The sequence below is a fragment of the Rattus norvegicus genome, chromosome 15 (assembly GCF_021556685.1).
Source record: "Rattus norvegicus strain SHRSP/BbbUtx chromosome 15, alternate assembly SHRSP_T2T, whole genome shotgun sequence".
Classification (NCBI taxonomy): Eukaryota; Metazoa; Chordata; class Mammalia; order Rodentia; family Muridae; genus Rattus; species Rattus norvegicus.
Genome location: NC_141548.1, coordinates 12,407,594 through 12,551,772, shown reverse-complemented (window position 1 = coordinate 12,551,772; position 144,179 = coordinate 12,407,594). Strand labels below are relative to the sequence as shown.

The 144,179-nt window shown below is 42.6% G+C and overlaps 2 protein-coding genes and 2 long non-coding RNA genes across 11 annotated transcripts; 2 read left to right on the top strand and 2 right to left on the bottom strand.

Annotated features, from left to right (window-relative positions):
- Nucleotides 1-45,774: 45,774 nt before the first annotated feature.
- Nucleotides 45,775-49,257, bottom strand: Oxsm (3-oxoacyl-ACP synthase, mitochondrial). The gene is given in 2 exon segments (NM_001100508.1): nucleotides 45,775-47,158; nucleotides 48,036-49,257. Coding segments are annotated over 2 exon segments (1,371 nt in total). The 5' UTR covers nucleotides 49,004-49,257; the 3' UTR covers nucleotides 45,775-46,755.
- A 395-nt stretch (nucleotides 49,258-49,652) lies between these two features.
- Nucleotides 49,653-51,433, top strand: LOC148000822 (uncharacterized). The gene is made up of 3 exons (XR_015638659.1): nucleotides 49,653-50,050; nucleotides 50,846-51,046; nucleotides 51,234-51,433. It is a non-coding gene; the product is annotated as an uncharacterized LOC148000822 (long non-coding RNA).
- Nucleotides 51,434-55,545: 4,112 nt separating this feature from the next.
- Nucleotides 55,546-106,410, top strand: Ngly1 (N-glycanase 1). 8 transcript variants are annotated; one of them, XM_087586002.1, is made up of 13 exons: nucleotides 55,546-55,721; nucleotides 60,509-60,623; nucleotides 62,164-62,245; nucleotides 67,869-68,105; nucleotides 77,309-77,474; nucleotides 83,254-83,476; nucleotides 85,817-85,938; nucleotides 87,983-88,128; nucleotides 89,363-89,473; nucleotides 91,871-92,035; nucleotides 94,845-95,030; nucleotides 105,198-105,375; nucleotides 105,750-106,410. In XM_087586002.1, the coding sequence occupies exons 4-13, from the start codon at nucleotides 68,049-68,051 to the stop codon at nucleotides 105,923-105,925; spliced, it is 1,530 nt and encodes a 509-aa protein (XP_087442128.1). In that variant the 5' UTR covers nucleotides 55,546-55,721; nucleotides 60,509-60,623; nucleotides 62,164-62,245; nucleotides 67,869-68,048; the 3' UTR covers nucleotides 105,926-106,410.
- Nucleotides 61,255-65,808, bottom strand: LOC148000821 (uncharacterized). The gene is made up of 2 exons (XR_015638660.1): nucleotides 65,710-65,808; nucleotides 61,255-61,643 (listed from the first exon to the last, which is right to left on the bottom strand). It is a non-coding gene; the product is annotated as an uncharacterized LOC148000821 (long non-coding RNA).
- Nucleotides 106,411-144,179: the final 37,769 nt, after the last annotated feature.

Here is a 144,179-nt window from a genome sequence, read left to right as displayed (position 1 = left end):
GTTATCAGTTACTTTCTGTTGCTTTCATGAAGCATCTTAGCCAAAAGCAACTACAGAAGAAAGGGTTTATTTTGGCATGGTTTCAGAGAGATAAGACTCCATCGTGGTGGAGACAAACCAGCAAGTGGCAGGCACGGTAGCTGGGATGGAATCTGAGACCTCACATCTTCAGACCGCAGCTAGGACCAGGCTCTAGTCTCTCAAAGTCTACCCAGTGACGTACTTCCTCCAGGAAGACCATACCTGATAAACTGTCCCAAAGAGCACCACCAACTCAGGACCAGGTGTTCAAATATGTGAGTCTACAGGGAACATCTCTTATTCATACTACCACAGCTCCCACTCTTTCTTTTTTCTCCATCTCAAAAGCATAGCCATGTCCTCTTGTTTCAGAGTATCATCACACATTTTTTTTAATCCAATAAGATGTTTTTGACACTTTTTTTATATCTCATATTTAAAGGAGAAAAATATCCGCTATGTGGCATGTAGGGGTTGGGTAAACATACAGTGTCTTATTTGAAAGTTTTAGTTTAGAGGAGCCAAGAGGTAAATGGCATGGCTATAATTATCCCTTCACAATCAATAAGCTTCAAATTGCTACCTGCTCCCAGAAGCACAAAAATTTTTAAAGTATTTTTTCTGAAATTTCAAGTATTACATATTCATTAATTTTCTGTGTCATGGAGTTCTAGACACAGAAGGTTTTTGGGGTGATGTTTATATAGTCTGTCTGATTGGGATTAAAGAAGGCCAGCCCAGCAGGTCAGTTCCCCTAGCACGGTCAGACTCTGAGGCTCCAGGAAGCCTTCCACAGACTGCACATCATTGATTTAACTTATCTCCTGATGAATACCATCTTCTTACTTATGTTTTTATTAACTTATTGATCTCTATTTAAACAAGCATCCATGTTATACCAGTTATGTGAAGTACATAGGCAGGCACTTGGGGAAATGAGGCATGGCCTTAGGAAAAGAACTCAGATAGAGATATATAGATACACCAGAAAGAATCTCAAAACAATCAAGTAAGAGTGCTGCATACCTTTAATCCCAGCACTCAGGAGGCAGAGGCAGGTGGATCTAAGTTCAAGGCCAACCTGGTCTACAGAATCAATTTCAGGACAGCTAAGGCTACATAGAGAAACCCTGTCTCAAAAAAAAAAAAATCTCAAAACAGTTACCAGTGAAACAGCTCAGCTCATAAGGGCACTTGAGTTGGATCTCCAGGATCTCCAACCTCGTGGAAGGAGAAAATCGCCTACTCCATATTGTTCTCTGATTTCCACATGTGCACTGTGGCACACCACACACACACACACACACACACACACACACACACACACACACACACAGGTACTCAGGCACAAATAGAAATAAATAAAATTAAAAATACAAACCATTTAACAGAAGTAAATACAGGCTGCCTTGGGGAATTCTAGAAGACAATCAAATCAAGCACAGAAAAGGAGTCCAAGAAATGCCTCCATGCCAGCCTATGGGCTATCTTGAACAGTAAGCACATGTCACCTGTTCATTGTAACTATGGTTCAAAGCCTAGCCACAGACACACACACACACACACACACACACACACACACAAACACAAACACAAACACACACACAAACACACACACACAAACACACACACACACACACACAAACACACACACGAATTATGATGGTCTGGTAGCTGGCTACCTAATTGGACTTGTTTCCACTGCCTTCCCTACACAAACTTGATCCTCTCCATCCACATGGGCCCCTTGACATTCCTCCCCCACACCAAGCAAGCTGCCTGAGGCCTTTGTACTTCCTGCTCTGCCTGCTTGGGAATACTCTAATGGCTAACTCATTTCATTTGGCTCTCTGCTAAGGTGTCTTCTCTTTTGAGTGACAGGGCCATCTAAAATAATATTGCCATCATTGTAAACTAGTGCTTGGCTTCATATTCATGTGTAGCACTTGTCATGATCTAGTATGTTGAGTGTGGTATGTTACTTACCTTTCCTCTAGCTTTATTCCTTCAAGTAAATCCCATGAAAGCAAGGTGCTGTTTACTTCACCATTGTGCTGCAGGACCTTCGCAATCCTTACTCTCCATGCATACTCAGGAGACAAATAAGCAAACTCATCACATATCCCAGAAAAGAAGTGAGGAAAGAATAGTATCCAGAATGAAGCTCTTCACTCCTGTTCTGATTTGACATAATAATCTCTTCTGGTGAAGAGAAAGATCAGCTCCAAAGTAAATGCAGAGATTGGGGGAGTGCTTGTCTGAAAGGTTTGAAAACATCATTGTCAAAATTGGAGCCATTATACAAAAAGGCTTTTAAATTCTGCAAGATCTAAGCAAATTCATGGCCAAGGTCCATCTGAACACATAACTTCTGCTCCACAGCCAATTCTAAAAATAGACTTTTCTGTTCTGATCAGGCAGGTACTTTAGAGTTGAGCTATGCACCTGCAGGAGGAAGTAATGTAAGAATTTTCCTGTAGAAAGTTAAAAGATGAGAGAGAGAGAGAGAGAGAGAGAGAGAGAGAGGTGTGTGTGTGTGCCTATGTCTGTGTCTGTGTGTGCATGTGTGCATGCACCCATGTGCACATGCTTTGAGGACCAAGCCCAGGGTTTCATACATGTTAAGCAAGTACTCTATCACTGAATGACAGCCCAAGCTTGAGGGAGAAGTTTTTTTAATAATAGTAATTTTGTTACTGTAATATATTTACATCATTTCTCCCCTTCCTTATCCTCCCTTCAGTTTCTCCCGTGTATGCCCCCTTTGCTCTTTCTCTCTCAAATTCATGGCCTCTTTTCCTTTTATATTATATATATATATATATATATATATATATCCCCTGCTCAATCCATGTAATTATATATATATGTATATATATATGTATATATATATATATATATATATATATATATGTTTTCAGGGATGACCTTTGGTATTGGACAGTCAATTTGTGTGATCTTCCCTGGAGAAGATGATCGATATCAGCATTGACTAGTTTCCTGTAGTCCTCTATCTAGAGTTGAGACCTCATGGAGTTTCCTCCAACCATGTTATTATTTCTAGAACTGCCATCCTTGTTCATATCTTATTTAGGCAGCCGTGTTGGTGACACTTCAAGTGTGTAGCCTTGCTGACATTTCTAGAAGACATTATCTCACATAAGACCCCCCATTCCTTAGGTTTTACAATTTTTCTTCCCCTTCTTCTATAATGATCCCTAAGTCTTGGGTACAAGATTTGTGTTGTAGATACACCCACTGAGACTGGGCTCCACAACTCTGGGTTTTGACTAGTTGTGGTTTTCTGTAATGGTCTCTGTCTGTTGCAAAGAGAAGTTTCCTTGATGCAGGATGAGAACTCAACTTATCTGTGGGTATAAGGACAAATCTTTAGAATGTAATTCGGAATATTCTGGCTTGGTAAAGTGGTTGTAGGTTCTCCTCCAAGATTCATGACTTCAATAGCCCTGTGCAGTTGGCTAGGTTTCCAGTACCAGGCATGAATTCCCTTTTATTGAGAGGCTTTATGTCCAAGTACAGAACTGTTGGTTACCACCAGGGTTTGAGTGCCACTACTGTCCCTGGGGTTATTATCATGCCAGTTGGTGTTGTGTTTCATAGGTGTCATACCTAGGTAGGATTATTGCTTGATTTTTCTCCTTTGAAATTTGCATAGTACCTTTGGATACAATGAAATTTCTTTGTAATAAAGGAAGATAGGTAAGAGTTCCTTAAAAGGCAGCAACATACAATCCTACTGTCTATTCAAGGGTTTGAAGGCACAGGAATTAAAGTTTGCTTTTCAGATTTGAACTCATTATCTGTTGGGGTGATTGTTTTGTGCAGTGTGTAAAGAGTGTCTTTGTGTTATGCAAGCAGAGAGTTAAGTGCTTTGGTATTGTAATTCATATGGCTGCATCATATCCTGTAAACACTCCCTTCAACACCTTCTGATTGGTTTATTAGAGAGCTGAATAGCCAGTGGCTCAGGCAGGAGAGGATAGGTGGGACTTCTGGACAAAGAGATAGGAACTCTGAAAGAGAGGCTTAGGTGGGAGACTCGAAAGGCAGACACTGAGGAGAGGGATTCCCCAATCAGAACTGAAGAAGAGGTAACTAAGGAGCCACAGGGAAGAACACAGATTAATATAAATGGGTACATTTAAGTCATAAGGGCTAGTTGGGAACAGCTAAGACCTTAAACATTCATAATTAATTAAAAGTCTCAACTTATTGGGAAGCTGGCAGGTTATAAAAAGTCCAACCAGTTTTAATTCCCTACTTTTAAATGCTAAAACATTTCCCAACAGAAATCCTAGTTTCTCTTATCACTTGTACATGTGAAAAGTCTAGAACCTGTGACAGTCATCCAGCTATGGCCCTCAGCTAAGGGAGCTCTTCACAGTGTGCCAGGATGCTTCCCATGCCTCTTTATTAGCTCACACCATGTCTTCCTTGGCTTTCTGACTCTGAAAGAAAAAATAAGGCTGAGACATTTCTAAAGATAAGAAAGATAAAAGGTGCTGTGGTTTGTACCTAAGCCATCCTCTGAGGACCAAATGTGAAAGGTGGTAGTCTCCATAAAACAGATGGAAAAGTAGGGAAAAATGGGGTGGAAATATGAGAATGGAGAAGCATCCCTTCATCCTGGAATCTAGTCAAAACAGAGAAGCAAGATCTCCATTGATATCACCAATTGCTTTAGGCCTCCCCCTCTTCCAGAATGCAAAGCTAATGTTTTCCCATAAGAAACCTCATTCATAGGGAAGTGCATATAACCAATCCCCTCGGGGAACCCTAATGGCTTCTTAACCTGACCCCATCCAGGTCGTCTCCAAAGCCGAGCTGTAATCTTTTCCCACTATCAAAAAAGTAAACAGTGGCAGAGGAAGGATGGGGTGCCCAGAAACCCAGTGAGCACTGAAGCTTCCGAAGTCCTACATCCGTCCATCACCCAGACATGTGAGATGCCTTTCAATCTTTGTAAAGTTCTGAGTCATCCTCTTGGCTATGTCTTGATTTTTTTGTCTGAGTGGCTGTCTTCCTCTTAATCCTCATGGTTAAGACTATTTTAAAATATCTTTAATGAAAATCTCCACACCGTTTCAAATGCTGGCTAGTCTTGATTTTTGGTTCAGTGTCAAATCCATGAATCCCCATTCGGACTAAGTAGAAGGTCCGAAGACTGTAGAGGAACACGGGCTTTTGAGAGTAGCAGTGTGGAACTGTGTCTCTGTGCATTCACCACTGACACAGCTCACAGTTGTGGAGATTAGAAGCGGACGATACGGTACCCTCATGAGCTAGGCCTAGAGGATGGTCTAAGAGTGAATGACACGACAAGCTCATCGGCCTGACATTCAGACTCCACGTGGCTGCATAGGACGCCAGAGGGAGCACATTTAGATTTTACATGGCCAGAGGGGAAGCCAGGTCTTGCTGTCTTAGGACAATTCACATCAGCAGGAGCTAAGTAGGGGAAGGATGTGGGGTACCGCTCTGTGATTTTTATAACCTTCCACTAGGTTCCAACACCTGCCACCATTGCCACGCTCAGCAGCCTTGGGTACACAGACCATACCCAAACATGACAAATATTTTATTTTCTTTTATTCACTTATTTTACCTGTCAGCATTTTAAATTTTATTCCTGGCCTTAAAGTTAGACATTTCTGGGCTGGAGAGATGGCTCAGCAGTTAAGATCTCTGCTCTTCCAGAGATCCTGAGTTCGCTTCCCAGAAACCACATGTTGGCTCACAACCATCTGTAATGGGATCTGATGCCCTCTTCTGCTGTGTCTGAAGAGAGCAACAGTGTACTCACATACGATAAATAAGTAAATAAATAAGTCTTTTTAAAAAAATGTTAGACATTTTCTCCAGAAACAGACATAATGAAAAGTGTTCTACATAGTTGCAAAGAACCATAAACTATTAGATTGACACATGTTCTCTCAGAAATGTAGAATAGGGGCTCAGAAGTTACCTAATAAGAATTATGGAAGAGGGGAGGGAGGCCCAGAAGAGTCCTTACAGAATCCTAAGGGTAAGAGTTCTCGATGTCCAGTTAGGATCTTTTGTCCCCACCTGAGCTAACTGCTGTGACTCACAATAGATCAGTCATTATGACAGTGTGGGGCTCAGTGCTCTGGTCTCTCACCAGCTCCCACTCATAATGTTTCAAAGGGATTTTAAGCCTAAATATAAGCAAAAGCCCTCATTTCTAACCCTTTAGGAACAAGTCAGAGAGTATCTCGGGAATCTATGAGGCTGGGATGTTTGTAGAATGGAGATGAGTGCTCTGCAAATTCTCTCGATGAGGGGCCCCTGTAAGCTTTTCAAGCTCCAGTGGCCATGTGGTCTCTGTCAGTACCAAGACCGCCATCAACACACTTAAGAATATGTGTGGCACCATGTCCTAGTAAAGCTTTATGAATTGCATTGGAAGGCAGATTCCATACAATTTTAGTGTTATAAAAAACTATTCTTTGATTTATTTTTCCTTTGAATTACTTAACACAAAAAACCTTCCTGGTTTACTACCCCACACAAAGCAGGTACTGAGAGATCAGGATTTGGCCATGGGGCGTGGCTTGCAGATCTCTGGCCCACACTGTGAGGGAATAAGAAGAGAAGCTGTCCTTGGTCTCAGGGACAGCATACACTTCCCTGTCCTAAGTAGCCTACCCCAACTTTCTATTGCAGAGTTTGAATTATCTCTCAAGTTATTAGATTCATCCCACTTCTTAGAACCTTCCCTGTGATCCTCCTATACATGATGCATTCCAGATTTCTTCATTCTTTATACACATTACAATGACATTAACAGGAGAAAATTTCACTACAAATAACAGCTTCAATAAACATTAAGTCAGAAAACGCAGTTTATATATGCAGTGGAGTTTTATATGCACTTGAAGAATGAAGTCAAAGCATTTGCAGGAAAATGGAGGAGCTGGAGACCATCACCTTAAGTGAAATGAGTCAGACTCAGAAAGACAAACATCACGTGTTTTCTCTCATACACTCACCGCACCTAGACTTAGACAATTGTTCATGTGTGTGAAAGTACAGGAAGATCTGTGTGGAAAGAGTGCAAGAGCAGACTTAGCTGATAAGGAAAACATGAATGAAAGGCAAAGGCAGGTATGTATGAAAATGCCCAAGTCAGACCGTGCGTATGCCAGCAAGAAAATAATACAAATAGAAAATATTTAACATCTATATTTCCCTATACTTTTTTGTACATATGCAAACACTTATAAAGTTGGCATTACAGTGTATATACTGTATATTGTATACTTTTACATCATAAATCTTAGTATTATGCTATATTATTAAGTAGGGCTCATGAGAAGTTGTTTCAAAGTGCTAGGAATTAAGCCTGAGGCCTTATGCATACTAGGTAAACATTCTCCCACTTAGCCAAGGCCTTTATGTATGCTGGCCTTGAACTAACCATCCTCCTGCCTCAGCTTTCTGAGTGTAGAAGTGACTGCTACATGCCACCACACCCAACATCATGTACAAGAGGTATAAGATGCTGTATAACTATAATTTTTATTGTCTTCTCATTGGCTGGGCATTCAAATCACTGAACGTGGTGGGTAAAAGTGACAGTGAATGTCTTTATTCTCTGTTCTTTTATACCTGGAAAAATATTCTCAGAATTAACCTTATAGGTGAAGGGATGGTACTGCTCTCTGATTATCAATAATCTGTGGAAATTTCTTTCAATTTTACACCAAAGCCACCAGCCAAAACAGAATTTCCATTGTCACCAAGATAAGCGTGTGAGGTAAGAAGCCACCTGGTTCCATCACTGGCACCGAAGTTCCTCAGAGAAAAAGTCATCTCTCCTTCAAGCTTCGATGTCCTCATCTGTCAAAAAAGAAAGGGATGCAGACACTTTATGTTAGACATAAGAGGTGATCTATGTCATGCTGTCCACAGGAAATGACTTCCAGACACAGTTGATGATGTGGTGGGGATGAGGAGTGGGAGATTCAGATCATGTATCTAATCTTGCCTGATGCCGTGTGATTGGCCAGAGGGCATTTTTTATTCCAATGAACAGTTTTTGCTATTTATCTTTGGGGATATGCAAAGATATCCTGGGACTTTTAATATTGTAATATCCTCCCCTCCCCCCTTGCTTACTCTTTTTAAAATAGTTTATTATTTGGTTGGTTGATTGAGTGACGTGTGTGTGTGTGTGTGTGTGTGTGTGTTGACATGAGCATGTCATAGCATGGGGTGAAGATCAGAGGACAGCTTGTAGGGTTCGTTTTCTGCTCTTGCTATGCCTGTCTCAGGTGTCTTTCTCCAGTGAGCCCTCACACTGCTCCCTTGCTGCTTTGTTTTATTCTGTTTACATATTTACTTACCACATTGGGCATCAGCCAATTGTGTCCTCTAGACCTGAGGACCATATTATACAGCTTTAACCTAATCTAAGACCCAAGATTCAAGCATTTGCTTCTCTATTTTGTTAGTTAAGCATGTCACTCGTGAACATGGCTATAGCTTTTGTCTTAGGGTATCTGTTGCTGCGATGAAACGCCATAATCAAAAACCAACTTGGGAGGAAAGGGTTTATATGGCTTACACTTCCACATCAGTGCTCGTCATTGAAAGCAGTCAGGATAGGAACTCAAGCAACGCAGGAGCTGATAACGAGGCCATGGAGGGGTGCTACTTACTAGATTGCTCCCCATGGCTGCCCAGTCTGTTTCCTTTAGATAGAACATAGGACCATCACCCACAATGAACCGGACCTGTCCCCCATCAATAGCTAATTAAGAAAATGTCTTATAGCTGCATCTTGTGGAAGCATTTTCTCAATAAAGATTTTCTCCTTTCAGATAGCACTAGTTTGCTTGTCAGTTGACATAAGACCAGCCAGTACATATTTCCAGCTCTCACACCAGCTGAGTCAACAAATATGCTACAACAACGATGCCTCCTACCAGTGTCTACACTGTCACTGAAAGCCGGGAGGAATGGTTCTGCATCTGACTTCCTTTATACACACCATCTTCTATCAGCACTCCAAGACTCAAGGTTGCCAAAAGCAGATCTCCTAACCTAGAGAGCTGATATAAAGAACACCCAAATGAAAACATATTGTTTCCTCTGTATTTCTTCTTATGGGAAAGGATAAGGTTTAACGAACGTCAGAATATTCTAGAACAAACAAGATGCTTCTTAAAACTAATGACACGAGTTTTTGTGCTCTGTACTTCTGACGTCATGAGTGCTGGTGGCATTTGCAGTTCCAGAAGGTGGTAGTTTTTTTTTTTTTCATTAAAATTCATTTCCCAAACCTGCAATCTTACTCTAGTAAACACTGGAGAACATTTGTTGAACAAATGTCTATACTTGAGTCTACAAGAAGTGCTAAACGTTACATCTCTGGTACTCACTAACTTGTGATCCATGTTCTGCTTCCCTCCAGAACTCAGTTTCATTTGGAGAGCAAAATGGAAGATTTTAGCTGGTGGGTCCTCAGGTTTTCAGTGAGCCCTCTTTTCAGTAGGCATAGCAGCAAATAGAGGGTGTAGTGTAAGCAGGGTACAAGTAGCTCTCTTGTTGAGAATGTCTCTTGCAGGAGAAACACCATAGGGAAATTTCGGCATTTTTTTGAGGAATGGAATTTTCATTTCTCATCGTTTCTGCTGGTCTTGTCCTTCAGGTGTAAATACAATCGTGCCTTTTGCACCATGCCGAGCCTACGCTACACGGGGTTTATAAACTACAGTTTTTTAGGTTTAAAAGAATAAGGACAAATCAGGTCTATCTTGTGACATCATTAGAAACAAATTGTTATGTTAAAAACACAACAAAGAAACGTTTACTCTTAAACATTTTTAAAAATAAGCCGGTTCAGCTTAAGTGAGCGCATTTCAGTAACTGAAAGTCCTTTTAACCATCAAGGCTTTGGCGCCATCGTGTGGCCATTTGGATTTATTTTATTTTATTCTTCATAAGATTTGTTTTGTTTTGTTTTGTTTTCAGAATAGTGTTTCTCGTGTGGTCCTGGCTGTCCTGGAACTCTCTGTAGATCAAGCTGATCTTGAGCTCTGATATCTACCTACCTCTACCTCCCAACTGCTGGGATTAAAGGCATGTGCCACAGTAACATTCACAAATTTAAAAGTACATGCATCTAAACTTTACAGCACCATGTTTTGACCTCTGTATATATTATGAAATGATTACCACAATGAAGCTAATTAGGAAATCCATATGTTAATACCTCTCATAGAGACCCTTGTATATGACAATAAACCTTTAAGATTGACAGTCCGGGAGCTGGAGAGGCAGATCAGCAGTTACTTTTACAAAGGATCCTGGTTCAGTATCTTTCCTTTCTTTCCTTCTTTCTTCCTTTCTTTCTTCCTTTCTTTCTTCCTTCCTTTCTTTCTTCCTTTCTTTCTTTCTTTCTTTCTTTTTTAAGACTTATTTATTTCATCTATATGAGTACACTGTAGCTGTCTTCAGACACACCAGAAGAGGGCATCAGATCTCATTACAGATGGTTGTGAGCCACCATATTATGGTTCCTGGGAATTGAACTCAGAACCTCTAGAAGAGCAGTCAGTGCTCTTAACCACTGAGCCATCTCTCTAGCCCCCAAATTCAGATTCTAATTCTCAGGTGGGCCATCTCACAACTGAGATCTGGCACCCACTTCTGGATTCGTACAAATAAACCCACACTCAAATACATACATAACAAATTAAAATATACATCTGAAGGACACCGTGTGCCTCTGATAACTGTGCAGTATATACGTGTTCAGGGGCACACTCATAACAGAAGCTTTGACCCTTGATAAAATCAACTCAACCCCAACTAGTTTGTAAATGAATGAGACTCAGACTATGTCTATTTTATTTAACTTTGACAGTTACTAAGGGGATCACCCATAATCTACTTTGCTAACTGCTGGCCTGGTTACCTTCCTCATAGTATACTCCAGATACTTGCTGTTTCTCCTGCTGCTGTCTCCTCTTTCTCCTCTGTCTTCTCCACCCCTAACCAAACCCACCTACCTCTAATCCCTCTAGTAATTGACTTTCACCAACATTATTTAACTAATAGTTTTGAATTGGGGAACATAGGCCTAGACCTTTAGATACAGAAGTTTTCCACTCCACCCAGCCCATAAGTCCCCTTCCCAAATTCATGACTTTTGGGCTTGTTTTGTAACCCTTTTAGTTTTACCAGGGCCATCTGTGTGACTATTGGATTAGAATGCTCCATGATGCCCAGTAGGGCCACCAGTGGGCCCACAACTGAAAGAGTCCCTCCTCACTGAATCTGTAAACAGGAAATAGCTCTCTCATGATGGTTACCCCACCCCTTCCCTGAGCCACTCCTTCATCCAGGTCAGACCATTAGCTGCCCCATTCTTACACAGATCCACTCCAGGCATGTGCAGTTGCTATGGATTTGACACCGCAATGGTTGTCCACTCCAGGCATGTGTAGTTGCTGTGGATTTGACACCGCAATGATTGCTTCCACTCAGATGAAAATCTGGAGCTCTTCTTCCTACCGTCCGGCTTATACATTCATTCTCTCCTTCTTCCATGGTGTTCCCTGAGCTTTGGAGGAAATGGCTGTGCCTGTCTTATTTAGGGCTAGACGCTCATGATTCTCTGTATTCACAACCCTTCACTGAGAGAAGTTTCTCGGACTAAGTCTAGGAGTAACATCTCTATAACTGTAAAACTGCATGTGTAAACAAATATTTAGAACCCAATTTAACTCTATGTATGCCAGACTAGCTAAGCAATAGCAGTACGTTTCCTCCAGGCCTATGACTTCCTCCACTACATGTTTTGACCAGCACTAGACATGTATTCCCTTGTGGAATGTGCCTACATTCCAGAGACCAGCCAGTTATCACCATGTGCCAATACTGCACAAGAAGGGATATCTTGCCTGGCCAGGTGGTCTCATAGTTTAGAATATTTACAGTTAGGTCAAAGTATTGTTGCGTCTTCTCCCCCAGCAGCTTACATAGAACCTTCTAGAAATATTCCTCTTCCTAAAGGTTACATAACTGTCCCAAGCAATCCCACTACCTGGGGACAAAGAATTAAAGTACATGAATCTATGGTGGGCATTTCTCAATCAAAACTCCACATTACAGAGTACCATTGTCCTGTTGGTAATTGTGGTCTGGGTGTCTTGTAGTTGCTTTGTTCCTGTCTCTTTCTTCTCCTCAGCTGAGACAAGGTCTTCCTCTGTAATGCAGGCGGGCCTGCTACTCAGTGTGTTCCCCTCAGGCCGCTAACTCGTGGTAATTTTCCTACCTCGGCTTTTCAAGTGTTTCTGTTACCAGTACCACACCTGACTTTCTCTCTTACTGCTCCTTTATTAAGATTTGCTTGTATTCATGCCTCTTTACATTATGTAGGTTTTATCTTTATGGTTATCATGAGGCTTATATAAACTATGTTATAGTTACAATAATCTATTTATGTCAACTGCATCCAAAATTTTGTCTACTTACTCACTCACTCCAAACATCATGTTCCTAAAATAAGTTTACTTTTTAAATATTACATATCTATTAATAACTCCTTATGGTTACAATTAGTCTTTTAAAAGCCTTAGCTATTAATGCATTCAACTAAAATTCCTCTCATAATATAATGTAATTTTTTTTCTAAAAATATAATTCAAGAGACTGGAGCCAGATGTGGTGGCATCTGCCTTTAACCCCAGCACTTAGGATACAGAGGCAGGAGGATAATCTGTTACTTTGAAGCCAGTCTGATCTACATAGTGAGTTCTAGGACCACCAGAACTATATACACTATATATAGAGAGACCCTGGCTCAAATTTACCAAAAGGAAAGGAAGGAGAGAGAGAGAGAGAGAGAGAGAGAGAGAGAGAGAGAGAGAGAGGAAGAAGAAGAAGAAGAAGAAGAAGAAGAAGAAGAAGAAGAAGAAGAAGAAGAAGAAGAAGAAGAAGAGGAGGAGAAAGAAAAGAAAAGAAAGAACAAAGAAACAAAGAAAAAAAACACAGTTTCTGGGGCTGGGGATTTAGCTCAGTGGTAGAGCGCTTACCTAGGAAGCGCAAGGCCCTGGGTTCGGTCCCCAGCTCCGGAAAAAAAAAGAACCAAAAAAAAAAAAAAAAAAACACAGTTTCACTGACTTTTAGTGAAAAATAAGCAACTATTTTTTGCAGGAACTAGCCAATACCCCCATGGAACTCTGTTATACCTGGATGATTAATGTATCCAAAGTCTCAAAATGGAACTGCTAGATTTTGTTCTTTCTTGTTCTTCATACTGTGATGGCTGAAGCCACTTTAAGGACATACACAAGATATGTCTTCTAGGCATCTTTTAAGTGAGGAAAATTATTCCACTACAAGAAACAAGGTTAGTTCCTGTGTGGCTGGGAATGGAACTCAGGTTCCCTGCTGAAGAGGCACAGTCTTAACCAATGAGCTGTCTCTCCCTCCAACCCCAGTTGGACTAGCAGCTCTTTCTGGAGACAAAAGTGTGGGCAGGCGCACCGACCCCTACTGACTCCTCCTGACAGTTGCCTGGTAGGGTAGCAGCAGCATGTAGGGTGGGGGTCTCTCAGAACTTCAGGTCTCACTGGATCCACACAGGATGTCTAAGTCCCCTACAGCCACTTGCTTTCTGTCGCCTTCCATCCCCGAGGGCTGAGCTCAGAACTGTTTTATTTTTAGTCAGTGCCCTTCTCTACAATCTGCTTCCCTCTTGTGCCATAAAAGGCGTCAGGAGAGTTTGTGAACACCAATACCTGAGGTGGCGTCTTGCATCCCCATGTAATGTTCATATCCGTCATATCCTGTGGTTTGATTTGCCTTTGTGAAATCAAAAGAGAAAATATTATGCATGGCCTTTCTTTGCTTAAAAAAAAAAAATCTATTGAGCCGGCTCTTGAGAATTCATACCTGCTGAGATTAAAAACACAGCACAGCAAGTGATTAAAATCCTGTTGTCTCTGCTGGTTTTGTGAGAGCTATTCATCTAACAAAGAAAGGTCTTGCTCTCCGCATTTACAGTGCTTGGAGAGTGTTTCTCCAAGAGTTGGGGGAAAGAAAACAAAAACTGGAGAGGAAGCTTAAAAGTTGAAATAGTCTAGACCCAGGATGGGCTTTTTAAGCACAGGGCCTTCGTCTGAAACTGCACAGCACAAATCCTGCTTCAAGTTCATTTACATAATTGGTTGACCCAGCATTTGCATAATTGGCTGAACCAGGAGGTGTGCTATCTGGAAGCGGGGTGCTTCCAGTTTTGATCCTTTCAATCCTGTGTTGGGCAGCCCTGGCAGCTGGACTCCCCTCCCCCACTCTCTCCTGGCACACATCCAGGAGCGCTTGCATCGATCCCAGCTGGTGGCACACAGAACAATTTTACTGGAAGACCGCATTTGGCAAGCAGGTGCCACCGGGCACCAGGCATTTTCCACGTGATGAAATCACATCTCCCAGCCTCACTCTTCTTGATTCACTGATGAGGCTAAACTTCATTGTTTCTGAGCAAAAGGTTGCTATTCAAAGCATGTCTTAATGGCAGAAGGAGCTGTCACGCTCAGAGCAATCACACTGACCAAGTGTCTTTGCAGTAAACTGTGGCAGCTGCCCGGGTTGTATAGAAAGTACACTGTGACATGGGGATTAAATGAATATCTTTGGTAGCTGCACTGCCACCATTAATGTAAAAAGAATAAATACACAATTGAGAAAATTATAGGTAGTCAGACTCAATTATTTAATTAGCCTAGTCAGTTTGAATGTCTTAATCATTTTATACTTAGCATATCAATTTTATGTCTCTCTTAGTTATTGTTCACCTGCTATAACGTGAATATGACTTGTCCCCTCTGAAATTCACTTTGGGAAGTTGTTGGTGGCATCAGGAATTGAACCCAGGACCTTGCACATCCCAAGCACAAGCATCACTATGGAGCCACATGGTCAGCCTCGTGTTGACACGTGATGGCTGTTTCAAGAGTGTTAGGAGCTAAGGCAGTGGAAGGTTCTGGGGGTCGTCAGAGGGAGCCTTCGTGAGTGAACTCACGCATCCTGCAAGAAGGAGAAGTTGCTTCTGGATGCTTGTTCGATCGCCCCTCTTGCTCCTACCGTCTGTCCAGGCACACACCCACCCTCTTGTTTTTCCATCTCCACAAAGCAGCATGGGTTCCTGTCTACATGGGGTGTGGGTTTCGGTCCCTGATCATAGAAGACCCAACCTCCAGGGCCATACCTAAAACAAACCTATTTCTTTTTTTAAATTCAATCTCAGATGTTTTCTTAAAACAACATAAAATCAGCTAACAGTATTTATCCTTTGACTTTGTACACATTTTCTTTCCTGCTTGCTTGCTTTCTCTTTTCCTTTCTTCCTGTTTTCTTTCCTTCCCTCCTTTTCTTTTTGTTTTTAATGAGACTGTTTCCCTAGGCAACTCCGGGTGGTTAAGAACTTTCTGCATAGACTACTGCCTGCCTCTGCCTCCCAAATGCTAGATCAAAGGTATGTTCTTTGCCTGACTGTATACTAGTTGTCTAAGTTTAAGTCTATATTTATAGGCTAAGTCCCCTTGCAGCCAAATGATGTGATATGATACATACACACATACATATATCCACATGTGCACATACATATATACTTGTATATACACGCACATATGCATACATGAACACCCACACATATATATATATATGTAAAGAGAGAGAGACATACACACACATGTACACAAACATACATAGTCAAATAGTTCCATCCAGGTTCCCTGGTGAGCTCTTGCTAGCCACTGAACCTTCCCAATGAATCTGAATGTTCTGTTCATTTGTGTTGATTGAGATGTCTGCTATCACCCTGGTTCCCTTGATTCTCTAAATAGCTATGTTTATCCCTGGAGATTTTAGGATACTGGCATTCCCTGTAGCCCTCTGTGTGCTCAGCGCGCTAGGGGATTTACACCTAGATACCTCCTTTACCTTCTGTACTCTAAGCTCTTCTAGCACCCATGCCCCAGGATTTTCCTTTCTCTATCTGCTGCCCTCATTCCTCAGTGTCCGGGTCCCCATTTTACTCTCTTTAGTGACATCACCAGCCAGTGTGTCTTCTTTCACCTACAGCACACACCCAAAATACTCACCTGGCCACCATCGCTCTATTTCCTGACACTATCTTCACTCTCTCCTCTCTCAAGGCTGTCTTCTCTGTTGCACCAACACCGAATGTCGCCTGCACTTTAAACTTTACACTTTCTGAGAATCCTCAACAATCAGTATGCCTGCTTGCTCTTTCATAAAGTCTATTTCATTGTATTTTGTTTTCTTTTGAGGTATTTGGCTGATTTCTGTTTTACATTTTGTTTTGTTTGCTTTTTAAACCCGGTCTGAAAAAATCCCAAAGGAAAATAGATAAGTCCAAGTGGCCTTAGAATTCAGGCTCCTCCTATCTTAGCCTCTGAAGTTCTAGAATTAAAGACGTCTACCACTAAGCCCAGATCATTAAGTTTTCAATGATTTATTAATACTGTTTATTACGGAAACAGACCTTTTGCTAACAATGGTCCAAGTCCCTTTCAACTATTGTTTTACTACACAAGCTCTTGATTTTTCTCTAGTCGAACACCTCTTTTACGCTCACAATTGCGAAAATTTGCTGCTTCTGAGCCTCATTTGTAACTTAGAAAGCTACTGGCATCTGCACTTCCCTGAGTCTTAAACTTTAATCTCAGTGCAGGAAACGTGCAATACAGGCTTACACGTTTCCATTTGGATTTGTTGTTGCTGCTATTGTTCCTTGTTTGTTTCCGATTTCTGTCTTGTTTTACTTTGCTTCGCTCTTTGAGACCTGGTCTCACTATGACCTGGAACTTCCTATGTAAAGCAATTAGCCTCAAACTCAAAGAAATTCACCGTTCTGGCTCTTGAGCCCTGAAATCAAAGTTGGGACCACCACATCCGGCAACTTCAATTTCTACTTTTCTAACATTATATAACGTCCAACTTAACTAATATACATAATGCCACTTCAAAATGTTTGAGTGTTTTAGGAAATGTATTCCTAGAGTTAACAGGCTAAGAAAATGAACACAGCTGGGCTCATGCTCCAGCCATCACTCATGGGAGGGGCTGAAGCAGGAAGTTCTCAAGTGTATCCCTTCCTAGTCTACAGAGTGTGTGTGTGTGTGTGTGTGTGTGTGTGTGTGTGTGTGTGTGTGTGTGTGTGTGTGTAAGAACAAATACATCAATAAGCATTTTCTTGTAAGGTGGACATACATTGGAGGATACTCAGCAAGTTACAGCACCATAGTAATAATGTAGAGTATCACAGTCATGATTCCTGACTTTTCTTGCATGGAAAGCCCCTTCTGCTTTCCTTTCAAGGACGTCTCACTGTTAGGTCACCACTGTTCTTCCTTGACTCTCAGGAAGAAGGGTAACACCATGTCTGCCCCTCTCTGACCAACTCCAGCTAGAAGCAGGCAGCTGGTGTGCGCTGGTTGGGAGACCTAGGACGTCTTCCCTTCTTTAGAGCTCATTTCGAATGTCTACCGCAGGGTGCCGCTGCCTTGCTCTCATACTCACAAACTGAGTGTTTTATGGAACTAGCCTTTGCAGAGGCTAAGGAAATAAATACAGAACAAACACTAGAAAGAAAACCTTATGGGGTTGGGGATTTAGCTCAGTGGTAGAGCGCTTGCCTAGGAAGCGCAAGGCCCTGGGTTCGGTCCCCAGCTCCGAAAAAAAAAAAGAAAAAAAAAAAAAAAAAAAGAAAGAAAACCTTATATTCTGTTACAGGATCAAATGTAGTGTGGGAAAAAAAAAAAAAGGAAAGGAAAGAAGCCTTAAGAAATGTAGCAGGGTGCAGACTTTAACACATGATCAGGGTCGGCCTCCACAAACGGACTGTGAATGGTAACGCCACGGAAGTAGGAGTTAGACCTCCTGCACAGGGCACTCAGCTGGCAGCAAGCAGAGCCCGTGATCTGACTGACCTAAGGCAAAAGCCAACAGAAACAACAGCTCATAAGACAGCTCACTGGGGACACAGAGATAGACGAGGGAAGGGAATGAGACAGAGTCAGAAAAAGTACACAGAGAAAGAGATCATACCGAGTCATGTTAGACAAACGGACGGGTTTCACTTATCAGGACTAATACATAGAACTATCACAGGTTTTGTGCAGAGCCCATTTCTGTCTCTGGAGGACTTTCCTCAAAACTCAGGCTATACATATCCTTCCAGAATGAAGAGCTTTCTAGAAACCCATGTTCCCATCTCTCCTTGAGCACTGTTCTTGAACAACTGCTATATTACAAACTCTATGCAGCTTAGACCTGTTCCACGCAGACAACTGGATTGCACTTGCCTCAGACTGCACTGCAATGCCTCTTGCCTCCTGCCCAGGAATTCCCTGGGCAGCTAGGAAGCTTGGATCATGTCTTCAAGTCCTTTGGAATCTATTTGTTCTTTGAATCTATTTTGTTCTCTCAAAGGGAAATATGGATAGAAAACAGTGCCAATCACTCAACAAGGTTGGGGATTAGTTGTAGATTTAAAGAAAAAAATGTGTTGAATATGACATGAAACTCAGTCCTGTTTAACTTATAGGCACTATCTCATTTTAAAATCTAAAATGGGGGCTGGGGATTTAGCTCGGTGGTTAGAGCGCTTACCTAGGAAGCGCAAGGCCCTGGGTTCGGTCCCCAGCTCCGAAAAAAAAAAGGACCAAAAAATATATGCATGTATGAACGCAAACATATAAACTTTGGGTTGGGGATTTGGCTCAGTGGTAGAGTGCTTGCCTAGGAAGCGCAAGGCCCTGGGTTCGGTCCCCAGCCCCGAAAAAAAAAAAAAAAAAGAAAAAAAAATCTAAAATGACCTTAAAGTCTAAAGTGCCCCAAACTTCTATTGGTTTTACACCAATGTTAATGTGAACCTGTGTTTGTCGGGCCAGAAAAGTGAGGTCAGCAGAGACAACAGAAAAAGTAGGAACTGGCAAGGAAGAGTTTTAGTAGCTACTGAAAGTAAGATTCAGCATCATGATCCTAAGCTCAGGGAGAATAATCTCTTCAAATCAGAAACCCATGCACACAGTATTTGGAAGGGCTGAAGAATCTGCTATAAGTAAACTAGCAGTCATCCCAGCCGACTTATAATACATTTACATCCTCACACCTCAACAACAACAACAAAACAACCACAACCACAAACAATAAAAACAAATGCTAGTTTTCTCTGTTCTCAGTCACTGAAAATTTCTACTTGACGCCTGTAAGGTGAGAAACTAATTGCTCATCTTGTTTTTCATTACCAACGCAGCTTTCAGACATAAAATCAAAGTCAGGATAAATGCAAAAGACCGAGTCAGGAACCAAGTGCAGAAATTATCTTCTAAGTGTTGCTTATCCTATCCTCTGACTGTCGCCTAATTATAAAGATGCACAGTGTCACCTCTCACATCGAATATATTCCCTTGGAGCCACCCAAGAGAATTTAAACCCTAAAGAAGATAGATCAGGGCTAGAGATATGGTTCAGTTGGTAGCGTACTTGCCTAAAATACGTGAAGCCTAGGGTTCAGTCCACAGCACTGAGTAAACCCAGTACATGCTTGTAATGCCAGCACTAGGGAGGTGGAGATAGGAGGGTCAGAAGCTCAGGTCATCCTCAGCTGCTAGTGACTAGTGACTTCAAGGCCAGTGTGCACTACATGACGCACTGTCTAAAACTGGTTGGAGGGCAGGAGGAAGGATCCAGCAGTGGTGGTGCACACCTTGCACACCTTTAATCCCAGCATTCCAGAGATGAAGGCAGGCAGATGTCTGAGTTCAAGGTCAGCCTTACCTAGAGAGGGAGTTATGGGACAGCCAAAGCTATGCAGAAAAAGTAAACAGAAACGTATTACTTACTCGTGACGTCTGAAGAACATGAATCCTGGTTCAGTCAGGTCAGCTGAGACCATCCTGCTCCTGTTCCTTGGTGGGAATGTCCTTCCTCTGGCAGTTTCCCAAAGGAAAAATCACTCCTTGGAACTTGGCTTGACTCATATTTCTGACATCCCATTGGTCCAAGCAAGATACATGAGACCAACATGGACATACATGGCAACCAATCCAGTGGGAGATCATCCCCACAGCCTCTACTACAAACCATTATATCCACTTTGGAGAACTCACTCAAAGAAATAGTTCAACAAGATAAATATTTATATGTCAAACATACTGATTACCACATGGAAAAATTGGAAGGTATAGATTCATAAATGAATTAGGACCTGAGAAAACAAACGTTTTGTAGATATTAAACATGGATTCTTTTTTTGGTTGCTTGCTTGACTTTGGAGACAGGGTGTCATATATCTGAGGCTAGCCTCAAGTTTCGGCTGTAGCTGAAGGTGATCTTGCCTCTATGTTTCAAGTGCTGGGATTACAAGCACTTATTGGCATTCATGGTTTACCCTGTGCTGGGAATTAACCCCCAGCCCTGCTAACAAGCATAACAACCCACCTACACTCCCAACATCCCCAGGCCATCTTTGCTTTTGCTTTTGCTTTTGCTTCCCATAGAGCCTCACTGTGCAGTTCAGGCCAAGCTGCCACTCACTGTCTATTTTTGAATTTCGGGTATTTGTTGTTTTCATTATCTGACTTTTTTTTAAAAAATGTAATCTTATTATTACTGAAAATGTAATTGAGTACTCAAAACGCAGTGACCAGCAAATGTCTTTTCTCTCCCTATTCATTGTCAAGATCTGAGGCTCAGTAAAGTTATTTAATAAAGCGAAACTATATTGTATGTCTTGAATGAAAGTGACAGACATAGGTCCATATGCTTGAATGTGTGGTACCTAATTTGTGAAAATGTTTACAAAGGATTAGGAGATGTGGCCTTGTTGGAGGAAGTGTGTCACTGGGGGTGGGCACTGTGATTTCAAAGCTCATCCCAAACTCAAGTGATGTCTCTCTCCCTCCCTTCCTCCCTTCTTTCCTCTCTCCCCCTCCCTTCCCCTCTCTCTCTCTCTCTCTCCCTCTCTCTCTCTCTGTGCGTGTGTGTTGCTGCTGCTGCTGTCATCCTCTTAGCTCAGGATATAAAGCTCTCAGATTCTGTTCCAGTGTGAGGCTGTCGGCTTCCCATCATGATGTTATAAACTAACCATCTAAAAATATTTTCTAAAAAAAATAACTTTAAAAAAAAAAAGGCCCATTGCCCCTCTGGTCTGCACTTCCACCTGTACCTGTGGCAGATCAGTGTGCCTGTCACCCAAACTCCACAACCTGCCTGTCTCCCAGAAGGTCTGCCCTAACCAGGGATGCAGGTGAAACTCCCACCCCAATACCCGCCCCATCTGGTACCCCCACAGAGCCCAGAAAATGTGGGATCTATCCACTCTGGCAGAACCCCATTGTTCTTCCAGTCTGCAGCTCCACCTATACCCATAGCAGATCAGCATGCTGGCCCCTCCCTGCCCCCATTCCCACCCCACAAACTGCTTGTCTCCAGAGGTCCGCCCTAACCATGGACACAGGCCTGCTCTAACTAGAGCCAGAACTGCTTGCCTCCCAGGAAGCATGCTTTAACCCAGGTCACAAAGTTCTACCTGCCCCCAAGGAGGCCTGCTCCAATCAGAGACACCCTCGTCACTTAACATGAGAGATAACCAGATGGCAAAAGGCAAGGGCAAGAACATAATCAACAAAAGCAATGTAATTTGATATCATCAGAACCCAGTTCTCTGCGACAACAAGCCATGGAGAACACACCTGAAGAACAAGATTCTGACCTAACATCCCATCTCATGAAAAAAAAATAGAGACCTTTAAGCAGGATAAAAAGAACTCTCTTAAAGATATATGGGAAAACACAGATGAATAGGTAGAAGGCCTTAAAGAGAAAATAAATAAATACCCTAAAGGATACAATAAGATATATCAAACAGGTAAAGGAATTGAACAAAATGGTCCAAAACCTAAAAATGGAAATAGAAGCAATAAAGAAATCACAAATGGAGGCAACTCTGGAAATGGAAAACCCAAGGAAGAGATCAGTACCTACAGATATAAGAAATAGAAGAGAGAATCTTAGACATAGAAGATATCAACACATTGGTCAAAGAAAATTCAAAGTATAAAAAGTTCCTAAACAAAAGCATCCAAGAAATTAGCAACACCATGAAAAGACCAAACCTAAGAATAATAGGAATAGAAGAGGGTGAAGATTCCCAACTCAAAGAACCAGAAAACATCTTGAACAAAATAATAGAAGAAAACTTCCCTAACCTAAAGAAATAGATGGCCATAAATGTACAAGAAGCCTACAGAACACCAAATAAATTGGAGCAGAAAAGAAAATCCTCCTGCCATAATAATCAAAACACTAAATGTACAGAACAAAGAAATAATATTAAAAGTTTTAAGGGAAGAATGTCAAGTAACTTATAAAGCAGACCTATCAAAATTACCCTACACTTAACAAAAGAGTCTCTAAAAGACAGAAAGTCCTGGACAGGTGTCATGCAGAACCTAAGAGACTACGAATGCCAGCCCAGGCTTCTGTACCCAGCAAAACTCTCAATCCCTATAGATGGAGAAACCAGGATAATCCATAACAAAACCAAATTTAAACAATATCTTTCTACTAATCCATCCCTACAAAGGCTACTAGAAAAACTCCAACCAAAGAAAACACAAGAAATTAATCATCTCACAAGAAACCAAAAAGAAGAGAATCACACATACATCATACCACATTCAACAATAAAAATAAAAATAACTAATTATTATTCTTTAACATCTTTCAACATCCATGGACTCAATTCCCCCAATAAAAAGACTTAGCCTAACAAGCTGGATACATAAACAGGATCCATCATTTTGCTGCATACAAGAAACACACCTCAGAAACAAAGAGACACTAATTCGGAGTAAAGGGCTACAGACAATCCCAAGAAACAAGCTGGAGTAGCCATTCTAATGTCCAATAAAATAAATGTTCAATCAAAAGCAATCAAGAGACAAAGAACGCTTCATATTCATCAAAGCAAAAATCTACCAAGATTAACTCTCAATTCTGAACATCTATGCCCTAAATGCAAGAGCACCCACATTCATAAAAGAAACTGTATTCAAGCTCAAAACAGGAACTAAAACTCATACAATAATACTGGAAGACTTCAACACCTCACTCTCACCAACAGACAGGTCATTGAAACAGAAACTAAACAGAGACACAATGAAACTAACAGAAGTTATGAACCAATAAACTTAACAGATATCTTCAGAACATTTCACCCAAAAACAAAAGAATATACCTTCCTCTCAGCATTGCATGGAACCTTCTTTAAAACTGACCTTATAATCAGACACAAAACATGCTTCAACAGATACAAGATGAAATTATCCTATGCATTTTGTCAGATCACCACAGACTAAGGCTGGACTTCGGTAAAAACAAAAACAACAGAAATCCCACATACTCTTGGAAACAGAACAACTCTCTATTCAATGGTAACTTGGTCATGGAAGAAATAAAGAAATTAAAGAGTTTCTAGAACTTTTAAAAATAAAGGCACACCATACTCAAATTTATAGGACACAGTGAAAGCAGTGCTAAGAGGAAAACTCATAACTCTGAGTAACTCCATAAAGAAACAGGAGAGAGCATACACTAGCAGCTTGGCAGCACACCTAAAAGCTCTAGAACAAAAAGAAGCAAACACACTCAAGAGGAGAAGATGGCAGGAAATAGTCAAGCTCAGGGCTGAAATAAACCAATTAAAAACAAAGAGAACAATTAAAAGAATCAAGGATATCAATGATGGTTCTTTGAGAAAAATCAACTAGAAAGATAAACCTTTAGCCAAACTAACTAAAAGGCAGATCCAAATTAACAAAATTAGAAATGAAAAAGGAGACATAGCAACAGAAATTTAGGAAATTAAAAAAAAATCATCAGATCTTACTACAAAAGCCTATTCTCAACAAAACTGGAAAATCTAGATGGAATAGATTGTTTTCTAGACAGATAACATGTACCAAAGTTAAATCAAGATAAGATAAACTCTCTACACAATCTCATTACCCCTAAGGAAATAGAAGCAACTATTTAAAACATCCAAGCAACAAGAACAACAAGCCCTGGGGCCACATGATTTTAATGCAGAATCTGTCAGACCTTCAAAGTAGAGCTACTACCAATACTTCTCAAACTAGTCCACAAAATAGAAACAGAAAGAACAGTACCTAACTTATTCTATGATGTCACAGTTACTCAGATACCTAAACCACACAAACACCCAACAAAGAAAGAAAACTTCAAACCAATTTCTCTTATGAATATCAGTGCAAAAATACTCAATAAAATTGTTGCAAACCAAATCTAAGAACACATTAAAGACATCATTCACCACAATCAAGTAGGCTTCATCCCAGGGATGCAGGCATGATTGAATATAATGAAAATCCATCAACCTAATTTAATATATAAACAAACAAAGAAAAATGTCACATGACCATCTCCTTAGATGCTGAAAAGGCCTTTGACAAAAATCCAACACTCTTTCATGTTAAAAGTCTTGGAAAGATCAGGAACTTATGGCACATACCTAAACATAATAAAAGCAATATACAGCAAACCAGTAGCCAACATCAAATTAAATGGAAACTTGAGACAATCCCACTAAAATCAGGGACAAGACAAGGCTGCCCACTCTCTCCCAATCTATTCAATATAGTACTTGAAGTTTCCAGCTAGAGCAATTAGACAACAAAAGGAAATCAAGGGCATACACATTGGAAAGGAAGAATCAAGGTATCACTATTTGCAGATGATATGATAGTATACATATGTGATCCCCAAAATTCTACCAGAGGACTCCTACAGCTGAAAAATGACTTCAAAGTCATTTTGCTGGACTTATATCCACCAAAGTGGCTGGATATAAAACTAACTCAAACAAATCAGTAGCCTTCCTTTATTCAAATGATAAATGAGCTGAGAAAGATATTAGGGAAACAACACACTTCCCAATAGCCACAAATAATATAAAATACCTTGTCCTAACTCTAACCAATGCAAGTTGACCTGTATGACAAGAACTTTCAAGCCCCTGAAGAAAGAATTTTAAGAAGACCTCAGAAGATGGAAACATTTCCCATGCTCATGGATGGGCAGGAAAAATGGCCATCTTACCAAAGGCACTCTACACATTCAATGCAATCCCCATCAAATTCCAACACAATTCTTTACAGACATGGAAAGAGCAATTCTCATCTTCATATAGAAAAACAAAACATATAAAAAAAAAAGCCAAAACGATTCTCAAAAATAAAAGACCTTCTGGGGAAATCACCATCCCTGATCTCAAGATGTAGAACAGAACAATAGTGATAAAAACTTGCTGATGTTGGTACAGAGACAGAAAGGTCATCCAGAAGAACAGAATTAAAGACCCAGAAATAAACCCACACACCTCTGGACACTTGATCTTTGACAACAAAACCACCCCTGTGTAGTGGAATAAAAGAAAGCACTTTCAATAAATGGGCTGGTGTAACTGGCAGTCTGCGTGTAGAAGAAGACAAAATGATCCATATTTATTGCCTTCCACAAAGCGCAAGTCTAAGCAGATACACTGAATCTAATAGAAGAGAAAGTGGGGGAACGCCTCAAAAGCATTGGCAGAGGGAAAAGGTCCTGAACAGAACACCAATGGCTCAAGCGCTAAGATCAGCAATTGACAAATGGGATCTCATAAAACCGAAAAGCTTCTGTAAGGCAAGGAACACTGTCAATTGAACAAATCAGCAACCTACAGATTGGGAAAAGATCTCCACTAACCCTACATCTGACAGAGGGCTAATATCCAAAATAGGTAAGGAGCTCAAGAAGTTAGAATCCGAAAAATCCAATTAACCCAAACACAAAATGGGGTACAGATCGAAACAGAGAATTCTCATCAGAGGAATCTCGAATGACTGCGGAGCACTGAAAGAAATGTTCAACATCCTTAGTCATCAGGGAAATGCAAATCAAAATGACTGTAAGAGTCCACCTCATACCAATCAGAATGGCTAAGATCAAAAACTCAAGTGACAGCAGATGCTGGTAAGGATATGGAGAAAGGGGACCAGTCCTCGATTGCTGGTGGGATTGCAGACTGGTACAACCACTCTGGATATCAATCTGATGGTTCCTCAGAAAATTGGAAATAGCTCTACCTGAAGACCCAGTTATAACATTCTGGGCATATACCCAAAAGATGCCCCACCATACCACAAGGACACATGCTCTACTATGTTCAAAGGAGCCTTATTCACAATAGCCAGAATTTGGAGGCAACTCACACATCCCTGAGTTAAAGAATGGATACAGAAAATGTCATTCATTTACATAAAGAAATACTATTCAGCTACTGAAAATGAGGACATCATGAATTTTGAGGCAAATGTATGGAATTATACAATGTCATCCCAAGTGATGTAACCCGCACCCAAAGGACATATATGGTATGCACTCAAAGATAAGTGGATATTAGCCATAATGTGCAGAATACCCATGATACACCCACAGGCCCAGGTGAGGATGCTTCAATCCCACTTAGAAAGGGGAACAAAATAATCAGGGAAGGAGAAGGAGAGAGGGACCCGAATGAGAGAGGGATGGAAATGGGGAAACGGGGCAGGATCGGATAGAAGGGTGGGGGCACAGGAACAAAGAGCAGAGACCCAGAATATTGAATGGAAATATGCAGTTGCCTGGGACAGGGGGTAGTGAACCTCTAAATAGTCTCAGAGACCTGGGATGTGAGAGACTCCTAGAATTCAATAGTGTGACCTTAGGGAAAATGCCCAACAGTAGGGAGATGGAGCCTGTCGAGACAGACGGTAGAGGGAAGGGGTCACCAACCCACCTTCAAAACTTTTGACCCAGAATTGCTCCTGTCTGAAATGGAGCAGAGATTGAAGAAAAGGTCATCCAGTGACTGGTCCAACTTGGGAGCCATCTCACGGGCGGGCACTAAACACTGGTACTCTTACTGACGCCATGCTGTACTTGCAGACAGGAGCCTAGCGTGGCTGTCTTCTGAGAGTCTAGCAGCAGCTGACTGAGACAGATGGAGATACTCACAACTAACTATTGGACTGAGGTCAGGGACCCCTATGGAAGAGTTAGGGGAAGGAGGGGATGGCAACCCCATAGGAAGACCAACAGTGTCAACTAACCCAGACCCCTGGGAGCTCCCAGAGACTAAGCCACCAACCAAAGAGCATACAGGCGCTAGTCTGAGGCCACTAGCATATATGTACTGAAGGACTGTCTTGTCTGGCCTCAGTGTGAGGGGATGTAGCTAGTCCTATAGAGACTTGATGCCCCAAGGAAGGGGGATGCCCAGGGGAATGGGAGCTGAGGGGGGAGCACCCTCTCAGAGGTGAAAGGGAGGGAGGAGAGGGTGAAAACTGTGGGGGGAGAGTCCAAGAAGAGGGCGGCATTTAATATGTAAACATAAAATAATTAATGTTTAGAAAAACAAAAAGGGGGAAACAAAAGATTCTGAAACTGCGCTGGGCCCAGTGGTGCAGATCTGTAATTCTAGCTACGTGAGTAGCTGAGGCCCCAGGGAGTACAACTTCCAGACCTTCTGGGGAACATTTATCAAGGCCATGTCTCCAAAATATAAGGTAAAGGGAAAAATTAAAGGGAGGGCTGGAGGCTCAGTTCAGTGGCAGAGCAGTTGCCTAACGTGTTTGAGGTCTTAGATCAGTTCCCAGTAAAACAACAGCAATAAAAAGACTAGAAGTTGTGTTTTTATATGTAAAAGGCACAGTAAATACTCGTTCTAATTTTAATTTTTACTGAACCATATAAAACACCAAGGTTTTGTTATATTTTGAAGTTTATATTATATCCTTTAAAAGATTCATTTTATTGTTTTTGTGTATGTGAGTGTGTATATCTATGTATGGGTATGTGCATGAAAATACAGATGTCGAAGGAGTCTGGAAGAGGGCCTTGGATCCTTGAGAACTGAGCTTAAAATGCCCATGAGCTGCCCAGTATGAGTCCTGGGAACCAAATACCAGTCCTCTGGAAGAGCAGTAAACAGCTATAACCACTGAGCCCTCTCTCCAGTCCCACTTTTCAATGTATTTGGATTAGTTTCTAATAATTAAACACTTAAAACATCTTTTAATTAAACTTTTTACGTGTTTATTCCTCAATATATTTGTACTACAAATGCAGTTTCAATACTTTTGAAGTTCTTAGTATTCATAGTTGAGATGGTAGTTAACTGGGACCCATGAAGAAGCAGCCATCAAAGCTCTACTCCTCGCTATGCACCATACCTATGTTGAGGTTTACATCACTGCTTTGCTGTTATGCAAGGTTTGTTGCTGCATATTCATTGTACATAAAGATGTTCAAGTGTGTCAGATACTGTGACCACATCTACTCCCTACCCTTTCCAATTCTCTCCTCCATTATTCACATTCAGTTCCCCAGAAACAGGTGTTTCTACTTTCATTCCCTATCTATCAATCTATCTATCTGTCTGTCTGTCTATCTGCCTGCCTGTCTGTCTGTCTGTCTATCTATCTATCTATCTATCTATCTATCTATCTATCTATCTATCTGTCTATCTATCCGACTATCTATCCATCCCTCTATCCGTCTATCTATCCGTCTATCTATCTATCTGTCTGTCTGTCTGCCTGTCTGTCTATCTATCTCTCTCCCACCCCTCTGATCCACAAAAGAAAAAAATCTATGTTTTTCTGATTCATTTCATTTAATATGAGGACCTCTAAATGACATAGACCCGTTTTTCTTTATGGATGAACAAACCCATATTTTCTTCATCCATTCGTTTATTGGTGGACATCCAGGCTGATTCCACGGTGTTATCATAGTGAATAATGCAGCGATAAACATGGCCATGCAGGTATGGCATGGTGACTTCATGACCTTCAGAAATATACTGAAGGCAGGAGAGTTGGGTTTAAGGCACATTCTGGTTTTGGTTCTCTGAGGACCATCACCTGAAGTGACTGGACTCGTTTACCTGCCCACTGGGAGGGTGTAAATGTCTGCTTCCTGTTCTGTCCTCACCAGTATTTGTAACTTGTTTTCTTAATGATTGCTGATCAACCCGCAGGGGAAAGCAACTCAAGGTTTAAAGTTGCATTTCTTACGGAGGAGAACAAACACATGGATGTCAGAGGACAACTTATGGAAATTGATCCTCTCCTTCTAATAAGTGGATCCTGGGATCAAACCGAGGTCATCTGGCTTAGCTTCTAGCATCCTTCCTAAACTGATGGGCCATCTCTCCCACCCATGAGCACTTTCTAAAGTGAGCAACTAGCCCTTTCTCTCAAGACAGCAGTCTCCTGGCAGAAAACCTAAGGGATCCATGACTACTAGGGGTCGCCACAGCTTGTGTGAGAATTAACCCACATCTCTTTGTCTCTATCCTCCTTTCTTAAACCAATGAAGAGATCTTCACTGATTTCCCATTGTGTCACATACTCTCCTAGATTACAGAGAGACAAACAAAACAAAAACTTACATCACTTGTTTTCTTTGCTAGAAATCTATATTTTCTTCTGTCAAAAGAGGGAGTCAAACAAGATGAGCTCCTTTGTGATCAAGTCCCTGTCAACCGTAGGGCTCATAAGGAACTCCCAACATCACAGGAGCCACTGCTCATCTTACATGGTTTTAAAGTTATAACTAAGTGTCACTAGGAAAAGAAGACACAAGTGCATCGTTCTCTCTTTTTTCTTTCGAGTCAAGCCTGAAGTGGAAATTTCTGGTTTCTTTGGAGATTCAGTTGTGTCATGGGATGTTTTTCTGGAAACTGTCATATGAGATGTATTTTTTTCTGAGGCCAACTCATGGAAAGATGTTTTGCTGAGAACAGACACGTGGTGTTTTTCTGGAGAAAGCCTGGAAAGAGAGCATGAGATGTTTTGCTAGACCAGATGCTTGAGAGAACATGTGGTATTTGGAAGGGTTATAAATATGGCCTGATGGATGGACAGTGGATGGTGCTGGATGGCCTTGGTACAGCTTACCTTTCTTTGCTGGTCATCATTTGTCGTGATTTCATAGAGAGAAATGTACCAAAAATCTTCTGGGGTTCCGGTGGCTTCTTGCCACTTCCTCAAACTCAGGCTGATTGGCAGAGCTTTGCTACTTCTCGGGGATCGACCTGCAAGCCTTTGCTGATTCATGACTGGTGTTTGCAAGCCCTGCTGTTAGTAAACGGAGCTTGTGAGAGGATCAATCCACCGCTGCTGACTCATGTGAACTGAAGGCAGATTGGATTGGCTCCAAAGAAATATTTCTATAAAGGTCCACATTCTCCTTTGCCCTGTTAATCTTTAATTCCCACTACCTCTAGTGGGTGGTGGGCTAGAAGGGAGATTAACGCATTTAAGAACCCTTAGAGGTTTTGAGCAATCTAAGCCTATATAGAAGGCCACCCGGTTGTCAGCCCCAGATGACTGTGTTCAATGCTTACATGATAATGATATGACAAACCAAGACTATCTTTACTCTCCAGAAGGAACATGAAGGAAAGAAGAAGGTTTTCCAAGTAGATGTGTGAGTTACCAGACATGCACGGCACCAGTTGGAACTATCCTTTCAGACCGAGTTTCCTACAGGGATTATTTATGACTTACCCCACCGGCACCCTGATAGACTTAAACCAGCACCATGAGAGTGCACACAGAGCCTCCCAAAGATATGAAGACAGATCGTTGGAATTTAGTTGTGAGCAGAAAAATATTGACATATCAGGCAGCCCACAGCCACCTTTAACCACAGTCCCCAGGGAGCCAATGCTGTCTTCCAGACTCCTTTGACATCTACATGATCCATGCATGCACACACATTCACATAAATAAACCACAGAAATATTTTAGTGGAATTATGAAATTAAAGAAATGGGGTCCGGTCCCCTGACACATAAAGTTACTGCATTTATTGCCACATAAAGCTTAAACTGTGAATCACTCTTTTCTGTCTAAATTCTTATTTTTGATGCTGTATGTTAATGTAGAGAAAAAGGAAATAGAGAAGAAGCAGAGCCTTGGTATCCAGGCCTTCGCCCTTCATTTTAGATCCCATTATTTCCAGAGATACACAATAGCGCCAAATCTTTTTTTTTTTTCTATCTTGAGTTGCTTCCCCTGTATATTAGCTGTCAGAGTGAAATTATTGTGCCTCCCACATGGAGGCAGAAATTCCAAACAATGGCTGCTGACAAATGTTTCTTGTATCCTGACTCCACAATGAAAATGGGTTTTACAACCAGCTAAAATTAAATACCATTGTTACAGAAATTGAAACGCATCAGGCATCTTCAACAGGAAACACCGTGTGCTTTCTTGCCTTGTTATTGCACCAGTAATTATATTGTACAAAATCAATTACAATAATGTAGCCTTCCTAAAACGTGACACCCCACTGGATATGCACAGCGTGAAAACACGAGGGGTGTGGGTAGAGATGTATGTGTTGACAGCTGAGAAGAGACACTGAAGGACAGAACACTCCAGATCTCGAAAGGTGATACAGGCCCAAGGCAGACAAAGGGACATCCCGGGTGTTCCAGTTAGTATTTCTGACAAGCTCCATTCTGCCCCAGGAAGACTTACAGACTTGGAACAGCAACATCCTCCAGGATGTCAATATGAGCTCACTTTCATATTGTAGCCAGATTGTAGGTTTCCTATAGACTGCCTGACCAGCAATGGGTCAGCAGAAACAGCCCAAAGGCCTCAGTTCTGCTCCATAACCCTTCATACCTCTAGAAAGCTGACGTGGCTATTTTTGATGCAGTAACACAGAACAACACGCACAAGGCTGCCTCATGCTCAGGATTGGAAATGATGTCTACCACAGGCATTGCATGCCACCAACCAGTGTCACCAGTCATCCTTTTCAAAGTCCCTAAGTACAGAGGAAGGAAGCTAGCATAGTACAGTGATGGATCTCCCAGCAAGGGAAAACGCCTGGTCTGTTGTCGAGTGTCACTGTCTGCTTGGCATATACCCAGTGACTATGTTCTTTGTTTTCAGTATTTTGCTTTTGAGTTTTAGGAACATGATTTCCCAGTGTAGTCCAGGTTGGCAGCAAGCCCCAAGTATTCCTACCTCTGTTCTCTCAGCCAGAGATCACAGACATTCACTACTTACTGTGTTCAGCTGCGGCCCACGCTCCTCTGAGGCTTCACCTACTCTATCTAGCCCTATTTGCATGCTGCTACATTCTTAATGGCCAATGATGCAGAGGACAAGCCAAGAGAATATAAGGAAGATGCTATCATTGTCCTCTAGTCTACAATTACCATGTGTCCAAAACACTCTTGGATGGCCTCATGCTAGGTAGACCAACCTCCCTGTCCCTTGACTCTCAAAGTACCTTGTTTTGGTCATGGAAACCCCACCAGGAAAGGACTATGTTTGTGTATTGAGTCTATATTTTTGCACTGAAGTTGCTGTGAGAAAACAGACCCTGTAAGAACTGGGTCAACACCCTGTCCTCGGGCTCAGGCAGAGCAGCCGGCCAGTGGGTCTGAGTCCCAAACCATGTCTGACTGGCCAGCTGCTCTGTGAGTCAGAAACAAATGTCTCTGATATGTAGCTCCAGTTATAGGTTCATTCCCCAGAAAAATCCATGCTAGTTAAAGCAGAGGATGAAGGGAAGTAGGGCACAGACATCAGCGGTCAGGGATGGTCAGGGAAACTCACTCAACGCATGAACTGTCTGGAAGGAAGTATTCTTTTCCCCTCTGAACATTATAATCTGTGACAAAATTTCATTAATAATTTATTTATTTTTATTTTATATTAATTAGTGTTTTGACTGTATGTATGTCTGTGTAAGGGCGATGGGTCCTCTGGAACAGGAGTTAGAGTTGTGAACTACCATGTGGGTGCTGGGAATCGAACCCAGGTCCTGCCGAAAGGGCAGCAAGTGCTCTTAACCACTAGCCCATCTCTCCAGGCCCGAGAAATTTTCTACCAGTTACATTCTGAATGCAGATGTTCCTTATTTGATTGTAGCTGTTGCTGTGGCCACTCACTAGAAGAGCGCTTTGCATTTTACTTTTGTTACTGTAGCAGGATAAATTAGTGTTTATTCTGTGAGAGTTTCATATTCCCCATCTGTAAACTGGGGCTTAATGTGCAAGAAAAAAAAATCAAAGTGTTTTTTGTTTGTAGTTTGGTGTATTTTTCTCCAAAGGATGGTGGGAAAGACGATTTAAAATATTTAAGAAATACAAAGCAATATGTAAACACTAAAGAACCACTTGTGAATACTGGGACAAGAAGGGCCTTGCATTTACAGCTTTCTTCTCTGTGAGCAGTAGCTGATAATAACCCTCATTAAACATTCTAATTATCTACTGACTGGTTCCATTCCAGATTCAAATTATAGCAAGCCCGAGATGAGTGAATGAAGCACAATCAGTTCAGTGTGCTGATGGGATATGGCGGACCAGGGTCAGCAGTCACATAACCACTTCAGAAAGATGAAGTGCTTCCGGGTAGAGAAGAAAGCAGAGACTTTCTCCACGTCAGACAAGCCTCCCAGGGAGACCGGGCAGGATGCTCTTGAGTCAAGGTTGCCAACTTGACTTAACCGATGTCTTATCTGTACAACTCTCACTCCAAAGCCATCAGTTGTGAGCTGACTTACACATTGGAATTAATAACAATATTTGCTACATCTAGAAAAACTGCTATGCTCAGTGAGTGTGTGTGTGTGTGTGTATTTTGCTTAATTACCAATAAAATATAATAAATTCATGAATAGTTCTAAGCTAAATGAATTAACTCCTTACAAGAAAAATCATAGTCAGATAACTTTAAATTTTGCATAATAAACTACAGACCAGAAATTATTTTTTTAAGCTGTCCTTGAGCCAGGGTCTCATCACGTAGCCCAAGCCAACCTGGAATTTCAGATGGTCCTGTCACAGCCTCCTGAATACTGGAATTTCTAGCATGGGCCTCCACTTGACTTCTCACCCAGTTCTTTCCTGATGTTGTTGTAGAGTTGTGAGCACAAAGTTAGAAACACAAAAATAACATCTCTGCATATAATGACTGACGGATGTCTCAAAATCATTCTTACCCTTGGGTTTTTTTTTTCAATTACAAACAAAAAAACTTGGAAGGAAAGAATCAAAAGGGATATTCGTTCAGGTAAATCAGATAGAGTATCTTGACGATTTGAGCAACAAAGACTGATTCTGTAGGAATGTTTTTCAATGACCCTGAAATGGTTCTCCGCTCCCTAAAACAGACACTGACTAGTTCTCTTCTGTATTTTCCCTAGAGACAGCAGAGCACCCTCCTTTGTCGACCCTGAACCCTCCCTGGGAATGGGCCAAGAGACACCTTCTTGTTGGTGTTGTTCTTGCACCAGTCAGGGACAGAGCAGATGGCGGTCCTTTTGTCAACCTAGCTCGATGCTTGGCTTGATGGTCAAAGCTGTCTTACTATGCCTAGGACTCCTAAAAATCAAATCAGTCAAATCAAATCACATCCAGGCAGAGAAGCACAGGAGGAGGAAGACAGAGACCTGTGGACCACCATGCCTCCCACAGACCTGCCCTCCAAGTACGGCACAGGTGGGCCATCAACACCGGCTTGCCGCCATCCTGTATAGCAAGGATGGAGGATGCCACCCAGGGCCGCCCCCCCCCCCCCAGCCATGTGGCCAGCCTGCAATGGGAGCTATCACAGTGTGCAAGTATGTTCTGGTCAGATGACAGAGAAAATGTGGAGCAGCTTGAGTCTGATGAAGAGATGGAACTGAAGTGTGGAGAGGAGTACCCTGTGTGAGCCCTGCCACCTGAGGCCTTGGAGATGTCCCAGCCTGGGCTTCCACTGAGGGCTTTTCCTCAGTCTATGACTACTGAGCAACAAGGGTCGGTATTGATATCCATAGCTCATATTACTGCTAGAGAATATGGGGATTTTTCCGATTAGGGTATCCACAAGGAACCAGGTGAATGTCCAACGGCTGTGTATAACTGGTCCAGCCCTTCACTGCATGTGGTACTCAGGAGAGTAGGCCCCATCTCTCACTGGCAGCAGCACTCAGAAGAATAGGCCCTGCACCTCACCACGGCAGCACCATGGAACTGGTTCTGGCAGCAGGGCTATGGGTGTGCCAGCCCTGAGAGCATGAGTGTGGGAGAGCTGACCCTGCCATTTATCTGCCATGGGGCGGCACGGGTGCAGAGATAATGCCTCCCCTGCCCCTTGCCACCTCCGGCAGTCAGGAAAGCTGCTTACAGGGTCATGAGCTTGAGAGATCTAGAGCTCACCCCCACGGTGCTGATAAGGGAGAGCCAAAGGCCAACCAGCTCAACTGTCACCCAAGCCCAGATCCAGGACTCCGAGTTGGCCCACCCCAAAAATCAAACAGAATCATCCGCAAAGAGTCGTGATGTGTGAAAGGGTCAGTCCTGATGTTCCACAGCTGCAGGATCTCCATGACACAGGGCAATAAGAGAATAACCAGGAAGGGCCCCGATGAGGATCCAATGTTGATGGTGTCATGGAAGCCAGAGAGCTTCAACCAGATCAATGACTCATTGCAATGAATATTCAAGTGAAGATATGGACAGACAGATACACTGTAGGATATGCTATGACATACTACAGCTTCCAAGATGAGATGCTTTCTATGCTTTGGTTTTAGATGGTGTGTGTGTGTGTGTGTGTGTGTGTGTGTGTGTGTGTGTGTGTGTGTGTGTGTGTGTTATTTTCCAGGGGAGGTTGCAAGGCCAAAGGATGAATACTAGGGGACAGGGACATGAGAGGGACTTGATGCATGATGTGACTATCACAAAGAATCAATGAAGTTTACACAAAAGATTCTATCTAGCGAACAGAGAAATGATTCGGACTAGCAGTGCTAAGACAGAAGTGTGCGTTGTTAAGCAGCTCTGGTCAAGGTGTAGACATTGTTTCAGCGCCTGTTCTGCAAGGTTTTCCACTGCAGTCCTTAGGAGTCCCTCAGTATGCTGCTTCTGCTTCAAGTGCAGCCTCACTCTCCTGTGTCACTGCTCTCAACTGGGGGGAATCTTACTATGAGGCTCTGGTCCTCTTGGAATTCAAGGTTGAGGACTATGACTGACCTCTGTGCCTCCAGCTTTGAAGCAGGCACTTCTTGAGTGGCTAACATGCCTGACAGAGGTTGTCAGACTTCTTCCTGCCGTTAGTCACCCAGTGAATCCAGGGGAGTCAGAGTTTTATAGCAAAGCAGTGTTTGCCCGCTGTTAGTTATTGTGTAAAACTTGAACTTTTCACCTTAAACGAGTCTGTTTCTCTTTAGGGTGAGAATTGACAATGTTTTCTTCAAAACGGCAGATAGTAGGCAAGAAAGATGGCTCAGCAGTGAGGAAAGCTTGCATCTCTTACAAATGGCCAAAGTTCTGTTCCCAGCACCCATGGAAGGAGCTCCCAAACACCTGAAACTCCAGCTCTGGGGATTGGATGCCCTCTATTGTCCTACTGGTCACCAACAAGCACATGCACATGTGCATGTGTACAGGGAGACATATATGTACACATACATAAAATAAACCTTTATTTTTAAAAGTAGGTCATAGAAAATGTTAGGCTTGGTAACCAAGTTTCTGGAACAAATGCTCGAAACACTCAGAGTCCATAAATGGATGGTGCCATTCTTGTCAGCAATAGATAACTTCTCTGCTGCTTCCCATTACCTTTTTCATAAAGGAGAGCAAATCAAGCTGATATAAGGCAGATTGACAAGGTAAATGAGCCACTTTTATCATCTATGTTTAGATGAGTTACAGAAAATGTGACTGAAAGTGTTCTTCAGACTCTCCCACTGAAACGTCATCCCAGAGTGGGGAAGGCAGTGGGTACTTATGGAAGAAGAACCCCTAAGAATAAGAAGAGGAGAAGAAGAGAAAAAGGAAGAAGGAAAAGGAAGAAAGAAGCTGAAAAGAGAGAGACAGAGGAAAACTTTGTGGTAGTATTTCTTCTTATGTGTGGTCCCAACCCATCTTCTAGGAATATGTTCTTAATAATTACATGAATTCTGGGGAAGATTTATACAATTTGAGCTCTTCCAAGAGTCTTGGTATTGTGGTTTAAAAGTGAAATAATTCAAAGTACAGGCTGGAAAATAATTTATTACAGGGACTTTCTTGTATTAATTGCTTTTGCCATTTCTGTGATAAAGTTACTAACAAGAAGCAACTTAAAGGAGAAAGCACAGACTCTGGCTTATGGTTTGAGGGTCCACTCCATCATGGCAGAGAGGGCATGGTGGCAAGTGCAGTGACTGTGGCCAAATGACTGCAGGACTAATGATCACTTACACCTGAGTAGATCAGGAAATAGGAAGATTGGATCTGGAAGTGAACCTGGACTGTAATCCTCAAGGCTTTCTGTCCTCTTAGTCAACCGTTTCCTCTAGCTAGGCTTTGCCTCTAAAGGTTCCACAGAGCCCCACACTTCTGCAGAGCCTGTTCTCTATTGTGCAAGGGACTACAGAATGCTGTATTTGAAGAATTTTTTCTGCTCTCTCCTGTTCTACTTACTCTGCAGCTCCAGCACTGGCTTGTACTGGGGATTCCTTCCAGTCTCTGCATTATGCATTGTTATACATTTATCTCTCTGAATGGCAATGTAAGAACAACACGTAATTATTAAAATACTCTTTCTCTGAATGCATTTTCCATCAAATCTCTCTCTCTCTCTGTCTCTCTCTCTCCCTCCCTCCCTCCCTCCCTTCCTCCCTCCCTCTCTTGCTTTAGACCAAAAGACAATTTCTAAAATAATCTTTGTAAGGAGGAAAAGGAAGGGGTTGGGGATTTAGCTTAGTGGTAGAGCGCTTGCCTAGCAAGCACAAGGCCCTGGGTTCGGTCCTCAGCTCCGGGGGAAAAAAAGAAAAAAAGAAAAAAAAAGGAGGAAAAGGAAAATGCAGGGCAATGAACTGTGCAAACCATGAGCATGCAAGCCCTGCTCATCTCAAGCATGCATGCAAACTGGGCCTGTGTGCAAAGTGCCATACTGGTGGCCTTAACATAATCTGTGAATAGACATTTAACACAACTCGTCAGGTAGGAAGAACCACCCACTACCCTGCTGGAAAGGGAGCTTCCCACCTTTCATCTCTTCAGGAAGAATTCTCCAAGTCGCTTTGTTACTGCCTCAGTGCTGCATGCTGATGATCCCAGGGCAATTTTCTTGAAAACAAGATAGGACGCTTTCTACTGTAGCAAACCATTCTCCTGTACAAAGCCCCAGTGAATCCCAAAGACAACAGAATAATGACGATTGATGATGATAAATGACATAGATATGTAACAATATAAAAACATTCTGAGAACCTAACAACCCATTTCCCAAATGTGGAAATGTCCACGAAGAACTACCTATGCTTCATTAACCAGCCTTACTGGATCCTAGAGATCACTGTTAGATAGGTACATTATCATTTTATTATAGCTGTTTTGGGAGGGGGTCCCACCATGACCTGGAACTCTCTAATAACTCATGATAACTTCAAATTCACAGCATTCGCCCTTCCTTAGCCTCCCCAGTGCTGAAATTGCAGGCAGGTACACTTTGCCTAGCTTCTTGGACGGGTACTATTAAACTCACTTTAGTGCCCAGACTAGAAACTTAGATCAAGATCTACTGAGTCCATGTCTTCCCCTCATCTTAGGATGCCACTCTGAACAGGAAGAAGCCTTTGTGATTGGCCACTCCCCACAAGGCTATCGTTAACAAAGGGTGGTCACGGCAGAACCAACAGCACAGAGAAAAAGGCAATTCTTGTTGGCTGTTTATCCAATGCAAAGCCAACGCAATCGTTTCAGCAATGTGTTAACTTAGATCAGTAATTAGAACTTTCAAGTTCTTTATCTGAATCCATTTCTAGCAAGCTTTATATTTTACTTTAGACCAAAAGACATTAAAAATATATTGAGAGAGAAAACCAGAATGGCCTGTACAAAGCACGAGTATTTCAGTCCCACCTGTGATGCCCATTCAGTTGTGCATGGTGGGGTGGGGCCTAGAGGTGTCACAGCTCTGTGCACTGTGCTGACTTCTCTCTTTAAGGTTTACTCTGATATGTATACAAATATACATAAATGTATGTATGAAAACCTCTATTTTTATCTGTAAATAATGGGTCTTTCCTTTAAGGTTTTATGGTGTTTTTTTTATTATAAATAAAAGCATATATAGTAAATATGGAGACTATCAAATACCTCTATCTATGTGTAAACGATGGGTCCGGGGGGAACCTGGAAGAGAATGGGGGACAAGAGACTCGAAGAAGGACGCCAAGACAAAAGTCTGATCAAGGCGACAATTTTATTTTTCTCCAAGGCTGAATTTCTACCATAACATGGATAACAGAGGGAGGGGGGAAGTAAGAAACATTTACGCAGGCCAAGGACATGATACTCGTGTGGTCAGGGAATCGGCTGATGTTGACAGGATGTTGGAAAGGTCACAGGTTTGTCATATTATTAGTCAGCAGGAGAACTTTATCATAATTATCATTTATCTTGACCACAGATTTATATTAGTCTTCTGCAGCTGACTGGGGATTTTCCATGAACCCAGTCATACTTAATTCTAACCATAGTAAGAACATCAACGATGGAGGGCTTCAAGGGCATCGCTCCCAACATCTATGTATCTCTTTAATATGAGGGCTGAGATTTGGCTTACATGGTCTACAAATTCTAATTTAACCATGAGTAGCTGCAAAAACAAAACAGTCATACTTGGCTAAGCAAACACGTGATACACAACGGATTTCTTCAGTTATTTCATTCCCTTCAGAAGAGGGTCCAGGAAAGCCCTGCTCCTCCCTGTACATGTAAGGCCATTCTTGCTGGGGAGACTCAAGTTTGCTCTTCAAGACGGTCTTATGTTTCTGATGTCAAGAGTTTGTTCCTTCATGTCCGTGAGGTCCCTTTGATCTCCTGGCCTGTTACCAGTCCATTGAACTTTCCGACTCCTTATCTGATCTCTAAAGTACATGTCTGTTAAGTCTGGAACTTGGAGATTAAGACCAGACTAGGCCACATGGTATGGACCCTGTCTCAAAATACCAAAATATAAAAGGCCTTTGGATGCTTTATCCATAAAATAGAGACAAAAACGTTACATGAAGCATGTAACTACTGTGTGCTCTCCATCAGATGGTCAGCATTTGGGGGAGCAGGTATAAGAAGCACAGTTCCCCACTGTCACCCTCAGCAGTAAGCATGTCTTCCCACCTCAGGTTAAGGTAATCAAAATAATGCCCAGAAACATCTTCGGAGGCTGCCCTAATCAAAATATACCTTCATGGAGATTCCAGGTGATTCTAAAGCAGATACAGCTGATAACGCCGTCTATCATGAATTCTGTGCCAGATACTGTTCTACACCATAGCAATGACATCAGGCACGCTGGTTAGTTTTTGTCACCTTGACCCAAGGAGGGTTTTCTGGGAAAGGGGAGCAACAATTGAGAAAATGCCACCATGAGATTAGCCAATAGTCAAGTCTTTGAAGGCATTTCTTTTTTTTTTTCTTTTTCTCCTTTTTCTGTTTTTCCTTTTGAGTAATGATTACTATGGGAGGTAGGAGTCAGCCCACTGTGGGTAGTGCCACAAACCATGTTACTCACACTCCTTCGTGGCCTCTGCCTCAGTTCCTGCCTTGAGTTCCTACCCTGACTTCATGATGGACTATAAGGTTTAAGCTAAAATAAATCCTTTCCTCCGGAAGTTGCTTGCTGTTGTGTTTAATACAGCAACCAAAAACAAACTAAGAAAGCAGGGAAAGGAAAATAGAAGGAAAAAGCAAAACAATGAAACAAGAAACAAGGAATTGGGATCAGAAGGAAAGTGAAAGCAACCAATTGTTGAATCCTGATTTTACCTCCTAAATAGCTCTTGCTGGAAGCCAGGTTGAAATGGATGGCAGTTGCATTACAGTGATGCTGAGAATTGACTGGAAGGAACCAAGGGAGGAAGCTACCCCAAGCAGGCAAGGCTGCATTGGTATCACCCTGTGTGTTAGTTATTTTTACTGTTCTGATAAAAGCATCATGACCAGAAGCAACTCAAAGAGAGAAGAGTTTGTTTCTGCTTAGGTTCCAAAGGGAGACTTTATAGACAGAGAATCGTGCTACCAGGTGGATGTCTGAGGACTTAACAGGAATAGGCAATCAGGGAAGAGGTCATAGGGAAAGAGATAAAATTCCTACATAAGCAGCTGAACTATCAAGAGAAATAATATCCAGACTCTGCAGCTGGGATGTATCCTCCTGGGGCCTTGTTATCTTCCTGAACCAAGGGTCATCTAGGTTGAGAGGAAGCAATGAGAGGGAAGGAAGAAGTTAAAAAAAAAGTGGGGATAAAAAATGGGAGAATCAGGGTTCTGTCAAAGACCAGCCATGAGTCCACTTGATGGTCTGGCTCTGAGACACTTACTACCTTTCCTAATGGTACTTTTTGCTTCAATAAACACCTGTTTTCATCTCTCCTGTGTCTTTACTTACCTCATTCCTGGGCATTCAGTTCTTTAGTGGACTCTGAAAAGAACAGAGACTCCTGGACAGCTTAGCCATGACTTACTCCCTCCCTTCCCCTTCCCTCAAAACAGCTGGTGCAGAAGGTTGAGAGATCCAATCCCTCATAGAGAACAGAAAGTAAAGTGGAAACGGGGCAAGCTATAAGCTCTCAAAGACCATTCCCAGTGACATGCTTCCTCAGGCAGCAAGGCTATCCCTCCTAAAGGTCTCATAGCTCAAACAACACGACCAGCTGGAGACCATGTTCCTGTGAGACTCATTTCTCATTTCTCTTTTGGTAGCAGGAGCCCCAAACTGAAACTATATAAAGAAGGCCTGATTTTGGTTAGTAGCCTAGGAAGTATGGACTGGAACAAGAAAGGAATATTTCAATTAGGGGTATATGAGTGGACATGGAGGAACCATATCAAGAGTGAAGGCTTCTGGGTCACATGTATACTTACTTCCCAGAAGAGCCTGCATAGCACAGATGCAAATGACTGCTAATTCACATTAACAAGTCTTAGTCACTAGCTATTCCAAGGCACACACAAGATGCATCTGGCTAACAAAAGTAGCAGAAACGGACCTAACAATATCCGAGTGGCCTACTTGCTTAGCTTGTGGTATTCCCTCAAGCCTGCATTCTAGTGTCTTATGGCATTGCCTCAGAACTGTGACACAGGTCCAGTATCTGTGAGCAACAGACACTTAGAAAGAACTGAATTAGCAGGGTTTGAGTCTGAAGTGTTTGTAACCACATGCTCAAATCACAGGCAGGCAACACTCGCCCAGCATTTACATGGGTGCTGGGAACCTCACACTTATGTGTGAAACAGACATTGGTGTGAACAAACACCAATGGCTCACATTGCTCGGGAATTAAATCTTGGGAAACCACCAAGGCCTACCGAGACGATGGCTGAGGGTGACTGACATTACCATCTAGGGGTTTTGATTGGTTTTATTTTCTCTACCATTTAAACAATTAAAAGGAAACCGTTTATGTCTGATGTATAGCAGAAGGGAGAATCTCAAACACAGCTGACAGAATCAGCTTTTATTAGGGGTGAGGAAATGCACATGCAGCAAACCCACAGAGAAGGAAAGCAAAGGATAGATCTGAGAACTAAAAACCCAGTCTCCCCTCAAGGGCTAGAGGTTTTATGGGACTTGAGTCATCTTCCTCTTCTGATTTAGTGTTGGTCAGTTTTGAACAAAGACAGAGTGCTTTTCTGTTCTTGTAGTGTAGGCGTGGCATAACAGAACTCTAGGATACCTTCTTATAACAGATCACAAAGCCATTTTAGATGTGATAAAAATGTTCGTTTTCGGGGCTGGGGATTTAGCTCAGTGGTAGAGCGCTTACCTAGGAAGCGCAAGGCTCGGGGTTCGGTCCCCAGCTCCGAAAAAAAGAACCAAAAAAAAAAAAAATGTTCGTTTTCACTGAAGCAGTATTTACAAATATGCATGCATGTTTATCTACGCTCATTGAATTGTACTAAAAATGGGAATGTACATCAATGTCTTAGAGTTGGCTTAAAAAGCACAGCTGATTTTATACTTTGGAAGACAAATGAGTCACCGTATCTATCGGGAATTCGTTCTAATGCTTTGAATTAATCCAGCCCCACAATCAGGAATCTGTGTGTCCAAACACTGAAGGTCCTTGTCCCCAGTTGGTTTTTCATTGATCAATAAAGAGCCAAATGCCAATGGTTGGGCAGGTAGACTGAAGCAGGACATTTAGATTGGCTAGGGCTAGGGACTGGCAGAGGAGAAGACGGCAGAGATCACACTGACACAGAAGAAAGACCAGATCTAAAGGCCAACCGGCCCGTGAGGATCAGGGGAAAATCGCCACACAGGCCATTTCTCCAATTGTGTTCTGGTTAACAGAGATGAAATAGATTTTTAAAGATGCTAACTCAGAAGCACAGGAGGGAAATGTCTACTAGAAAGGATTAGAACCGTCCAACCTTGGAGCTAGTCAAGGTACATTAAAATTAACAGGTGGGAGCGCATGCGTGTGTGCGCACGTGTGTGCATGCGTGTGTGCCCATCTTTCATTCACAAATCCAACGGGTTCTGGCAGTTGGTGGGTGGCTGGGAGCGTCTCACGCTGGGAGCACAAAGCAGTTTAAATAGCTACCACTCCACATAGCCTATCTTCTGACTCTAACACGCTTCTGATTCTAGTCCCTTAAGGGACTCAAGCTCCCCTGGGGTCTGTTCCCGATCTCTACAACCAATGATACTTTAAAAATAAATTGGTAATGCCACTCCTATACCATCCTTTCTGTTGTGACCAGTGGCTGCCTCCTGCTGCTGGGGTTTGAAACACAGAGCAGGTGCAGGGAGCTGAAGACAGCTGTAAAGTTCCAACAGCCAACCAGAACCCGCAAACCCAGGAAGGAACTGAAAATTTGACAAGTTCCTGTTTTTTTATCTTGATGGCATGGGCAAGAGCTGGCTGGGGTCAATTAGTGCCGTGGGGCCAGAGGCATACCCTTGCAGGAGGATTCAGTACTCAAAAGAAAAAGCAGTTGCAGGCTTACCTAACCGACTCACATTAAGATTCAGTAACATCTTTTATATCACTAAGAAGAACTCTTATGGCCAACCCTAAGCAAAAAAGAAAGTGACTAACTAGTGGGAAACAGTTCAGCTCGTACACCCCCAAATGGACTCACTACAAAGCCATCTTACCCTCTCAAATCTTAAAATCAGCTTACTACCCTTACTTCCTGAAAACTTGTAGGATTCTTTGTGACCCACCATCTAGTAGATCTTCCAACATTCTCTCTCAAATTCCCACCTCAGAATACATTGGATTTGATCCCCGTTATTAGAACTTTCTACATTGAATCCCCTCAGACTGGAACACCCTTTCTTCTCAACTTTCCTTTGACCTGAATTGGTTGACACATGTATTCAGCTTCCTTAGAATCTTCTTTAATGCATACTTTTTCACTGGTGACAACATAAAGTACCCAGTAAGTTCCCAGCTGACCACTATATGTTAATGAAAATTGATACCAATGACAGTGTTTGAGCATTAGGAGGGAGAACCACAGTGAGAGTCATAGCCGGCTAACACTAACTCAAGTGTAGTGCCACAAACTTATAATGCCTGCACTTGGGAGTTCACAGGCTGCTTGTTCTTCAGGACATGGGCCAGTCAGAGCTACACAGAAAATTTGGGGCCAGCTTTCTATACAAAATGAGACACTCCCCCCCCTTTTTAATTGAAAAGCTGGTCACCGAAATGGCCCAGCAGGTAAAGAGCTCCCAATGTAAGCCTAAAGATCTGAGTTTGATCCCCAAGACTCACATAAAAGTGAGAGGAGAGCACCAACTCCACAGAGTTGTCCTCTGGCCACCACTACAGCACTTGCACCCACAAATATGTCCCACTCCGACATGGACATACAGATTTTGAAGAACAAGGACAAGGGGCTGGAGATCTGACTTGTCGCTCTTGCAGAAACTTGGGTTTGGTTCTAAGCACTGACAGGGTAGTTCACAACCATCTATAACTCCAGTTACAGGGGATCCAGTGCCCTGTTGTGACTCAGGGAGTGCTTACTCATACACATTATTTTTTTAAAAAAATCAAAAAAAATAAAATAAAATAAGAACAAAGTTTTAAGTAAAATGTGGGACTGCTCCTCATCCTACAGAAAGGCATATAGCCATTTATCTTCTTTTTTACTCTCTCATTGTGTGAACCAACAAGAAAGCTGAGGCCAAAAGGCAGTTTGTCTGGGAGATGACTCATGGAACCAAAATAAAGATCATGAAACAGTACGGGGACAGAAAGGCATTGAAGGTGTTACAGGGAAATGTAGACACCTGAATGAAGCTCCACGTCACCGTGGACTTGAGGGTCTGCATGGAAATGAAAGCACTTACTCAGAAGAGCGATAAAAGCCCTGCCTTCCAAGTGCCTCCCTAGCTGGCTGTCACCTCTGAAGAACTTGTTACCCTGGCAGTGGGAAGCTTGGAGAACACTGTCACAGTCACACAGTTAGAGGTGGACTAAGGGGAGGTGGCCTGGTTTACTAAGAGTTTTTCAAAAGATCTCTATGCCCATTCACCACAACACAAATATCCCCAGAATGAGAAATGCCAAACCAGCCAGACCATGGTGGTGTACACCTTTAATAGTAGCACTTGGGAGGCAGAGGCAGGCAGATCTTTGTTGAGTTCAAGGCCAGCCAGGGTTTATAGAATGAGTTCCAAGAGAAACCCAGTCTCAAAGAAGTAGAGGAGGAAGAGGAGGAGGAAGAGGAGAAAGAAGAGGAAGAGGAGGAAGAGGGGGAGGAAGAGGAAGAAGAGGAGGAGGAGGAAGAAGAGGAAGAGGAGGAGGAGAGGAGGGAGAGGAGGAGGAAGAGGAGGAAGGGGAGGAAGAGGATGAAGAGGAGGAAGAAGAGGAGGAAGGGGAGGAAGAGGAGGAAGGGGAAGAGGAGGAAGAGGAGGAAGAGGAAGAGGGGAGGAAGAGGGGGAGGAAGAGGAAGAGGAGGAAGAGGAGGAAGGGGAAGAAGAGGAGGAGAAAGGAAGGAAGGAAGGAAGGACAAATGAGAAAAGACAAGAAAAATGCCAAATCAGCTTCACTTCCTCCTTCAGAGAAATGAAAGCTTGGGGGAAAATCCACTGAGGAGACCTACACAGGTCAGGGGTGACTAGGCCATCATTGACTGACAGCTGTCCTCAAAGGATGCTGCCTGATGATGCACACTCCTACTTGTATTACATTCCTCCCTATATGCTGTATGACAATGGTGCCCCTAGAGTTACACCATGAAGCAACACAGCCTTGCTCAGAGGAGCTAGTCTCTAAATAAATATCTAAAAAGGACAGGGATGGGTGAAATAGTGCGTTAGAAAAATATAAATCAGTAGTTCTGTGTGCAGGCTATCCTGTCCTCCAGAGACATTTCTAGTTGTCACAGTTGCCACGGAAATCTCACAGGAGACACCAAGATGCTATAAAATACCGACAAGTACTAGGTAGCATGTTCACTAGCAAAGAACTGTACAAATACCAAGTAGGCTAGAGTCACCTGGGCACTGATAAGACATTTATGTGCATACTATTTATACATTTATGACTATTGAAAGCCAAAGCTTACATGCCAGCAATACAAAGTGTCGCATTAGTACCACCAAACCCGAAGGAATTGGTGAGTCCAATACATCGACCCTCGGTTTTCCATTCCTGTGCCTCCAGTGGAACATAATTGAGATCAAATTCTGCCTCTGTACAATCCAGGTTTAAAGTTGGCGGTAGTTTGTGATGGTAACAAGCCAGTGCAGTGAAAGCTGCCTCGACTGCCCCTGCAGCTCCCAGAAGATGCCCCGTGGCTCCCTTTGTGGAGGATATGGCGAGGGCACGAGCATGGTCCCTAAAGAGCCTCTTGATGGCTCTGTTCTCAGCAGCGTCACCCAGTGGTGTGGAGGTGGCATGTGCGTTGACATAGGATATCTGATCAGGTGATACGCCTGCATCTTTTACAGCAGCAGCCATGCATCTGGCAAGAGAAGAAAAGTATCGCATGATCGTTAATCACAGGAGATGTTCACCTGAGTAGCTTGTGTAAAATAAGGTTTCCAGGTACACTGGGTGGGCCCATCCTGAGTGTCATAGCAGAGACCCTACTAGCCGTAAAGCTAAAGGTAGCTAGCTAGTATTTGTCCCATTATAGGAAAGCTTGCTAAACGTCTGGCTGATTCAATTGGATAAAATAAAGTTTAAGCTTGGATGGTAACATATAACCAAGGACTTTTTCCCAAAGTGTGGTCTTTAGACTGGATAGACTGGAGCTAGTTAGACATGTCGACTCTTTTTTTTTTTTTTTGGTTCTTTTTTTCGGAGCTGGGGATCAAACCCAGGGCCTTGCGCTTCCTAGGTAAGCGCTCTACCACTGAGCTAAATCCCCAGCCCCACATGTCGACTCTTAAGTGTCAACGTAGACCGCAGTCAGAACTGGCATGCCAGCAAGACCCCTGGGTGATTCGCGACCTGCAGATGCTGCTTTGAAAAGAACAGAATCCACCCAGACACAGCTAGCAGGTCTGCCTCCATTCTCCAGGCCTGACGTTCAGAGGGGGGCGGAGGAAGGGAGCGCACTCATGACTACCAAACAGAAGGTGGGGCATAGGAAGCTAGCAAAGACACAACTCTATTGGTTCTAACTAAAGTCCATTCAATTTTTGTCTAAAGATCTTCAAATGTTTTCAACAATTTCAAGCAAATAATTTAAAAAAAACAAACAAAAAACTTTGCTCTAAGGATATATACTATACACCAAGACTAGGTAATTTATTTTTTAATTTGAAGTTCCAATGGTACCTTAATACAGTATCCTAAGAGGAAAAACTATTTTGAACAGAAAGACCAGTTTTTACCTTAAAGCACCTTCTCCTTCAGGATCGGGGGCAGTTATGTGACCAGCATCACCTGAGAGTCCATAACCCAAAACTTCTGCGTAGATCCGGGCTCCTCTCTGAACAGCATGTTCATGTTCTTCTAGCACCAGTACAGCAGCTCCCTCACCCATGACAAAACCATCTCTTTCTGGATGAAATGGTCGGCAGGCCAGCTTAGGATCTGGGTTCGTGCTTAGAGCCCGGGCTCTGGAAAACCCAGCGAGAGATAACGGACTAATACAAGAGTCTGTGCCTCCAGCCACCATCACATCTGCGTCACCATGGGCTATAAGTCTAAAAGAGTCTCCCACAGCATGTGCACCCGTGGTACAGGCTGTAGACACTGAATGATTGGGGCCTTTGAGTTTGTAGCGAATGCTGACCTGGCCTGCAGCCATATTGATCAGAATCTTAGGGACAAAGAATGGGCTTACTTTACTATAACCTTTGGTTTGAAACATTAAAGCAGTTTCAGAAACAACTTCCAGAGGAACCATGCCCATGCCAATGGCAACGCCAGTAGCCACCTGATCTGCTTCTAGTTTTGGATACCAGCCGGAGTCTTTCAGGGCCAACTCTGCTGCTCCGACCGCCATGATGGTGGGAGAGGACATGGACTTGGCATCTGATTTGGACACAAAGTTTTGTTCATTAAACTGACCTTTATCTGAACCTCTTGGTACAAAAGCAGCTACACTGCAAGGAATACTCTTGTACTCATCACCAACTACAGAAACAATTCCACTTTCTCCTCGGAGAAGCCGATCCCAAACTAGTTGAGTTCCAACGCCAAGTGGTGTCACTAGTCCAATGCCTGTGATGACAACTCGCCTGCGCGACCCGGCTGCTGGCACACTTCCAGAAAACTTGTGCTTGCTTATTAACCAACAATATGATGCTGGATACAGATGGGCTTTTAGAAAATGTTGCAAGCACTTTGACAACATGGTTGAAATTCAGAAGATCAGAAACACATTCCTGGAACAGATCACAAGAGACAGCAACTTTTGTTTAAACAATCGAAGGATCTTACATACACACCCTAGGTGTGCTTGAGGTCATGTGCTAAAAGCCACAGAAAAATGCAACACTCGCTTGGACTTAACTTTTATTTGTAATCTATGAGGTCCCTCAGACTGTCAACTGACAGCAAGTTCGCTGGATTTCACAAAGCCACCCCACCCTGCAGGGGGCATCCTTCTTCAGGCTCACGGAGGATTACTGTAGAGCGTCGGTTGTGTCTATGTGGCATTGCTAAAGTCAGTGCACAAAGGCCGCCTCGGCCCCATTCTTTGAAGAGCATTTTATCTACTTCCGTGTAGGGCAGCTAGCTTTTCCGGCGCCCTCCGCCACAGCACAGCACCGCGGTGTTAGGAAAGCCGGACATTATTTCCCGAGCTCAGTGTTAGGAGTTCTCAGGGCTCCACGGCCACGTCACGCCCTCCACCCCTACCCCGAAACCCGGGTGCGAAACGCAGCAACTACCTGAAACAAGCCTTTGCGGGCGCTCACCGAGTGCGCATGCGCACGCTGGTCTGCTGCGCAGCGTTTCTTCCGCCCGGAGACTGGCTTCTGGCGTCGGAGGTCAGACCCGCGGAGAAGGACTTCCGCCGGGTTCCGGGGCTGGGAGTCCGCTGTTCTGGCTCCAGAACCTGTTTCGGTTGCTTGGGAAACCTCACCTTAGCACACAGCGATAATGCCCAGATATTCCGGTGTCGCCAGATAAGGGAAGCTATCATTTCCCCAGCACATTCCGAGGAGGACACAGAGCGGTAGCCTGGAACCCAGGCTTCCCTGGTATCTCTGTAGAAAGTATTCATAGAACTCTTCAGAATGCTACTCCCCCTGAAACAAGAGGTCGTTTGGGAAAACATCTAAATGCCACGCAAACTATGAAAACAATACTACGGCTGAATATGTCGAAATGTGCAGAGACGTTGAGAATTTGTTAGGAGACGTTGATTACAAAACAGAATAGATCGTCCACTTTAAAGGTTTGCAAAGAAATCAGATAATGGTAGAGCCTGCTATTTCAGCACTTGGTGGCGGGGATGGGGGGTGGAGTGGGGGTGGGGTTAGAGGATCAGGAACTCAGTCCTCAGCTGTGTAGTGTGTGTAAAGCCAGTCTGGCTTACCAACCTTAAGACTTTGTCTTTAAAACAAAACAAAAGAAAACCTAAAGTCTGTAGTGATCTGCAGTGGTTATGGTGTCTCCTTCATTTCCATTTTTCCTTACTCTTATTTACCATAGCAAATGATGTTAACAACTACTTCTGTAAAAATAAAACTTTTAATGGCTGACCCATGACAGGAAGTGAACGGAATATGCCCAGTATCTGAAGTGGAAATTTCTGAGCTTACAAAAAGTTTAACTTACTTGCTCAGAGATAAATATAACTGAATCTGTAGTGGGTAAGCAGAATAAGGAGCAACACAGCGAGGGACTGTTTATTAACTGTTCAAGTCTGTCCCGCGTGCGAGCTTTACTTTCTTCAGATAAAGGATTGACTGTTCGAGCTCCACCTGAACCTTGTAGTAATGCTAATATATTTTCTCGTGGGTGATACCTCTTGAGGTTGTTACCATACATGCTAGCTTTCCAACTGTAGAAAAAAGGATCTGAGGTCGGTTTAGTCTTGGATAGGATTTATTTGGAAGCCTACTTTGTCTAAAATGTCTAGGAAAAGCCAACTTGCTCCTGATCCAGTGGCTCTCCACTTGCTTAGTATGCTCTCCCCGAAGTGAAAATACCTTTTGGCCATTTGCATGTTTTACTGCTCCCATTGCAGGCAGCCTCGGATCTCAAAAGGTTGCTGGGGCATGTAGACTGTGGAAGGGTAGCTGAAAGAGGAACTCTATCTATGCAGCCATGGAGAAGTCACGCCATCATCCATGCTGCCGTGAAACTTTTTGGTGGTGGAGATGCCGTGGGGTCTCCCACAGTCCTGTGAGCAACCCATGCTCTGAGGGTGAGCTGTACAAACTTAGAGGTAAGTCGCACTTTGGGAATTTTGCTTTGATTTATTGTTGGTGCTTTATAAAGAGGCTGGGTGTTTGTTTACATCTTCCCAGGGGAAGAATTCTCGAAACAATGCACACACATAACAAAGTGGTATGACAAGGCTGTGGCTTACATTTCTATTTCTCTCTTTGATCATTTTGCTTCCGTCTGGAAAGGGGTAAGCAGTTTATAACATCATAACAGCTGCATGTGAACTACTACCATATTGTTTGCTAACATGTCACCATGTATTCATGAACAAAAGTCTTCAGCTTGGTTCTGTTTATCATAGCCTCCTCTTAGAATTTCTCTGGATCAACACTTTATTTCCAAATCCAGTTCTCAATTAAATAAAGTTCCTATCCAACAAGTTGAACTTGTTTGTAATATTATTGTAACCAAAGGAGACTGAGGTCAAGTGCTATCTCATTAAGTCAGGAAATTATTCAAAGAAGGGAACCTAGGCTTCAGTCTGTGAGCTGAGTAAATACAAGTGAAGTAACTGGGGGGAAGCAGGCATTTCAACAGGCAAGAGTCCAATACAGACAAAACACCAGGCCGCTGTGGCCAGGGCTAAATTTGAGAAGTTTGACTGAGTAGATAAAGACACCTGCCACTAACCTTTATAGCTTGATAATCTGAATTCCATTTCTCCAGCGCGCTTGCTCTCTCTCTCTCTGTGTGTGCGTGCGTGCGTGCGTGCGTGCGTGCGTGCGTGCGTGCGTGCTTGCTTGCTTGTTTCTGTGTTTTGCTTGGTTTGGGTTTGTTGTTGTTGTTTGATTTGGTTTTGATTTTTCAAGACAGGGTTTTACAGCCCTGGCTGTCCTAGAATTCACTCTGTAGTCCAGGCTGGCCTCAATCTCACAGAGCTCCATCTGCCGCTGCCTCCTGAGGGATGGGATTAAAGGTGTACATCACCACGGCTCAGCCATTGGTGGATAGGGCTCACGACCATTTTCAGAACTCTTAACAGTGGAAGAAAAAAGCCAACTCCCAGAAATTGTCCTCTGATCTCCAAATACCATGGAAGAGGAATGTGTATGCATGTGCTACACACACACACATACACACACACACACACACACACAAACACACACACTTAAAAATAAAAATGAGGGGTAGGAGAAATGGCTCAGAGGCAAAGGCCTTATATTTCCAGAGGGCCAAGTGTCTACAACTGGGACAGTAGGTCAGCAGGCAGCAAGCATGGTGGCTAGAGGAGGAAGCTGAAAGCTCACATCCTTTATCACAAATGTGGAGCCAAGAGAGCAAACATAAAGTTGTTTTCTCAACTACTTTCAGTGACGTACTTCTTCTAGCATGGCTGTACCACCTAAATGTCCCCAAACTAGGCCACTGACTAGAGCCTGTTGGGAACATTGTTCATTCAAACCACCACACCCAACTCCCTGGTCTTCATAGACTCCTGGCCATATAATGCAAAATGCATTTAGTGAAACTTTAAAAGTCCCTGTAGTCTTTCACAGTCTTAACACTGCTTAAAAGTCCAGAGTCTCTTCTAAGATGTGAAGCATCTCAGAATGCAACCTTCTGTAAAATCATAAGGCAAATTACATATTTCCAATATATGACACACATTACCATCCCAAAAGGCCCAAGTGGGGCATAATAAGAACATACTGGACCAAACCATGACCATTACCTAGCAGAACAAAACACCAAACCCTGTCTTCGGTTAAGGGCTCCAACCCTCTAGCTTTCCTGCCTGTTGCCTACATCTCTCTCTTGGGCTGGTCCCACTCTCTCTATTCAATCCTTGGCAGATTTCTCATAGCATTGATATCGTCAACATCTTGTGATCTCCACTGGAACCCAAGCTTCCCTTTCACAGCTCCACACCACAGTCTGCCACAACTCTTACTCTCTCAGGATCTTCATGCAGAGAATTCCCTACCACAGGTTATCTGGCCTCAGAGGCTCTCACAAGCCACAGAGGTAGGATCTGTAACCCTCATTCTTGTATCCTACAAGTCAAAAGCTGGCATTGTGGGAACAACACAGCCGAGTGTGGCTGCCAGCCAGGGATGGGGTCGCTTGAATCACATTAGCAACAGTACTTTTTTTTCAGTTACTCTCTGGGATCAGAAAATGCTTTAGGCTGTCTTATAAGCTATACATTTTGCTGGGGGAGATATTGCCTAGAGAGTACCCTTTTCTTTTATTCCAGTGCAAATTTCTCAACTGGGTGAAACTTCCTCTCTCCAGCACATGCTTTGGCTGTAATGTTAAGCTCCCCAGAGCTCCTTTGCTCTACAAACAGAACAATTTATCTTGTTTTCTAGCCCAAGTCTTCCAAAATCCTTGCATAATACCCTCCCCTGACCAAAAAACGCCCCACATGGTCAAATTCACCACAGCAGTATCCCACTCTCTCAGTATTAGTTTCTGTGGATATTAAGCTTTTCTACTGTTGTGATAAAACACCACAACCAAGGCGACTTATAAAACAATGTAGTTTGGTTTATGGCTCCAAAGGTTAGAGTCAAGGGTGGTGGCATGCCAGCAGGCCCAGCAGCCAGAGCAGGAAGTTGAACACTCACATCCTTGACCACAAGCACAAGCAGAGGGAGTGACCTAGAAGTAAGGCAGGAGCACACATAGCAAACCCTGACTTCCGTGCTGCACTTCTTCCAACCAAGTTGCACCCCCTGGCCTGCCTCTACCTTTTACTGGGATCACAAGCAAACAGCTGGGAACATAGCACTCGGAGCTGGGCCAAAAACCTAAGTGTAACTTTGTTATGAGCCACAAAAAGAAATTGCTAGTTAGCCAATGAAAAGTTTAAACGAAAGTTAATAGCAGTCTCTTTGTTAAACATAATAGTCTCTTTTTAAGAATGATGCTTTCACAGTCTCATAGATATATAATAGTCTTTGGCCACAGTCCGTCCATTATCTCTCTTCCGTCACCTTTACTGCCCCCCTCCCGTTTTAATCCCCTTTTCCTTCATCTCCCTCCAACTTTCATGTCTTTTGATAGTGGTGGTAGTGGTAGAGGGGTGTGTGTGTGTGTGTGTGTGTGTGTGTGTGTGTGTGTGTGTGTATTTTGTATGTTGACAGGGTCTGGTGAAGCCCAGGCTGGCCTCAACCTCACTACTAAACCAAAGTTAACCTTGAACTTTTGATTCTCCTGCCTCTACCTTCCAAGTTTTGGGATTTGCCAACATGCCGAGCTGAAAACAACATTCTTGAAGTTGGTCCACAAACCTAAATGCTAGCATTTAGCATTTAGGTATATCTGACAGATGAATATTCAGAAGTTCTAGAAAAGTCTCAAAAGAAATTGCCCAGAAACATTAAAAAGCAACAGATAATAAAGTGCCAAAGGAGGTTACATAAGTAAATATCTTTAAAATACAAAGCCCAGAAATAGCTGCTAGCTAAGTCTAGTGGTTCCTACATGTAATTCCAGCTATTTAAGGAGAGTGGAATATGGAAGACTCCAGGTCTGACTAAAAATCAAGGTCAAGTGTACCCTTAGTGACATTTCGACATTAAAAAATAATAATAAAGCCAGTGGTAGTGGACAAGCCTTTAATCCCAGTACTCAGGAGGCAGAGGTCAGGCAGATCTGAGTTCAAGGCCAGCCTGCTCTGCAGCTTGAGTTCTAGTTTAACCAGAGCTATGCAGAAAAAAACCCTGTCTTGAAGAAGAAAAAGAAGCAATGAAGGCTGGGTATATAGCTGAGCGCTGGAGCCAATTCCCAGGGTTGATGCCGGCGACATCAGTGTGGTGAAGCATGGCAGGACTAAAGAGGTGATTCACTTTCGAAGATAAATTAAGGAAATTGGTAAGCGATACGCCTGTATGAGTCAAAAGATACAATGTATATATAAACTTTATTCTCGTTCATTTTATTCTATTCTTGTATATGGCTTTTGCGCCGGTGACATGATAAACTGAGTCCCCAACCCACTGATTAAAAAATGCTCCATACAGCAGAATCATACCTTGTGAGAAACGACCGAGGTGACGTTCATCAACAGATTTCAGAAAATACATGAATCAGAAGCCTAGCAGAGTTCTGAACTATGCTTTTGTTTCTGAAGCCAAACACCAGTCATCAAAGATTTTGAGGCAGGACTGCAGCGAATTCAGGACTGTGAGCCCAGTCTAGGCCACAGTCCATGATCGCTCCCCCTTCCCCATAACCCCTCCCTCCCCAAAAAAGACAAAACAAACTTGCTCTTTCTTCTGGACTCTTTTCTTCCACAAACGACATTTATCTACCGCAAAAAGAAGGCTGTACAATTATCCGTGGGCCTCTACCCAACACTAGCTGTCACCATAGCCCTCTCCTCCACTGGCAGGCCCGCTGTGAGCCAACGTTCACAACCCGCCTCTCGGTGGCTCGCCCCGCCCCTAACCCCGCCCCTAACCCTCCCGGAACGCCCCGCCCCTCGGCGTCTCTCCCCGCCCCCTGGCCTCAGGCCTCTGCGGAGGCCTAGGCGCTCCTCAGCGCCTGCTCAGTGCGGGCCGCGGAGCGCGAGGTGGCGAAGGCCGCGGCTCAGCCATGGCGTCGGCCACACTGGGCAGCTCGTCGAGCTCTGCGTCTCCGGCCGTGGCCGAGTTATGCCAGAACACCCCGGAGACCTTTCTGGAGGCCTCCAAGCTGCTGCTCACCTACGCCGACAACATCCTGAGGTGCAGCCGGGGCCCTGGAGCCTGAGGGCCGCAGGCGGGCGGGGCCGCCGACACTCGGGCCTGAGGCGGGGCGGGCTGGGCGACGAGGGCGCTCGCTGGGGCTGTCATTGCCTCTGACAGCTGTGGTGTCCCATCTCGCTGAAGGATCCAGGCGCTGTGACTCAGCCCGAGCACCCGTTAAATGTTCACTTCGAGTTTGGTGGTTGACACATTTGTAGTTCTAAGTTACGAACTTTGGGTTGATTACTGGGTTTTTACTTCGTTCGACCTGACGCCTTAAGCAAGAGTTTTGAAGGAAACCACTCTGGAGAAGCACCTCACAAGGGCTGCAGTTGGAAGTTTGGGTCGGCACCTTCCCACAGCCCTTTAGGTCAAATGGAGCTAGTTTGGGGAAGGTGCACAGGAGGGGACGCTAATTCAGTTAAGCCCCTGGGCGCTGGCCCTTACAAATACACTGACCCGAAGTCTGGAGGAACTCTTAGCTTCAAGGCTGTACACTTCATGTGGCCCAGCTTTAGAGAATTAGTTGGGAACGATATGTTTGAGACATTGAGGTAGGTGTTTGAGGTGTTGTCCTTTACCCCAGGCTGGCATGGAACTTGCTCTGTAGCCCGGAACTCATGCCAGTCTCGTCTCAGCCTACCCCGGAAGCTGAGATTACAGGTGTGCGCCACCACAACCATAACTGTTCACTTAGGTGACACTGGTGAGATTTAAAATAAATTGAAGCGAGGACATAATGTGACTCTGTGCCAGGTGTTATGCAGCATTGGGCCTGCTCACAGCTACATGATTGTGACCTGTGTGACGATCACCTTCCTCCTTTATGACACCTCAGCTTAACCCTGAGATCTCACAGCACCTCAGAGTACAAGGTGTCGGAAAGAATGCATAGGCTTGGTTCTCCAGAGCCCACAGCTGACATTTCCTACTGAATTCTTTGAGTCCTTCACCTCCCACGCCCTGTACAGAAAAGAGGGCTGGATTTGTAAAGACACTTTGAGCCTTTCAGTATACTGAAACCAAAGATGCTGAGATCAGAGTATTTTGAAGGACTGCTTTGCATGCATATAATTATTTGGGATCATAACCACCATTATGAATGTTTACTAAACTTCTAAAAGAAACTGGCTCATCTTACAGCCTTTACTGTGCCTTACATTTCTGCTCTTGTGTTTCTGTCTTATAAAGGAAATTAGGAGTTAATAACCAAAATGATTCAGGTTGATGTGAAAAATAGCTCTTTTAGTTTGTTTTCAACAATAATGCCCTATGTTCTTAGAATTCAAGGTCTGGCTTGGTTGGGAAATGGTATCCTATTTCTTCATGTCCAAATTCTTAAGGAAAGGTTCATATACTTTTCTGGTCCCTGGCAACACATTACAATTATACTTCAGGTTTCTGTTTCCATTGCTATTCTTTTTAAAATCCACAAGTGGCAAGTGAAGGCACTTTTGAAGGATTGCCCCACTGTCTCTTCTGCTTTGGTCTCAGAACAGTTTATAGAATGGATGTGCAAGTAAAAATTCACTAGCATACTTTAAACCCATACTCGTTACTGTAATCTACAGTGAAATAATACTCTTAAATTTCTGCTTGAATAATTTTTATCATATCCCCAACACTAATAAATCTAAATAAGCTGTAGAAATATGTGCTAATATGTATGCAAAAGCTGCTACCCATTTTAGATATGACGAGCTTACTATCACCTTTCTCAAAAGCAAAACGAAACGACTCTTTTAGTTTTCCTGGCATCACAGGTGAGCTGTTTAGCTAATTTCATTCATGTACCAATTTAGCCTAGAACTTGTCACATACCTAAGAATAATGTTGAACTTCTCATCCTCCTACCAACACCTCTAAATTACAGGTGTGGGCTACCACACTTGCCATTATGAACTGCTATAGATTAAGCCCTCAGGGCTTCATGAATGGATCCCCTGTTCCTAATTCATTTATTCTTTAATATACATATTTGATATTCTACTGTTTTGTTTACAAAGCACACACAGTTGTTGACTACTAACTATACTGAATGAAGAACCAAAAATCAAACATAGTTTCTTTGTTCAAATAATATATTTGAACAAACAGCATAACATCAAAGAACAATTCCAAGATAGTGTTTTTGACTCTGTATTTATGCTCTTATGTTAGGAGATAGTGGTGAGATCCAACGTGAGACATTTAGGTGAAGGTATAGGTGAAGGGAACTCAGTTTCTGTAGTGGAGTTTCCTGAGCATTGGAAGAGACAGGCAGTGGTTGTGAAGCCATTGCATAATCATAATCATAAATGCAATGGAATGGAGAAAGATGATTCTCACTGACAATGCAAGAAGTAATAGAAGACAAAAACAATAGAACCAACTTTAATTTTTAATGGAGGTTGCCACTGACATGTAGAGAAATTGAGTGCAGTTGAAGGTTGATGAGTTTACTGGCAGCTTGTGTAGTGGAATATTTATAAGCATCTAACCAAAGCAGAAGTTTCAAGTGTAGGCAACTGTTTTAAGTGTGATCTTAGGTAATTTATATATAATTTCCAAGTTTGAGTTTCCTTATAAAAGAGAAGAAAAATACTCTATTCTAGGATTACCACAACATAGAGAAATAAAGGACCTGGCATATATATAGCTACTACTGAGGTTATTTAACACTATTATTATTATTATTATTATTATTACTATTATTATTTATTTCTGTTAAATTAGGTGAAAAGTTTGGTAGAGTGTTTGACTAAGTTTGTAGTCCACTGTTTATTCTTCCTTTCCTTCCTTCTCACTACCCTGTCTAGTGTACAAATCCTATCCCCACATTCAACTATTTTTGTTTTGTCTTAAATCCTACTGGTGGGGGTTTCATTGTTTGGGTTTTTTTTGTTTTTGTTTTTTTGGTTTTTTTTTGTGTTTGAAAATCGTTTTTGTTCTGTTTTTGAAACAGTTTCGTTGTTTGGCATGTTGGGATTATAGGCATACACTACTGTATCTTGATAAGTATTCAGTGTTTGTTTGAAAGAACAGTGGATGTTAGAGGCAGGGCCAGTGATAGTGCCTGCATCCTTCCTAAGGCAAAAAAGAGACCCTGTTTTAAAAAAAGGGGTAGGGGGAACTGGGACAAAGGGGGGAGAATAGTGACTTTCCTTACCTGATTGAAATACAAAAGCAAATGCTATTTTTTTGAAAATTAAATAGTTTGGTAGATAACTATGAGAGTAAAATGACTAGAAAGAAAAAAATATCTCCAAAGTTACAGTTGAGCCAAGTACAAGATATTTGACGTCATGAAAATCTACACATTCAGAAAAAGTCCCAAGAAAAGCTCCAAGATAATTGCTAACAAGTGAAGTAAATATTACAACTTACAAAAATATTTAATAGATAACAGAGATGGGTAGGGGAAACATCAAAGCTTGACAACAAAAACAGGAAATTGTATATAGAAAATTAAGTTGATGGAGAATCAAGCAAGAATTCAGGTGAGTGCCCAGGGTACCATAGAAAGACAGGGCTGATTTTGGGCTTAGTGTATGCTTGAACTCATGCAAGTCTGCTTAGCATTTTTCACTTAAAAATGGGTTGGGCATTCATAGCTTATTCAAGCAACCAAGAGCAGAAACAAGGGGAGTCCTGAGTTTGAGGTAAAACAAGCAATAAGAGAACGATCTGGGAACTGGACATGCCTGTTGTTTCTGGGCTCTGCTTCTGGCATGGTGAACATCAGTATTACACAGCAGTCATGTAGAGCTGGAGAAGCTGTGAGGGTGGGCACAGGACAGCTGCAGCTTTAAACGGGTATGTGACAGTGGTGGTAGCCGATGTGCATCATGAAAAGTCATCTGTAGTTAGCACTGGCGTGTGCTAGGCTCATTCTGTTGTCTGTTTAGGTGGTATGTCATGGAAAGCAGGGGTGTTGAGCATTCCATGGTGCATAGGAGTCTCCCCTCAGCTGTGGTGTAAACTTCATGGGAATTAAGATTGAAAAGCACTGTCCCTAATGTAGTAAGTGCAGAGGTAAACGTTCCCAGTTCCCAGCAATCTACATTTGCTTCCGAAATCATTTGTGAAAAGATGTAGACCTACAAAGTTTATATAACACAGTGAAAATCCCATAGTATTACCAAGTTATTATAAAAGTTATTGAACACACAGTCTTGCAATTATTGTGGAAGGGACTTTGTAGACCAGCACTAATATATGACAGTTAAACAGTAATATTAGAGTTTTGTCCTTGAATATGTGTGGTTTCGTTTTATTTTATTACCTTATTTCCTATGCTAAAAACATTTTGGAATGAGGTTGAAACTTATAGTAGAAGCAGTCATCAGTGCAGGGAGGAAAGGAAGCTAAGTGACCGCTAAGGTTCAGCTGGAAGCAGAGCTCTTCAGCTATGTTTCAGTTCACAAATGCTTCTTAATCACCGCCGTCGTGCCATGAGCACTACTGTAGATGATGGCATCCCTCAGAACAAGCATAGTTTTCTACTCCCTGTCTGACACTACTTTTAGAAGCTTAAAAGACTCAATGAGTACTCATCTGTGACAGCTACACATTTCCCATGGCAGTATTAATACTGTCATCCATGAAGGTGGACAGTAGAAGTACTCAGTGGTACTGAAGTGAGACTTATGAAATGGAAGTGCTTGTCTGCACTGCTCTGTCTTTACAGTTGGAATCTCTACTGCCTCAGGGAGTCTGGCTGGTAGAAAATATGAAAGAAACATGCATAAGCTCTTAGAAAATGGGTGGTGATAATTTACCCATGATGTTATCTTCTTTTTAATCAGAAACCCCAGTGATGAAAAATACAGATCCATCCGCATTGGAAACACAGCCTTTTCTACTAGACTCTTGCCTGTCAGAGGAGCTGTTGAGTGTTTATTTGAAATGGGCTTTGAAGAGGTGAGTACGTGAAAAGGTCTCCTCACCATTCTTTATGTGCAAAACAAACAGCAGTGACAGTGAATAGTTGTTTAAATGACAGTTTTTAAATTAACTGGTCATTTTGGAAATGTGTAGAACTAGTTGGGTTTCTTTTATTTAATGTATATATGAGTACACTGTAGCTGTCTTTAGATGCATCAGAAGAGGGGATCAGATCTCATTACAGAGGTTGTGAACCGCTATGTGGTTGTTGGGAATTGAACTCAGGACCTCTGGGAGAGCAAGCAGTCAGTGCTCTTAACCCCTGAGCCACTTCTCTAGCCCCTGTTTTTTTGGTTTTTTTTTTGTTTTTGTTTTGTTGTTGTTGTTTTTAACATGTTAGACATTTTTAAAGTATAATGAAGTCAGGATAAAATGTAACAAGTTTCCATAGATAGGAATTCTTAAAGTCTCAATGTTTAGAATAAAGAGCATGAAATACAGCCCAAGGATCAAATGTGGCCCCTTTAGTCTTCCAGCAGCATGTTTGATTGATCTCTGAGTGTGCAGTGCATATAAAAGTATCATCATTGTCTCCATTAAGAAGTAGAACAAGGAAGATAGAGAAAAGAGAAAGTCACCTGCCCCACATGCTTTTCTAGTGCGATGGTGATCTCAAGATGTTTACCATTTTATTCCACAAGAAGAATTTGGTGTTTCCATCCTCTCAAACCTTGTGGCAGAGTTTACTATTATAATACAGTAAATGTGGTTATTAAAGTTGTCATTTTAGCCAAGCATGCTGATACATCCTGTAGTCTTCTCTTCTTGGGAAACTGAAGCTGGAAGAAACTAAGACTGTTTCTGTAAGATAGACAGACAGACTTCTGTGTACCCCTATTTTTGGTATATAGGATATTAGCAAAGTTGAGCAGGAGTACAGGTGCTATTTGTAGAGTTTTTTCTCTTCCTAACCAAATCCTGATGCATGCCATGAGGATGTAACAGTGAAGTAAGTTAATACAATCCCAGTTCATCCACAGCTTATGCTCTCATCGCCTAGAAAACAGGAAAGAGGCAACAAGGGTAAAGAACACAAGACATGGTACGTGCACTCACAGCATTAGAGTACAGCCACTGCAGCAGTGAAGTGACCGCCGAAGGAAGGCCTGTGAGGTGGTAAAGGGTAGGACTCAAGTGACAAGAAACCACTCAGATACCTGAAACTCAGTTCATACAGGGGAGTGGCTTGAGCAAACGGCTTCCAGCCGTAGCAGTTCTGACATGAGGACTAGCTTTAAGCATAGACAGAGACCAGGCCAGATCAGGTAAAGACTCAGACTATGATAGTAAATCTTGATTATCAGATTGATGAGATTGGTAAAACATACTTCTTATCCGAGAGACTACAGAGCAGGAGGCCCATGACTAAAGGAATGGTTTAACCCCTTGAGGGATCCAAACTTCGACTTGATTAATTAGTAGAACTATGGAGATGTGGCCTCTGTGGAGAAAGTAGCTCCCCAGAGACATGTCTTTGGATGCTATTTCTTACTGTGACCACTTTCTGTCTTCCTAGAGAGGATGCCTCCTCCACATGGTCCCACCACTATGATATTCTGCCTGGCTGTGGGCCCAGAAACATGTTGCCAAGTAACTAGGTACTGAGTCTTCTGAACCTGAACCAAAATTAATCCTTCCTCTTTTAAATTGTTTGTGTCAAATATTTTGTCAAAGAGACAAGATAGGGAACTAATATTGATACCATTGGAAAGTTTAAAGCAGGGAAGAAAACTTTCAAATATTATTTCAGTTATCGTGAAGAGACTATTCTGGATAATCTAGAGTGTAGGCAAGGGATGATACAGGGAAACCATTTTGGCTTCTTACCCGTCTAAGACTGCATGGCAATGGTTATATAGATATCAGGAGAGCCTTTGTCTGCTGCTCCAGTGCTCCTAGCTCCTAGAATATTGCTATTACAGCACACATGGGAGGCTGTAAACAGTTGCTGATCTAAGCACTGATGGCACAGAGACAAGATCTAAATGGATTCAGAAATTGCGTGTATATACATGTACAGAGGAATGAATCTATTTTGAATTAAACATCTGTACAAGGGGAAAGGAAGAAATTGGGGACAGCCAGGTTTAGGTTTCAGACACTAAGTAGTTATTCCTGTCTACCTTACCTATTTACCTACCACTATCCTTGGTGAAGTGGCAGTTTGCATGGGAGAGGCCCTGCCTGGCTTGTTGAAAGTTTGGCCTACTTTGCTATTAAATATTATTTAGTGGAATAAAATGAGCACACAACTCAAATGAGACCAGGCCAGGTTATAAAGCATGGTCATCTGACTGCAGGTTCCATATAAACCCTGAGTTTGGAGAATTTCAGACTATCGAGGGAGAAAAGGGAGCACTGCTAAGTCTTCGCGAGGACATGAAAACTTAAAACGAGACAAGAAAGCTTAGCTTTTGGTGTTTAGAGGCTGTATCAGTTTCTCGTTGTTGAAGTCATGGGTCCAGGGGATCATATTTGTCTTTCACCTGACAAATATTCGTTTGTAACCTCTGACCTAATTTGCTCAGAAAGTGCCCCGGTGTCAGGCATTCATTACGGTTGGCCTCCTCCATGCCAGATAACAAACCATTCCAAGACTTGGGATAGTGTTTGATGTAAGTGGAGTTACAGTATTCTGATAAAATGAAATTATATTTGTTTTTGCTGTTTTTAGGTCTCACACCTCCAGACAGACCTGAAGTCAGTGTAACTAAGGGGTGATGAGTTGAGAGAGCTGACAGTGTACTGGGAACTTGGTAGGCTTTGAAGTCGAAAGGTAGATCTGATATTTACCCTGAAAGCATGAGTGAGGTCGAGGAAGGATGGGATCCAAATGAGTCCGTGACCCCACAGTTTAGTGTAGCAGGCGTCAGCTGGGAGCCACGCCTGTCTTCCTGCTGCACCCTCCCGCATGCTCCAGTGGGGATGAAACGGATTTTATCAGAACAGTTTGGGTTGTTTGGTTTTCTGAAACACATTACTGGCATTTCATGGTCATAGGACATATTTGCTAAGCATCCTGCAGTGAGAATTGTCATGGAAAAAGTATTTTGATAAGCAAGTTTATTGAATCTTAGAATCCCATATTTCTTTTTTTAAAGATTTATTTACTTATTTTATGTATATGAGTTCGCTGTAGCTGTCTTCATACACACCAGCAGAGGGCATCAGATCCCATCACAGATGGTTGTGAGCCACCAGGTAGTTACTGGGAATTGAACTCAGGTCCTCTGGAAGAGCAGTCAGTGCTCTTAACCACTGAGCCCCCTCTCTAGCCCGAATCCTTTATTTCTTAAAATGTTCCTGGATCTATTATGTTTAGCCTGTAATTTTGGCCTTTTATGAAGCTGTGGATCTTTACTATGAACATGTTGGCTGTAGGTACCATTTTTAGGATTGGTTAGAGAGGAAGGCAAGGCATGAGCCACACATCTGTCCTCTTGGGCTCTAAGGTGTAGACTGACATGCAGATGCAAATACCTAGGCTTCCCATACTTAAATACACACCAGTTCCATTTTGGCAACAGCTCACCTTCAGATGCGTTCCCCTACAACCCACCTCCTGCTTTTGCAGTGCTGCATCACTAATGTCAAGCCATCAGATGGCATCACTCGTGGGGACCAGATGGTATGTGTAGATGTGAAGAGTTGTTCCTGTTTTAAAACTTTTACTAAGGGACTGAAGACATGGCTCAGTGGTTAAGAGCACTGACTGCTCTTCCAGAGGTCCTGAATTCAAATCCCAGCAACCACATGGTGGCTCACAACCATCTGTAATAGGATCTGATGCCCTCTTCTGGTGTGTCTGAAGACAGTGACAGTGTGTTCACAAATATAAAATAAATAAATCTTAAAAAAAAACTTTTACTATTTTAATTTTGTTTGTTTACCAAAACAGAGTTTCAGTGTCTCTCAGGCTGTCCTGAAGTTCACTGTGGAGCTCAGGCTACCCTGAAGTTCACTGTGGAGCTCAGGCTACCCTGAGGCACACTGTGGAGTCCAGGCTGGCTCCAGACTTGAGCTTTTGCTGCTTTGGCTTCCTCAGCACTGTGGTTACAGAAGCATCTTTGTTTTTATTGGCAGATACTGTTTTGTACATTTTTGTGAGGTACTATGGGATCTGTGTATAATGATCATGTGGTGGGTTTTGTGTCAACTTGGGAGGGCCCAGCCCATGATGAGTGGTGACATCTCTGGGCTGGTGGTCCTGAGTTATGTAAGAAAGCAGGTTGAGCAAGTCTGGGGAAGCAAGACTGTAAGTAGCATCCTTTCATGGCCTCTGCATCAGCTTCTGCCTCCAGGATCCTGCCCTGTTTGAGTTCCTGTTACTGACTTCCTCTAGTGATGAACAGCAATGTGGGAGTGTAAGCTGATTAAATCCTTTCCTCTCCAACTCACTTACTTAGGTCATGGTGTTTTGTTGCAGCAATAGAAACCCTAACTAAGACACAAAGTAGTTGGCACGTCCATCACGGTGAATACACTCAAAATCCTGTTTGGAGATATAACTGTGCAGTTGTCACAGTATTCTCTCTGTTCTACCAAAATTACACTAGAACTTACTATACCAATTGACCTCATACCTATCCCTATCCCTCATCTCTAGAATACCCACTGTTCTATACCTTTTTTCTAATGTTGGAGTGAGCCGTTATTGTTGTAGGCGTTCTGTTTGCTCATCCCCTTCCTACTACTTGTAAAAGCATGTAGTTAGGAGCATTGTGATTTCTGTTCAGACTAAGATGGGGGTCAGTTAAAACAAAGCAATTGAGGTCTTGCAATTTGAGTCCACAATCAAGCAATTACTGTGTGGCATCAATTCGGTTTTTCAGCTTCTCTGAGCCTTTGCATTTTCACATAAAATGTATGTAAATGATAAAGGTACAGCCTTTTAGATGTTCTGAGAATTATTGGAATGAATGTGTATGGATTGGCTGCACAGTACCTATACTACATAAACATAATGAGTAGTAATAATTTTTCACAGCTAATATGATTAATACAGGAAACATCATGTACATTTGAAGAAGGATTCTATAGTGAGCTTTTCTGTTACTTTTACCTGGTTTCTGCAGCCTGCTGTTCCCAGAGAAATAGTCCTCCTTGTTGTTTAAAATGCTCATCATCTGCAGGGGTCTTAGCTGGGGCTACTGTTGCTGTGATGAAACAAGGAGCCAAAGGCAACGCAGAGGACAGGGTTACTCTGCTTACCCTTCCACATCACAGTTGGTCATTGTCAGCTAGAACTCAGACACGGAAGTAACCCAGAGGCAGGAGCTGATGCTGTGGCCATGCAGGAGTAGAGCTTACTGGCTTGCTCCTTCCGGTTGCTAATCCTGCTTAGAATCCAGGACCACCAGCCCCAGGGTGTCCCTACCCACAATGGACTGAGCCCTCCCACATTAATCACTCACTGATACAGTGCTATGTAGGCTTGCTTACCACATGATCTTGTGGAGGCCTTTTCTCAATTGGAGTTTCCTCCTCTCTGATGGCTCTAGCTTTTGTCAAGTTGACATAAAAATTAGCAAGCATATCAGGTATGGCCACTGTGTGTGGTAACAACGTTTAGTCATTTCACAGTTTGTAGAATTACCGTTCGCCACTGTTGCTTCTCAATTCCTTGAAACGTGATTTGGTATATTTTCATATCACTTGTTTTCTCGGTTTATAATTTACTATTTTAAATCAGGAGTTTTGTGTTTATATTGAAGTTGTCTGTGCTGTGGATAAACACTTAACTAATATCAACAAATACTACTTGTTTTGTTGTGATTATTTGTTGTTAGAGGCCTTATCAATACTGTATAAATGGGCTTGCTTTTTGTCTTGTTTTGTTTGGTTGGTTTTTTTGGTTTTTTGTTTTGGTTTTATTCCATTCTGTCTTGTGGCCACAGCAGGGATTGGGGCAGGGGCAGGTGCTGGAAAGCTGGCCCAGCTGTAAGGGCAGTTGCTGTTTTTGCAGAGGACCTGACTTTGGTTCTCATCACCCACATAAACAGTAGCTCACAAAGGCCTATAACTCCAGGTCCAGGAGATCCAATGCCCTCTGACGGTCTTTGTGGATACCCACATTCACATGCATACACACAAATACATAAATAAAATTATTTTTCGAAAGTGCATCTTTAAAAATATATAGTACCAGACATTGTGGTACATTCTTCCAATCAGGAGGTGGAGGCAGGCAGATCTCTATGAGTTTGTGGCCTACCCAGTCTATATAATAAGTTACTGACCAACCAGAGCTACACAGTGCGACCCTGAATTTACAAAAGAAAGAAAACAGTCTATAGTTTGGGACTAAAAGTGTCACTTGAGGGTAGAGGACAGGCCTTTATTGACTTGGGTTTCTGCTGCCTAGCATCCTGGGTAGCTGGGATTATAGACCTCAGCCTCTTGGCTAAAGCCTTTTGCATGCCAATATTTCTATCATTACTTTGCATGGAATTAATAGAAAATAACAGTATTTTATTTTATTGAGAGAATATAGGAATATATATTTTGCTACTCTTTGACATACTGTAAAATGTTATAATTTCTACAGCTCTCCTAAGGCTCGGGATGCAGTCAGTTGGTCGGGCACTGCTTGCTGAGCACGGGTTCAAACCTCAGGATTACCTAGACTGGATTTGGTGGCACATGTCTATAATTCCAGCACTGAGGAAGTTCAAGGTCATCCCAGCTAGAAAGCAGATTGTGGCTGGCCTGGGACACCTGTCTCAAAAATAAATAAAGGTCCCTGGATTACACTAAATATGCCAAGTTTTATATACTAATAAGGAAACATTTTCTTAATTTAGTTTAAAAACTAGTATATTTGTTGATATATGATACATTCAGGGCTGAAGAGATGATGCCATGGTTAAAGGTGCTGTCTGCTCTTCAAAATAACTAGTTTGACTTCCAACTCCCAAATAGCAGCTCAAAACCATGTGCAGTGCTGATTCAGTGGAGCAGACACTTTCCTCTGGCTTCCCTAGCAGCAGACACACACAGTGCACAAGACACACACACACACACACACACACACACACAGTGCACAAGACACACACACACACACACACACACACACACACACACACAGACAAAAAGCCCATACATATAAAAATATTTTTTAAAAAGATCTGATACATTCAACAGTATCGACACCACTGTGTATAAGAATGACTGTCAGTTTAAAGCAGAAATTAAGATTTTTCTCAATTCTGTAAATTCTAGGGAGAAACACACCTTATCTTTCCTAAAAAAGCTTCAGTGGAACAGCTTCAGAAAATCCGTGACCTGATTGCTGTAGAGAGAAGGAGCAGACTGGATGGATCAAGTCAGAAGGTGGAGTTCTCTCAGCACCCTGCTGCTGTCAGGCTTCCTGCCGAGCAGCCTGAGGATCCTACAGGATTAATGCAGCACTCAGGAAACCAACCTGGGCAGCCGCTGAGCCTACCCTCTGCTCCACTGGTACTGTGCAAACCCAACCTTTCTTACTGTTGTCAATGTTGAAACAGCAAACAAGAAGTGTTCCTGAGGTCATCTCAAATGTTCTTGGGTTTAGGACTTTAACATCGTTAAATTTACTAATAATTTCAAAAACTGTCAGAGATATAGCAAATGTAAGGGAACGGCCACCTTTATTTTCCTCCTTCCTTCAGTTCCTTCCAGACAGTCTCTTGCTACGTAGCCCAGGCTCACCTTCAAGCCATGATCCTCACTTCAGCCTCTTGAGTTGTGGGATTATAGTTGTATATGGGTGTTCCCCTCCCCATCCTCCTCCCATTACCGCCCTCCCCCCAACAATCACGTTCACTGGGGGGTTCAGTCTTGGCAGGACCAAGGGCTTCCCCTTCCACTGGTGCCCTTACTAGGCTATTCTCTGCTACATATGCAGTTGGAGCCCAGGATCAGTCCATGTATAGTCTTTGGGTAGTGGCTTAATCCCTGGAAGCTCTGGTTGATTGACATTGTTGTTCATATGGGGTCTCGAGCCCCTTCAAGCTCTTTCAGTTCTTTCTCTAATTCCTTCAACGGGGGTCCCGTTCTCAGTTCAGTGGATTGCTGCTGGCATTCACCTATGTATTTGCTATATTCCTGTTGTCAATCTTGATGGGAATTTAATTCTCTTGGTCCAACTATTATCACTATCCTAAGTGAAAAATTGGGTTCTTTAGGTTTTAGGTAACTGATAATCTATTAATAATTATTAATTATTAACTATTAACTATTAGTAGTTATTAACATGAAAAACTGAAGTCAAGGTTTTTGATGCCTTAGCAGACACTATGGCCAAATTTAAATGATCCCCTTTCAAATAGCTGTGTGTCTTTTCCTAGAGAGATATAAACAGACATCTACTGTACCTCAGATAGTACACTAGCTGTAGATCAAGAAAATGAGTTCATCCAAGTCCAACTTGGTGAACTACTGAGTTTATTGGGCTCACTAAAGGCTTATGAATAATAGGTAACAGCTGCATCAACCCTGTGGCACGTGGGTGCCCTCCTCCCAGAAGCTGCATACGGAATCTGCTTTGTAGTTAGCTTTCTATGCCTTTTTACTCTGGGTAGAATCTTAGGCAAGAGTCTGTATTGGTTACTTTTCTGTTGCTGTGGTAAAACACTATGCCTAAGGCACATTTATAGAAAAGGGGGTGTATTTAGAGCTTATGGGTAAAGAGCATTAGGGTTCATAACGACAAGGAACAGCATTGCAGCAGGCGGGAGGCATGTAGCCAGTGACAGCTCACATCTTGAACTCTTAAGTAGGAAGCAGAAAGGGTGCTAACTGGGAATGGCCTGTAGCTCTTGAAATCTCCCTGCTTCCCTCCATTGACAGCTCTCCTCCTGATTGGCCACAGCACCAACATCTGGGGCCAAATATTCAAATGCCTAAGACTTATGGGTAACAACATCTCATTCAAACCCCCACAGGCTCTAATGCCCTCCATACACCTTCCTTCTGTGCAGGACTAGCCTAGTCTTGTGAAGGTCTCCTGAGTGCTGGTGATTCGGAGATAGCAGGGGTCGTGGAGGACAGTATTCTTTAACAGTAGGAGATACTTGGTTTGCAAAAACTCCTTTTGATAAAGGTTATTAAATATCCTCAATTTTCACTGTCAAGTTTTTGTGTTATTTCCATGGTGATTTTGTGAATAACAAGTTTAAACTCTTACCCACTTATTTTAATTTTAGTGAAATGCCTTGTCGCTCTCTTCCATACAGTAAAACTTCACATGATCAACTCTTAACTCCACCCATCATCCTTTCAAATTGGGTAATTCTGGATGCTTTAAGCTCTTCTTTCCTTGGTAGTCAAAGATTGAGAGTCTTTTCTTTGTTTCATCCTAGAAGACCCCAAGATGCTCCTTTGAAAATAATAAAGGTTGTAGGTCCTGGTCAGCTAAGACACAGGCGTGCCCTGTCCTTTCTTGTAACTTGTATTGAGTAGTAGTTCTGGTTGGTTTGTTTGGTTTTGTTTTTTTGGTGGTTTTTTTTTCCAGAAAAGATTTAACTCCTTGGACTTCTAGAGAAGGTTTAATTCCCTCTGTCACTACTCATTTGTGTCTCCTTTGATTTATAAAACCTGTAAATACTTCAAGTACCTGTTTCTCATTTCATTGGTTTATTAATCAACAGCTTTGAAGTTTTCTAATTACAGTGTTAGGATACATCTTTTTAAAATTCCCTACTGTCTTCTGTTTAATTAGTGTTAAAAGTTTAAAATGTTCAATGCATTCTTACAAAAACATTTATATATATTCCTGAACTAAGTACTTCATTAGTGTTGTAGCTCAGGAAATCTCTTTCTACTTTCTGAATCATGGTTTGCTCCTAAGCTTGAAGTTCAAGCATAAATAATGACAGCTTTAAGATGCTGTCAGTCAAAACAAACTGCCATTCTTACCAACAAAACTTCCTGAGATCTATGCTATTGATGGGAAAGTATTTATCAACTCTTCCTTGGTTCTTCTTTCTTTCTGAACAGCTCCTGGTTATCCATGAATTACTAGAATACTTTTTTCTTTGTAACCTGGGTTGACCCCAAATTTGGTATGTAGTTAAGAATGACCTTGAACTTCCTATCCTCCCGTTCCCACATCCCAAGTGTTGAGATTACAGACATGCATCTGGAATACATTTTACAAAATAAGATTTACTTATCTTTATGTATTTGAGCCTGCCTGAGTTTAAGCCACAAGAGGACATCAGATCCCCTGAAGCTGGAGTTACAACTGTGAGTTGCTAGGTGGGTGCAGGAAACTGAGCCCAGGTACCCTGCAAGAGCAGTAAAAGCCTTTACCACTGAGCTATCTCTCTAGCTCCTAGAATACACTTGGCTTTAAATATCATTTCATTTAAACTTAATCATCAGTTTCTATTCTGTAAAACTTAGCAATTATTTTTACCGTCATCATTTTGAGTGTTAAAAAACTTAACTTCTATTGAAGCTAAATAATTTCTGGTAAACTCTGTAACTGTGTCTTTAGCTATATCAAGTGAAAGTTTTAAAGTTTAAATCACAATGCATATATAATTGTTAAGAATTTTTCATAAATCCTTACCACTTGAAATTCCTGCCTGTTTCATATAAGGATATATTTTTAAATAATTATCATACTTTATGATTATTCCATTGAAATTGTTAAATAATACAATAATGGGAAAATAAAATCACCTACATATTTATTCTTATTGCGGTGTTGGGCTTGGCAGCCAAGGGTTCTCAGGTGATAGAAAGATGCTGTACTACTGAGTCATAGACTCTCTGAGCTCATTAAGTTTTAAATTTATGTGTCTGATAAACCAACAATAAGGCAACTTCCTAGTCTGAATCTATTTAATAAGAGAAGAGCTCTTTGGGGGTATAAGACTTTTAATGTTCAGTAACTTGCTCTTGTGGCACTCTTAGATGTCAGACACACCTTTACATCCTGAAGTAGATGTCAGACATACCTTTACATCCTGAAGTAGATGTCAGACACACCTTTACATCCTGAAGTAGATGTCAGACACACCTTTACATCCTGAAGTAGATGTCAGACACACCTTTACATCCTGAAGTAGGAGAATGCTTCAGTTACGATACCTCCTATGTTTGAACGTTTAGTCCCTATTGAAAGTGACAAAGCTAGGACAGGAAGGATTGCAGTAGTTCAGAGCATGTGTTATTCTTGCACAGGTTCTTACCATCATATCAGGTGGTCTACAACTATCAGTAACCCCAGCTCTATGGGATCCAGTAACCTCTTCTGACCTCCACAGGCACCTTCTTCATGTGTACACCCACGCACTCGCACACCCATACACAAGTGAAAAATACATCTTTTTTATTGATGATGATGATGAATGTGGTGGCAGGACATTAATTCTAGCATCAGGAGGAGACTGAGCCAGGAGCATCGTGAGTTCCAAAATAAAACCCTGCCAAAACAAACAATAAGTTGTCCTCTACTTGAGGTCAAGACCAGCATTATGTGGAGAAGATAGATAAACTAAGACTGGTAAAGCTAAACACTTAATTCCAGGTATGTAGCATTTCAGTTTTTCTTATTGAAAACACAAGCATGTGTGAAATGTAAAGGCTGGAAAAGCATGTACACAGATCTTAACCATAATCTTCTGAAAGTGGTAAAATGATGGGTGATATATTACTATTTACACCTCTTAGTTGTTCATGCAGTTTCTTTTTGCAACAATATATAATTTAGATATAGAAAAATTTAGTTTTTTTAAGAAATGTTCATTGAATTCCAGAAGGGATTAAAACTTTCACTTAAAATTTACTATTAAACAGAACTTTCATGCTGAAAAGTAGGCTCCCCATCTGAAACTCACAGTACGAAGGATGGTCTGGAAGGTGCACAGAGCTGGTGGCCCTGGAGGTGGCTGCTTGTTTGCTAGAGAAGTGACGGTGCTCATTCAGCATCACTGACTTGACAGAATCCTGAGTGCTGTACTTTCATATGGAGTTAAATATCTCACAGCAGAACCAAAATAACTGGAAGTATGAATAGCAAAGAAGAAGCCGTTTGGTCCCAAAAAGATTTCACATTTTAAACTTCCACTTATACTCCAAATAAGTTTTCCTGTGTCAGGCAATTAACTGCTGCCTTATGTAGCATTAGTACACGGTTACCCAGCTGCCATAATTGCCCTGCAATCAACAGCCTTCTATTTTTATGGCTTAAGCCCCCCCCTTTATGGGCCAATGAATATGTAATGAAATAAGGCAAGAAAATAAACTTTATTGTTCAAGATCATTTGAGTGCCATTAAAACTACAATGAATGAGGTAATTTCCAGATAGAAAGGAGTAAATTGAAAATAAAAATACTCTAAATGAGTTCTTACCCTCTCAATAAATGAAAATCTGCATTTAAGAAAAACACACCACTTTAAATGTATTGTTTTAATAAGAATTCTTTCAAATAAAAATGGAGACCTTGTTTTATATAAATTTTGCTTTATAATAATTTCTGTTTATGTCAGTCAGCATGTTTTCCCTGTTGACTTTTCTACTGCTTCAGTTCTTACAACTGAACCTGTGTTTGCATTGTTCACAACTGTTGAATACAGCTGTTAGCCGAGATCCCATCTCATCTGACACTCTGGTCTCTTTTCTCGGAAGGACTTCTTGGTGGCGTTTGTACCTTCCCCTAGGCCTGTTCTCTTCCAGGTCGCACTGACTTCGCAGACCTGGGTCTGCACTAGTGTTTCTAGCAGACCAATGTCTGCGAGCCTTTCTTATAAACTGATGTAACACACGTCAGTATGCAGCTTCCCTCGGATGCGAGTGGCCTACATTTCTTGCTGCTGGTTTCCCATTCTCATCATTGTCTCCATTTCTCAAGCACGTCTCCATCTTTTCATTATGTGTCTCCAGTAAGACATTAGGAACACATACTCTGTTTTATTCGTGAATAGTGTGTACAGTATACAACAATGCAAAAAAAAACTCATAATTCTAAAATTGGTAATAAATTGCTTAGTTTCTAACTATGCACATAAATCTTCAGTTTACATAGTACTGATAATTTTGGATTTGGGGGTACAACGTCGTTAGATCTCATGGATTTTTGTTGTTGTTACTACATTGTGATGCAGATTTTGCTGGTGACTATGTACAGGGAAGGAATCCATGCTAGAATAGAATGCCCTCTCATTTTTGCCTTGTCTACTTGCATTAGCTTTAATACTCATAGTTCTTTGTAATATTTTTAAGCTAGGGTTGGTGTTTAGTAAAAACAGCACTCAAGAGACAGAAGCAGGTAGACCTCTGAGTTTGAAGGGAACCTGGTCTACAGAGTATGTTCTAGTATAGCCAGTGCTGCAAAGAGAAATCCTGTCTTGAAAACCAAAACCAAAAACCTCCATACCTATAAATGTGCTCATCCAGGAGGACCTGAAACTGTAACCCTGCCACACATCATAGACACAGGTGGGAGCAGGCCACTCCTCTACTTCCTGTCATTCTTCTGCTCTTGAGTATTTCTGCAGCTCATGGGGGAGCCACTTTTAATCTAAATATTAACCAGTATTATAAGTTTCTTGCTTTAAAGTTTTGACTAAGACTGATGGTAGTTCTAGCATTTTCTTCTCTTTGAACCATTCAGTACAATTCATCAGTCCTGAAGTTAGTCCACGTTAGGTGCCACTTGGACAGCTTGGTCCCTTGTAATTATTTTCCCTAGTTATATTATTACAGCCTGTGCTAAGTAAGATCTAGAGTCTTTGTTCTGCTACATTTCTTCAATTGTTTTTGCTTTAGGCGGGCTTTTGTATACCCAGGCTGGCTTTGGAACTCACTGAGTAACCAAGAGTAATCACCTGAGCTGCCTATCTCGCCCTCCAAGTCTAGTGTTGTAGCTCTGTAGCAGCACACCTGGCTGTAAGGGCTGAGCTCAGCCTGTTTTCCCTTGAGCACTCACTGTCGCGTGCAGCTGGTCATGTCTTACTGTAAGTGACTAACTGCTAATAAGTGGCTAACTGCTAATCTAGCTACTCACAGGGAAAATGCATCCACCGTTCCTATTTTCCTTCTGCTCGGTGCTTCCCACAGTGGGCTGAATCTTCCGATATCATTTTACCTTATCAAGACAGTCTCCCACACACATGCCACAGACCACCTACCCCAGTGTATGGCCCTCATTGATACTCCCACAAAGTGATTCTAGGTTAGGTCACATGCTAGATAAGCACTGTGTCAACCCAGACTTCTTTGGTACTTAAGAGTAAATTGCTTAATTTACCACTTTATTAATTTACCACTTTATTCCTAGTATCCTAGAAAATAGGGCATCAGTAAACATTTATGGACGTAAGCGTCATTGAATTCCTGTGTACCATAGGCTACTTGGCCTTTGAGGGCAGTGACTGTGTTTGTTTCAATCTTAATTACTTTTCCAGTGTCTGATTCATTCACAGACAGATATTAACTCATTGTGCTGGATCTGTGAATATGCAGTTCATTCTTATTCTTTCTTATGTTCCTTCATTTTTTCATTTAATGTTCTTCTTCTTTCTCATCTTCCTGTGTGTATGAGTGTGTGTACATGCATACGTCTGTCTGTACATGCACCTAGGCTTCATACATGGTAGGCAAGTACTGTACCAGTGAACCCTATGTTCTCACCTCTGTTTACTTTACACCTGCTGAGATGGTGTCACCTAGCTGTCCACCCTGTCCTTGAACCTAACAGTTCTCTGGCCTGAACCTCTGCCATGGCTGGGATTCAAACTTGTGCCACTTAGCTTAGCTATTACTTCTTTCCTGTACACATATCCCAGTGCTTAATACAATGCCTGGCATACTGTATTTGGTAATGGTTTGCTAATCCAGTCACATTTACTATGATTGCCCTTGTTAATTGTTTCTTTTATGATACTTTATAAAGTGTATTTATCTTACCCTTCTACATAATTAGCTAAGTTGGGTATAAGTTCTATGTTCCTAGTCATTTTTCATCAGGATTTCAAATCATGTGCTTTCAATAAGATGTTTGATGTCAGACTCCAACCCCTTCCCCATATGCATTTAAGTTTTCTTACTACTTAAGGCCTTTAGGGTTTTATTTTTAACCTTCTGCTATTCAATGTTCTGGTCTAGTTAGTTTCCTATTCATCCTAGCTCTTCAGCTATGTGAAATTTGCTTCTGTTATTTCTCTGAGATGTTTCTTTTTTTCCAAAGATTTCCTTACTTATTTTTATGTGTGTGAGTGCTCTATCTGCATGTACACTTGCAGGCCAGAAGAAGGCATCAGATCTCAGCATAGATGGTTGTGAGCCACCCTAAGGTTGCTGGGAATTGAACTCAGGACCTCTGGAAGAGCAGTCAGTGCTCTTAACCACTGAGCCATCTCTCCAGCCCCCAGCCCACTTTGAGATGTTTCTTTTTTCCATTGTTTGTAATTTTTTTTTAAGAATTCCTCCTAGATTTGGAAACTTTCTGATTTATCTTGAGTGTCTGTTCTTTTTATGCATTACTCTTAGAAAATGTCTTAGATTTCTGATTTGTCTTTCTGCTGTTTGATCATACCAGTGACTTCTTTATTTCAGTGTTTAAAATTTTATTCCTAAGATCTGTACTAGAGCATTTTGAATACTAATGATTCCCACTTTAGGGTGTTCAACTTACATGTTTGGTTTGAATTTTCTACTTTACAGTAGTATGAAAGAAAGGCAGTGCACATCCAGGAGAAACCATCCTGGAATTATGGGTGTTCAGTGTCTTCCTGAACTCCGATACATGGCAGACACTCTCTCTAGCAATGATGGACGGGGCAGTGAGCTGCAGCTCCACCAGCCTCAGCTCCTGAGGTCATAGTGCCATGTCACCAATGGAACAGGGAGACAAAATGCTTTTCCACTCAAGATATTATCAACTTGTGACACGTTTTCCAGGATATAACCCCATTGGAGGAGTGTCTTTCTAGTGTGTGTTCTAGTCTTGGAATCGTACTTCTTTTCAATCTCAGCTATGTTTTCCATTGTTTCGGTAGGGTTTGCTTTCCTGATACTAATTGTAACACAGTTTTCATCTCTCGTGGTCAGTGGTAGACTCCTCCATGCCTGGCAGAGCCAGGAGCCTGCTTTTGCTTCCAGCATCTGTACAGAGGCGCCTGGTGCAGACTTGATGACTAACCTTTGTTTGGGACTCTAAGCCTGCAGTGTTGACAGGCGAGCTTCTTTGGTGATGAGATGAGTAAGAAGAAACACTGTTCCTCCTGCAGACCCTGCCCATCCCCTTCCCTTCCTGCTAGGCCACCCTCCAGCTTCTTACAATTATTTTGGAAAGTTTTCACTTTCTGTCAACACTTTGGCAGGTGGGCATGCTGCCTTGCTCCCCCTAGCCCATGCGTGCACCTTTCTTCTTTTAGGTATATCCTGACATTCTCAGTCTGATAAAGTCATGTCTCCTTTGTGATGCCATGCGTTCCAAGGGTTTGTAGTCAAAAGATGTGCTGCTCAGAGCACATGATTAGGAATTCAACAGAAAATGTATGTCTTCAGTAGTAGATACACAGTGGAAAATAGACAGGCCCATTTCTTAGTATGGTAAATATAATTGTTTTTGATGAACTTGCATTGTCTCTCTGAGATCAGAGACCACAGAATTATTGTATTATTTCCATAGTATTGTAAAAAGCTGACTTCAGTTTTTTCCCCTAGGTTGTTGGTGATTCAACCATCTTTAAAGTTCTTCAGTCCAACATTCAGCACGTGCAGCTCTATGAAAATCCTGTCCTCCAGGAGAAAGCCTTGGCTTGTATCCCAGTCAATGAACTCAAAAGAAAATCTCAAGAAAAACTATTCAGAGCTAGAAAGTTAGATAAAGGTAGCGGCTTCCATAATGATTTACTGCTTATCATGCATCATTGCTAGATAGTAGTGCCTTTAGTTATGTGTTGCACACTATACATGAGTAACCAGACCTATATGGATGTGTAAGAAATAAACAATAATGGACATATATTTGCTTTTTTAAAAAGTATTCTGTAGTAACGGTAATGTGGAAATGTTCCTATCCTGGCCTTTTAGACATACAGTTCATTGCTGTCGAGTCCTTTTCTGCTGCTGCATGGCCTTTATCACCACCCTCCTCTTGTGTATGGAGTGGGAAATCTACCCTTAAATGCTAACGCCCTGCCCTTCCCTGACCCCCAGCTACGGGCAGTCACTGTCTCCGAGCCTGGCAGCTCTCCTGCATGCGAGTGCTTTGTGCTTGGCTCGCTTGCTTTAGTGTAGCGTCTTCAAGGCTTGCTCCTGGTACAGCACGCTGTAGAGCTGTCTTCTGTGGGAGAGAGATGATGACCCATTGTGCGTACATCCATGTCCTGCCTGTCTGGTCACCCATTGGTGGACACTTGTGTTGCTTTCATGTTTAACTCTTATGCTGCTGGGAAAAATGGATGAACAGATACCATTTTGAGGCCTAGGAGGCCTAGTTATAATTATTTGGTATTTTAACTTGAAAGTGCTAATATGCTCATTTTAATTCTTTTTTAGAGAAATTACCAAATTTTTTCACAGTTGTTGTACCTTTTTATATTTTTTTTTTGCTTTCTCAAGTCAGTGGTGCACAGGATTTCAGTTCTTACCTCCAGTAGCAGCTACTCACTACATATATTTACATGTACATATATGTGTTATATATTTATACTTAATATTCATATATAAAACATTTATAATGCTATATATAATTATATAAAACATAAAATATTTTATATTATGCATTATATATAATAACCATGTTGATAGGGTGACGTAGCATCTCAGTTGTGATTTACCTTTCCAATAATGTCGAATGTCTTTCAATGGGCATTTGTATATCATCCTTGAAAAATGTCTATTTAACATTTCTCTTAAAAGTGTTTTTATTCTGGATATGCATTTTTATTATATATATTTTTGGTAAATGTATGTTTTTGGGGAAGGTAGAATTTTATGAAATATACAGCAAGTATTATTTGAATGCACTGTTTTTTACTGTGCTACAGATTGAACCCATTGTCTTCTATCTGTTAAACAAGTGGTTCTCTGTGGAACTCCACCCATACTCTTTAGTTTTTAAAACAGGGTCTGTGTGTAGCTTGGGGCTGGCGCTGCCTTCATGATCTTACTGCATCTGCATCTCAAGTGCTAGGAGGACAGGCATGCTCCACTACGTCTAGCTTTAGTGACACAGAATTCATCCCTGCTATTCATCCTATTGTTATTAGATATCATTTATTGGTACAGAATAATTTCACAACAGTTGGCTCTGTATAAGCTGGGATTGCTACTTACACTGAGCAAACCCCTCTACCTCTGTTTGGAAATAAGAGTAATTAAAAAACAAACAAGGGGTTGGGGATTTAGCTCAGTGGTAGAGCGCTTGCCTAGCAAGCACAAGGCCCTGGGTTCGGTCCTCAGCTCCAAAAAAAATAAATAAATAAATAAAATAAATAAAAACCAAATGAATTAGTACATTTAAACAGCCCAGAGAAATCGGTTTCATCTTCACAATCATTGGTTAGCATTAATAGTCTTAGGGTTTTGGTTGTTAATATTTTGTGGCTATAGGGTTTTGCTTTTTTACGTGATTGATTTTTATCCAGTCATCTTATTGTTCGGCACTATGTTTTTTAGGGCGCTGTATATTTGAGGAAACTGATTGCCATGCCTTATAATAGCATTTTTATATCTTCCGAGTCCTAGTCACTTGGGTACACGGCAGGCATCCTGTGAAAGGCTGCCTTTCTTCTCTCCATAGTGGTGGGGCTGGCGGTCATTTCACTGTCCTACACTGTGATTGTGAGTACTCAAGGCAACAAGGCAATGCTGTTGTATTTTAGATCAAGAATAGAAAATGGAATGTTCTTTTTTAACCTTAATCTGTTCTTTCCCTGTGCTCTTTATTTCTTGATGTAAAACTAAGTTTCTAACATGTATCGTTTTCTTTTTTCCTATTCTGAGGTGTGAGATATATAAGTGTTTTGACTACCATTCTATTTCTGAGTAACTACACTCCCATCTCCATAGGACTCCCCCCTCCCCACCCCACACCCCCCGCAGACTGAGGCTGGCACCCAGGGCCTTCAGCAAACTAGACAAATTGACTATACCGTACCTCAGCCCTGAGAGGACTGTTACCTGCTGGAACAAGGCTAAGGAAGATGCTGACAATTGAATATGACGATGTCATGATTGTTGTACTAGAAAACATTAAATTATTGAGGAAAACTTAAAATTCTCTCTTAGTCAATCAATCCTTGGTCCCTCCATATGGTGCAGTTCTTCAAAATTTGTTTTACCAAGTAGATCTATGGAGAAAATAGTTTAATTTGTTTATACAAAATTTTTCATCTCACATACATTCAGTTCCTTCCTAGCTTGCGTTTTCATATCAGGGACATACATGGGTCTCTGTAGCCTGCTATAGAACAGACATATGTAGCCACTCTACTACACGCACATTTAATCTCCACACTTCCCCGCGCAGGGCCTAGGATGACTGTCTGTGTGCTGAATGCCACCCACTGAGGGGCTCATGAAATCACTCCTGTTCATTGCCAATGACTTGTGCTGTTGTCTCACAGAAAGAGTATTTCTCCTTCTGATATTGATGTAATTTTAATTGGGTGGCTAGTAGTGTCACTGATTTATAGGACAGTTTTATGTGTTCCAGATTGATACTTTGCTTTGCTAGACACGTCAGAATTTTACTACTCCCTACCTCAATGTTCTTTGTATCTTCTGAAACTCAGAAGTTTTAAATAACATAATTTTTCCATTATTGAATTTATATTTCTGGTTGTATCTTGCTTTTAAGAAAACCTTCCCAGGCTGGGGAAGTGGTTCAGGACTAAAGGAAGTGCTTGCCACACAAGAATGAATTCTGAATTTGAGTTCCCAGAGTTCACACAAAAGACTGATGTAGAGATATATCTGTAATCTGCACTCCTACAGGAAGATGGGGGATGGAGACAGGGGACTACCAGATGCTCAGTTATTCTGAATTTACAAGTAACAAAAAGAGATGCTGACTCAACCAGTGTTGAAGGCAAGGATCAACACCAGAGCTTGTCTGCTGTGTACCATGGCACATCCATACACATGCCCATCACATGCACACACTAACACGGCTTTCTGGGGTCCAGTTATAAACATGGTATCTTATAACTCTTAACTGGTGTAGTACTCTAGAGAAAGACAGACTTCTTAAGTAAATGTATGAACAGTATCAAATATCTAGGTAACTACTTGTCTCAACCTAACGGGTGGTCCATTCTCTTAAAATTTCTTTAACATGACAGTTTTGTCTTGGTGTTTTTTTTTTTTTATTTAGTGTGTTTGTTTTGGTTTTGAGCTGCTGTTTTCCTGTATATCTATGCTAACCTGGACTGCTTCTTACCTCAGTCTCCTGAGTGCTTGAGATTACAGGCCTGCATCATCACATGCAGTGCCAACTTTATTAAATGCCATTTATTCACTTTTAAACTATCTTTTGACTGATACAGAAGACCTGTGTCAAAAAGAATAAAGAAGTTTGTCTTTCAGTACACTTTCTTGTTTCATTGATTTTTTTATATAGTAATATGATATTTGATTATTAAAAATTGGTAAGTTCATTTATACATGCACTAAGAAAACCAAGCTATTTAATAAACATGCACATTATCACAATGTGCATTAGTCTTAGAGTAAATAGATTCATAGGAATGTGCATGTGTATCATAATTCATTTTACCATTGGTTTTGTTTTACAATACACACATATACGTTTTTTAAAAGTTAAAGTTAGTTTGGGTGGTGGTTCATCCTTAGAACTAAAATTTAAAAGTATAGTTTATCAAAAGTTAACTCACACAAGCAGACTTCAGTGATGCCAGTGATACTCATGAAACTGAAGCAAATATAAAGATGCTGTAGTGTTGGTGTCAGTGGCCTAGCTCTTCTTTATGAGGAGAGCAACGGGACAGCATTGACAGCCAAGTGCAACAAACAGAGCCTTTTCAGTGCGTCCGGAAAGACCTTTCAGTACAGCATGTTTTGTTTTGTTTCTAATGTTTTGTTTTTGAATACACTTTTAATTACTTCATGTCTAGACAAGTTGAGATTTTTTTTAAACAACTTAATGTAAATTTACTCCTTGATTCTAAAAGAGTAATTTAAGTGCATTGCAAAAACCTATTACTAAACAGCTTAAATGACTTTCTTAAAAAACAATTTTGAAGATATCCCATTATATCAGCATTCCTATTGAATACTATTTCAAATACCTGTGACTACCATCAAACGTATTAGATTTTGACATTACACTATGTCTTTCCTTCATAGATATTTTTATTTCTTTTAATAACAAAACATTAAATGTAGAGCCTGAGGGCTGGTAGGATAGGCCTATGGGTTAAGGTGTTTGCCTCCAAGCCTGATGACTTGAGTTCAGTTCCCAGAGACCACATGATAGAAGGAAAGCACTAACTCTGGAAACTGTCCTCTTGTCTTCATACACATGCAGAGCCACCCTACCCCAAGCAATTAGATGTGAAGTGTATGTGCAGGAAGGGGTAGGAGGGGCTGACAAGATAACTCAGCAAGGTGAGCTACTTGTCCCCGTCCTAATAAGCTGAGGATTTTCTGAGGACCCACAGAGTAGGAGAACGGATTCTCACAAGTTGTCCGCTGCCCTTCATACAAGTGTCCTGTGACACACAGGAGCATACACACACATGCATGCACATACATCCATGAGTAAATGTAATTTTTAAAATAGATAGGAGATGGTGTTTTATTGATAAATTGGGCAAAATCCTTTGTGCCATGCGTACTCGCTGGGGCTGTTTTGTACATTCTAGATATGCTTGTGTATCTGTCTTTTGGTATGCATATCCATGGATAAATTCTATTACACAGTAGAAGCACTGATTTAAAACAAAAGTAGATAGCAGAGAACATTGTCTGCTCTTACAGAGGACCAGGCCATGATTCCTAGTACCCAGATAGAAGCTTACAACCTTCTGTAAGTCCAGTCCTATGGGATCTGATCCCGTTTCTGCCCTCCAAGGGTACTAGGCATATCTGGACACGCATAGCAAGACACCCCTACACATAAAATAAATCTTTAAAAACTAACAGCATGATATTTATTGTATCTGGTACTCAGACTTCCACCTATGATTCTCTTATCATATTTACCTGTGTATATACCCAGCAAATTTAATATGGCCAAAATTAATATTTTGTTTCATAGTGCTGGTGACAAAACTCTGGACCTTGCACATATCAAGCAGGTAAAATACCACTTAAGCTGTGTTTTTCAAAATCGTATTTTCTATCACCCTTGTGTTTTATGGGTTGATTCTAGGTTGACCCCCCCTGCCCGCATTCCTTGAGACCATGTCACTCTGTTCATTTGCATAGCAGAGACCACAGGGATTCCTTCTGCTCTAACTGCACTCACACAGCTTACTGTGTGTGTTAGCACCGTTCACAGCATCTGACATCGCTCCTTGCATATTTGTGAAAGCTTTTATCATCTTATGCTTTCATATGTTTCTGCTCCCAATCTGAGTATAGAACGTTTTGGATTTTGTGGGCTTTAAACCTTAACTGGTTCTCTTCTAACTTCCAAGGTACTAAAGTAAGTGATGAGGATTTTCTTCTACTGGAGCTCCTACACTGGTTTAAAGAGGAGTTTTTCCACTGGGTGAATAACGTTGTGTGCAGCAGATGTGGCAGAGAGACTAGATCTAGAGATGAGGCCTTGCCGCCCAATGATGATGAGCTGAAGTGGGGCGCCAAGAATGTGGAGGATCATTACTGTGATGCCTGCCAGTTGAGCAACCGCTTCCCAAGGTGGGTGCCTGCAAAGTGAGGTGGGCGTCTCTCAGTGGGACAGGTAACAGGGATTTATTATCAAATTAGACTTTTACTCTCCATTTTAACTGGACTTGATATTTCTTTAGGACAGAGGTCTACAGACGAGAGTGGCAGTCTAGAGCAGCCACATCCACATTCTCTGGTTTTCTTAGGACACAACCCACTGACTTACTAGTCCTGTGACAGTTTTCTGACTGCAAGAGTTGCTGAATACTGATGACTGTAAGACTAAAGATCAAAATATTTACTGCCTGGTTTTCTCTGTCTTTTCTGTCTCTCTCTCATGTGTATGTATCTATGTCTTGTGTAGCCAGGCTGTCCTGGAACTTCTGATTTTTCTGCCTCCACTTGTTGAGTGCTAAGATTGTATGCGTGTATCACAGTGTATCCAGTGCTGGGGACTGAACTTCTAGCTTTGTGCATGTTAAGCAGGCACTTGACCAACTGAGCTGATCTCCAGTCCTTACTGCCTCCTTTTATGCAGTTTGTTGACTCCTATTCTAAGGCATACATTTCTACATATATTCATAGCATTTTAAAGTATGAAAGTGCTGTGGTCTACAGTGACAGTATTAGTGATAGTGACACCATTATAAAAGTAAAATAGTGCTATCTTTAATCGTAAGATTCAGGGGTAAAAGTAACTATAAGGGCAGAAGTTGTTTTAACCAGGACTGCCTCTGTCCCAGCCTCTCATATCCATCTCAGTCTCTGCATTTTTCTTGTTTTGTTGATTGGTTTTGTTTTTTGAGACTGAGTCCTGCTGTGTAGCTCAGTTATCCTCCTACATACCAAGATTACACATGTGTACCACTAAACCTGAATATTTTAAACTTGGGAAATTAAAAATTTTCAGTTTACTGTTTTCAACCTTTAGTTTATAAGCATAGTTAGGAAGTTTAGTTTTATTGCACAACAGAAAAGATGGCACGCGTTTGAAAAGCCTGTTCTGTTGGAGTTTAGCACTCAGCTTGTCCTAATGTGGAACCAGCCCTACATTATACATGAAAGAACATTATAATACCTGATGCTTGTATAAGCACAAAACACTCACCAGCCCTTCTCAGTGCAGAGTGAAAATCTCAGTGCTCTCTATTCTTATGGTACATTAGTAACTGAAATGACTTTTGAGAGAATACTTCAGATGTCTTGCTCGTAAACTTTAGCAAGCATTTTTAAGTGTGTCCAGAAAATTAATCAAAATCATTATTAAGAAGAAAACTGGAATTTATACTAAGTTACAATCTCATAAGCAGAGTGAGAAGTCCAGCTGTGTTTACAGCCAGGAAGAATGAAGTCTTGTTCAACCACTTCTACCTTAGGCCCTGAAGACAGGTGTCTAGCGAGCCCCAGAAATCCTGTCTCCCTCACCCACAGCTTTGGGATTACAAGTATGCATGGTCACACCCAGCTTTTTACATGAGTACTGGGTCCAAAGTCGGGTCCTTATTTTTCAACAGAAAGTGTTCCTAAGCACTGAGCGAGCCGTCTCTCCAGCCCTACTCCCCCCAGCCCTACTTTTGGTTTTCATGTTTGGAGGCAGTGTCTCATGTAGCACAGGCTGGCCTTGAATGACTGAATTCCCAGTCTCCTCCCTCCAAAGCCCTGGATTATACTTGCACAATACCATGACATCTTTTCTGGTGATAGGAACTAAGAGTTCACGTATGATAGGCAAGTACCCTAAAACTGAGCTGAATCCCTGCTCCTGCCCCTGCCCCTGCCCCTGCCCCTGCCCCGAGCCCCCTGCCCCCTGCCCCTGCCCCCTGCCCCTGCCCCTGCCCCTACCCCTGCCCCAAGCTAAAAATCCATTGAGAAATTTCTAAAGATAATTACACAGTAAGCGTATTTACTTGCAAGAGAACCATTGAAGATCTTAATCACAGTTTTTAGAAAACCTGCCCATCTAAATATTTTTAGAAACCAGTCAAGATGAAAATTATTCCCTCCAGCCATTCTCCTATGTCTTAGCTGTTACATGGCTGTTTTACTGATTCTGCTTGTGTTGGTATGGATAGGCTAATCAGTGCACTTAGCTCTTTGAAGTGGTAGCATCCATTTTTAATTAAGACTAAAACTGACTGCATATACTGAACTACACTCACTGAAGACAGTTCCACCTTTTAAGCATGATTCACAAAGACTAGCACAGTGCCTTGTATAGACCATGTACTTTTATCAATATTTTAAAATAGGAAACTAAAAATTATGAAAATCATGGTTGGTGTTTTAGAGTACAAGTGATGTAAATTCCTTAAAAATTGGATTTTAATCATGAATCACATCTGTTGTCTTTGTTGTTTTTTTTTAAACCAGATATAACAACCCAGAGAAACTTTTGGAAACAAGATGTGGACGCTGTGGTGAATGGGCCAATTGTTTTACGCTATGCTGCCGTGCATTAGGGTTTGAAGCTCGATATGTGTGGGATTACACAGGTACAGCCTGGGTAGGAGAGAGAAAGAGACTAGAGAAGAAGTGGGCTTTGTAAACTTCTTTTTCTCACATCCCCTGAGTTTTCTGTTAGCCTTCTGTAAGGTAACAGCAGTACCAGCCTCAACAGGCATTTTCGAGACTCTGTAACACTTATAACACAGCTGCCCCATTCCCAGTACCTGGATTCTATCCTATTGGTGACATTAGCAGTGGCCCTGTTCTGTGTGTATGGAAATGTGTGTAGTAACATGCTGTCCTGTCATGTTTAAAGGATTGCTGTAGGTGACGTAGTAAGCCTATACTACATTCTACAGGCATGGAGGATAACCTTGGTGTTGGACTTGGTCTTCATTTAGAAACAACTCATGTCAGGTCCGTGTTGAAGGTCACTTTCCCTGTTCCAGGGTTTTCTTTGTTTTTACTGTTGTCTTTATTTTTATTTTTTTTTTATTTTTTTTATTCGATCTATTTCTTTACTTACATTTCAAATGTTATTCCCTTTCCCGGTTTCCTGTCCATAAACCACCCCATCCCCTCCCCTCCCCCGTATGGGTATTCCCCCTATCCATCCTCCTTACTGCCACCCCCCAACATTCCCCTGCACTCGGGGTCCAACCTTGGCAGGACCAAGGGCTTCCCCTTCCACTGGTGCCCCAACAAGGCTATTCTTTGCTACATATACAGTTGGACCCCTGGGTCAGTCCATGTCTAGTCTTTGGGTGATGGTTTAGTCCCTGGGAGCTCTGGTTGGTTGGCATTGTTGTTCTTATGGGATTGCAAACTCCTTCAACTCTTTCAATCCTTCCTCTAATTCCCCCAACGGGGTCCTATTCTCAGTTAGATGGTTTGCTGCTGGCATTGACCTCTGTATTGGACATGCTCTGGATGTGTCTCTCAGGAGAGATCTATATCCAGTCCCTTTCAGCATGCATTTTTTAGCTTCATCAATCTTATCTAGTTTTGGTGGTTGTATATATATGGGCCACATGTGGGGCAGGCTCTGAATGGCCATTCTTTGAGTCGCTGCTCTAAACTTTGCTTCCATATCCCCTCCTATGGATATTTTTTTTCCCTTTTAAGAAGGAGTGGGAGCATTCGCATTTTGGTCATCCCTCTTGAGTTTCATGTGTTCTGTTCATCTAGGGTAATTCGAGCATTTGGGCTAATAGCCACTTATCAATGAGTGCATACCATGTGTATTTTTCTGTGATTGGGTTACCTCACTCAGGATGATATTTTCCAGTTCCATCCATTTGCCTATGAATTTCATGTAGCCATTGCTTTTGATAGCTGAGTAATATTCCATTGTGTAGATGTACCACATTTTCTGTATCCAGTCCTCTCTTGAAGGGAATCTGGGATATTTCCAGCTTCTGGGTATTATAAATAAGGCTGCTATGAACATAGTGGAGCACGTGTCTTTGTTGTATGTTGGAGCATCTTTTGGGTATATGCCCAGGAGAGGTATAGTTGGGTCCTCAGGTAGTGGAATGTCCAATTTTCTAAGGAACCTCTAGACTGATTTCCATGTTGTTTTAGAATTAGATGAAATCTTCAGCTAGCAGTCTTCTCTCAGAGTCAAATACAGAGCCTCAAGCACTCAAGAGGGGTTAAGGCAGGAGGATTGAAACCAACCTGGGTATACATTCACCTACTGATAAGATTCAGTTTCAAAACTAAATATAGACAGTGAATAACCAGATACTCTGTTAGGCCTCCTTCTGGGTCCGGAAAGGTTGTTGTTTCAAAAGTCACATCCATTCCTTCACAGCCTGGTGGTTTAGATGCTCTTCTGAAAGCTTTGCCTGCCTTAGCGTCACAGCACACATCATTTTTAATTAAGACTTAGACTGACTACATTTTAAATACAAATACTCTACAATTATGTGTGCCACAAAATGTTCTTGCTAATTAACTAAATTTTAAAAATTATAAATTAGTCTATTATGTGATTCTTAGAGGATTACTTACAGTTATTGGAAGTCACTCTTGTTTTATAAACTTAACTTCTATTTCCCTTTTCTTTCTCTTCTCCCACCTGCGTAGACCATGTTTGGACAGAAGTCTATTCTCCATCTCAGCAGCGGTGGCTGCATTGTGATGCATGTGAGGATGTCTGCGACAAACCTCTTCTTTATGAAATAGGATGGGGAAAGAAGCTCTCCTATATCATAGCATTCTCTAAAGATGAGGTAGGACCTCGGAGAATACAGACCTTCAAAGCGTGTTTGCCATGTGGCCACATGTATTCCAGTGCTCTTTCATCTGTCATTTGTAAATATCACGAAGTCACTAGAATCAGTGTTTCCCCTGTGGGTATCCGTGGGATGTTTGTATCCATTTACCTGTGGGGGACATATGGGTGAGTTTAGTTTTTAAAGTTGAATTAAGCTACAGCAAACGTTCAGGTATATGCTTGCTTTTTCTCTTTGCCTAGGAGTGGAGTGGCTGGGATGTTGTCAAATTATTTTGCGAAGCAGTGGCACCATTTTACTTTCTTACCAGCAGTATATGAGACTTGCTAGTTTCTCCATATCCTTGCCAAAATTTAATGTAGCTTTACTTTCTAAATTGAGCCCTGCCCGTGAGAGATAGTTGTGCTTTCCAAATGTTCTCCCCAACAGCAGTGTCCCGGAGCATGTGATGGTTTCACTTTCCAAACCCATGTCCCTTCTGAGTTTTGAGGTTTCTTTTTATGTCCTTATGTAAGTTGTTTTTTAGAATTCTGTGTTGTTAATATTTGCCTCGTGTGTTCTAAATGGTGAAAGAGAAGAAATCAGCAGTCAAGTTTAGAATGTTCTTGTAAAGATTTTTCCTTTTCATGTTGTATCGAAAAAAGTTTTGCCTGCTTCATGATAATGATTTTCTCCTGTTTTCTTTTTAGAGCTTTTTATATTTTAGTTAGTTGTAACTTATTTTGAGCATCTATATTAATGAACTGCCCTGGTGTAGGTGGCTGAGGACACTGGAATTTTCCCTTTACTTATCCTCTCTGTCAGAAGTCAGTTCTGTAATAGTACAGTAACAAGGGTAGCTTTCTTTGTTTGTTCTGCAGTTAGATGAAAATCTAACATTCGGAAAACTATTTTTTATTTATCACTATTTTGTTGAAGAAAATGTGTATTCTTTTCAATATCTTTATTCTTTTCAGTGTCTTTCACTTGCATTTTGTTTTACTGTGGCAGCTGAGGTTGCCCTTGAACTCACAGAGAAGCCTCAGCCTCCTTAGTCCTGGTCTGTCATGCTTAGCATTTCTTCTTTCTTGCTTGCTTTTAAAATTGAGCAGTACCCCCAACTCTGGTTTTAAATTCTAGCAAAGGTTATTTTTCTGAGTTACATGTAAGAGTTCCTTGCATTGTGGCTGTTATAAGAATTAAAGGAACAGTGTGTTTTTGTTAAATAGTTGTGTTCCATTATTGATTCTAGGTGGTTGACGTCACCTGGAGATACTCTTGTAAACATGAAGAGGTGATGTCCAGGAGAACCAAGGTCAAAGAAGAGTTACTTAGAGAAACTATCAATGGGCTTAATAAGCAGGTATGTGGTGGCTGTCATTTTGAAGAGGACATTTGAAATCTTACATATCAGGAATAGCCAGTTTTAACTCTTTATTTACTTATTGAAAAAGATCTCATGTATCCTTGACCTCAAGTGCTAGGATAATATGTGCAACAGCATGCCTAGTTTTAAAAAATTATCTTTATTCTTTGAGAATTGCAGACAGTGCATTTCGATATATACCACCCCACAACTATCCCTGGCCCCACCTTCCCTCCCTACTGTCCACCCACCCACCCACATCATGTCATCTTTTGAGGCTTGGGGGTTTTAATGTATGCTGTCCAAATACTCTTGGGTGTAAGGCCTGGCCTGTAGCTTGATATACAGCGGGTATCACACCCTTCAGGAAAACTAACTTTCTTCATCTCAACAATTATCCATTGCCAATAGCTTCCTGCCTGATGGTGGGCCTTCATTTCCACCTCCCTGCTTCCATGCTGGGACTTTGTCAGACTTGAATGTATACACAGGTCTTATACATGCTGTCATAACTACTGTGAGGTGTACATGTACAGCTTCCCTGCTGTGTCTGGAAAGCTCACTGATTAGAGTCAGTCAGCCACAACTTAATGAACTTTCTGCCCCCTCTTCTTCAGTGAAGCCCAAACCTTGAAGGGAGAGGTGTGATGGCAGGTGTCCACTGAGTGCTGAGAACTCTGCAGTCTCCTACTCTCTTCCAGTTGACACACCCAGGTTTATGCAGTGCAGAGGATAGAACCCAGGGCCACAGGAATCCTACGCAAACAGTTTACCAAGGGAGCTATATACTTAGCCACCATTGAAGTTCCTAAAGTACTAACACCTTTCTAGCAAGAGTATTTTAATAAGCCAGTGTTTTTTTATTCATGGAAATTTTTGCATAGTTCATTTAAGTATTATAGAATGTTTTATGTTAAATGTCACATTTTCCTCTCAGAATTCAGTAAAACAACATTTCATTGTTTGTAGTGTTTGCATAAGAAGATAAAATGCTTGCTGCATAAGCATGAGGATGCCCAGAATCCATGTAAACTATAAATGTGGTAGCTTGCACTGTAACCCCAGCACTGATCAGTTGCACAGATAGATACCAGGAGCTTTCCAGCCACTAGTAAGATGGTGAGATGTGGGTTAATTAGAGATCCTCTCTCAAAAGTAACATGGAGAAAGATAGAGGAAGATGCCTGAGTTAACCTCTGACTTCCACTCTGGAACACAGGACAGGCCCATGTGCATGCCCACAGCATGCACACAATGTCTTTGCTGGGCATGTTGGTGAGTGTTTGTAATCCTAGCAGTCTTAGCCATGGAGACCCCGAAGCAGGAGGATAGCCTGAATTTCAGGCTAACCTGGACTACGTTGTGAGACCCCATCTGAAGAACTGAAAAGTATCCTAATTTTCAAACTGTATCTTGAGTATACTGATGCACTTGGACTTGTGAACATATGTATATGTAATGTATCCACATGCTCATGTGTGAGATTTTCTAACGTAAGGTGGAATGGTTATACTGACACTGAGGGAGAAAAGAAGGGGTCTGAGATGGAAGGGTCTTTTATAACCTTTGCTGGTAGTTTGTGTATATAAACCCAACTCTTAACTGACACATGACATGGTGTGGAGACATCTCAGTCTACCTAAACCTGACTCTTAACTGACACATGAGATGGTGTGGAGACATCTCAGTCTACCTAAACCTGACTCTTAACTGAGACGTGTGGAAACATCTCAGTCTAGTTTGAGATCGTCTTTCAGGCCCATGAGGAGATTATTAGAACCCTGGCCTGGAAATCGGGAGAGCCTGGCTGGAGATTTTGTGTTTGATTTGATTTGCTGCTGTCCACTCTGCTAGCACTTCTGTGTTGCTTCTCAGAGCTTTAGCCACAGCTCTTTCCCGTTGCTCAGCCTCTCCTCATACTGCTTAATGATGGGTAAGTCCCTGGGAAGGGAAGGGGTACTGTATGCTCCTTCACACTGGTCCATTTTCCCCTGGAAGCTTCTCACACCGTGTTTCCTCTGTAGCTTCCTATTTTATGCACCCATTCAGTCTCTCTCAGCCCCTCTTCTGAGACGTGTCTGGAGGTATGCACATGTCTCATGGCTTTTCTTAGCTAGGCCATTGGCACAGCACAAGCTAGTCTGTCACAAGCAGAGCAGAAGGTGCAATCTCCCATTTGAAAGCTGTGGTAATCCAGGTCATGAGAGTTTAAAAATAGATGCTAAATGATTTAGTAAAATAAAATATATAAAATTAAGTTTTCCATAGTTTCAAATTGTCTAAGTAGCATGGAAATAAACTTTATTACTTCTTTCAAGACCTCTTTAGTTTTTATTTTGCTTAGAGGTAGACTTCTGTATTCTCATAAACTCTGATTTTAAACATTAATTGCAGAGACAGCTATTATTATCAGAAAGCAGAAGAAAAGAACTTCTCCAGAGGATAATTGTGGAGCTTGTTGAATTTATATCTCCCAAAACCCCCCGACCTGGAGAACTTGGTGGAAGGGTATCTGGGTCATTGGCTTGGAGAGTGGCCCGAGGTGAGACGTGTCTGGAGGTATGTGTTCCTGCCAAGCAAGCTTAGACTCTGCGCACTGAAGTCCTGGGTGACGAAAGTCCTGGGAGCGTTCATGAGTAGGATACAGGGCTAGATTTACAATATGCAACACAATTTAAGTCTCATTTTTCTCTTCCATCTAAAAGTAAAACTAGACACATTTCTAATAATCGGTTGCTTTAGTGGTTAAATCCTTCAAAATCTTTTTTATTTAGTCTGTAAGAATTATTATGTAACTGTTTCTCTTGGCACCCACCTGTATCACTAGATGTTAGGGAGGCTAAAGCAGGAAAGTTACAAATTCAGTGTGGCCATTAGTGAAACTTTCATCAAAAGGAAAAGGGAAAAGTGTAGAGAGAAGCTCAGCAGTAAAGCACTGATATTCAGGCCTCAGTACTGAGTTAGGGGTTGTTCTCCTGCATTTAATCTGTAGAAATTGAATGACTTACACTAGAACTACTCTGTATAGCTTAACTCCACAGCTAGGGACCGGGTGGAAGTCTGTGTGCAGGGAGACAAAGGGCACCAGATCATCTCTTACCTAGGGAGCTTTGAGAAGCACTGCTGCATTATTCAGCAGACATAGAGCCTAGGAGGTTACCTAATGAAAAGTACTTGAAAGGAAAATGACCCATCACATATTATTACCAGACAACTACTCTGAACAGTGTAAACTTCTAGGTCACCTTTATCCAAGTGTGCCACTGTTGTTCGTTTTTCATGTCAAAGTCCCTGGAGATTCTGTTTGCTTTTTATCTTAGCCCATCATCTGTGACAGGCTGTTAGTAATGTTGCTCTAGCTGTAGAATTTTAACAGCCAAGTTCAACAAAGAGTTCCAATCACTGCTGACACAGTGCAAGTTAGGAGTCTGAATCTAGATTTAGTCATTAGCGAGAGCTCATTTAACTCACAGCTGTGCTCAGCTCAAAGTGTGGACATTATTTAGGTCTTCAGTTCCTTTTCTTTGGAGTGAGTGTGCTTCCTCTTACATGGGTGTACACTGATTAAACTTTAAAATTACAAACTGGGTCATGGAATGAGTTTATTTATTCCTTTTGAAAACTTTGAGAATTTCTCAGTTTCTGGAGACCATCTCAGTGCCATAGATTTAAAAAGAAACCACCTACTCATGCTTTACAAATGGATGTTCTAAAAGTGAGTATAAAGGAATGCTAACCCTAAAAAATAGTTGCATCTTAATCTCACAGTCATTTGGAGCAAGAAAAAAGCATTGCTGATATTGTTTCCAGAAAAGAAAGTTTTATCTTAACTTCATTTTATGAAGGCTAAGAGGGGAATGGCACGTGCCTGTAGTTCCAGCTCTAGGCAGACTGAGACAGGAGGATCTCAAGTTTGAAACCAGCATGGTCTCTATTTTTTTAATGAGATATTAATCTTGTTACGTGTTACTTTGCTTCTTTGCATACATGCTATATTCAGTAGTATGCTTTTTTTCATTTTGACAATTAGTTATCCTTTGTAAGACAATAGGTAATCATTCCAAGCACTTTTCTGTGGTTTGTGTCAGCATTCTGAAATATCGTTGATAAAACAGAGAAGAGGATGTTTCGCTGTAGAAATGCATGCTTGTATTCTCAAGGTGCAGGGTCCCTAGTGCCACAAAAGGAAAGGAGGAAGGAAGGAGAAAGGAAGAAGATAGGAAGAGAATTAAGAAATCTAAAATAGAACTTACTAAAATCAGATTCTAAAAAATAAAAACAATAACTTGCTTATATTCACCTTTGACAGTTCATAGACAAGTTCTGCTAGAGAGTTATATTCTCTTTTACATGTGGACTGATAGGGGTTTTGCTGTTTTTTTTTAAAGATAAGGTCTTTCAGTGTAGTTCAGGTTGATGTCAAACTTGCTATTCTCCTACATTAGCCTTCGCAGTACTGACTGCAACTGTTTTTGCTCCACCACACCTACTTAGTGATACGATTTTAAACATTACACACATGCATGCGCACATGCACACACTTGTGCTAGATATTTTTGTTTGTACCTTACTGCTCTGGAGAGTTCTTTGAGAGTACAAAGATTGCTTACTCTCCACAGTGGATGGTTTGCCTTCTGGTGGGCCTTGGCAATGTCTGGAGACAATTCAGTTATCAAGCTCTTCACCCTGAGATCACTTTCATCTGTGTGGAGCACAGACAGAGAAGTGGAGAGTGTAAAGGTGGTAGTGACCTTTAGTGTCAGAGTCACAGACAGAAGTGGAAGAGTAGAAATGAGGGAAAGCTGAATAAGTTTATGTAGATAGATGGGTTTTCTATCACTGTGACAAACCATCATGACCAAGGTGATTTATAGAAGATGGGCGGGGGTTATTTGGACTTTTAGTTCCAAGGGAAAGGAGTCCACCACCATGAAGGAGGGGACATGGCAGCAGGCAGGCAGGCAGGTAGGTGTGGCACTGAAACTGCAACTGAGAGCTCACATCTTGATTCATAAACAGGAAACAGCTCTCTGAGGACCCCAGGAGACTTTTGAAGACTCAAACCCTTTCCCCATGACACACCTCCTCTAACAAGGGTAATACTTCCCTAGTAGTGTCACTAAACAAGACCAAGTATTCAAACATATGAGTCTGTGGAAGCCATTTCTTACTTAAATCACCACAGTAGATGCTGAAAAGTAATCCTTAAGTCACACTTCCTTTCTAGCAGTACCTTGTGTGCTATCAGTATTTGACTTGTGTGCAATGTAAGTTTATATCGTTTTTATAGTTTACTATACTGCACATAGCATCTCTTTGTTTTCATGTCTCCGCAATGTTGAATATTGAATTTCTGCCTTTTTTTAAGAGAAAGGAGATTCTGTTCATCCCTTCTGAAAATGAAAAGATTTCTAAGCAATTCCACCTCCGTTATGATATTGTGAGAGATCGTTACATCCGTGTCTCAGACAACAATGCAAACATTTCTGGATGGGAGAACGGTGTGTGGAAAATGGAATCCATATTCAGAAAGGTTGAGAAAGACTGGAACATGGTAATTTAATGCATGAAATGGTTTAAAATCTGTGTCATTATTTAAGCAGATAGAGATTGCCTTCATTTTCCAATTATATATAATATGAAACTGATATAATTGTTTTGGGTAATTCTTTAAGTGGGAAAAGAAAATCCTGTTCCTAGCATTTAATCAAAAATGCATTAGAGATTCTTGTACTTATATCATGGAAATGTCTATTTTATCAGTGTTCAAATATAATACTTTTAAATTATTATTAGATTTTTTTCATTTTATTCATTGTTTGTATTTTGCTTGCATTTATGTCTGTGCACCGTGTGCATGCTTAGAACCCATGGAGGTCAGAAGACGACATTGAGTCATCCAGAACTAGAGCTATGGATGGCTGTGAGCCGCCATGTGGGTGTTGGAAATTGAGCCCTGTCCTCTGCAAAGCAGCAGACGTTCTTAATCACTGCCCAGGCTCTTTTTTAGGAAAAAAATAGTCAAGTGACCAATAATTTTCATGACTGCCATGTAACCATTTAAGAACTATGTAAGAGTGCTACCATTTAATTCCTTCACAACCATATGTTACCAGCCTACTAAATACTAGGCTCTAGTGAGCTTTAATAGATTTAGCCCAATGTCTAGAAAGCTGTCTCACAAACGTCATTAGGATGTGGGTAGCTGAACTCAAGTATTGGTTATTCCCTGTCTGTGCCCTAAAAACTTAAGGACATGAAGGCTGCACTTCAGTCCCATTCACTTACATCCTCGATTACACATTATTGTCATATTACCCATAAGGAATGAGAGCGTTGCTTTGAAGCATCCCTATTCCTTGGGAACACCATAGTTTATGTTACCCACATGACAACAATAGATAATATTGTATTTTTTATTAATAATGTTGGAGGACAGAGAGTGAATACACTTGACATGGACTATGTGTCAGGTCAGAGGATTACTTTATGAAGTTGATTCTCTCCTGTCACCTTTCTATGGTTCCAGAGATTGATCACAGTCAGCAGACTTGCTCAGGGGGTGCCTTTGCCCACTGAGCCGTCTAACTCTCTCATACCTCAAACATTATCAATAGCTGTTCCCAACTCCTGCCAAGTCATTAAATAACTCATAGGAAGCTTTAAAGTCAACATACAAAAATATTTAAAGGGACATTGTTCACTTGTAAGACATTGGATAGATCAAAGAAGAGGGAGTCACAGAAGGAAGGGCTGTGTTCACGAGCGTCCACCACACAGTAGAAAGAAGCAAGGAGATCTGCCCTCTTCTCAACTCAGTTGTGAGCTTCAGTTTCTAAACTTACCTGTTGCTGTACTATTACAAAGTTGAGTTTAATCATATCTCATGAGGGCTGGACAGGTGGCTTCGGAGTTAAGAGCACTTGGTATGCAGCCATGAGTTCAGCCACCCGTGGAACAAGCTAGGCATCCCACACGTACCTATAACCCCAGCTTTGACTTGGGCAGAAGCTGGAGTACATTGCTTGGGCTTTCTGGTTTCCAGCCAAACTGAGGAATATTGAGCCCATGTTCGGGGAGAGACCTTGCTTCAAAAGAAATGGACAGAGCAGGAAGAGGGTAGCCACACCCACTCAGAGGCACAGGCACCCACACGCACACTTACACAGACACACACACATACACCATCTGTAAAAATAAACGATTATATTGAACCATAAAGTGGGAGTCCTCTTTGCTGAACTGAGAATAGGCTATGGGATTATTAAGCTTGCAATTTTGCAAATAGTTTTACTTAGCCAAAGAAATGCAAAAAAAGCCAAGCAATAAAACGTAGACTTTCTCCTGGTGGTGCCACCCACCTTTAATCCCAGTACTCAGGAGGCAGAGGCAGGTGGATCTCTCTGAGTTTGAGGCCAGCCTGGTTTAAAGAGTGTGTTCCAGAACAGTGAGGGCTACACAAACCCTGTCTCAAAAAGGGCAAAAACAAAAGAAAACAAAAAAGAACTTAGAATTTCATAGTGTCCATGTCTATAATGATTCTGTAGTTGGTAGAAGACTGCCCTTAGCCTACGTTTTACAAGCAGAAAGCACAATGAAATAGAAGTTTCATCTACCCAGAAACTAGTCTGTTCTTGCTAAACTGGAGAAAGCTCATATTTCTCCCTAGCCAGCAGTGTTGCTAGGGAAAATGATAGAGAAAATGATGGTTTGTGGCAGAAGGTGCAGTGTTCTAGAAGCAGGGCAGCTCTGGCACGTGTCTCTTCTGTCTTCTTCAGTCCTGCGTTCATCTGCAGTCATTTGCCGAGTGCCTATTGTGATTACCAGGCCTCCTTTCGGCTATATGAGTGAATATGAGTCCTTTCTCCTTACTGCCTAACCAGGAAAACATAAACAGCCATCTTAACCACCATGCAGAATGCTATAATAAGGATAGCAATGCATTGCTATGGAAACGCTGAGGTAATTAGCTCTGGCTGTGGGAGTTGGGCAGATCTCCTCAAAACAGGCAGTCTTTGAGCTGGACACTGAAAGATGAGTAGGTGTTCATCAAAACAGCAGGAATATGTGCTCTGTTTTGATACATGAATCAAAATAGAACACCACAGTCAGAGCGGGTACATTGCAGGAGGAATTCAGTGATGTGATGAGTTACAAAGGCCATTAAACAGAAAGCAGACCTGCCTATTCGAGACCTGGTTTGATTTAGTGTAGAGTATGGTACAATTCTTCATTGAGTGAATCTGTTTCTAACTATAGAACTTAGTGTTAAATCAATAAAAATACTAGAATCTTGGAGAGGGGAGGAAGGGAGGGAGGGAGTGGGGAGGAGGAAAGAGAAGGAAGAAGGGAAGGGGAAGAGAATAGAGAAGAGGGGTAGGGAGAGAGGTGAGGAGAGGAGGGAAAGAAAGGAGAGGGATGAAAGAAAGTAAGAGTAGCAATTGTCATTAAACTTTGTCTTTCCCACTTAGAGGCATCAGCCATCTTTGGTTGTTTGCCAGCTCTGTTGAATAGTTAGCCAGTTCCCAGCACTCCTCTACTCAGTGACATCCCACACAGTGGATAACAAGCAACCTATTTTCACAGTATTAGAGACTCTTACCTCCCAAGGCCACAGAGACTTACTAAGTCTCGTAGTTTCCAAATGCATTGCTCAGTTATATCTGAATTAAAAAGAACACAAAAGTCAAATGGAGACTGCTGCAGTGTTTGGGAGGCAAGTGATGGCTCCTTGCCTTTAACAGCAAGGGGAACACTTACCTAGCTCATCTCCCATCTCATGGGGCCTGCATGTGCTCTAGTCTGTCCTGGAGAAACACTTCCCACATTTCACTTGCTCCTGAATTCAGTGCTCTTCCACAAGTAACCTAGCTGTTTGCCCCGCCTCACCCTGCTCTGTGTTCTGCTTTGCAACTGTCTGTCCTTCTCCTCGGAACCTATTTTATTTTCCTTTTCGATTGAATTCTTGTCATCAGAGCGTGGCTTAATATCCATTCCCAGCCAACTGAATGTTCCCTCTCACCTTCTATAGATTCCCTCCTTGCACCTTGCCTTCACATTTATTTAGCAGCCGTGTGTGAGAGTAGACTAGTCTCGGTTGGAGCCCCATTGTCATTCCCATATCCTGTCATGGTCATGTATCTGACCTCATTCATAGTCAGTGTGTAGGGGAGACTGGGGAAGGCAAGAAGGCATGGCTGGATGTGTGCAGTGAACCTGCTCCCTGACAGCACTGCTTTATCTCTTTGTTTCAGTTCCCTCTCTATTGCTCAGAGCCTTGTACATGCTCGCAAGCCTCTTCCTGCTGCTTTACCTTTCAAGCTCAAGACTTTTCAACAGGTTTTTTTCTTTCACTGTACTCATTTGTGTCAAAAACTTTTCATTTAGTCACTCAACAAACATGTAGATTAACAAATGTGCTTGGCATTCAGGGTGGAATGAAAGAAGTACTTGCCCTCAAGAGGTCTGTGACTGCACTGGCTAGTTTCATGTCGACCTGACTCAAGCTAAAGTCATCTGAGAAAAGGGAACTTAGGTTGAGAAATGCTCCATAAGATTAGGCTGTGCACACGCCACACGGCATTTTCTTGATGGGTCTTGAAAACCCAGCCCATTATGGGTAGGGCCATCCCTGGGCTGGTGGTCCCAGGTTCTATAAGAAATTGTGCTGAGCAAGCCACATGGAGCAAGCCAGTGAACGGCACCCTCCGTGGCCTCTGCATCAGCTACCTGAGTTCCTGCCCTCACTGTTTTTGATGATGAACTGTTATATAGAACTATAAACTTGGGGAGGAATTATTCTTCTCCAAGTTACTCTTGGTCATGATGTTTCATCACATCAGTAGTAACCCCAAGTAAGACAGTGACCTAGGTATATCAGCTATCTGTTTGATGGCATAAGGTCAGAAGAGCATGAATCTCTGGGAGGGTGAAAGAGGGATGAGTTTTGTTTAAAGTCAGTAGCTTCCTGATTCAGAGAAGTCCTTGCAGAAGAATAAGATGTGAGCAGACTTTTGCAAGAAAAAAAAGGGGGGGATCTCTCAGCTTCAGGACAAGGTATGAAGGAGAGGGTTTAGGAACAGGGGAAATAGTCGGTGGGAGACATAGGCCAAGTGCAAAGACGAGTGGGTAAAGAGGAGTATACAGAGCCGTAGGGAAAGAGAATCAGAGAGTGAAAAGCTCTCAGATCCTAAGAACCCAATTACCCTACAGCTTCGTTCAGGAAGAGTGGGCTCTCAGGCGGTGAATGATGGATTGTACTAGTTACCCAAGGAGGCGGCTCTAGGAGCTGGAGGTACGGTGCCTTAGGAAAGAGGATTTAAACACGGGGCAACTGAAAGAGGAATCAGTTTCATTTCGGTGATATAATGGAATAATCAAAATTAGGATTCGTGAGCAATACCAGTGCACTGGCCATGGGTTAAAGCCCCGCTCCTCAGGGGGGCACCTGTGGGATGAGTAGGGGACGAAGGGTGACCTGCAGCAGTCCCAGCCGGACACAGCAAGCACAACATGTTTACCAAGAATCTTCTTCATTCCTCATAAACACTCAAGGAGGCAGATGTGCAAATGGTTCTCAGTCGTAAAAACTCTTTCTTCCTGAGTATTTCATGACTGACAGACATTACCAACACCTTGATATGTATGCAGATGACAAAAAGGGCTGGGGTGGACTACTGGAGAACAGCTCCATGGGTTCAAACTTTGCCAGCTTCCTGCTGAGGTCAGAGAGCAGCACTTCTCTCCTCAGTAGACACAGAGTCCTTACACATCTGCGTCCAGTGAAGGAAGCCTGTAAATCACAAAACCCAGGAAGCAGAACCGGTCTGTGAAGTAGGAAGTTAAAAACAAGCCACAGGGGCCAGAAAGAATGCTCGACTTTACCAGCATACACTGCTCTTGCACAGGTCGCAGGCTCAGTTCTCGCCATCTGCATCAGATGGCTCACAACTGCCTGTAATTCCAGCTCCACAGGACCCAGATCCCTCTTCTGGCCTCGACCAGCACATGCACTCATAGCACACACTAACACACACGCACATACATGTGCAGACACACAAATTGTAAAGGTACAAAAATAACTTAAAAATTCACAAGATATAAAAATACTAGGCAAGTAAATAGCTAGGAGCTTAAAAATGTTTTTTTCTAAGTAAGTTAGAAGTTCTTGTCCTGATGGTATTTATTATTTACAGATATGACCATAATCAAAAGTCTTTATATAAATCCTATTATTTTAATGCATTTCAAGTTACTAAACTAAATATTATTACCATGTCTAAAATTATCACTTCATTATTTAATTGGATAAAAATACTATCGACAGAATATACTGTATGAAAAAGATACAAGATTTTTTTTTTTTTCGGAACAGGGGACTGAACCCAGGGCCTTGCGCTTGCTAGGCAAGTGCTCTACCACTGAGCTAAATCCCCAACCAAGATTTATTTTTAATATAAAGAGTCTAGTTTGTTCTCATATTACTTTAGCATAAATAACCTTTTATTTGCATATAGTGATTTATTTATTTTTTGCATTGAGACTAAAAATAAATTAAACAGAACCAAGCAGTTCTGTCAGGCATGTTCAGCAGCTTTTATAACCCTTATGTTACAATAAAAGCTACAGTTGCGACCCAGACCCACCCAATATATCAAGGTAATCCTTAGAGTAAGCTTGTAGTTTGAAATGAGCTTGACTTTAAATGATGAAACATTATGGCGTACTCCAGGGGAAACACAACTAATGAACTCCAAGAATACACTGGATGGACGTGGAGATGTATGCAGAGACAAGAACATCTGTTTCCATCCTCACTGCCTCTGGGCTTCGGTCTTTCTAACACCTTGCCTGGCTTATCTTAGCTAAGTAACCTTCAGTCGCCACTTCCTTAAAGGGCTATTCAAGCTGTGACTAATCCTAAAATGGATTTAAATTTAAATTGGTAGTTTAAATTGGTTGAGATCAATGACATCATGGACATGGTGCCATCACAGAGTCCCAGGTCCTCCATGCAAATAATTACAAGAGGAAAAAAAATACAAGTAGGAAAGTGTGTTTTTGTTATTCCTTTTTCTCATTAATTAATTAGTCACTTTTCATCTAGATTGCAGTCCCTTGACCCCTCTGGCTCCCTCAATCCCTCCCCTGACTTCCACAAGACTCCCTGAGCTCTGCCTAATGTTGGGCTGTAGGTCTGTGCGTCTGTTTCCACCAGCTGATGGGTGAAGCCTTTCAGCTAGAATCCTGTCTACAAGCTAAGTTAATAGTGTCATGGATTGACACCCTACCATGGAATGCTCTCAAGTTGGATCAGTCATTGGTTGGCCATTCCCTCAATCTCGGCTTCATCTTCATCCCTGTATATCTTGTAGTCAGGGCAAATTTTGGGCTGAAGGTTTTGTGGGTGAGTTGTTGTCCCCCTCTCTCTACTAGAAGTCTTGTCTGGCTACAGGAGGAGGCAACTTGAGGCCCCACATCTCCTGCTGCTAGGAGCCTCAGGGTCACCCCCACATCTTCCCAGGAGCCTCTCCCATCCCAGGTCTCCATCTTGTTCTAGAGATGCCCCCAGCTGATTCCCCTTTTCTCTCAGCCCTCTCACCCTCAACCCCTACTCTGCCCATACCTGATCCCCACCTCTGTTGTTCCCCTCCCTCTCCCACTCACTCTCTCCATCCATTTCTGATGTCTATTCCACTTACCCTTCTGAGTTAGAGTCAAGCATCCTCCCTGGGGCCCTGCTAGCTACTTAGCTTTTTTGGGTCTATGGATTGTAGCCTGGCGATGCTGTACTTTATGGCTAATATCACTTCTAAGTGAGTACACATGTGCATGTTTTTCTGGATCTGGGCTTAGGATATTTTCTAGTTTCATCCATTTGACTGAAATTTCATGATGTCCTTGTTTTTAATAGCTGAGTAGTATTCCATTGTGTAAATGTACCACATTTTCTGTATCTATTCTTCAGTAGACATCTGGGATGTTCCCAGCTTCTGGCTATTACAAATAAAGCTGCTGTGAGCGTGATTGAGCAAGTGCATCTTTTGGGTATGTGCCCAGGAGTGGTAGAGCTGGGTCTTGAGATACAGCTATTTCTAATGTTCTGAAAAACTGCCAAATTGATTTCCAAAGTGCTGTAACCGTTTGCACTCCCACCAGCAATGGAGGAACGGTCCCTTGCTCCATCCACATCCTCGCCAGCGTGTGCTGTCATCTGAGTTTTTGATCTTAGCCATTCTGACGAGTGTAAGATAGGCTCTTGGAGTCATTTTGATTCACATTTATTTCCCTGATGATTTAAGGATGTTGAATTTTAGGTGCTTCTCAGCTATTCAAGATTCCTCTGTTGAGAATTCTCTGTTTAGCTCTGTACCCCATTTCTTAATTAGGATATTTGACTTGTTGGTGTCGAACTTCCTAAGTTCTTTATATATTTTGGATACAGCCCTCTGTGGTATGTAGGGTTGGTGAAGATCTTTTCCCGTTCTGTAGGCTGCTGTTTTGTCCTAATCATGGTGTCTGTTGCCTTACAAAAGCTTTTCAGTTTCAAGAGGTCCCATTTATTAATTGGTGATCTTAGAGCCTGAGCTGTTGCTCTTCTGCTCGGGAAGTTGTCTCCTGTGCCAGTGAGTTCAAGGCTCTACTTACTACCTTATCCCTCAGGGATAGTTCAGTTTGCTTTCCTACACAACAAAGTACCACATACCCTGACATGGGCCTTACCACATCATCTAATCAAGGCCGTACTCATAGACTTACCTTCTTGCACATATATGTGACCAGTTTCTTTTGTGGCTTCAGCTAAAAGTGTCCCCTTTTTTAATTAATGAATTTCTCTAGCATTCACATTTTTCATACACTTTCATTTGGACTTAAATTGCCGTTTTTAAACAGTGAACTGCTTCTTGCCTTTCTGCTTTTCTTGTTATATGTGTTTAAGGCCAGAGATCTTGCTCAATACTTGAGTTTTCTAATTTTTTTTTAACTAACAGGTGTTACATTTATATATCCTGGATTGAATTTTTCCATCTTTCTAACCACTGGTAGCCTGGAGTATCTGTGACTAAAGACCAGATTCCTAAATGGTTCTAAAGACTGTTCTTCATCCATAATGTGGCCCAAAGGCAGCTTCATTTTCCAGATACTTTGTTCCAGAATAAAATTATCATCATTAGCTATAGCTTCTGTCATTTGTTGTCAGATTAGTGTACTTGAATTTTCTTCTGTAAACATAACAGTTTTAGCAGCAATACCTCGTCGTCTACTTGGCAACATTACCTATTTGTAAGCTACTATTTTCTACCACTTGCATATTCATGTAAACCTTAGTTATATTGTTGAAGATGAAATAAGCTATAAAGTCACGTGTTTTTCTTTGTATTCTACTTTCTTCTGCCATTTGGAGTATTCTGGGAGGGTAATTTTCTCAATTAAGATTCCCTCTTCCCAAATATATCTAGGTTTGAGTCAAGTTGACAAACACAAGTCCACACAAGCATACTTAACCAGGAAGAACACTAGAGCGAGTAAGTGCTGGCCGTGATCATTTTTACCTGACGATAGGACTGGCAGCCAGAGTAGCACATGCAGGAGGACATTTCTGTACCTAACCCTTCAGCCATTTGCTCTTCATCCTCAGAGCACCGGTGTGTTTCTAATGGGCCAGTCTAATCTGAATATCTGTCCACTTATGTGTATTATATTAATTACATACTTTTAATGTTTAATAAGTACTTCATGTTTATTAGAAGCTCCCTCCCCTGTGAAGCCAGAGCTTATGTCCACAGAGTCCTTTTGATGTGGTTACATTAGACAAAAACACAAATAATTACACTGAAGTAAGGAAAGTTTGGCAAGTCCAGGCATGATGAAAATTTGAACTCCCTGGAAGCTGGCAGACTTAAAGCAAGAGCCTGCTGTCTGAGGAACATAGACTAGGCAAGTGTATGGAGGGAGGACATGGGACCTAAAGCCCGATGAGAGTGGTGTTGGACAGCAAGAGCAGAAGCTATCGGGCATGGCTTGTGCAGCATAGTAAGGAGGGGTCTTTCTCAGAGCCTTTCTTCTCATGCAGACGCACAGAGGAATTGTGATAGTACAGGTGTGAGGAGAGAGTAGAGTAAGATTCTTAGGGTCAGGCCCAAGTGAGGGGGTTGGGCTACAGAGGGCCCAGGTATAGATGTGAGTTTCATGGCACCTATGGAGGGGTGGCTGTGGCAGGAAAATACTGGAAACAGCCAGTAGACCTGAGCACCTTAAGTTATGACTGTTTAAAGTGAGAAGGGGAAATGCACTGGAAAGGCAGGCCAGTGTGTCACTCCCACAGCCCTGGGTGGTTGGCTGAGCTGTGTCATGTCCATTGAAAGGCTGTGGCTTCACTGTCATCGGGAAGTGTATTTTAAAATCCTGACCTGAGGAAATGAGTCAAGGGGCAGTTACTTGGAAGGACAGTCATGTTCAGTGTTGTTCCTCTCAGTCCTAGCTTTAAGTAGTAAACTTCTAAACAGATTATACCTTAGGGGACATATGTACTATAAACGGAAAAATGTCACAGAAAATATTGCTAATGGTGAGAAAAATGATAGCATTAAGAATTTTTTTATTGGAGAAAACTTCATTTTTAGTGATCCTTTGTGCAAAGTATTCGACAATGATAAGACTCATATTTCCACACTATTCGATTTCTTCTGAAAATTCCTCCTACTTACCCTGAATGTTCTAGGTTTATTTGGCCCGAAAAGAAGGATCATCTTTTGCTTATATTTCCTGGAAGTTTGAATGTGGGTCAGCTGGTCTAAAGGTAGATAACGTTTCCATCCGGACGAGTAGCCAAAGCTTTGAGACTGGATCAGTGAGGTGGAAACTTCGCTCTGAGATGGCTCAAGTCAACCTGCTGGGAGGTAGGTCCAGGTAAAGTCTTCCTAGGGAGTGAGTGCTTGCCTGGCACTCTGGGCTGAATGCATTTAATTGACATGTGCCAGAGTTATTCCTGTAACTGTCATGAAGTTCTTTATTTCATCCCATTTTATATTAGACAAGTCGATAGGTTGAGTGTGTGTGTGTGTGTGTGTGTGTGTGTGTGTGTGTGTGGTGAAAAAATGCAGGAAGAAAAAATAACCTCTTTGTTACAAAGGATATATTTCGTCTATAAAGAAGAATATCTGTTTTTAAGGGGTGATTTTAAAATGTATCAGTCCTCTAGGAGGTGCGTTTGAAACGTCTTGCTTTTCAAACTGCCAAGCCTTAAGTGAGAATTCTTTTCTCCCTCCCACAGACAGAAATCTGCGTTCCTATGATGACTTCTGTGGGGCCACAGAAGTTACGTTAGAGGCAGAGTTGAGCAGGGGAGATGGAGACGTTGCTTGGCAACACACCCAGCTGTTCAGACAAAGCTTAAATGACCATGCGGAGAATGGTCTGGAGATAATTATAACATTCAGTGACCTCTGAAAGCCTGAACTCAGACACGCTGGCCACAGTCAAGGACCTGCTGTGGCCTCCAGTAGTGTATCAGCTCAGTGTGTGTCAGTGTGTTGGCAGTTTGCCGCCCTGTCCGACAGGCTTCTTTTGCTGGCTGCGCATCATGTAATCCTCATTAAAGTATATCTTCATAGTGTGGACCATAAGAAACCTTCAATTAAATGCTACTTCTGCCTGTGACTATTTGGCATAAAGTAACCGTATGGAATTGTGATCTAAGCACTGTTAGCAGACTTGTAAATGAAAATGATGGTATTGATGATTAAATGCTGTTTATGACTGTCATAAGATCTGGGCTACAATTTACTTAACATTTTCTGATTAGATTTTCCTAACATTCTTAATTTTGAATAACTGTCAAAGTCAAGTGTCTTTTATGTTATATGATGCATGAAGGTTTTTATCATTGTAAATATATGGACAGTTGAAAAATAAAGTTGATTATTTTTGCTTTATACCTTTTTGGTGCTTACCTTGCCTAAAAACTGGCTTTCCTGGGTATGATGGACACTGACAACTACCTCAGTATACACCGGTTATGCAATCATTTGTTACTAACAGCTTATTTACAGATACACTGCACGCTCCATAGGCATGGGGACCCGGATACTCTTTACCTTTAGATATAAGCCACCTCATTGAATAAAATAGTTTTGACTTTGAAACTGTTTTGTATGAGAAAGTTGAGGGATGTGAAACCATTAAGCAGAAGGCAGATACTATTTGAGACAAGTCTTGATAGACTATAGAGTAGGTCACCATAGTTTAAGCTGTGTGAATCTGATTCTAGCTAAAGGATTTAATGCCAAATCAATACAAATACTAGAATCTTATGGAGTGAAAGAGTAGCAATTGTCACTAAAGCTCATCTCGCCCATTTAAATCAGCATCTCTATGTGTTTACCAATAAATAGTAGGCCAGCTTTTACGAAGTATCCCTTGCTAAAAAGTTGTATTTCTCTTTTCCTCATAAATATGTTCTAGCGTGACACACAAAAATAGATAAAATGAATAAAGAAAGATCAAGAAAGAATACAAAGCTAGGCTCGGCTGCATGAGACCCTGGCTTAAAAACAATCTGCCTTGTTCAATTTTTTCAGTAGCTTATGTAGCTGAACTTGTTATGTCTTGAATGTCAATATTCAGGAATGCTCAGGCTTCCAGTTATTCATACCATGGTAAATGGCCAAGCACCTAGAGCTGGAGAACACCAGCTCCTGGCTTGCTGAAAGGATGAGCTCAGTGGGGTTGAGGAACCCTCAGGTCTACAGCAGTTCTGTCAGGAAGCATGTTGAAACACAGCTGCTTCCTCCATGTTCGGAGAGAACACATTCTAGTTTTTGCTGGGTCTTTCCATATTAAAATGAGAAAGGGCAGTTGGACATTTAGAGATTAAACCCAGGGCCTTCCATATGCTAGGGGAAGTGCTTTAGCACTGAGCTGCACCCAAGCTTCCAGATTCAAATGACTTCCATGAGGGTTTTAGGGCGGAGTCCAATGATTGCTAATCTAGATTTTATTTAAAAGTTGAGGGGTGATATAGAAATCTGAAAAAATTCTCAATACTGTGTGAAGTTACATAGTAAACAAGAACTGGTAAGCTAGGTGAGTAGGACGATAGTGTAACCAAGCTAATGAGCTAGGCACGCGCAGCACTGCACACTTCCTAGAGTTGTGGAGCTCTCGCTTGCAAACTTCTGTGTAGATGCAGACTGCATGGAGGGGATCAAGGCCAGGTCAGCCTGCTCCTGCCTTCGATAGCTTAGCCATCTGCCCTCATGCTCATTATCCATGTTAAACCTTGCAAAGCCGTATTACCAACCATTCCACTGACACTGCTGTCTGCTGCAGCAAAAGATTATGTCCCCAAGGCAGGTAGGACATCTAATGCTTTGATCACTTTACAAAGAGATAAGGGCCTCTGAATGAGAGGCCTCTAGGAGGCATTCACTGTGTCAGGGAATTCTGAGGTCCATAAGATTAGCAGTGAGTTAGCTTAGGCTTGTCATGGTTTCACTCCAAAAACCCTCGAAACCAACGAAGTTAGTCCTGACCCATCCAAACAGTGTCAAACTGGTATTTACAGACGGGATTCTGTCCAAAGCCCTTCTTCTTGAGATGTAAAGCCATAGACTCAGGAGTTTGTGGGTAGCATGTCATGGATATTCTAGGATACTTTAACAGGAGTGTTCTCAGAACCAGTGACTCTTCTGTACGCTATTCTAAATTCAGAGCGTCTATAATAATAGAAGTTGTGGTTTTGTGGTTTTATTTATATGTAAACTAGGAGATTCAAGCAGGCCTTCCTTAAATACTTTTGAGAGAAATGAAGACTAAGCCATTACCCAAGTCCAGCTGATAGTATTACACATGGATGTTTCCTCTAGATTGGCCAAAACCACTTTATTTTGACAACACTAGCTGGCAGGTAGCATCTTATCCCCAATGTATAGAAATTAAACTGAAAGGCTAAGTGGAAGCTGACTGTCCAAGTGAGATCTTAACTATCTTTCTTAATTTGCTCTCCCCTCGAAAGCCGTTGTTCTAATGCAGTCTCTAGCTCATGCTGGCCTCCAAGTGGGGAACCGTCCTCGCCCTTCAGCCTCCACATGCTAGGATTGCAGGGATGAACACCACACCTGGCCTCTTCCCCCAAAGACTTGTTTAGAAATTTGCAAAGTCCGATTAACAGGAATCCATAAGTAAGCCAGGAAGAGCCGAAAAGCTAAGGAGCAGCGACTGGAAGGCCTGGCAGAGCACGTCACAAAAATACAGTGTGAGTCTCAGAAATCAAAATTGCAACCTCCACAGCCAATCCTACACTCTTTCCAGAGGTGACCAACAAGACTTCTGATGTGGGATTCCCAAGACTTCCCGTGAGCTTCGCTCGTGTGCACACAGATCAGCTTTCGTGTCTTGGGGATTCTTTTTTCTCTGAGGATGTGCAGCCATTCTGCTAGCTTTATTAACACTTTTAGAAAGCTGTTCATTTCCAGTCATTAATCTCCTCATTTTATAGCACATTGTTTTGTAATTTATACCGTCCCTTTATTTGCAGACTATTGTTTTCTCTTTATTGCTAGCATTGCTGTGTAGAACATCTTTATACATATTGCACATGGAATATATGCAAAGATAATGTGCATTTAAGGTTTTGGTGGTTACACACTTAGCACTGGTGTTAACGAACAGCTCTGTCCTCCCTTTTTTTGCAAAAGCTAAATTGCAGTGGTGGCAGTCAGCCAGTGTTCCCCACCTCCTCAGTCCCCTGTTCCCCTTCCACACATAATTAGAGCTGGCTCTTGTGTCCAGTCAGCTGATGGAAGGAAGTATGCATGTGGTCCTCTGAGGTGCATCGTTAAAGGCCTTCCTGGTCCTGGATTGCTGACTCTAGAAAGGCTTGCTTCTGTGACACTGGGATAATCCAGCCAGCTCCAGAAAAGGAGGAGATGGCCCCCTCGCTCCAGCAGCCAGCACTGACTAACAGTGGCTCTGAGGCTGCCTTTCCTGAGAGCACACTGCACAGGTCAGAGCTGTGTCACTCAGGACCAGCACTGCGGCGTTCCTAGCATGTGTCAGAGCCTCGAGAACCGGCGGCCCTGAGGGACCTGGAGCGACCTGTGCAGCAGTGGGTAACCACAGTAGCCGTGCTCTTTTCAGTCCTGCAGTATGAAACCATGGAGCTTCACTTGCGAGGTCGATTTCCTCAGCTAGTTTTGCTTTCTGCTTAATTTCCTGTCTATGCGTTTCCCGGCATTTCTTCCATTTTTCTTTCTTTTTGGAAGATGTAAGCAAAAGCCCTTCTCAATTCACTATAGCCCTTGTAAGAACTGTAAAAGCCTCACCTTGCCTTTCCAGTCTGTGTTGGTGGGGTTTGAGGCAGAGTCTCAGTGGTCACTCAGGCTAGCCTTGAACTCTGGATCCTGCTGTCTAAACTTTGGAAGTTCTAGGATTTTACTTCTGTAGATCTGTGCCACAACTCCCAGCCTTTTATTTCTCCTCAGCTTTCTTCCTCTTTTCTAGCCTTGGGTACAATTCACAGTGGTGGCTTGTCTCCAGTCTTTTTTCAACCGAAACTTTTAAATGAGATTTCACATCTTTATTTGGGGTGCATATTGAGAAGTGATGTGTGATGGCCGCTGGAGTGGACACTATCTGTACAGACCCACACCCTATACAGGAGCGGTTGGCAAAGCCTCCTCTAGGACAAGACCCCTCCAGACCGCGCTCCCCACCACTGTAAAGCCTGTCTTGAAAAACCAAAAGGATAAAAAGAAGAACGTCATTAGTGTCTTTACTGTTCTTTCCAGACACACTGCCATTATTTAATACCCTACGCTGTTAAAAACTGATATAAGACAGTGCAAAAATAATAAAACTAAAGATAGTGAAGTATGAAACGATGTATTTCCCTCTCAGAGTATGAAGACACTTGGGGCTGGAGAGATGACTCTGTGTGACTCTCTCTTCTAGAGAACCTGTGTTTGGCACTCATGAGCATATACCCCCAAGTATAAATAAACGATACAAGAAATCTTCAATAAAAACCTTTGCTTTCATCTACATTTTCTAATGAAAAACAATATCAAAGTCTCCTCAGGACCTTCTCGTTCCCTTCTTCCCTTCTCCAGAGGTACCTTGTCTTCTTGGTACCCAGATTTTGTCGTCCCTTCTCCAAAAGCACCTGCAATCAGAAACTTAGAGTTTGTTTAGTGTGTGGCCTCTGACTGTGCAAATGCATAAGACACTAGAGATCTGAATAGGTTTAAGCCCGTATGTATGGAGTGAATTATTAGACTTCTGCAAGATGCTGCTTTAGTCATTTGGTTGGTCCTTGACATGAAGTCATTGTCCTCAACGCAGGGTAGACCCTATAAGGGTCTCCACCTTACTTCCTTCTTGCCAACTTGTGATTGTCAGAAAACACCACACAGTGTGCTTGGGGAGATGACCACCTTCTACTACTTTCTAAGTACTGAAGCCATTCCTACTAGGCAAGGAACTTAGTGGGAAGAAAGCAGAGAAGCCTGGCAGCCATCAACAGTGTGCTGGAAGCTGCTCTTACTATGACCCAGAGCAGAGCAGGATGTCGTTTGTGACCCCACTGAGCTTACTATTTGGGGATGATCTAGGCTTCACGGAAGCAAATGTTTGGAAACAGAGGCATATTTCTCATACTGAATTCCTGGGTGGGGAGACATGGTCATCTGAAATGGTGTGATGTCCCTTGCAGATGTAAAAGACTTAAGAAGCAAAGAGGGCCTTTGATTTCCTCTTAATAAGCACAGCCAGCAAGGATCTCACACTTCTCGTTAACTCAAATTTGACACAGATTAAATGCTGAAGGGGAATGGTGATGGAGAGCTTCGTAACAAGAGTCGTAAGTTCCAGAACTTTCTGGACGAGGAAATAAAGCTGCAGTTTTTCTGGGATTCAAGCGTCTCGTGGCACTGACTGTGGTGTGCCTGCCCTCCATGACTGGGGGAAGCCCCAGCATTAACTTAATAAAGCGTTGTTTTCTGAGAATAGGAATAAGCAGAGGAGCTGCTCAAAGACCCAGTGAGAACCTAATGTGTGCCCTCCTTTGGGACATGGAGTCTGCTCTGTAGCCTTGTCTGCCCTGGCAAAACTCTCCTGCCGCAGCCTCAGCCTTGGGATTATAGGTGTGTGCCAGCACGCGCTACGCTAAACAACAGACTTCTGCTCCACAGACATGGGCTTGAGGGCCTGAGCCCTGGAAGCTCAGCATGGTTTTACCTACTCTCCCTCCCTGTTCCACAGACCCTGGAGGTGCCAGGTCTTCAGAGACTCAGACAAAGGAATGGCTCTTACAACCAGAACCATTCGACATTTGATTTCTCAAACCCTTCACAGGATGAATCGTGAGTCTATCTTGAAAAAGTTTATTTATTTCTGGAAGCCTGATTTTGCTTTGTGAGTGTTAATTGTTTTTCTCAGATTGGATGCAGAGCTGTATTTAAGCCTCGTTTCCTGATAAAAGTACAGTTTTTTTTTTGTTCCCTCATCACAGAATGAATTACACACAGAGTAAATTATACTTCTATTTATGAACTAATCCCTTCTGTGAACTGTTGGTGGATATTTTATGAGAATGCATAAATAGAACCAGAGAAAAAAGGAAGTGTGTATTTGATATTTCTGCTCCTTTCATTTTTGCTGGCACCTACAGCCTGGGATCATCAGACGATATATCAGATCATAGCGTGAGGGTTGCGTCCCACCATAGGGCCAGGACTGCATCTCAGCAGAAGGAGGAGGCACTGGAGAGATAGACCTCTGGGATACACTGGTGATTTTGGGTCAAAATTCTTAGACTCAGGCCAGTGAATTTAGTTCATTAAGAAGTCCCTGTCTAGTGCACACATACGTGCATGTGTGCGTGCATGTGCATGTACACGGTGCCACAATACAGAACACGGAAATCAGAGAACGAGCTCAGTTGCTGGTCCTTGCCTTCCATCTATCTTGAGTTTGGATCACTCTTGAGTTTGGATCTCTCTTGTGTGGCACTGCATGTACAGGGGATGTGACCAGCAGGCCTCCGGGAAACCTGTCCCTGCTTCCCGTCTTGCCTCGGGAGGAGTGTTTTTGCATGCGTGTGATGGCATACAAGTTTTTGCATGTCCTGAATCTTTAGACTGAGGTTCTCAGGTGCACAGCAAGCACTTAACCCTCTCAAGGTCTTCCAGGCACTTGCCCCTCCCCCCTTTTTTCCTGGAACTCAGCACATAGCAATCCTCCTGCCTTGGTCTCTGAGGCTGGGATTTATCCATGGGCTTTGTCTTTGTAATTTCCCACAATACTCTGTCTGCCTTTGCTTATTTGTTGGTTTTAATGAAAATGGCGTAATTTTAGCTTTTTCTAGTTTCTTCTCTCTCTCGGACCAAGCTTACAGAGGAGATGAGAAAGCAAGGGCTACTCTTGGGTACCTGCCCACTTGTCGTTTGGTCTGTTGGTTCACGTTCTGACTAGGAAACTGTTCAGCAGAAATGCAAGAGGGTAGACCCCTAATTTCAAGTGTCGTATTTTAGTCAAGAACTCATGCAGGCTAAGAACTTCAGTAATTTTATTAGTTTCCTGTTTTCTTTGTGCCAGATTTCATAAGACGGCATAGTAAAGGGCAAGAAAAGAAAATACTTTTAAAAAATTTCAGAAGACCTAGAACAGTTCTGAGATGATATCACTCATAGCCCAGTCTCCTGGATTAGTAACATGTGGTAATGTCACCTTTATGCTCTGCTGACACCAGGGTGCTGGATGCCTTCCTCTCTTCTCTCCCGGCAGGCCTGGATGCCTCCCTGTGCTGTGTGCTGTAGAACCCTCAGTCTCAGTTTACAAGATTACAGTGGGAAATGTGTAAGCAGAAAGTTTGTGGATTAAAAAAAACCTTTTTATCAATTTTTTGTGAATTTCATATCATGTACCACATTCTACTCATCTCCCCCTCCCTTAGCATCTGCCTTCCACCCTGGCAGCTTTCCCACCAAATGAAAACAAACAAAAAGATAGAAAAGAAAAAAAAATCTAACCATAGAAGTTGTGTTGTTTCACAGTGTGTCCCCAGCATGCCCCTTTGTCCAAACTCCTTCCCTTGCAAATGTTTGTTGAATAAGTCGTTGGTCTGGTTTGAGGCCTCTGGCTTCTGCTACATTCTCAATTCTGGATCCTGCCTGGGACTCCTCTTGGATTGCACTTTTGGGTGAAAGCAGCTAGGGCTTTTGAATGCACTCAGTATAGAGTTGCCCCTTACCTTCTGAGCCTCCTACAACCATTGCCTATTCAGTCCTGAGTAAAGATGAGTGAAATACCCTGAGAGTTGGAAAGGGCTCCTATCATCCCTGGCAGGTATTCGTGGCCTTGCAGGATGGCTGTGATTTTGCAAGGACATGCAACTAAACCTCGTGGTGCAACGGTGGTCTGGCTGCTGCAGTCCGAAGTAGGAAAACATAACTTTCCCTAGACTTTATTCTGCAGAGCTCTGAGAGCCACCAGAGGTGGAGAAAGATGGCGGTTGACGTGAGGGGGCCCCATCTCCCGTAACTTACCAGTGGAGGTAACACTTTCCTGTAGCAGCTGTACACAGATCAGATGTAGACAACATTGCCTAGGAGAGGTTTTAAAGACAAGGCTAAACCCCAGCTTGCTGTAAAAGATGTTATACCTCTCTTGTCATGGTTAGCAGGAGGTAAGTGTGCTAATTAAGACCTTGCCTGTTCCTACCAGCCTTATCTAATGAAGTCTTAGTAGGGCACTGCAACTGAAAAACATTCACATACCCAGATGACTGATGGCCAGCAAGGCATCCCACAGGCTACAATGAGTCCCCATCTTGCTTTGCTTCACTAACACTTGTGCCTCCTCCATTCCCTTTCGGTTATTTCTAAAATATCACTGTCTTCTGCTTATTCCTTTCCAATCCCACAACATAGAAACAGTCCTTCATGCTTCCTCATTTGGTTTCTGTAGCTGGTGTCTCTCCAGAACTTTCGACATACCACTGCAAAGCACGTGATCCTTTAAATAGCCTATTGAACCGGGTGGTGGCAGTGCATGCTTTTAATCCCAGCCTGGGAGGCAGAGGCAGGTGGATCTCTGTGAGTTGAGGTCAGCCTGGTCTACAGAGCTAGTTCCCAGCCTGGCTTGCACAGAGAAACTGTATCTTGAAAAACAAAACTGAATAGACAAAAAGTCTGTTAGCTTTCAACTCAAGCATTTTCTCTGCTCTTTACAGTTGAAGTCCTCATCCCACTCCTGGCATGTAATTTCCCCAAATGGTGATTGCCGGCTAGACCACAGCATCGACAGGTTTCCAAGACAACCCTCTGGATCCCTTTTAGCACATGCCTATGAGTCCTGAGCATGAACTTTTAATTATGGAAAATTACTACTGCTAAAAGCACCGTGACCTTACTGGTATGGCCATTGACAGTGAAATACCAGAGGGAATAACATTTTAACTGCACTTCTTCCTAGTGAAGTATTTGGGGGCACCACTTAAATGGACCCCATTGAGTCCTTGATCATTGCACGAGTGTCATTCAAACGGAGATGCTCAACAACCCTCCTGTGAGAGTCAGCATGTTCTGCTTCCCTGTGCACACTCAATCTGACTTATTGTTTTATTTTTAGGTTCATCCAACGTGCCTGTCATCGGTTATATACAACAGATTATAATGTTGGTTTGGCTAGATGTTTTACAAATCAGCTGAATATGTGAGTGTGTGGATTTTAAGCATTGTATTAGTTACTTCCGCACTGCTATGACAAAAATAATTTAAGTGGGAAAAAGGTTTCTTAAGAGTTGCCATTTGATGGGACCTGGTTACCATGGCAGAGAAGGCCTGGCGGCCGGAACATCAGGTGGCAGCACATTGTACACACAGTCGGAAGACAGAGAGACGTTCACCTGGTGGTTTCCTTTTTTTCCATTTCTACTCATTATGGAACATAGCCTATGAAACAGTGCTGCCCACATTCAGGCCCCCTTATAGACATGGCCAGACCTAAGTGACAATCAAGATAAGCCACATGTGGTGGCTTGAGTGGGAATGGCCCCCGTAGGTTTAAATGTTTGAACACTTGGTCCTCAGTTGTTGGGTCTCTTTGGGAAAGAGTAAAGGTTATGACTTTGTTGGAAGAGAGGTGTCACTAGAGGTTTTAAAGTCTATAGCCTCCCCAGTTAACACCGTTAAGTCTGTTTTATGCTTGTCGATGGCCAGGCTCCCAGCATGGTGGTCATGGACTCTAACCCTCTGAAACTGTAAGCTCCAAATAGACATTTTCTCCTATGAGTTGTCTTGGTCATGGTGTCTTACTCACGGCCATAGAAAAGTGACTCAGACCTCACACCCATTTTAGATTAAAGGGAAATCTAAGCCCAGTGGAGAAGTTTGCATTGAGATTTCCATCAACCCTTTAGTGTTTCTCAACGTTGAGACCATTTAACCTTAAGCAAAGCATCAACGGATTTTAAAACAACTATTTAACTCAGATAAAAGAAAATGGTACATATAATAAAATCTTGAGAGCTGGGCAAAATCTGTGAACTGGTTGAAACAGACCCTGTATGGATTTTATATATATTTGCCATTTGATGGGACCTGGTTTACCATTATATATATATATATATATATATATATATATATATATATATATATATATATATAATAGCATTATATATATATAGTATACCATTATATATATACATATACATATATATACACACATATATATATATATGTATATATATGTTATTCTCTCTGCTACCCTTGCTGGTTATCATTCTCCACTCTTCCAAAAGGCAGAGCAGGCTGTCAGATAACATTAGCTGACAATGCAGCCGTTTCGTGTCTTCCTGGATTGGATGACACTGATCAGACATTGTAAGCAGAAGTTGATCCAATGATTCTGGCTAAGATTAAATGACTCTAGGCCAGTGGTTATCAATCTGTAGGTCACAAACCCTCTGGCAAACCTCTGTCTCCAAACATATTTACATTACAGTTAATTAATTAATGTAAAATTAATGTTATGGCTGGGGGTCGCCACAACATGAGGATCTGTATTGAAGGGCTATGGCATTAGGAAGGTTGAGAACCACTGCATTCACTGACCCATTCTTGCCCTATCGATGGGGATACCCATAACTACTCGATTCCTTGTTCAGAACTCTGTCGACTTTTCTTATTTCACACTGTGAGTTTTCTAATTGTGGGGTTAGTGTCAAGCTGCCCACGTGCTAAGCACTGAGGAAGATGTGGGAAGTCAGCTTCTGCTTCAAAGTTATTTAAAACATGCGTGATTCTTTAGAGCTGAGGCTGACTGTGTTGGCTTGTACTCCAAGTGTAATATTTCTCTCACCGCGCTAGAGTGGTTTACTACTGTGTAAACTCCCATTGTGTTGCTGGAACACTGGAGATTCATTATATGGGCAGATGACTGCAAGCCAAATCCAACTCCCTTCTCAGGAGTTTTTGCCTCCGGCCAGCGTGATGACACTACACAGTTCTCCTTCTGAAGTACGAGACAATATCTGGTGGAACCTGCCAGGGCCCCGGAGTAGTCACAGAACAAGTTTTCCGTGCCCCAATGCAATCAGCCACAAACATGAGGCAATAGCTGATGCACAGACTTTTGATGCCCGACAGTGGGAGTTACCTTTAAAAGATATTTTAAATGGAGCCCAGTTTTGTTTCAAATGTCACCAGGTAGCCCAAGCTGGCACAAAGTTAATCCTCTTGCCTCAACCTTACAGTGCAGGCGTCAGAAGTATGTACTACCATGCCTGGGATACATTTAAATTTTTAAAGGAGTGTCATTATGTGACAACCACTGTCTTCTGCATAATCTCTTCTGCTTGATTTTAGCCTTCATCGGGGCTTAGAGAGGGTCACAAACTGCGTGTCCACGGTTCATCGGACTCAGTTTGTACCGAATAATGAAGGACAATACGTGTGGTCAGCTGAGACAGAATCAGCTGGGAGTTTGGATGTTTATCTCTCATGGTGGGGGTGTCTTACTCTAAACTAATTAGAGCCTTGCGAGGTGGTTACAAGGCTGTAATCCCAGCACCCAGAAGACACAAGAGGATTGCCACGAGTTTTAGGCTGGCCAAGATGGTGTATATGTATGTGTGTGTGTGTGTGTGTGTGTGTGTGTGTGTGTGTGTGTGTGTATGTGTTTGACATTGTCCCGAAAAGCTTGGGGAATGGAACAATGGTTCAGTGGTTAAGAGCACTGATTGTTCTTGTAGAGGCCCTGTTGTCCCATCACAGGCTCAGGACTGTCTATAACTCCAGGTCTAAAGGCTCCGATGCCCTCTTAGGGCCTCTGCAGGTACTGCATGCGTGTGGTTCACTGTCATACAGGCAGGAAAAAAAATGGATATATACGAAATTTAAAAAAAAAAAAACTTTTCAAAAAGGAAAACAATGAGTAGCTCTGACATTCGTGAATATAGTGAATACATACCCTAGTTAATTATTTTAGTTTCACCGTTTTCAGTGGGGCAAAAAGAGATGGATTAAGTGGCTAAGAGCATTTGCTACTTTATAAGAAGGCCCAAATTCCCAGGACTCATGGTAGTCACAACTGCCTGAAACTCCAGCTCCAGGAGATCCAAAACTCTCTTCTATAATACACAAGTATCTATACACACATGTGTATACACAATATACACACTAAATAAATCTTTAAAAGTTCTCCTTTAAAATAACATTTATCATCATCATCACCACCACCACCACCACCACCATCATCATCATCATCATCATCACCACCACCACCACCACCACCACCACCACCATTTGATTTGAGAGGAATACTTGTCGGAGTGAATGCATGGCGGTTAGAGAGTAACTGTGGAGTTAGTTCTCTCTTTCCATCTTCCTGTGGTACCAGGGATCAAACAACTCATCGGGTTTGTATGGTAAACGCCTTTACCTACCGAGCCATCTGGCTGGCCTCATAAGTCTGTTTTAAAGTCAGCTCATTGACAGAATGAAAAGAGGAGAGATTGGGAAGTGTAGATCTGGTCGGAGGCTGGTTCTGTTCTATCCTAGCTGGGTTGAGCCTCTTCCCATTTTAATGTCTGACTTTGTAGACATAGAAAGGGGATGTTATAGTCCTTGTTGAGTTGTTGTAAGGGTTAAATCTTAGTTAAGTCACAAGGCTTGCTATACTGCAAAAGCATCCAGGCTGTTACAGATAAAGCTACAGTTAACACAGTTAAAACTGGAAATAAAGGTTACCGTGCTATCAATTAAGTGAATTGTGGGGCATATTTAAAATGGAAAACAAAAAAATCTTAATGCTCATTTTTTAGAAATCAACTGAGTTCAAGATTTTAAAGTATTATAATGAACTTAGCTTTGACTTAAGAAAGTGTTTTCGCAAGCTAGAGAAACTTTTGTCTTAGAGGTCTTTGAGATGGAGATGATTAATGTTACTTGTCTCTTTGATAAACCCTACAATCGCCTGGGAGATGTACATGTGTCGGACTCTCTCCATTTCCTTGACATGGGAGACCTGCCCACCCTGAATACCTCCATTACTTGGCTGGAGAAGGAAATGCTGCAGAGCCTTGATTGGTTCAGTAGAAAAAGGAGGCCAAGCAGCAGCTGTCATTCTCACCTGCTTTCTTGTTGCAGATGCCACCTGACCGGCTGCTGCCAACTCCTGCTGCCTGGATTTCCCTGTCAGCAAGAGCCTCGAACCCTTGAACTGTAAGCCAACCCCTTTCTTCCTTGAGTTGCTTTTGTTGTGACAGTTGACCATAGCACCAGAAAAAGAAATTAAGGCAGGGTCTACACTCTGAACCCTTGGCAGTCCTGCCTCTGCCTCAGAGGTCCTAGGATTGCAGGTAGGAGTCACGGTACCCAGAGAGAGAAGCTTTTTGATCAGAAGAAAGACATTATAACGGTGCTGTTTTGACACCGAGTTTCACACCTGCTCATAATTTGGAGCAAACAATCAGAGGCAACTCTCAGTTTTTCAGAACATTTCACGCAGGGCTTCTCTCAGAACGGATGGGAAAGCCAAGGCACGAGTGGGACTGAAGGCTGAGTGTTCCATGAGAAGCTCACAGCCAGATGGGACTGAAGTTAGTTCCCTTGGTCATGGGAGCATCCACTGAGTGTATACCAATCCCGGGGTTTGAAGATACACACCAGCCTGCCACCCTCCCCTACCAGCACCACACACGATCAGTGCGTCTGTGCAAGGATTTCAAGTGTCCCCTCTGTGTCCCAATGGGGCTACTTGGCCACCCAGAGCTGAGTAGTGCTGCCTGCTGTGCCGGGGAAGAGGAGGCATTCAGTTCTTCATCATTCGGCAAGAGGCCTTTTGTGTACGGATACGGGTTCTCTTCCTGCCCACCAGGACCTCCCAGAAGTTTCTACATCTAGAGGGACTTCTTCGACACCAGGGAAGGGTGGCCTCTGAGATTCCCCTAGAACGTTAGGTTTGCTCACACACAGCCGTTTTGGTTGATGGCATCCTAGTTGACTACTGACAGGAGCGATGGCACCCTGGTATCCTCCGTGCAGCAGATGTTAAAGCATCGTTCCAGGGTTTAGTGATGGTCCGTGAGGTTGCTGTCTTGAAAGAGGCCATGGACCAAGCTTTGCAGCTTAGGTCTGGGAGAGTCCAGCACCACCGAAACAGCACTCAGGCTGGGCATTGAGAACGTGGTGGCGGTAGACGCTGGGGTGCTGCAGGGCAGACCCTGGGGTGCTGCAGGGCAGACGCTGGGGTGCTGCAGGGCAGACGCTGGGGTGCTGCAGGGCAGACGCTGGGGTGCTGCAGGGCAGACGCTGGGGTACTGCAGGTCCACGGGGCTGCCTTTGTGCCCTACACTAGCCAATCTTCAGTCTCTCCTTCCGACCTGACCTCATCTCGTGGCTACCTTTCGCAATGTAATAGCTTAGACCACGAGTTTTCGCCGAAGCCAAAGCTTAGGAGGTCGTCAGAGAGCGTCCGTCAGGCAGCTACTGCCTTACTGCAACCTCTGACCTTCTAGCCCTGTAAATGGACTTGAAAAGAGCTTTGATTCGTGACTTTGTTTTGTTCTCTAACAGTGAAAATTTTGCGAACCGGTTTCCACATTTGAACACGTATTTGCTTTACCTGAGTCTGTGTTCCTGGGCCATAGTAACTCATATCTGGCTCCAGAGTGGACTCTTTTGTCCCTTATGAGATGAGAACCGTGTTTTACTCTGGCGATGTCAACTGGTGCTTAGGGTTCAGGCACAGCAAGCACTCCTCCCTCCCTTCTCCCCTTGTAGGGCATCACAGTGCTTTAAGAACAGAGCCTTGGGCTGGACGTGGTGATATGACCCATGAAATCTCAGCAATCTGGAGGCTGAGGCAGGAGGATTGCCACAAATTCAAGACCAGCCTTACTACAATATGAGATTTTTATCAACGGAGGAGGAGAAATGGGAGGGGGGTAAGAAGGGGAGAAGAATAGGGGGAGGGGAAGGGAAGAGGAGAAGGAAAGAACAGAGCCTACAAACACAAAATGAAGTTGAGGTTTTAAGAACTCGGACCATGAACGAGTTTTATTACTTTTCTTCAAACCTTGATAAATCACTGGGTTTCTCTCCCAATAGCCAAGCAGCTAATAGCTTTGTGGAACAGCTCGCTCCAAAGGGAAGTTCGCATTAGTTGGAGCACTTCATTCAACCTCAGGGATTTACAGACAGGGCCGCGCTCCAGTTGGCCTTAGTTTTTCTGACGTCCTTTATTGGCCTCATAAAAACTCGCTTGGATATGAATCTTCCCGGAGCTCAATTCCGCTCTGTTTTGCATTCCTGCTGGTCCCCGGGGAGTGCTCCAGCTTGGCGCTGGTCAGTCTGGCGTGCAGCTGGAAGAGGAATGTGGCTTATGGGAGGAGGGGCTTGTCTGCTGGCTGGCTGGCTGGCTGGCTGGCTGGCTGGCTGGCTGGCTGGCTGGCTGGCTGGCTGAAGCCTGTGTCTCAGGCTACCTAGGGTTTTGTATGAGTCTGGAGTTTAACGTGCTCCTTAGGAGTTCTCGGGAGAGTCCCCGGGAGCTGACTTTGTGGGGTGCTTGCGTTGTTCAGTTCGGAGCGAGTTACAGGGACAACGCATTTCGGAAACACCTTCTACCTTTTCCCTCCCCCTTCGTTGTTCTCGCCTCCAGTGGGAGTTTTACTTTCGTTGAAGAATGTACACTTCCATTTTAGTTAATGCGTCTGCCAGACCTCAGCCTAGACTCACAAATCTTCCAGAGTCCCTTGGCCCCGTGCTGCCTGCCAGTCAACCGGTTGCTGTAGGAAGCCCAGGGGGGCCTCTCTCCTGCCCTCTGCTTCCCTTTGTCAGCTGGAAGCCTTTTCTTTGCCTGAGTTACCAGCTGGCCCTCCCCACCTTCTCAACAACCCCTACCCTTAATTCCAGCTCCTCCCATTTAGTGGAATCCCGCGTGCCGTCACCCCGCCCCCCTTTGGGGTGTGTGTGTGTGTGTGAAATTTGTCTAAGTCTTTTCTCAACTCTGTTTCTGTGTGCGGTCAAGGACCAGGATCCTTGCTGTGGGAACTCGAAACGGAAGAACTGGCAAGCCAGTCTACTGTATCTTCCTAGAGTCCATGTTCCCAGAGCCCAGAGCAGCCAAAGTTGCAGGAAGCTTCCCAGTGCCTTGTGCCTTGGCCAGCGGCTTCTGGCTCTCCCCAGCGGGATGCAGAAGACAAAGTTTCAGGATGGAACACACACCTTCACTATTAGGCAACATTAAGATTCCAGCCATCGGCTGGCTGCCGCGGACAAAGAAGAGTTCTTCAGGTAGATAATGCCTGGGTGTGCTATTTTCTTTATATGCACCGAGTTGTTTTAAAGTTTCCAGAATAACCAGTTTCCCTGGAGAATGCACAGGCCCAAACTTCCCAAAGCTTCTATCTCATGCCACACACACTAGGTGAGCAATTCCAGTTACTAATTAAGGTATTAATTATCCGGAATGTATACCTGTGGGGAGGAGCCACTAAGAAATCACTGATTTCCCTTGCAACTGATATAAAATGAATGTCCAAATAAGACCCTGACGTTTAGGTGGTGAAGCAGGAAGTGGAATTGGGCCTTCCGGCTGGGGAACAAGCTTTGCCCACTCCAGGACTCACACTTCTGCACGGGCCTCAGCCTGCGCCTTGGATGTGAAACACACATAGCCCAGACCTGGTCAGCTTGCAAGCCTCGCCACTCCCTTTATAAAATGACCGCTCTGGTGTGGTTTTGCCCTCCTATGAGTTGTCAGAAAGCCTGCTGCAACCTGGGAGAGAGAAGACTCCTGGCCCACAAGCCATGGCAAAATTTACCTTAAGACCTCTGTCACTTGGATTCTAGAAAAAATTTAAATATTGCCATTATTTTCTACATTTGGAAATTTCATTTTAAAACTACAATTATACTATATATACTGCCAGCAATTGTCCTTGAGAATAGTAGTTCTGGGCTAGCATAGTGGTGCAGGATGAGTAGGATTCACCTTCAAGGCCAGCCTGGGCAAAAACGAAAACGACAAAACAAAAGTAGAATATAAAAATTGCTGTAGAAAACTACTATTGCCATTAAGCTCCATTTAAAAATAATTATTTAAAGGTAATGGAAGTTGCCAGGGTTCCAGGAAGGAAGGACCTGTGGGTGAGCTGGGGACATAAGCTGGAGCATCAAGTCAGAGCGTGTTCCTTGTTCAAAACTCAAGTGCTCTATTATTAGCTGTAACGCCAGTTCCTCAGAGGATGCTGGCACCTTTACTTGGCATCCGCTGCCTCCCAGGCCTCACCCTTCACCATCTCTGTTACTCTGAATTACTCCCCATGCTTCTGGGACCATGACTGAAGCCCCACGCCCTGGCCTTGCTTGCTTTTTCCATATTCTGGAACACCTAGTCTTACCCGCCCCCAACACACACACACACACACACACACACACACACACACACACACACACACACACACTAAGCCTCCCTCTCCTTCAGGTCTGTACTCAAGGGGCAACTTTCAAAGAGGGAGCTTTTCTTACTCCCTCTCACGGCCCCAGTACTCGCCCTGCTAACTATTTGTTAGCCATTGTCTCACCCTTGCCCCCGGAGGTAGGCATACATTCCTGTGTCCAGCCCCAGCAGCTGGAGCAGCTCAGTACACAGTGTACTTGGCCTGGGACTTGTGGCAATGAGAGAAGCTGTGTGCCAGCTCCTTGGCCATGTGGGGGGTACCCAAGAGGCTGGGCAGGGACTGGGGTCAGCTGTGGGGGTACCCATGAGGTTGGGCAGGAGCTGGGGCTCAGCTAAATCTACCATAAAAATAGAGGAGTTCAGGGACCCAGGAGGTAATGGCAGCCTTGACATGTAGAGGAAATGAGCTTGTGAAGGAGATGTGGGAAGAACATGAGGTTAAGAAAGCGCCCTGATGTGATCTACAGAGAAGATCCCGGGGTTGGGGATTTAGCTCAGTGGTAGAGCGCTTGCCTAGGAAGCGCAAGGCCCTGGGTTCGGTCCCCAGCTCCGGAAAAAAAAAAGAACACCCCCCCCAAAAAAAGAAGATCCCATTGACAGAGCCAGTGTCAGAGTCCCCGGAATGCTGACACAGAACCCCAGGAGGTTGACTGAATCAGGGAGAGAAAGTGAGAGCAGACGTTGTCCAGAGGGCAGAATTGGTGGAGGCCCTAGTGTTGGTGTATTCAAATGAAAAGGATATTACAGAATTTCCAGGTGAAACAAAAGCTTGAGACAGGTAGTGGGGGATCAACATAGACTTGTGGGTCAGAGAAAGCCATGTTGCTGAGAATCAGGGACTGAGTGGATATGGCTAAAAGAAACTATGGACCGCCCTGCTGGAGGTTCTTGATGGCTCTAAATGTATTTAATTTTTCCAGAAAAAAAAAAAGGCAGGGTTATTAGTTGAAGAGATAGGATGCAAAAATGAACTTCCAAACAAGGGGCCGTTGGCAGATAAGACCAGTCAAGGCTATTCTGTAAAGCATATCATATGCTCCCCATGGCCAGACCTCAGGCCATGGGACAGGTGCCTCCTGCTGCACTTGGAGACCCTTGGTCCTTTGTGTTTGATGTTAAGGTCACCTGGTCTCAACCTGCAGGGGCGACACCTGCAAAACTGGCCAATGCTGGGTTCCCATAGCAGACCTGGACTGCTGTCCATCTGACTGTCCATCCTTCCTCCCGGTTCCTAGGCACACTGATGCTGAGTTCTTTGCTGTTTTACTGAAGACTTGGGATGGAGTCATACCCAGAGTGCTACCAGCTGTGCAGTTTTAAAAGGGAAAGGCGGGAAGGAGGAGGGAGGCTGAGAGGAGTGGGGGCAAGGCTCTCAGCCTGAGCAGGATGGAGACAGTGTAAGGATCAGGTAAGTCCAAGTTATCAGAGCTGCTTGACAGAGACAGATCCACAGATCGAATGGAGCTCGTTTGTAGGGGTCCTGCTAGAAACATCCACAAGAAATTAGAAGACAGTGAACTTGGTGTTTATTTCTCTTGAACCCACAGGAAAGGGGTGCATTGAAACTCTTCTATCCCCTTTCCTTTCAACTTCAATAGATCTTTCTGTCATCTTTGCACTGGATGTGAACTTTCCACAGGGTGGAGCTTTTGTGCTGAGCTTTAGACAGCGTCACTCACACAGGAAGCTGAGCCCAGCCACACACCGAAGCGCATCAGCAAAGGCCATAGTGATAGTCCTCGGCAAGGCAAAGGAAGCCTTTCACCTTTCAGACGTTTTCCCCTCGACTCCGATAGCCCCGCTCTCTTAGAAGCAACCCTGTTATGATGGGCTCCGATTAGACAGCATCCTAGAGACACACCTGTGCCACTCACTAATTATGCCTCTGTGGATTGCTGTGGACAACCTTCGGAAAGTGGCTCTGTGATAGGGTGGTGGGCAGATGGGAGTGAGACTCTATTCAGAGAGCAATGAGAGCAGAGACTTACGTTCCGTTACCAATATTGAGACCGCACCCTAGGGCCTAATGCAGACCTAGTGCATACCAAGTCTTATTAGAACACCTAGCAACATGCTCGCTGACCACTGGATGAGTGAGTGCTCAAACTCCAGGCACTCTGAAAAGTCAAACAAAAATAATTAAATGTCTTCCCCCCAATCCCTCAAAAGGTTTTCAGAGTTTTTAAATTTAGGAATAATTGAAAAATTAATTTTCATTTAATGTTAATTCTAGCTCTGTCTTTAATATATATATGTGTGTGTGTATGTTTATGTGTATACATATATACCCTGAATATATATTTATTTAATATATGTTATATTTATATAAATAAGAATATTTTATTTAATATGTATTTTAAATAAATATTTACATACGTAAATGTAGGAATTTACTGCTATGAACAGATACCATGACCAAGGTAAGTCTTATAAATGACATTTAATTAGGGCTGGCTTACAGGTTCAGAGGTTCAGTCCATTATCATCAAGGTAGGAGCATGGCAGCATGGAGGCAGGCATGGTGCAGGAGGAGCTTCGAGTTCTGTATCTTCATCTGAAGGAAGTCAGGAACAGACTGAGCATCCTCAAGAAGCTAGGAGGAGGGTCTCCAAGCCCACCCCCACAGTGACACACTTCCTCCAACAAGGCCACACCTTCTAAGAGTGACACTCCCTGAAAGGAGCATATGCAAACCATCACAACATACATATTTAATAAGTACATATATATATACACATATACACACATACACACAAACACACACATACACACATAAACACACAGACACACATACACACATAAACACACAAACACACATATACACATATACACACATGCACACAATACACACATACACACACATACACAATACACAATACACACACACATACATACATACATACATACATATACACATACATAAACACATTCACACATTCATACATACACAGACATACACAATACACACATATATACACATATACATACATACACACATTCACACATTCACACACATATACACACATGCATACACATACACACGCACACATGCACATAGACACATAAACACATACACACATGCATACATGCACACACACATACACACATGCATACATGTACACACATACACACATGCATGCATGTACACACATACACATAAACACACACATACACACATGCATGCATGTACACACATACACATAAACACACACATACACACATGCATACACACACACATACACACATAAACACATACACACACATACACACATACATATAGACACATACATATACACCTGAGGTGGCTCAGTAGGTAAAGGTACTTGTTGCCAAGCCCGAGAACCTGAATTTCTAGAAGCCACATGGTGGAAAGGGAAGACCAACTCCACCCTCTGATGACCAAGCATACAGGATCACAGGTGCTCACACAATATAAAAATGTAAGCAAAAATTGAACCCTATGTAGAAAAGCCCTGCCATCAACAGTACTAAGTTACCATCAGTGAACACTGAAATGGAACAATTTATCAGTTAAAATAATTTCTAATGAAGTATTTCAGACATGAAAGGCATACAAGATAGATAATACAATCAGCACAGAATAATTTGTTCACCAGTCCCCTAGCAGTCAATGTTTGTTGAATGAATAAATGATTCTCATTTATTTTTAAACACCAGGCTCCACACTTCAAATGTCCTTGAAGGACAAAGCAATGAATGTGACTTCCGGGGCCCTCCACAATTGTGGTTCCGTGGTGTGTGCCATTTCCTTTCCAGGCCAAGCTTCTCTCTATTTCTCTTTTAGCTTGAACCCTTTGTTCTATTGACCCCAATCTCATATTTAGCCTAATGAAAGTCACCTCCTCGCATGTTCTTGACACACTTCTAGCTGAGAACACAAAGTCATTTTGATGTGGGCTTCCATCATGCCATAACAAACTTTATTACAGAGTTTCTACGTTTAGTGCTTGATTTAAAGACAGAAAATAGTTTGAAGTTCAATTTTTTCAGCTAGAATAAGTCAAGTTTTCATATTGTAAAACACTTAAGGCTAGGTTCTTTTTTCCTTTTTACTAGGTTTATTTTATTTTGAATAATGCGCATGCGTGCATATGTGTGAGTGGCTGTGTGCGTGTGAATGCAGGTGCCCTTGGAGGCGAGAAGAGAATGTCAGATTCCCTGGAGCTGGAGTTACAAGCAAATGTCTGCCATGTAATGTGGGTGCTGAGAACTAACTCTGTAGACCAAGCTGGCCCCGAATCGCAGAGATTCCTCCCACGCCTCTGCCTCCCAAGTGCTGGGTTTAAAGGTATGGACCACGACCCTGTCGAGTCCCTTCCTTATTTTTGTGAATGTCGCATATGCTGTAGGAAATCTAGCCTCAGACCCAACTTGGGCAGCCAGTTTTTCCAGCATCGTTTGGTGTGGGTGTATTTGGAGTCCATAACTATATTCCCATGATTTGATAATTAACCCATGTCAGTGCTTCAGGGTCTGGGTTACTCTTCTTTGTAGTGGGTTTGGAAACAGAAAGTAGGACTCTAGCTTTATTTCAAGATCAGTTTGTTAATTTCTACAAAGATGACAGCTGGCAAGGGACTGTTTTGTACTATCAGGGTGTGTGTGTGTGTATGCGTGTGTGGGGTCAATCAGTGTGTGTGGGGGTGGGGGTGGGGTCAGAGTGGGGGTGGGGTCAATTAGTGTGGGGGGTGGGGTCAGAGTGGGGGTGGGGTCAATTAGTGTGGGGGGTGGGGTCAGAGTGGGGGTGGGGTCAATCAGTGTGGGGGTGGGGTCAGAGTGGGGATGGGGTCAATCAGTGTGTAGGGGGGCGGGGTCAGAGTGGGGGTGGGGTTGATCAATGTGTGTGTGGTGAGGGTCAACCAGTGTGCATGGGGGGGGGGATCAGTCAGTGTGAGTGGGAGGTGCACATCTTATCAGTTCTGTCTTTCAGTCCATGAGCACGACAAGTTACTCCATTTGTTTAAATCCTTTAAACATTCCAAATTCGACATCATTTAGTGGGGGGGGATTACGTTTTCTTCATTCTAGGCACTCTTGCCTATCTTTTGCTTTTGCATGCTGTTAAATGGAGCTCTTTTCTTCATTTCACCTGTATGGTTTAGAGTTTTTATTTCTCCAGTGAATAGAGAACTCAGCTGTTCCACAGACGCTCGACTGATGGTTTCCGAGCCAGCATATCCACCGGTGTATTTCTTGAGATTCTATGGGGAGAAGTTCTGTGGTTGAATAATTTCTGAAAATGCTGTGTATACATTTATGATCTATATATAAGCACACAGGAGGGGCTTAGGCAGCAGAGAGGACCTTGAAGGCTGGGCTCCTGTTAAAACCAAAGTCTATAAGTGTTTCAGTATGATTAGTCCTGAATGCAGATGAACTCCAGGTCCTTCTCAAGATGTGACAAGATACAGTGTTTACGAGGCCAAGGCCTATTCCTGATATTTCTTAGAGTAGATATTTATGGTTGGTTATGAGATCTGTCATAAAATATGCACTAAATGTCAGTAAAAAAATTTTAAAAACTTACATTTACGTTTAACCAGTAAAACACTACTTTTTATTGAAGTTTTTCAGTAAAAAAAGTCCTGTCTTACATGGGGGTTTTACTATTTTTATAAATATTCTATAATAGTAAAAGTTAAATATTTAGGAATAGAAACAAACAGATTTGGGAGAGCTATTGAAAGACTAAGTGCACAGTAATTTTAAAGTTGAAGAACAGATATCATCCACGAGTGGACACACCCCTCCTGAAAATTAAAAATGGCCCTGTAGCCAGGCAGTGGTAGTGTACACCTTTAACCCCAGCATCTGGGAGGCAGAGGTCAGGGGATCTCTGTGGAGTGCAGGACCAACCTGGTCTGGAGAAAACAAAACAACAAACGAGAGAGAGAGAGAGAGAGAGAGAGAGAGAGAGAGAGAGAGAGAGAGAGAGAGAGAGAGAGAGAGAGAGAGAACAGAGAAATGGGAGGAGAAGGAAGAGGAGGAGGGGAGGGGGAGGAGGAGGAGGAGGAGGAGGAGGAAGAGGAGGAGGAGGAGGAGGAGGAGGAGGAGGAGAAGTACTGTTACTTGAGTGCTTGAGGAAGACTAGATGTATTACACAGAACAGTATATTCGTAACTAAGGGAACAGGGAACCTACACTTTCTTTTTGCATTGTTGCATACTGCTCTCTGCGTCCTGAGGAACTATGTTTGGATATAAAGTAACTGCAGACATTGGACTCTGAGGCCCGCTTACCATGGAGAACAGGGTGAAGAAACATGGTCATGCCGATTTGAGCTATCTTTCAAACTGGCTCTTCCAATCAACCAAGTTTCTCTCTGCTGGCTGCACCATGTCATGTCTGCTCTCCACAGATCTCGCCCCTTGCTCTTGTCTCAAACACAGGGCATAGCTCCCAAAGCCACCTTCCCGACAGTGATATAAACGAAATTGAATGAGAAAAAGAAAGAACACGACAGCTCCTAGGTATGGTGGAGGAGAAGGTTTGTTGTAGATAAGGAGGAGAGCATAGCATAGCCAGACACTGAGACATCTGGGAGAGTCTAGCGTGCACATGACTCTGACTGAGCTGGACCATGTGAAGAAAGGGGCGAGGGGCGAGGGGCGAGGGGGAGAGGAACTGACCACCAAGAGGAGCAACCTGTGCCAAGAGACTGGCATAGCCAAAAAGGCTGAGTTACCCAGGGGCCAGAGGAGCTGGCCTTAGGGAAGTTGGGCTCCCTGGGCTACAGAATTAGGGGAGAACCTGGAGGCAGGTCCTACTTGATATGTTAATGGACACCTTTGTTCCGGGTTTGAGACCTAATGTATAAAAACATTGATCCAACAGTACCTGTAGGGATATTTGCAATTTCTCTGTACTTTAAAAACACATACACAACAGGCATCTTTCCTAGTCTCAGAAGTTTGGGACTTTGTGGTGACCCTGTAAGAAGCTGTGGGATTAAGTTGCTACTGGGTACCTTTCCTCCTGGCTTTTGTCTCCCCCTAACTCTGGTTTCCTTCCGGTACAGGATCCCGAAGTGCCACTTTGAAAGCCAGCACAGCAACTGCCTTGCTTTTTTTCTCTTTGTTTATTTGATGTTTCCTTTTCTCTGGCAGTAGGAAGTTGGGGGAGGGGTAACAAGGAAGACAACTGGAGAATGTCGGTACATTCTGGTCCAGCCAAGGGCCCCTAGAATTTCCTCAAGTCTCTTTTCTCGATTAGAGATAAACGTTCAGTACCTGTTTATATGGAAATAGAATATTTAGCAACATGTTGGGTCTTGGGAATTGCTACTTTTTATTTTTGACTCACCCATGATTTGGGTATTATCCAGTGATTTGATGGCCTGCTTTAAACTCGTGAAAATTTAATATTTAAAGAAAACGTAGCCAGTTGGTAGAATGAGGGAGCAGCAGAAAACCAAGTCAACTTAATACAAATATTCACTTTGGAGGCGGCGGGCGGGGGACGGGGCAGGGGACGCGGGGCAGGGGACGCGGGGCAGGGAATGTGGGGCAGGGGACGCGGGGCAGGGAATGTGGGGCAGGGAATGTGGGGCAGGGGACGCGGGGCAGGGGACGCGGGGCAGGGGACGCGGGGCAGGGGATGCGGGGCAGGGGACGCGGGGCAGGGGACGCGGGGCAGGGGACGTGGGGCAGGGGACGCGGGGCAGGGGACGCGGGGCAGGGGATGCGGGGCAGGGAATGTGGGGCAGGGGATGCGGGGCAGGGGACGTGGGGCAGGGAATGTGGGGCAGGGGACGCGGGGCAGGGGACGTGGGGCAGGGGACGTGGGGCAGGGAATGTGGGGCAGGGGATGCGGGGCAGGACCGGGCTATGGGGACCATGTCCAGCTGGCTCCTCTTCACAGGAGTGGCTCAGCTCAGGCTGCCTTCAGGAGAGAGAGACACTGAATGACTGAGCTTGGGGGAAACAGCAGTTCCCCAAGACTTCAAGGTTTGTCCTGTGACCTCTCAAGAGGACAGTCTAACAAGACGGCCCCGTACCAAAATGACTTTTTAAGCAGCCAAAGGTGGTTTTGAAAAGTTCAAAACCAAACAGGAGGAATCTAGTCATTCCCTTCCCCACCCCTCCACTCTCCTCCTTTCTCTCTCCCCTCCTGTCCCGGTCTTCCTGAGTGTGAGAGTTTTCTGTTCTGGAACCTACTGTGAACAAGAGGAGCTCTCATTCTTTCTGTTGAAAAAGCCTGGCCTTCAGAAGCCAACAATGTGGGTAAAATATGAAGTGTTTGTTTTAAAATCACAGAAACGTTTCTCAGAGTAGGTTATGAAGAGGCAAGCCACTCACCGGTCCTAGTTCTCAAATTGTCAGTCTTACATTTGAATCAAAGTAAACATAAAAACACCATTGAATTACTCAGTTGGAGGGCAACATTAAATTTGGGTCCTTTTGTTTTCTAGAGGGAGGAATTAGAGACCTGGAGAACTTATATTTCGGAAGGATTAATTAAGTAACTTGTTGGGACTAAGAAATTAAAAATATCTGTGTAAATTTCAGTTAATCCCAGAACTCGGGAAACAGGCAGAGAGCTCTGTGATTTTTGAGGTTAGCCTGATCTACATAGTGATTTCCAGGTCAGCTGGGGTTACTTGGTAAACCCCTTGTTTCAAAAAGCAAACAAAATATGAGAGAGGGAGAGAGGGAAAGAGAGAGAGGGAGAGAGCGAGAGCGAGAGCGAGAGAGCGAGAGAGCGAGAGAGCGAGAGAGAGAGAGAGAGAGAGAGCGAGAGAGCGAGAGAGCGAGAGAGCGAGAGAGCGAGAGAGCGAGAGAGCGAGAGAGAGAGAGAGAGAGAGAGAGAGAGAGAGAGAGAGAGAGAGAATAGTCAGGAAATGCAAGGTGAATAAATAGAGGTGGGTGGTGGCTGCATTAGAAAGTGGCAGCCCTGTCCTGCGATAAGAGTTCCCTCAAAGTCAGGACCTAGGGAGCCCAGCACCTGCCTTTCTGCCCTGTGGCCTCCTATGCAGCTGTCAGAGGCCGCAAGGCTCAGCTCCTGCAGTTTGAGACTTTTCCTTCCCCTTTCTCCTGGTCTCCTTGTTCCTCCCAAATTGTTTGACTGTAGTGTGTGTGTGTGTACACACACACATAAAATCTACGCGTTGAGAGAAAACGTGAATGGTCTGTCTCTATCCCCACCCCCTCTACCCTCTCCGATTCCCCTCCCTTTTAGTTTTTCTCTCTCCACAGAACCCCTTTTAATTTCACATTTAAAAATGCACAGTACCGATTGCACATGTGAGAGGCAGACTGCAATATTTGTCTTTCAGGGTCTAGTTTGCTTCATTTAACAGAAATCTTCAGTTTCATCCATTTTCCTGCAAGTGGCATGGTTTTCCTCCTTATCCTCCTGCACATACTCCTCCTCATGGTCCTCTCCTCTACATAGTCCTCATTCTCCACATAGTGTTCCTTCTCCACATAGTTCTCCTCCTCCTCATAGTCCTCCTCCTCCTCCTCCTCCACATAATGCTTCTCATTCTCCTCCTTCTTTTTGTGAGACAGCCATACTCTCTATTTTTTGATTTTTTTATTGGATATTTTCTTTATCTACATTTCAAATGTTATCCCCCTTCCCAGTTTCCCCTCCAGAAACCTCCTATCCCATCCTCCCACCCCCCTGCCTCCATGAGTCTTACTCTTAAGTGTTGAAGGTGCACAGGTATGAACTGTGAAACTTGGGCTTCAGGGAAATGCGAATCAACATCCCACTGTAATTTCATTTCACTCCACTCAGAATGGCCACTCCCTAGAAAACAAATGCTGTGGAAGATCTGGGCATCGGCGAAGCCCTGACACAAATGACCTGTCTAACCAGTTCTTTTTCTGTGTGCAACTTTTGGATTCTTTATAAATCCTAGATGTCAGTGCCTGGTCAATGATGAAGAGCTACTTTTAAGTTTGTGAAAGGCCCACTCCTGCTAGGAGGGAGATAGTAATTCACTAGAAGGTCTAAATTTCCAGTAGTAAAAGGATAGGAACATAGTACCCAGCCTAGCAAACTTTCTAAGAACTGATACCTGATCTTTTGGCAGCGATGAGGAAATGATATCCTTATTATACAGTAGACAATATAACATATAGTCTATATTAGAACAAATAAAATAGTAAGCTCCAACTGTAGTTGAGTCATGGCACTGCTTACAAGTCCTTCCGTGGTTCACCTGTTTCTCGATTTTCACGGTCCACGAGAAGAATCCTTACTGTGGCCCAACCCTGTCTGATCTGGATGAGATCTCTTCAGCTGAGACTGTCCTCTCCCTCAATTGTATATGCTCCCTCCTGCCTCAGCCTCACATATCCTGTTGGGTAGTCTTGGTGTGTTAACTCATTCCATCCTCAGAGCTGTTTTCCCAATGGCCTCCTCTTCTGCACTCCCGCTGTTTCCCCCAGATGTAATTATGGACTCGATCAGCCTCTTCTTTCCTGTCTTTTTCTCCACACACTTCCTAAGAGGTGTGCTCTGCCTCTAATTCTTCTTTACCGTCTGCTAACCCAGATGACACAGAAGGTGTTCAATAAATATTGGTAGAACGAGTTGCATATAACAGATGGCAAAGTATTAGTGTGGACTATCTGAATAATAGAAACAGTTATATAATTGTGCATTTTCCTTACTGTCTTCTGGAGCTTCGTCTTCTTCCCTTATCAATTATCTGTCCTGTTTTGGGTGTGAAATCTAGAGCATGTAGGGCCATCAGTGACTGCCTTCATTCAGTAGAGCAGACTGTATCATCCATTCATGAGGATAAGGCTGAAGCTGCCTGGCCACTGGATTATTGTATTGCATATTTTCTTTATCTACATTTCAAATATTATTCCCCTTCCCAGTTTCCCCCCAGAAACCTCCTGTCCCATCCTCCCCACCCCCTGCCTCCATGAGGGTGCTCCCTACACCATACCCTCCTGCCTCCCTGCCCTGGGGCATCAAGCTTTCACAGGACTAAGGACTCTCCTCCCATTGATGCCTAACAATGCCATCCTCTGCTACATATGCAGCTGGAGCCATGGGTCGCTCCATGTATATTCTTTGTTTGGTGGTTTAGTCCCTGGGAGCTCTGGGGTATCTGGTTGGTTGATATTGTTGTTCCTATGGGGTTGCAAACTGCCTCAGCTACCTCAGTCCTTTCTTTACCTCCTCAACTGGGGACCCTGTTCCCAGTCCAATGGTTGGTTGTGTATTTGTCAGGCTCTGGCAGAGCCTCTCAGGAGACAGCTTTATCAGGTCCTGTCAGCAAGCACTTCTTGACATTGCCAGTAGTGACTTGGTTTGGTGACTGCATGTGATATCCCCATGTGTGTCAGTCTCTGGATGGCCTTTCCTACAGTTTCTGCTCCATACTTTGTCTCTGTATTTCCTCCCATGAGTATTTTGCTCTCCCTTCCAAGAAGTACCGAAGCATCTACACTTTGGTCTTTCCTCTTCTTGAGCTTCATGTAGTCTGTAAATTGTATCTCTAGTATTCCAAATTTTGGGCCAATATCCACTTGTCAATGGGTACATGCCATGTGTGTTCTTTTGTGACTGGGTTACCTCACTCAGAATGATATTTTCTAGTTCCATCCCTTTGCCTAAGAATTTCATGAAGTCATTGTTTTTAATAGCTGAGTAGTACTCCATTGTGTAGATGTACCACATTTTCTGTATCCATTCCTCTGTTGAAGGGCATCTGGGTTCTTTCCAGCTTCTGGCTATTATAAATAAGGCTGCAATGAACATAGTGGAGCATGTGTCCTTGTTGTATGTAGGAGTATATTTTGGGTATATGCTCAGGAGAGGTATAGCAGGGTCCTCAGGTAGTGCAATGTCCAATTTTCTGAGGAACTGCCAGACTGATTTCCAGAGTGTTTGCAATTCCACCAACAATGGAAGAGTGTTCCTCTTTCTCCACATCCTTGACAGCATCTGTTGTCACTTGAGTTTTTGACCTTAGCCATTCTGACTGATGTGAGGTAGAATCTCAGGGTTGTTTTGATTTGCATTTCCCTGATGACTAAGGATGTTGAACATTTCTTTAGGAACTTCTCAGCCATTCAATATTCCTCAACTGCGAATTCTTTATTTAGCTCTGTACCCCATTTTTAATAGGGTTATTTGGCTTTCTGGAGTCTGACTTGAGATCTTTGTATATACTGGATGTTAGCTCTTTATCAGATGTAGGATTAGTAAAGATCTTTTCCCATTCTGTTGGTTGCTGTTTTGTCCTAATGACAGTGTCCTTTGCCTTACAGAAGCTTTGCAATTTTATGAGGTCCTGTTTGTCGATGTTTGATCTTAGAGCATAAACCGTTAGTGTTCTGCTCAGGAAAATTTCCCCTGTGCCCATATGCTCCAGGTTCTCCCCCACTATCTCTTCTATCAGTTTGAGTATATCTGGATTGATGTGGAGGTCCTTGGTCCACTTGGATTTAAGCTTTGTACAGGGTGTTAAGCATGGATCGATCTGCATTCTTCTACATGCTGACCTCCAGTTGAACCAGCACCATTTGTTGAAAATGCTATTTTTTCCACTGGATGGTTTTAGCTCCTTTGTCAAAAATCAAGTGACCATAGGTGTGTGGGTTCATTTCTGGGTCTTCAATTCTATTCCATTGATCTACATGTCAGTCTCTGTATCAATACCATGCAGTTTTTAATCACAATTGCTCTATAATGCAGAGGGAGGTCAGAGATGGTGATTCTGCCAGAAGTAGTTTTGTTGTTGAGGATAGTTTTAGCTATCCTGGGTTCTTTGTTATTTCAAATGAATTTGCAAATTGCTCTTTCTAACTCTGTGAAGAATTGAGTTGGAATTTTGATGGGAATTGCATTGAATCTGTAGATTGCTTTTGGCAAAATGGCCATCTTTACTATACTAATCCTGCCAATTCATGAGCATGGGAGATCTTTCCACCTTCTGAGATCTTCAATTTCTTTTCTTCAGAGACTTGAAATTCTTGTCATACAGATCTTTCACTTGCTTGGTTAGAGTCACACCCAGGTATTTTATATTATTTGTGAGTATTGTGAAAGGCATTGTTTCCCTAATTTCAAACTCAGGGCTGAAATCAACCAAGCAGAAACAAAAAGGACTATACAAAGAATCAACAAAACTAGGAGCTGGTTCTTTGAGAAATCAACAAGATAGATAAACCCTTAGCAAGACAAAGCAAAGGGCTCAGAGAGTGTGTCCAAATTAACAAAATCAGAAATGAAAAAGCAAGACATAACAACGGAATCTGAGAAAATTAAAAAAATCATCAGATCCTACTACAAAATCCTATACTCAACAAGACTAGAAACTGTGGAGGAAATGGACAATTGATTATTTCTTGCCATCTACTTTTCTTGGGTGTATTTGCTTCTTTTTGTTCTAGAGCTTTTAGGTGTGCTGTCAAGCTGCTAGTGTATGCTCTTTCCAGTCTCTTTTTGGAGGCACTCAGGGCTATGAGTTTTCCTCTTAGCACTGTGTTCATTGTGTCCCATAAGTTTGGGTATGTTGTCCCTTCATTTTCATTAAATTATAAAAAGTCTTTAGTTTGTTTCTCTATTTCTTCCTTGACCAAGCTATCATTGAGTAGAGCGTTGTTCAGCCTCCATGTGTATGTGGGCTTTTTATCGTTTTGTTGTTATTGAAGACCAGCTGTAGTCCATAGTGATCCGATAGAATGGAAGCGATTATTTCTATCTTCTTGTATCTGTTGGGGCCTGTTTTGTGACCAATTACGTGGTCAGTTTCGGAGAAGATACCATGAGGTGCTGAAAAGAAAGGTATATTAATGCAGTGACCTTGGACCTGTTCGCCCTCCAATCTAGGTTCACCCTCAGACCACTTCAGCATGGACAAGCAGTATCTGTGGGTTGTTTAAAAACTCTTGAAAGTTCTATTTGGCCTTTTTAAAGCTGAGAAACTTACCTCTTAACTATGTCACAAGGATGTCGATTGGAGCGATTTTAGTGTTTGTTTGCTTTTATTCTTAGCAAGTACTAATGTTCACTGTCCTGTCTGGTTTCCTTAAACTTGTCTTTAATGGCTCCTTCTTTTTTTTTTTTCTTTCATTTTGGGAAACAAATATTGAAAAGATTAAAAAAAGACACATATCTGCTGAAATTGCAACTCTATTACTCACCTCACCAGAATATTTGGCAGTCAACCTTCCAGCCATAGTGTTCTTGTCTATAAAGTGGTTTGTAGTAATGGCAAGTTATTCATCCAATCCTGTTTACAATATTGAAAATGACAGTGGTTCTTACTAATGGCGGGAGGGAAGATGCTTTGTCTTTTAAGGGGCAGCATGTCTGAAGACACTGTTTACACAGTGAGGATAGTGCTGCTGGTGGCTGTTGCTATGATACTGGCTTCCGGCAGGTAAAGAGCAGGAACCCCTGTAGCATCTTGAAATGCATGCACAGTGTGTAATAAAACATCCACTTCTAAGCCCGGCAATCCTGCTGCACCAGAGCCTGCTCACTGAGAAGCTGGATCTGAACAAAGTGCTCATGCGGCCTCACACTCACCAGTGCTGAGCCAAGTGCAGACATCTTGGCCGGGCAAGCTGACTGGGTAAGAGGATGGGAGTCGAGAGTCACTATGCTGTTCCGAAAACAAGTAAAGGGACTCTCAGAAGAGAGCTTGAGATGCCATGGACGGCTCCTGCTGTGTGTGTGTATTGTACTCGCACACACGGAGTGCCCCGGAAAGACATAAGCCCTGTGGTGTCAGAGAACTGGGGGAAAGGCCAGGCTAAAGAACCATTTGCAGGTTGCCTTGTGCTGTACAACCCTCTTCTATAGGCTTTTATAACCAGACGACATGAATTTTGAGAACTTTGAGAAACAAAGACTAGTTCAAGCTGGCCTGAATGGCACCCTAGCACATGGGGTGCTGAGTCAGAAGGAGTGGGTCAGCTCTCTGTCGATCTGTACTATACAGCGAGTCTCTGGTCAGCCTGGCCCTTATAGGGAGGTGCTGTCCCAATAGCAACTGCCACCACTGAGCAAGCTCCCCACCCAAACAAAAGCCACGCAACTCGCTGAAAACTCACTCGTATGCAAATAGGATCAAAGGCAATAAGCCCGAAAGGTGCAGGCACCATGCCCATAAATAATAACCATTACGATTATTGATACTAAGAAACTTCATATTTTCCTATACTTTCCCTCTTAATAATTGAGATTTAGAAAATAAAAAATGTGCAGCCAAACATGGCAGCTAGGCAATTTTACTATGGCTCTCGAGTGCTTCTGCATGAGCTTTCGTATCTCTGTCACGCCAACTGTGTGCAGTGTTTCCTGAAGACCTCGGACCATATAATTTTGTAGTCAAAAAGTCAAAAAGGAAAGCAAGTGGGTGGAAGGTCCCTGCCACTTCCTACTGTGATTTAAGGCATTGATGAGCTTGCTTTTCTACACTCACCTTGCCAAGGTTTTGTTTTGTTTGTTTCTTTTGACACGTGGTCTCCTGTATCCTAAGACTGAGCTTGCTATGCGGCCACCGAGGATGACCTTGAAGTTCTGATTCTCCTGCCTTTACCTCCAGAAAGTTAGGACTGTAGACGTATGGTGTCACCATGCCTGATTTCTGAGGCAAGGTCTTTGTTTGTATGCTTAGTTGAATTTTGTTATTGTTTTGTTTTAGTTTTTGTTTTTATTTTCAAGATAGGGTTTCTCTCTGGAGACCTGGCTGTCTTGCAACTGATCTGTAGGTCAGGCTGACCTTGAACTCACAGACATTCACTTACCTCTGCTTCCTAAGTGCTGTGATTAAAGGCATGTGCCATCTCCATCTGGCGCGAGGCAACATTTTTAAAGTAAGTATTTTTCTTTCCATTTTAAAGAATACTATTTAATTATCTTAGGTGGATGGGTGTTTTGCCTGTATGTATTTCTGTGCATGGCATGTATGCCTGGTGCACAGGGAGTCCACAAGAAAGCTTTGGAGCCCCTGGAACTAGAGTTATAGTTCTGAGCTGCCCTGACTGTACTGGAGATCAAACTAGGGTTCTCTAGAAAAGCAGCCAAGCCAGCTCTCCAGTCCCTAAAACATTTTTCTTAAGATGTAGCAGTAACACAACGTATCGAATGCAGCAGTGTGCGTCTGGGTGACGTGGGGAGAGCACACTCACATTCTCACCTAATCCAGCCCACAGAAATGGCCGTAGTCAAGGTTAAACCTCTTGGCATCTGCCACAGGTGCCCACACCTTGGCTTCTATTGGTGTAGATGAAGTTCACATGCTTTAAATGTTTGTGAAGCTGGCCCCTGGAGCGTCTCTTCCTCTCTGTCCTCTTTAGCATACTATTTGAGATTCACACAGTGTTTAGCTGTCAATTATTCCTAGCACTGGGCAGGACTCCACTGCTTTCACAGACAATGAGTCTATTCTGCCAGCAATGGCCAGTTGGGTTGTTTTGAGGTTGGGGCTTCTGTGAAGGGTGTAACTCGTGCAATCTGGAGTATGTTTTCTGGTACATGTAAGGTACATGGACTCACGTCTGTTTGCATACACATAACAGTGGAGCTTCTGGGCTCCAGGAGGTGTGAGGGTTCTAGACTTATAAAACACGTGTGTTCTGATAACAGATAGCCTACACAGTGGCACTGGTTCCATAAGTCCTTTCTCTAAGACATATTCTCAGGATGTTAATAGAAACTGGTGAAAAGAGCTTTCCCGTCAAGTTTGTGCAGCTATTTACCGAACACCGACCGTGTTCAAGAACCAGTTCCCTGCATGCATCCTAAGAAATTGAAAATGCAACCAGACTGTCTGGATCTTTACCTGTGAAAACTGTGCAACGGTTTGCATGCTTCTGCAACAAAACCTCCAAAATGTACTCTTCTATCTCGGAGATATTTAATTCTAGTGAATTAAGACATCATTTGCAAAAAGCTGGAAAGAAAGACACAAAAATGTAAAATAAATTACAAGCAGAGTGCTGGGATACCCAGAGACCTGTCGTCTGTGTGTAAGCAAGGCCATGGGATATCCACAGACTCGTCGTCTCTGTTGACTGAACTCCCTGACTATTTATTCTGTGCTGTGTTTCGAAAATAGCCTCTGTGCGTTGAAAGCTGCACAAAATGTGCACACGAGCAGTCCCAGCCTGTGTCTGCCTTTCCCCTCAGCATCTCAAAGCAACTGTGTCTTTAGAACAGGGACTGAGGTTTTAAATGACAACATTTACATTGTGCAGATGGTCATTACAAGACACATGGGACCATGTCACGAAGGTTCTCTTCCATATTTTAGACTTCAAAGGCAACTGACTTTGTAATAATAAGGGGAAACAAAGCAAATGCAGTTTGATTTAGAAGGTAATTCATCAGTGATACAGAGTGTAGTTGTCATGTAGGCCAATGGTGAGGGTTAAGGACTATTTACCCAGGAATTCCAAGCTCCCAGCATGCTGCCAAATTTTCTCTTTTGCCAACATGCTTGGCTTTGAGGCAGAAGGTTATGACTTGGAGTAGGAGAGAACTTTGAATTCTCTCCTTGGTCTTGAATTTTCATTCCCACTACTTAAACTGCCCTGTGAGGTTCTTGACTTCTCATTTCTTGAATACAGTGAGACAGATTATGCCCCAGTATCTTGGGCTGAATTTTAGGAAAGAACCTGGCCCATACTAAACCAACTGGGGCATGAGGATCTGTAAAAAATGTAAAAATAAAAAAGTTAGTCTTTTACCCCGCTGGGTCCTGCTACCACGGTGCCCCAAGATATCTGCTAGATATCTTGGTGGAAACACATCCCAGCCACACACTTTCCTACACTCAAACTGTCACATAAAAGAACACACAACACAATAATCTGTGACCCAATTGATAAGATATAATTGCCCACTTAAACATACAAAGCCCGGTACCACCCATCCCTTAGGAACATTAGTAACAACCTGTAAATACACAGAGCAGAATCTTTTTTTTTTGGGGGGGGTTGAATTTTTATTGGCTCTTTTTATTTTTTATTTATTTATTTTTTATTAACTTGAGTATTTCTTATTTACATTTCGAATGTTATTCCCTTTCCCGGTTTCCGGGCAAACATCCCCCTAATCCCTCCCCCTCCCCTTCTTTATGGGTGTTCCCCTCCCCACCCTCCCCCCATCGCCGCCCTTCCCCCAACAATCACGTTCACTGGGGGTTCAGTCTTGGCAGGACCCAGGGCTTCCCCTTCCACTGGTGCTCTTACTAGGATATTCATTGCTACCTATGAGGTCAGAGTCCAGGGTCAGTCCATGTATAGTCTTTAGGTAGTGGCTTAGTCCCTGGAAGCTCTAGTTGGTTGGCATTGTTGTTCATAAGGGGTCTCGAGCCCCTTCAAGCTCTTCCAGTTCTTTCTCTGATTCCTTCAACGGGGGGTGCCGTTCTCAGTTCAGTGGTTTGCTGCTGGCATTCGCCTCTGTATTTGCTGTATTCTGACTGTGTCTCTCAGGAGAGATCTACATCCGGCTCCTGTCGGTCTGCACTTCTTTGCTTCATCCATCTTGTCTAATTGGGTGGCTGTATATGTATGAGCCACATGTGGGGCAGGCTCTGAATGGGTGTTCCTTCTGTCTCACAGAGCAGAATCTTAACATCACCTGCCATGGCTTCTCACCCTCCTCCTCTCTCCTGTCTCTTCCTTTTTCCTCCAGGCTCCTCCTCTTCCTTCAAACTTCTCTCCCGCCCATCCTTCCTTCTCCTCCAATGACAGGCCTCCTTCTATCCTGTATCTGCCCTTCACCTGTAGGAGGTTCTGGTGAAGTCACCTGATTCCTGAGTAGTGACTAGGCAGCTGTCCTTGGGGCAGTGGAATTAGCATCAAAATACAGATAATTTCAGGGCAAACCACAACAAGGATCTCCTTATAAAGTGAAGGGTAAACACTATGAGGCCACGTTTGATTGCCATAGCCCGAGAGTCGAGAGTCCGTACTACTCTCCATTCTTTCTCCTGTCTTTGTCTTTCATTGCTCACACAATCTTCTTTCCTATTCTCAAAGACAGACCAGTTTTCCCCAGCAACTCCACCATGGCTGGCCTTTCTGGAACTTGCTATGTTGACTAGGCTGATCTCAAAATTGCAGCGATTGCTAATGCCTACTGAGTTTCACAGGGCATGTGCCACTGTACCTGGCCCATTCATTCCTAATCAGTTCTTGATAAGATGTTAATTCAAACAGTTGAAGGTACTGTGACCCCCTCTAGTAGTCACAGAAGAACAATATCTAGGATGTAAGAGGCTAAAGAATACATGTGAAATGACTACCTCTGAGCACAGGGTGCCGATCCTTCATTGCATGGTTTGATCAGGTACTTACTGAACATTGACTATGTGCTGGGTGATTAATACGGTTCTGCAACACTATACAGTGTGGGATTTCTAAGCAGCCTGGCTTTGTTCTTCTATTCTCCCAAACACTTAAAGCAGGAAGAAATCAACCATCTTTAGACTTCTGCATCATCTTGCTTTCTGACAATCTCAGGCAAAGATGCTAGAGGAGGTAATAGTTATGTAAAGTACCGAGGCTAGTCTAACAGTTTGAAAGGAAGGAATAACGTGGTTTGTTGTTGTTTGTAATTGGTGCACTAAAAGATGGCGTGCTTCAACATTGTGATAATCAATTAACACCTTCAATGGCTTTCAAGTTCTTTCCCTGCTTTATTGAAGGTGTCTTCTGGTTTGAAGCTTTCCACCTGAGATTTTTCTAGTGTTGATATTTATAATCCATCCTGGGCTTCACCTCTCAATTAACATATTTTAACAGATTACAGGCTAAGAACAACTTGGCAGCTCCAGTTATGGAGTTTCTGACTCCAGAAATGGGAGCAAAGTATTCTATCTTGTTTCTTCAGTTTTGACTCTTAAAGGACCTTGGAGGGGTTGATGGAGATAAAAAGTGTTGGGCTACAATCTGTGAAGGACAGGCAGATGATAGTGCCTGGGGTTCTGAGCTGTTCGGAACTAAACAGTTGTGTTGAGAAAGTCCAGTCTATTAGACTCCATTGTGAAAGCCAAGGACAGCTCTAAGTCAGGCATGTGCTAATTGTATTTTCTTTATTATTGAATTCAGGAGAGCAGTTAAGAGCCCTGAATCATTATTGATTTACATCAAGGAGAATTAAATGAAGACGTCCCTTCTGTCTATACAAGTAATTAGAACTAGGCTCAGGACAGCTTACTAGGCTCTAAAAACAAAAACAAAACAAAACAAAACACCAAAAAAAAAAAAAACCCAATGTTTGATTGTTTTTGTTTGTTTGTTTGTTTTTTTTTTTTTTTTTTTAACTTTCTAGTAGTGGTGACACTCAGGAATGTGGTCATCACTGCTATCTTCAGTTGTCCTCAATATTTGTACCCACTCCCCCCGCCACACACACAAAATTAAATAGTCTGACAAATCAGAGTTAATCTACAACAGTCGCTTATAGACACACTACAAAAATAAAACGCTACCCGGAGAGAACCTTTCTTCCCTCTCTTGATCCCACTTCTGAAGAAACTTGAAGAGTAACAAACTAAGTTCTCTTTAAATGTTGAGTTGTAACATGGGTAAGAATCTACTAAGTATACTGCATGTCAGACATTGTAACTTTTTCCTTCTTGGACTAACTCCAGCAACATTGTATATACACAGTATCCACATTTAACACAGTGAGGACAGCCTGGCGGTGCTCGCTGACTGAATCTCAGTATCAGACCAACACACGGTTTCAGTAGAGTTCTCCATGGCACTGCACAGCATTAGTTTTCAAT

Coding starts and splice junctions, on each gene's coding strand:
- Ngly1 (XM_087586005.1), top strand. CDS start 55,650: ATGCCAGAACACCCCGGAGACCTTTCTGGAGGCCTCCAAGCTGCTGCT. Junction 77,475..83,253: donor AGCTAGAAAGTTAGATAAAG/GTAGCGGCTTCC, acceptor CTAACTTCCAAG/GTACTAAAGTAAGTGATGAG. Junction 95,031..105,197: donor TTGAGAAAGACTGGAACATG/GTAATTTAATGC, acceptor TGAATGTTCTAG/GTTTATTTGGCCCGAAAAGA.